The sequence below is a fragment of the Cetorhinus maximus genome, chromosome 26, assembly GCF_964194155.1.
Source record: "Cetorhinus maximus chromosome 26, sCetMax3.hap1.1, whole genome shotgun sequence".
Taxonomy (NCBI): Eukaryota; Metazoa; Chordata; class Chondrichthyes; order Lamniformes; family Cetorhinidae; genus Cetorhinus; species Cetorhinus maximus.
Window position 1 is genome coordinate 15,543,388 of NC_135904.1, and position 144,179 is coordinate 15,687,566.

The following is a 144,179-nucleotide window of genomic DNA, read 5'->3' on the forward strand; positions in this document are numbered from 1 at the left end:
TCTCCCCCTGTTACTTCTGGTTATTTTGCCAATTAGTTTAAAATATGTTTTGTCTGGTTACTGACCCTCCTTCGTTACTCTATCGCTCATGGTTTTGAACACCTTTATTAAATCAGTTGACAACTGTCTCTGTGCTAAAGAAAACAATCTCAGTTTATCTAATCTCACCACCTAACCAAATCTTTCATCCTTCAATATGATTTTGTTTTGAAATAAATATTGACAAAAGAACAATATGTTAAGCAGATCTAAAATTCAAGCAATTTATTGTACAAAGAGTGCATATTCCAGAATACCAACTATAAGCAGAATACACCATCATGAAAAGAACAAAGATTGGAATAGCTGCAAGCTACAATTTATGCTTAAAGGTGTTTAACTTTGCTTTCAATTTTGCTACAGTATATTGCAAGTGGTGCAATGTCTACCTGTCCCCAAGGACCTTGATCCAAATGGTAAAGCACTGCTTTCAAATACTGCCCAAAATAAATAGGATTTATATTTATGCATTTTAAAAAGAATCGACTAATCATCTCAGTTCAATGGATAAACAGAATTGAATTCCTTCTTCAGGAAAGGCTGGTTTTGTGACTGGCTAATCACGTTTCTGAAGCTCGTTTGTTTAATCCATGTTACTGAACTGAGGGCTGTTCTGCCATTGCTCTCTGCGTGGTGCTCTCCTCTGTTTCCTTAATCTATTAAATGGACGAAGGCCATACAGATTGTCTCTCTGTCCCCTGCCTCTCTTTCTTTGACTCATCCACATGCTATTCACCAGTGATTGCCCCGGCGAATTCTGCAGACTCTGGAACACATTCTGCTGACCCACCTGCCTCTCATTACAGTTGAAGGTCAATGCCACACCTACATTAGACTTCATGACTCTGGATACATTGTCTGAACTTCCATCAAAACATCTCCCCAGTGCTATTTCCTTGGCTGTCCTTGGATCCTGATCAGTTACTGTGTAGATTCCATAGTTGTGGCCAAGAGGATCGAGTGGAGCCAACATGGTAAACTCACTGGTGTCATTGTTGACAGCAAGAGGAAGATGGTTAACCAGATATTCCTGTAACATATTGTTCACACTTTCTCTGTGGCAGTCATTTTGAGGGATAATCTTTACTAATGTGCGGTCAATACGTTCTTGGTCATAGAGCATTCCACTACACTTGAATTCCAAGCAAACAGCAGAGAGGCCCAACTGGTCCAGAGCACGAGTACTCCGCACATCACGAATGCCGTAAATCTTTCCAACTGTCCGAGGATGAGTCCCTCCCATGTTTCGAGATCTCACAGTGATCTCTTGGGGGCCGTTGAGTTTCACCTTTATATAACAAGCTCTGAATTCCAATGGTCTTGGCCACCAAGCAAGGTAATCTTCTGTCCAACTCATTGGGTCATCCTCATTGAAAGCTACAGTGTTATAATCATATCTGTCTCCTTCTACTCTGTAAAATCGGAAATGGCCTGCACTAAATGAAGCCTCTTCACATTCTTTTAAGTTTTCATAAGGGTATATAGGACCATTCATTTCATCTGGGACATTGGGAGTGGGTTTGGCTACGTTAATTTTAAAAGCTGTCTTCTTAACTTTGGTATCTTCATGATCTGACCGTCTATATTGCAGTTTATTTAAGTAAGACTGCTGAACACCGATTGTATTCGAATTCATTCTAGGGGAGGATGCCACTGCCTCAAGTTCTTCTCCTCCTAGAGTTGCCATCACATAGGCAGAGTAAGCATCTGGCTGTTGGTCATCACAGAAAGCTGGCACGCAAGCTCCATTTGAACCAGTAATAACACTGTCAAAACGACCCCAAGCCCTGGGATTAGAGGAAAAGCCTTGCATGGGTTCTACATTAACAAGTGATACAACAACTCCTTCTATCTGATCACTTGACATAAATCGGTCACTTCGAAAGGTTCTGACTTTCACATAGCATCTTCTACTTTCAGGGACATCAAGGTTAAAAAGTCTTCTCTCTCGAATCTCCATATTGCCCACCAGGAAGGTTCTCTCTTCTCGTTTACCTCTTCGGCTTCTAGTAAACGTAAAATCACCTTCTTCTTCCCAGAAGCCTGTTTCAGGATTGAGTGACCAGAGCTTCATTTTCTCCAAGTGTTGTGGCATTTTAACCTGTGCTGAGTCCAGAAAAATCTTTACTTGTCCCGCATTGAGGCTTTCCATTGTTGCTTCATCCATAAAATCTAGAGAAAACATGCCGTATGTCCTCAGAGGAAGAACATCACCTTCTTCATTGATGAAATTCAGATCACTCTGAGCTGCTGAAGCTAACGAAATATCCCTTGGATCCAAGAAAGTTACACTGGCTTTGACTAAGCCCCTGTAGATTTCTCCATTCTGTCTGTAGAAGGAGTTGGGAGGAATCTCCAATTGCGCTACAGGATTTTGGCTTTCTATTTCCCCCAGGGAAATGGAATTGCTAACAGAACAATCCAGAGTGACAGCTGGCTTCTTCCTTAAAAGTTTAACCTCATGAAACACAGAGCCCCCTTTTTTGTTAAAGGGCAGAACCTTTGTTGTGTTGACAAACTTTTGATACCGATCCACAAAAGTGAGCACTAACCGATCTACATGTGTAGGAACCTGAATGGAGAATGTTCCCCTGTACCCAGTCATACTGATCTTCTTTCCACCCATGAAAATCTGTCCAAACCTCATGGCTTCACCATTATCAGCAGCTACTGCACGGCCGCGGACAATTGCCCTGGTTTCAATGCACTTCTGACAGCCACAACTGCTGACCACCTTGATGGGAAGCACGTATTTAGTGCAGGAGATCATCCTTTCCTCCAGTTTCACTGCCCCGCAGCAGTTGGCAGTTGCATCTTTGCATCGTAACTCTGGCTCCTGCTCTCCTGCGCACGTTGCTACAGGACATTTGCCCACATTATAATAAAAGGATTGAGTCAGATTCTGGTAACAGTCATAAGGAAGTTGTATTAAGTGACTCTCAGGTTTGGGGTTGCAGGAAGGAGCACTGGGAGCTGTGAAAACAAGAACATTGACATTAAACCTGGGCTTTTATTTTATATCACATCTCCATGAAGCATCTCAAAGCATTTCATATAGGATAATTTTTGGTATGGTTGATAAGGTGACACAGGAAGATTCTATAAAAGGTGACTGTGCATTTTTTTTGAAGATATGCTTTGAGGGAGGAATGCTGGGCATCATCCCATGAGAATTCACTGCTTTCCTTCAGAAAATGCCACAAGGTCTTCAACATCTACCTGATCACAAAAGAGGAGGAAAATGTTTCTATCTAAACTCTGTCACTACTGCACTGGCATGTCAACCCAGGTTAGCATGCATTGTCCTGGAACCTAATCTTATTACTCAGAGGTGACAGTGCTACCAGCTAAGCCAAGCTGTCACAAATTTAAATCTCAAAGGCTTTCAAATTTGGCCAGAGGCCATTTCTTGGACATGAGCTGGCCTACTAAGCCACAAAATGGCAGCCAGGAAGCACACACATTGCCACTGGAAGCTTGCCCACCATACTGAAAAAAAGATATTGAGGGCTGAAGCCTGAAGCAGACATTAAGTCCTTGGCACATGTAAATAAGGGGCTGAATGCTTGTTTAAGCCCTCGCATCAGGATTAGTTCGCGCTGAGGCAGCCAGCACCATTAAATGTCAACCCGACCTGGGGAAACATTTCAATGCAGTACAGAGGGAGTGCTGCATAGTTGGAGGGACAGTAACCTGATTGGGCGCTGTCCTGTTGGACAGTCAGTAGTGAGGGAGGGCTGCAGTTGTATTTTTGTTGAACATTTTGAATCATTTCTTTAAATGTTTCCCACTGTTTATCTAGCATCATACCTTTTAGTCTATTTTACCACTCAAACGCAGCTAGCTCTCCCCTCATACCTATGTTATTGGCTTTGTTTAAGTTTAAGATTCTTGTATGGGACTGGAGAATGTTGCTGTCAAACTCAGTACAGAAGTCAATTTTATTATGACCACTCTTCCACAGAGGATATTTTACTGAGATTACTAATTAACTCTGTCTCATTACACAATACTAGAGCTAAAATAGCTTTATCATTAGTTGGTTCCACAACGTACTGTTCCAAGAAAAATTTTGTGAAAGCATTGTACAAACACATCTTCTAGACTACCTTTGCCTTTACTGAGGGAGTGCTGCACTGCTGGAGGGCCAGTAATAAGGGAGTCTTGCACTGAAAAGAACAATACTGAGGGAGTGCTGCACTGTCAGAAAGTTAGTACTGAGGGAATCCTTAATTGCTGGAGCCAATGTCACATTGAAGCCCCACCCACCCTCTCAGGTTGGTATAAATATTACCAATGGCACTATTCAAAGTATATGATTTTGTGAAAGCAGGGGAATTTTTTTGGTATCTCGGCCAATATTTGTCCCTCAACTACCAACTAGAAGGACAAGGGCAGCAGATACATGGGAACACCACCACCTGGAAGTTCCCCTCCAAGTCACTCACCATCCTGACTTGGAAATATATCGCCGTTCCTTCACTGTCACTGGGTCAAAATCCTGGAACTCCCTCCCTAACAGCACTGTGGGTGTACCTATACCACATGGACTGCAGCGGCTCAAGAAGGCAGCTCACCACCACCTTCTGAAGGGCAACTAGGGATGGGCAACAAACTGCTGATCTAGCCAGCAAAGCCCACATCCTATGAATAAATTTTTTAAAATCTCGAAAACAGATTCTCTGATCCTTATCACATTGTTGATCGTGAGATCTTGCTGTGGTCAAAGTGGCCACTACATTCCCTGAACTACACTTCCAAAGTATAGAAAAGCAACATACTGCAAATGCTGGAAATCTGAAATAAAAACAGAAAATGCTGGAAAAACTCACTAGCTCTGGCAGCATCTGTGGAGAGAGAAACAAAGCTAATGTTCTGAACCCAATATGACTGCCAGACCTGCTGGAATTTTCCAGCACTTCTGTTTTTACTTCAAAAGTAATTTATTGGCTGTAAGCACTTCAGGGTGTGCCGAGGCTGTGAAAGATGCTATATAAATGCAAGTATGTCTGGCCTTCTTTAAAAAACTCTCTGGTCAATTTTTTCACTTGTGCACTAAGTAGAAACATGGGTCTAGATCTTTTTCAGGCATTAACCAGCTTACTAAGGTCCCATTATAGGCCATAGGATAACCAAATTCCAGAACTTCTTACAAAATGATCTCTAGCTGTGATAAAAAGGTGTTTAATTATTTACTTACCTAGCACAGTAAGTGTCGCTGGCTGGGATTTAATAGAACCTGCTGTGTTACTAGCTCGACACATGTATTTCCCAGCATGTTGTGGCTGCAGCTGCTTTAACACAAGTGTACTGTCATATCGATGTGTCTTCACAGGTAGCAAAGAGCCATTATGATACCTGCAAAGATATGAGTGGGAGACAAAGGAGAGAACCACACAGGATTTAAATGGAACAGACAAACACAATACATTGACTCAGAATTTCCCACTGCCACCTCAGATCTGGAGCAGGTTGGGCAGATGTGGAGTCATAGGCCAGAATTTTCCAATCCCCCTGGACAGGGCCGGTGAACCATTGAAACCTCCATTCGCCTTGGCAGGACTGGAAGATCGCGCTGGCGTGAGGGGCTGGAAAATTCCAGTCATAGAGTCATTTAAAGTACAGAAGTAGGCTATTCGGCCCATTGAGTCCATGCTGGCTCTCTATGGAAGAATCCAGTCAATCCATTCCCTTGTCCATCCCCATAAATCTGAAAGTTTATTTCCTTATTTCCAACTGGGAATCTGGTTGCAGTGGATTTTTATCTGAGCCATGGTTTGAGCCCACTTTGGGGTTTCCCGACCAATTATAAAGAGCAGCTGGGGTAACACGGAATCTGTCAAAGGAAGGATTTCTAGTTAAAGGGACCCCAGCAGGGATCAGAATGACTGAATGGGACATTGAATTGTGTGGCTTCAGCAACCAGAGGAATGGAGCTGGGACATGTGAAAGTCGCTCCCTGGGTCTTGGACTCTTCCCTGGAGGTCCTGCTGTGGGATCTAAGGGACTGAAATGAGGTCATCTTTCCCAAGGACAGGAGGAAGAGACCAAATAGGTGTGGATGGAAATGGCTGAGGAAGTCCGCAGCAGGAGTGTGGTCCCTCCAACCTGGAGACAGTGCCTCAGCAGATCCAGGGCCGTAAGAAGTCAGAAAAGGTGAGTGAAAACAGTTTCAGGTGCCAAATTTCACTCTGCCTTTCCCAGCATTTTCCTGTAGAGCACTCCTCAGAACAGCCTACTTCGCAGCTCCACTCATTCCTCTCCCTCACATCCCCATCAGATCAGCCAACTCTCTCAGTCACTGGACGGGTAATCCAGAGACCCAGGGTAATGCTCTGGGGACCTGGGTTCAAATCCCACCCTGGCAGATGGTGGAATTTGAATTCAATAAAAATCTGGAATTAAAAGTTTGATGATGACTATGGAACCATTGCCAATTGTTGTAAAAACCCATCTGTTTCACTAATGTCCTTTAGGGAAGGAAATCTGCCGTCCTTACTTGGTCTGGCCTACATGTGACTCCAGACCCACAGCAATGTGGTTGACTCTTAAGGGCCCTCTGAACAAGGGCAATTAGGGATGGGCAATAAATACTGGCCCAGCTGAGGAGAAGGCAGCTGGTGCTGTCATTGTTGGTGTTGCTGCTCCTCTTGTCAGCAAACTATGATACATTACTCTCTGCCTCTTCATCTAAGTCATTAATATAGATTGTAAATAGCTTTGGCCCCAGCACTGATGCTTGTGGCACTCCACTAGACACAGCATGCCAACTTGAAAATGCCCTATTTATGCCTACTCTTTGCTTCCTGTCCATTAGCCAATCCTCTATCTGTAGTATAAGGGTCTAGCACACATAGGGTTAACATGAGACTGAATACAGTAACATCCATGCAGTGATGTAAAAGAACATATAGGGGTTAGTCTAGTGTTGGACAGAGCCATGTGCATAAGCAAGCATGGAGACAGCTCCTAGCTATGAGTCTTTACTGTATATCTGTACATTGTTTTTGTAGTTAATAAATACATACAGTTAACCTACTTTAGACTACAAAGACCGGTCAAACAATAACCAACACCCTAAACATGGTGGCAGCGATTGGAAAAACCCAAAACCTCACAAACAATGCAGAGAAAAGCTAAAATCTGCAAGACTGACGCAAATTTCGAAGAAGCATTCTGAGCAGGAGATTCCATGGGATCTCCTGGAAGTCCAGCTTCAATTCCCAGAGTGCAGAGGCAGCAGACTTAGCAGGGGTAAGTTAAAACTTTTAAACTCCAGGATAGAGAAAGTCCTGAGAAACTTTTAAATAGATCAGTGGTCAGAAATTGCTGCCAAATTAGGAAAACAGCGCCATTTTGCGCACTTTGAAATGCTTGTGAATTTTGCACAGCGCTTTCCATCGTAAGCACTATTTTTAACACCTTCTTAAAATCAAGATCCATTTCAGCCAGCAAGCGTCACTGAATAGCATCCTCTTGCACACTACAGACCAAACGATCCCTGAGCATATCATTCTGGGTTTCCCCAAAATCACAATATTCCGTTAACTATTTTAATTTCACCACATAGGTAGCAATGGTCTCTCCTGGGGCTCTATTCCGTGAATTGAACCTGAACCTTTGCATTGAGGGCTTGGGTGGAAATGGCCCTTAACGGGGTCTACTAATTTACTGAAAGTCTTCAAATCTGGGGCACTGAGGGCTGTCAAGCTTTGAATTAAACTGTATATATCCCTCGACATCCAGGGTTCCTTGGATTTGTTGGTCCCATCCTTTATCTGGAATATGTTGGCTCTGTACTCTCCCTATTTCCTTCTTGAATGAGTCCCACTGCTCTGACACTCATTTATCTAAAAGTAGCTGCTCCCAGTTCACCCTGGCGAAATCATATCTGATCTTAATAAAATCGGCCTTCTCCCAATTTAGAACTCTGATTTCTGGCCCATCCTTGTCCTTTTCCATAACAACCTTGAATCTAACGGAGTTATGATCACTATCTGAAAAATGCTCCCCCACTGATACCCATACCGCTTGCCTGGCTTCATTCCCTAAAATTAACTCCAGGACCACCCCTCCCTCTTGTAGGACCTCCTACATACTGGTTTAAAAAGCTCTCCTGGATTTTAAGAATTCCATTTCCTCTAAACCTATCACACTATGACTAACCCAGTTAATTTCAGGGAAGTTGAAATCCCCCACTATTACTGCCCTATTATTTTTACACTTCTGTGAAAATTGCCTACATATCTGCTCTTCTATTTTTCTGACTGTTTGGGGGCCTATAGTCCACTCCCAGCAATGTGATTGCTCCTTTATTGTTTTTCAGTTCTACCCATATGGCTTCATTTGAGGAGCCTTCTAAGGTGTCATCCCTCCTTACTGCTGTACTCGATTCCTTGATCAATATTGCGATACCCCCTCCTCTTTTACCTCCGTCCCTGTTTTGCCTGAAGACTCTATATCCTGGAATATTGAGCTGCCAATCCTGCCCCTCTCTCAACCATGTCTCTGTGACAGCAATGACATCATACTTCCATGTGTTAATTTGTGCCCTCAACTCATCTGCGTCAGACTCCTTGCATTAAAATAAATACCATCCAACCTTGCCAAACTCCCTTGTGCCTTAACTGGCCTATGAGTTCTATGCCTTCCAGACTCACTTGCTCTCTCTTCTAATTTTGGCTGTTCATCTCCCCCTGCGGAACCTCCTTTCGGGATCCCACCCCCCTGCCAAGTTAGTTTAAACCCTCCCCAACATCCCGGCAAGGATGTTGGCCCCATTCTGGTTCAGGTGCAACCCATCGCCTTGTGCAGGTCTCACCATCCCCAGAAAAGGTCCCAATGTCCCAGAAATCTAAAGCCCTCCCTCCTGCACCATTTCTCCAGCCACGCATTCATCTGGACTAACCTCCTATTTCTATACTCACTAGCGCGTGGCACCTGAAGTAATCCAGAGATTACTACCTTTGAGGTCCTTTCTTTAATCCGCTTCCTAGCTCCCTAAATTCTGCTTGCAGGACCTCAACCTTCTTTCTACCTATGTTGTTTGTACCAATATGTACCACGGTCTCTGTCTGTTTGCCCTCCCCCTTTAGAATGCCCTGCAGCTGTTCAGTGACATCCTTGACCCTGGCACCAGGGAGGCAACATACCCTCCTGGAGTCACATCTATGGTCGCAGAAACGCCTGTCTGTTCCCCTTACTATCGAGTCTCCTACCACTATTGCTCTTCCCCTCTTTTTCCTCCCCCCTGTGCGGCTGAGACACTCACAGTGCCATGAGCGTGGCTGCACTCCCCAGAGGAACCGTCACTCTCACCGTTTTCCAACACAAAAAAAATGGTTCTCGAGCGAGATGCACCCTGGGGGTTTCCTGACTACCTGCCTGACACTTTTCTTCTGACTGATGGTCACCCATTCCCTCTCTGTCTGCACTTCCGTAAGCTATGGGGTGACCACGTCTAAAAATGTGCTATCCACGAAACTCTCAGCCTCGCGGATACACCTCAGTTTCTCCAGCTGTCGCTCAAGCTCCGAAACTTGGAGCTCAATTAGCTGCAGCTGGTGGCACTTCCTGCACACGTGGACGGTCAGAGCACAAGGATTGTCTAGGACTTCCCACATGTTGCAGGCTGTACATAACATGGAACTGAGCTACCCTGCCATGCCTCTAGTTGAAAAAAAACCTTACTTTAAGTTAAATACAATAAAAACGTTAAATTATTTATGTACTTTAAATAAAAACTAGATCTCTTACCTTTCCTTCACTTAATCTATTTTAAACTGGAGAAAAACCTGGAGAAAAATACTTACCCACTATTCACCAATCAGCTGTCACCTTTGTGCTGACATCACTTTTTGAAGCTTCTCCGCACTTGTGCTGGTTCTGATCTCTCCACCGCTGTCTTGTGCTGTCTTGTGATATCACTCATTATTTTTAACAAGAACTGACTGCAGGACACTCTTCCCAGACTGCTTTGCTGCGATGCTGACTGCAGGACACTCTTCCCAGACTGCTTCACCGTGATGCTGACTGCAGGACACTCTTCCCAGACTGCTTTGCCGCGATGCTGACTGCGGGATGCTCTTCCCAGACTGCTTTGCCGTGATGCTGACTGCAGGACACTCTTCCCAGACTGCTTTGCTGCAATGCTGACTGCAGGACACTCTTCCCAGACTGCTTTGCCACGATGCTGACTGCAGGATGCTCTCTGCGGGATGCTTTTCCCAGGCTGCTTTACTGTGATGCTGACTGCAGGACACTCTTCTCAGCCTTGTCATAGAGACATTACATATCCTTGTCATAGAGACATTAGAGCTCAGAAGGAGACCATTCAGCCCATCGAGTCCATGCCAGCTCTCTGCTGAACAATCCAGTTAATGCCATTCCCCCATTCTATCCCTGCAGCTCTGAAAGTTTATTTCTCTCAAATGCCCATTCAATTTCCTCTTCAAATCATTGATGGTCTTTTTTTTATTCATTCATTGGATGTGGACATCACTGGCTAAGCCAGCATTTATTGCCCATCCCTAATTGCCCTTGAGGGCAGCAAGTTCCCGGTCATTAAAGAAAAATGAGTAAAAAGGTTCTTCTTCACATTCCCCCTGTAACCCTTGCCCAAAACCTTAAATCTGTGTCTCCTAGTCCTTGTACCATTAGCCAATGGAAATTGTTTTTCTTTGCGTACCCTATCTAAACCTGTCACAATCTTGTACACCTCTATTCAATCTCCCCTCAATCCCCTTTGCTCTAAGGAAAACAATCCCAGCTTCTCCAAGGTAACCTTGTAGCTAAGATTGCTCACCCCAGAACCATTCTGGTAAATCTCCTCTGCACCCTGTGTTCAAATCTCTCCATGATCTCACCCCTCCCGATCTCTGTAACCTCCTGACAACTGCCTCCCCACACGACACCTCCCCCCACCCCCCATCCCTCCCAACCCAAACTCTTCAATTTTCTGATTCCAGTCTTTAGTGCATCCGCCTGTTCATTTCACCATTAGTGGCTGTGCCTTCAACTAGTAAGTGGCCGTGTTCCAGAACAGTAGTTTGAGGAGGGTATTAGCTACAGAGATTGCAGAGATAGGGAGGGAAGAAACCATGAAGCAATTAAAAACCTAAATACGATCATTTTAAGTTTAACTAAAAAGGGTTCTTACCAGAAGTACTTGTCTGGTGGGGGATTACACTCAACTTTGCAGCAGAAAGTTACACTTTGCCCCACACGTCTGACTTTGCTCATCAGCTGTTTCCTCATAAACGGCTTTTCTGCACAAAGACCAAGATTTCGCAAAATCAAACAATTCTAATAGGCTGTGAATGATCCTGGAGTGATGGTAGCATTGGTTACATTAATTGTTTCCTGGTTATGTAGATTGGTCTAGGTGACTTTGTACTTATCTTCCAGCCCTTCCCCTGGCCCAACTAAGGAAGTCAAGGACAGTATTAAATTGAAAGAAAAGTCATAAAATACTGCGAAGACGTATGGCAGTCAGAAGATTGGATAAAATATAAGGAAGAGCAAAGAATATTAATAAAAAAGGGAGAAATTGGTGTTTGAGAGAAAGACAGCTAGAAATATTTAAGTATTTAAAAAGGAAAAGAGTAGCTAAAGTGAGTGTCGGTCCCTCAGAGAGTGAGACTGAGGGATTAATAATGGGAAACAAAGAAATGATGGAAAGATTGAACAGGCATTTTGTGCCCATCTTCACTGTAGATTACACAAAAATCATACCAAGAATAAATGTACCAACAAATTTGAAAAGCTTAGCAGTTAACTGTTCCCTGGTACATTCTCCGTGGCAATACTTCTTACCAATTAGAGTCCACTTGCCAACCAATTAGCACCCTCTTCTCATGCAGTATACATTGTTGTTCCCTTCGAAATTTGGTATTCTTGCGTCTGCCTGATGACTGCAAGACAAAAAGCTTTGACAGCATGTCTCATTTCTCAGCAATACTCAGTTCGGTACTACCAAGTGACTTTGTATACTACGATCACTGAAAATCAAGAGGTAAAAGGGAGAGCAGAACTTAAAACAATCACAATCATCAGGGAAAGGTGCTGGGAAAACTATCTGAACTAAAGGCTGACAAGTCCCCAGGTCCTGGTGGCTTTCATCCTAGAGCTTTAAAAGAAGTGGCTGCAGAGATAGTAGATGGTTCTGATCTTCCAAAATTCCCTAGATTCTGGAAAAGTCCCAGTGGATTGGAAAACTGCAAATGTAACACCTCTATTCAGGAAAAGGCAGAGATGGAAAGCAGGAAACTATAAGCCAATTAGCCATTCAAAGGGAAAATACTAGAATCCACTATTAGGGTTCAGGCAGAGTTATCATGGTTTTGTGAAAGGGAAATCATGGCTGACTAACTTATCAGAGTTTTCTGAGGAAATAACAATCAAGGTAGATAAAGGGGAGCCTGTAGATATGGATTTCCAAAAGGCATTAGATAAGGTGCCACACCAAAGATTACTTCACAAGATAAGAGCACATGGTGTAGGGGGTAACAAATTAGCATGGATAGAGGATTGGTTAGCTAACAGGAGGCAGAGAGAAGGGATAAATGGGTCATTTTCAGGTGGAGTACCACAGGGATCAGTGCTGGGTCCTCAACTATTTACAATCTACAGCAATGATTTAAATGAAGGGACTGAGTGTGTAGTAGCTAACTGTGCTGATGACACAAAGTCAGGTAGGAAAGTAATCTGAAGAGGACATAAAGGGAGGAATTTTCCAGCCCCACCAAGAGAAAGGCCGGAAAATTCTGGCCAAAGAGCCTACAAATAGATATAGAAAGTTTAAGTGGGTGGGCAAATGGTGCACAATGTGGGAATGTTATGAGACAATAGTTGGTAAAGCTGAACTTAAAAATCCCAGAGAGAAACTTTAAACAACTATCATAACCTATATTTTTAAGTGGTATGTTTGACATATAACTCTAAATTCAGGAATCAAACCACCTGTTCTCGAGAGGTTTTATATTAAGCTAAATGAAACATTTTATTAATTTACACAAGTTAAGTATATACACATGGCTACAAAATTATTACTATCATAACTTTTAACAAATTCCCAAACTAATCTCCATTAAGGCAACAGCAACCCATAAATTGAACCAGACACCAGGCAAAGCATTTTCACCTTACCAATTCAAAATGAGGCTCCTCTCACTTTGGTTCCTGTGGAGACAGTTGAAGGCTCACAGCTGCTTTGATGTTACATTGCCTCTGCCCTGTACACACGGAAACTGCCATCGGTTATATCCAGTACATCTCATTGAATGTAAATTCTCATTGTATCACCAGCCTCTTTGAATTCCGCCTCTTCTAACAATAAAACCCCTTTCATAGTACCAATTTTATTAATAATATAAACACATTACTTGGTCTTTGCTAGCTAGGTGCCAGATTTCACCCCACTTCTTGAATGCTCTGTTCAAAAAATGCAAATGCACTCTCACTCTCTTACATCTCAAAACTAGTACACATTAAAGCACCTAGGCTAGCTGGCTTTAATCCAATTAAGACACACACAGACTAAACCTCTATTTTTAAAAGGAAAATATTTTTCAATAATATTATATACATTAATAGCTTCATGACAGGAAAATGTGAACTTGTTCACTTTGGCAGGAAGAATAGAAGAGCAGTATATTGTTTAAATAGAGAGAGATTGCAGAACTACAGTACAGAGGGATCTGGGTGGCCTGGTACATGAATAACAAAAACTTAGTGTGCAGGTACAGCAAGTGATTAGGAAGGCAAAGTGGAATATTGGTGTTCATTGCAAGGAGAATTGAATATAAAAGTAGGGAAGAGTTTCTGCAATGGCACAGGGTCTTAGTGAGACTGTATCTGGAGTACATAACATATGAATTAGGAGCAGGAGTAGGCCATTCAGCCCCTCGAGCCTGCTCCACCATTCAATAAGATCATGGCTGATCTGATTGTGGCCTTAACTCCACATTCCCGCCTACCCCTGAAAACATTTGACTCCCTTGTTAGTCAAGGGACTCTGCATTAAAAATATTCATTGACCCTGCTTCCACCATGCTCTGGGGAAAAGAGTTCCAAAGACTCATAGCCCTTTGAGAGTTTTTTTTTCTCATCTCCGTCTTAAATGGGAGATCCATTATTTTCAAATTGTGTTCCCTAGTTCTAGACTCTCCCACAAGGGGAAATATCCTTTCAGCATCCACCCTGTCAAATCCCCTCAGGATCTTATATGGTTCAATAAGATCACCTCTCATTCTTCTAAACTCCAATGGACACAGGCCTGTCCAACCTTTCCTCATAGGATAACCCCCCTCATCCCAGGAATCAGTTGAGTTAACCTTCTCTTAACTGCTTCTAACGCATTTATATCGTTAGTTAAATAAGGGAATCAAAACTGTACATAGTACTCCAGATGTGGTCTCGCCAATGCCCTATGCAACTGTAGCAAAACATCCCTAATTTTATATTCCAGTCCCCTTGCAATAAATGCCAACATTCCATTTGCCTTCCTAATCACTTGCTGTACCTGCATACTAACTTTTCCTGATTCATGTACCAGAACACCCAGATCCCTCTGTACCTAGAGTTCTGCAATCTTTCTCCATTTAAATAATAAGCTGCTTTTCTATTCTTCCTGCCAAAGTGGGAAAGTTCAAATTTTTGCACATTATACTCAGCCAGATTTATTTCCTAATCACCTAACCTATTTATGTCCCTTGCAGACTCCTTAGGTCCTCTTCACTACTTACTTTCCTACCTATCTTTGTTCATCAGCAAATTTAGCAACCATACATTCTGTCTTCTCATCCAAATCATTAATATAAATTGTAAATAGTTGAGGATCCCTCTGGCAGTCCATTCGTAACACCTTGCCAACCCACAAAAGATCCACTTATCGCTACTCTCTGTTTCCTGTCAGCTAACCAATCCTCTATCCGTGATAATATGTTACCCTCCTACACTGTGAGCTCTTATTTTGCGTAGTAAACTTTGATCTGGCAACTTGTCAAATGCCTTCTGGAAATCTAAATACAGCAAATCCACAGGTTCCCCTTTATCCATGTTGCTCATTACTTTCTCAAAGAACTCCAATAAATTAATCAAACACAACTTCTCTTTCACAAAACTACGTTCACTCTGCTTCAGTGTAGCGAGATTTTCTAAGTATCCAGCTATAATTTCCTTAATAGATTCCAGCAATTTCTCTACGCTAGATGTTAAGCAAACGGACCTGTAATTTCCTGTTTTCTGTCTCCTTCCTTTCTTGAATCCAGGAGCCACATTTGCTATTTTCCAATCTGATGGGACGTTTCCAATCTGCGGAATTTTGGAAAATTAAAACCAATGCATCTAAAATCTCAGCAGCCACTTCTTTTAAGACCCTAAGATGAAGTCCATCAGGACCTAGGGACTTGTCGGCTTTTAGTTCTAATAATTTTCTCAGTACCATTTCCCTGTGGATTGCAATTGTTTTAAGTTCCTCTCTCCCTTTCACCTCCTCATTCATAATTATTTCTGGGTTGTTATTTGTATCCTCTACAGTGAAGACAGATGCAAATATCTGTTCAATTCATCCACCATTTCCTCATTTTCTAATATTAATTCACGATCCTCACTCTATAGAGGACCAACACTCAATTTACTTACTCTTTTCCTTTTCAAATACCTGTATAAACTCTTACTACCTGTGTTTATGTTTCTAGCTAGCTTTCTCCCATACTCTAAGTTCTCCCTCCTTATTAATCTTTTGTCATTCTTTGCTGTTCTTTATGTGCTGTCCAGTCTTCTGACCTGCCAGTCATCTTTGCAGGATTATGTTTTTTCTTTCAATTTGATACTATCTTTAACTTCTTTAGATAGCTACGGATGGTGTACCCTTTCCTTAGGGTCTTTCTCTCTCACTGGAATGTATCTCTTCTGAGTATTCTGAAATATCTCCTTAAATGTCTGCCACTGCATTGCTACTGACCTATCCCTTAACTTAATTTCCCAGTTCACTTTAACCAGCTCTGTGTTCATGCCCTCATGATTTCCCTTATTTAAGCTTAGAACACTAGTCTTAGATCCACTCCTCTCTCCCTCAAACTGGAAGTGAAATTTAATCATTATCATTGCTACCTAGGGGCACCTTCACTATGAGGTCATTAATTACTCCTGTCTGGTTGCATACTACCAGATCTAGTATAGCCTGCTCTCTGGTTGGTGCTAAAATGTGCTGCTCTTAAAAAACTGTCCCAAAAACACTCTGAACTTATCATCCAGGCTGCTTTTCCAAACCTGATTCGTCCAATCTATATGCAAATTGAAATCACCCATGATTACTGCCGTACCTTTCTCACAAGCTCCCATTATTTTTCCCTGCCCTGTCCTACAGTATGGTTACTGTTGGGGGTGCCTATAAACCACTCCCACAAATGACTTTTTACCTTTACTATTTCTCATCTCTACCCAAACTGATTCTACATCTTGATCTCCATAACTAAGGTCATCTCTCTCCACTCTACCAATGTCATCCTTAATTAACAGAGCTACCCCTCCACTTTTTCCTAGCTTCATGAATCAAAACCCATGGGCTGAATTTTGCCCTTGTCGGGCGGGTGGGCCTGGGAGCGGCTGCGAAAGCGACTGCCACCTGCGATCGGACCCCTACGGTGATTTCATGCCGGCGGGCCAGTTAAGACCTGCCCAACGTGAAACGCGGTTCGTCACTGGCCAGGAAGGGCCGAGTGGGGGCAGGGTTCCTTTAGCTGCCAGGTCCAATGGTGACCCAGCAGCCGGTATAAAGAAGGTCCAGGCGGCCCCAGAAAGACTGCCAGGGAAGGACGTCTGGATGCCGGTTGGATAGATAATGCAGTTGAGTGCGTCAGCAAATGCCAGGTGAGATGGCAGGTTGGGTGAGCACTTGGCCCCCCCCCTGGTTTTCTGATGAGTGTCCTGCCATCGTCCTGGAGAGGGGGCTGCTTGGAGGGGCACCCTTGTCCCCAGAGATGGGAAGAGGCGGCCACCGCACCTCACCAAGTGGGCATGGGAAGAGGTGACAGCCCTGGTGAGCAGCCATAATGTGGTATGGCACATCTGGCTGCAGTGCCAGGAGCGCTTCAATGACCTGCTGCGCTCAGGAAGGGTGAGAACCGTGTTGGCATGGGTCAGCATATTGAATTGTTAAGGTGTGGCCATCATCTCTTGGAGCTCAGGGGTGCTAGAGTCTGAGTGCCAACTGTCAATCAGGCAGGAGCTGGCCAATGGGGCGAGCCCTGGCTGCTTGGACTGAGTGCCTTGCATGACTCAGATGTACCATGCGAGGTGCTCCTCAGCTGGGATTGGCCAGGCTGCAATGGCGCTGCAGGTAGAGAGTGGACTAATCAATGCTCCTCTGTTCTTTCAGGAGAAGACAAGCCATAACCAAGCAGAGAGGGCACGAACAGGCGGAGGCCTGCCCAACCTGCTGCTGCTCACCAGGTTTGAGCAAGATGCCCTGGAGCTGGAGAGCCAGCACGCTCAAGCAACTGGGCGTGGAGACACAGGGGTGCCAGATGAAGGTAAGAGCGCAGTGCACAGAGATGAGAGTTCAGACTGTGCAACCATTCTAGCGCAGTTTCCTTACTGACGTGAGCCTCGAACCTGGATTCCCCATTGATCATTGAAAGGCGAGGGCACCATGATACGGATCTCCATTGTCTCACTAGGGTGCCTGGCATGCACAGTGACAGTGTGATGACTGTAATTAATGACATGTCCTTCTTTTCCCTTTTAGGTTCACCAGCACGCACTCACTCTCGGGACTCCAGAGGGCCACCCTGATGCCAGAGGACCACCGGGCATCACTCCCGCTCTCTGAAGCAGGCACCAGCACCGATACCAGCACCTCGGTGGACATTAGATCGGCGGCTAGTATCTCGGTGCACATTGGTGAGGGCACTTCAGACTAGCTTGAGGTGCAGGCGGAGGCAGAGTGTGCCCAGGGTCCCGGCAGTTGGAGGACCAGGACGAGGCTGATGATGAGCCTGTGGAGTTGTCCATTAGGCGATAGATGCTGGATGCCAACGAGACGTGCAGGAGGATCTGGTGGAGATACATGAGGGTCTGCGTGCCATTGTCTCTGTTGTGGAGGAGTCCATGCGGAGCATGACCACTGTGTTGACCCTCATGGCCGAGCGTACTGCCTCCTCCATTGAGAGAGTGGCGACTCTCATGGAGAGGCTGCTCCAGTGACAGAATGAGGCGTTTCTGGGGATACGCTCGGATCTGCAGCCCTCACACCAGCAATGACCTCAGCTGGTCAGTGTCAGTGTGGGAGATGGATTGGGCACCCAGTATCCCAGGTAGGTGACCATCCATCAATGGTGAGCAGGGAGGTCCAGAGTGACCTTACGATGGCACATGAGCTGCCCATCATCTCTGTGGGCTCCTCTCAGGGCGCTCTGGATGACGGCAGCAGCTCCTCTGCCCCTCTGCCAGTGACTGTAGCACCTGATGAGGCTGCGGTGACTGGGGAGATGCCAGCCATGGCACTGGCCACTCCCTCCCAGGCAGGGCCAGCACAGGCTCCACTGGTCAGAGGATGACCAGCAAGGTCATTAAGGCCAACAAGACAGAGTCAGCAGAGTGTCTCCAATGCTGATGCCAGTGAGGGGGGAGCCCCTAGATGTAGCATTCACAAACATAAATTAAAGGTACCATGAGCACAAGAGGGACAGGTCACGGGTGATTTTATGTTCACTTATATTTCGTTACCATCTCCTGCTCTGGGACTTAAGACCAGAGAGGTTGATGTCAAAAGTCTGTATATGTGGAAATGAAATAAATCTGGTTTTGTCATCATGGCCCGAGGATGCTTCATCTTTTCATGTCATTGGTGAGGGAACGCCAGTAAATAATGTTGGATGTAGATGGCTCTGAACTTTATTGCATGGGTACTAAGTGTTCTTTGGGTTGAAATGAAAGGGTCCTTTCAGGCATCAGGGATGGAGGCGGCAGCCCTGGCATGTGGGTGAAGCTGATCTTTGGTAGCCTAGCTGAAGGAGCATTGGATCAAGGTGTCCCTGCCTCCCTGGTGGTTACCGAGGTCTGGCTCCATGCCCTCAGCGTTCTCCTCACTTTGCTCCTCCTCACACTCACCACTGGACTCATCATCTGTGGCCTGTGGAGCTGCATCAAGATCCTCTTCCTCCAGTGGGTCCCCCCTTTCCAGCGTCAGATTGTGGAGAGCACAGCTTGCAACCACAATCAGTGACACACGCTCTAGGGGGTATTGTAGCGCTCCCCCTGAACGGTCCAGGCATCAGAAACGCACCTTGAGGAGATCTATGGTCCTTTCTACCGCCATCCTTGTGGAGCCATGACTCGTATTATACCGCTGCTCGGCCTCTGTTCTTGGATGGCGGAGAGGCGTCATGAGCCACCTCTTCAATGGATAGTCTTCGTCACCCAGCAGCCATCCATCCAGCCGGGCTGGAGCACTGAAGAGCCTCGGCACCTGGGAGTGTCTGAGGATGTAAGCGTCATGGGAGCTGCCTAGGTACCTTGCACAGACTTGCAGAATCAGCATCCTGTGGTCACACACTATCTGCACGTTCATGGAGTGGAATCCCTTCCTGTTGACGAAGGCACCGGGCTCACCTGCTGGCGCCTTGATGGCCACATGTGTACAGTCTATAGCATCCTGGACACGGGGGAAGCCAGCAATGGCCGCGAAGCCTCTGACTCGCTCTGCCTGGCTGGCCTTGTCCATGTGGTAGTGAATGAAAGTCAATGCCCGCCTGAACAGAGGTTCTGTCACCAGCTTGACACAACCGTGGACAGCTGATTGGGAAACTCCACACAGATCCCCCACTGACCCCTGGAAAGAGCCAGAGGCATAGAAGTTGAGGGTCACTGTGACCTTCAGAGCCACTGGCATGGGGTGTCCACCCACACAGTCAGAGCTGATCTCAGGCCTGATCATCCAGCAAATGAAGGTGACAGTCTCCCTTGAGAGGCAGAGCCTCCTTTGGCATTGCACGTCGGCCTTATAGATGTAGCTGCATCGCCGCCTGTAAACCCTGGCAGTGGGATGGTGGTGTCTTCTGTGGCCCCTTCCTCCTTGGTGTACCTTCTGGCCCTGCGCCCCTTGTGCCTGCACCTCTCCTCCCACAGGTCCCTCCCCTGGAAGCTGCATTGGGACACCCGGCCTCCTCTCCCTTCCGCTCCTCTCTTCCCCCACAGAGGAGGTGCCTCCAGTGGAGACCACAATCCCCATTACCAGGGTAAGGGAAGGCTGCCTGATACCTGGAAAGGTCCACATGGTCTGAGTCCTCCGGGGACCTGGAAGACAGCAATGAGTCCTGAAATGAGGCCTGGAAATGCTAAGAATGAAGCCCCAAACAGAGATGAAGCTGCCAAATACCAATAAGCGACCAGCTGCAAACTGTCTCCAAAACTGCTCACGACTCACACTGGCAAGCCCCTTTTTATCCTGCCCTCGGATGAGGTTTGAGGAATTGTCGGCTGGGTACCTGCCCGTTTTGCCCGTGCGACAAGCAGAAAATTGCACGGGCAACGTAAAATCTGAGACAATTGCATTATTAAGGGCCTGTTAATTAGTGGCGCACACTTGCTGAGCAAAATATCGCGAGAGTGCGCGATGATGTCGGGACGTTCACCTGACGTCATCACGCACTATTTTACTGCCCCTTGGGTTGGGCACATGCCCGCCCGACGAGGGTAAAATTCTGCCCCATCTCTCACACACTAACCTTTGAGCCACGCATTTAACTCGCTAATCTGATCTACCCTACGCCAATTTGCTCGTGGCTGAGGTAGTAATTCAGAGATTGTTACCTTTGAGGTTCTGCTTTCTAATTTAGCCTCTAGCTGCTCATACTCCCTCAGCAGAACCTCTTTCCTAGTTCTACCTGTGTCGTTGGTACCTACATAGACCATAACCACTGGATCCTCTCCCTCCCACTACAAGTTCCTCTCCAGCCCAAAGCAGACCTGTGCTGTGTACAGTTTTATTCTCCTTACTTAGGGAGGGATATACTTGTATTGGAGGCAGTTTGGAGATGGTTCACTTGACTGATTCCTGGGATCAAGGGGTTAGGTTTTGAGGAAAGGTTGGATAGGTTGGGCCTGTATCCATTGGAGCTTAGAAGAATGAGAGGTGATCTTATTGAGACATAAGAGGAAACTATGCGGAGGGAACTATGTGGCTTATAGGGATCATGCTGCTCCTATTTAACCCCTTTAACATTGGGAGCAATGTTTCAGGAAACTCGGGATTCATTGTTTTAACATCTTGAGCTGGTTTACCTCTTCCAGTCTATGTGAAAGTGATCTCATTTTGTAATCCTTTCTTTACTCCCATTCCTTCTCTATCACATCTTTAGATTATTGGTTTTACCATTATATCTACCCAAACCCTCTTCATTGGTTTAAAATCCTTTCTACAGCTGTATTTATCCTTTTTGTGGGGAGCTGGGCCCCAGCCCATTTCACCCAGTACACCTGCTTCCTGTTTCAGTACTGGTGCCAATTTCCTATGAAATGGAACTGCTTCTTCCCACACCAATCTTTCAACTTTTCACTTTGCTGAATGTTTGTCCCTGTGTCAATTAGCCCATGGTAATTCTGGTAATAATCCTGAGATTATAATCCTTGAGTCCTTTAATTTAGCCCCAGAACCTCTTCCCTTTTCCATTGGTCCTGACAGAGATCTGACAACCAGATTTTTTCCCCTTCTTTTCCAGCAACATTTAGATATCTCTTACCCGGACACCAAGTGTGCAGTATGCCCCTCAGGACTGTCAATCATGGTTGCAGAGGATGCTGTCTATCCCTCTACAATAACCTTTCTATTCTTCTCCCTGCGCCCTTATACTGCCTGCTGCTCTACTGTGTCTCGATTAGCATTCTGGTTCTCCTATCTATAGGCCAGAATTTTTACCTCAGTGGGCGGGCTTGGTGGGCCCAGGGACAGGGGGCGGTCGGGAAGCCACCCGCAGTCACCCCCAGTATGAAAGGCGTGTTGCAGTGGCTAGCTGGGCGCGGGGTGGTGGGGAGGGGAGGAGGGCGAGCAGGAAGCTTCATGCATGCGCACAAGTGCGCGCAGGAAAAGCTCCCTGAGGAACAGAGCTGCCTCAGGGAGATTAAAAATAAAGGATTTTAAGACGTTAAAAACATGTTCCCTCACGTGACTCTATCACATGAGCAGGGGCATGTTAGAAATCAGTATGAAAATTAAAAATTTTTTTTAATGACGGATCAAAACCTCATCCTGCCCGTGGATGAGGCTTCGCAAAAAGTGCAAAGGCTGCTTGGCCTTTCCTCCTGCCCGCCAACCACAAGGTTGGATAGGCAGCGAAAAGTTTAATTCAATTACATTGTTAATGGCTTAGTACGCCTTTTAATCGTTGGCAGGCACGCTGCCAACTCACATGCGCGCCTGCTGACTGAAATATCGCCAGTGCGCAATAACGTCAGGATGCTCACCCGACATCATCGTGTGTCATTTTATGCTCATTTGGGTCGGGCGCGCGCCTGCCTGACGAGCGCAATATTCTGCCCATAGTCTCTCTCCTCATTCCCACAAGGAGCGAGTAGATCCTACCTGTTGGACACAACCAGGTTCTATGGTTCCTCCTTCCTTGTTGACTATCAGGTACCCCTCCCTGTTCCTAAACCTCCCCCTCTCTCTATCTACATAATGCAACTGCTAAAATGCAGGCTATGTAATAGTGAAGGGTGTGTAATAACGTGGAGTTATATTATTGGGTTATGTACTAATGTCAGATGTAAAGTGAGCAAGTGTATTAATAGGCTGTGTCTTATAATGAAGAGAGTAATACTGTGGAAGGTATATTACTGTTGGATGTACTGTGTAATTTGTGAAATCTATATTTTGAGTAATAATCATTACCAGATCTTTTCAGCTTCACTTCAATGGTAGACATTTTGCTGTAGTTTACACTCAGTGTGACAACTGCTGTTCCATAATAAGCCTTCTTAATTTTTAATGTTGTTTTGCCATCAGGGCAAAGACCAGTAATTTGAAATCTTCCCTGTTCATCACAGTCTGTAAGGACTTTATCCGAATTTCCCCACAGGTGGACAGTTGCTTTGATGGCAGGAGCACCATCTTGAAGATGTACAGAACCATAAAGTAGATGCTCTTTGCATATACATCGACTGCACTCCGCATTCACATGACCCATAGCACATCTCAGCTCACAACCTGCAACACAGTGTTCAATGCTGTACAGGCTCAATTGATTAACATCAACTGTTCAAATACAAAGGGTTCAACATGTTTAAGAACGATGAAAATTCAATGTTTCATATTTTCTACAGACAGGAAAATAATCATTTTAGCAAATGAAGATATCTGTTCATTTAGAATATTCAGCTCATTTGAAAAGTGTAAAGTCGGAAATTATTCACTACACATTCAGTGGCCTGCTGCAATGAAAGGGATGAGATTTTCACCTTTCCATCTGAGTGTTCAGTGTTACCAAAGTGATGGGGAGATTGCCACAAGAGCTCCTATTGGTTCATTTCAGTGGAATGAAATCAGTTGCCACTGGTTACTGGCCTAGTGATAAAGAGGGAAAATCATCTCAGGGCAACGTTAGATGTGTGGTCATGCAGCAATCTGCAACGCACAAACAGACAGGACACAAAATTCGCTTTAACATGCATGTAAGCGTGACTGCACAGCAGTCTTACAGGGACAATGTAGTGAAACAAACAGACACTCTGGAGTTTGCCGCTCTACAATACAGCAACATCTCACAGGCTCTCTCTTGTTTGCACGAGCCAGTGCTGTGTGTGATAGCTTGACTGGGATCTGTGGCAGATCCAGGGTCCAGTGGAATAGGGGAAATCTATCTACGCAACACGATCCTGACCCCTACTTCTCAGCTCTCAGACCAGTGGAACCTGGGAGGTCAAGTCAAGAGGCTGCCAGGAATGAGCTCTTCAGATGCAGAAAGCAGTTTGTCCCAGCCAGGATTACCCTGCCACGAGACCAGAACTTCCTTAGCTTCTGACCATGAGTAGCCTCTGTGATACAGACCCCACAATGTGATGACCCCCAGTGTCATGATGGGGGGATCCAGAGTCATGACGCTACTGTGAGGGCCCCCCAGTGTGCTGATCTCAGAGCCAGAATTAAATGCAGGTCTTGGCAGTAAAGAAATGCAAATTTAGAAGCACTCCTAAAGCATTTCCAAAACATTCTAGATTTTTCTAGCGGTCAGACTCCTCACTTCACCTCAATCAGCTGTTCCTGCAATGAGGAAAGGTTGAGCAGGTTGGGCCTATAGCCTTTGGAGTTTAGAAGAATAAAAGATGATCTGACGGAAACATATAAGATCCTGAGGGTTTTTGAAAGGGTGGATTCTGAGAGGATGATTCCCTTTGTAGGGGAGTCTAGAACCAGGAAACACAAAAATTAAGGGTCTACCATTTAAAATGGAGGAGGAGGAGAAATTCCCTCTTTCAGAGGGTCGTTATTAGTCTGTGGAATTCTTTTCCCTAAAGTGCAGTGGAATCTGAGTCATGGAATATACTCAAGGCTGAGTTAAACAGATTTTTGATTGATAAGGGAGTCGAGGGTCATGGGGACGGGCAGGAAAGTGGAGTTGAGACCACAATCAGGTCAGCCATGATCTCACTGAATGACAGAGCAGGCTTGAATGGCCTACTCCTGCTCCCAATTCTTGTGTCCTTGTGAGGTACACTTCAGTCTAACTTACCCAGGGTGCATTAGTTGTGCAAACCCAGGAATCTTAAAGGTTGCTGTGTAATTGCTCCTCCATCTGAAATTTACACAGGAACCAGCAAGGAATCAGTGGGCAGATTGTAGGAAGAATAAAAAAAGGGGTAAACTTGGGGAAAGCCTTTGAAAGCTTCACAAGTGGCAGAAGTGGCTTCCTCACAAGTTTCCATACAAAAATAGTTTCCTGTAGCGTTCTTCCAGATAAAGACATCAATAAAGCAAAGACATTCATCCCAATATATTTTAAAACTGATAAATACATGGGCAAGGATAGATTTGATATATTTTGACAGTTTCCACAAGTTCTTAAGAGAGTTAAGAAATGGGAGGATATTTTGAGAATTCAAACTGATTTTGGGCAAAATTCAGGAGTATTATAGAAAGAATTTAGGATAATCTACAGTTTGACTTTGCAAACAAAACAAAATAGTCTGACTGGAATTTCATCTCAAAATGAAATTGCAAGATACGACTTAGCGAATGAGATTTATTTTTCATGTCTACATTCTAGAAAAGGTGAGTAAATCAGATATTACCAGCTGGCTGCCCTTCTCTGCTACTTGTCGTTGGAATGACCAGTGGCCTGGTGGTGGTTGCAGGAGTTGCTGTGAGCAGAATACAAATAGAAAAAAATTAATGGGACTAAAGGAAAAAAATCCCCTGGACTTGATGAGATAGCAGATGCATTGTTAATCACCTTTCAAAATTTGATAGGCTCTGGAATGGTTCCTGCCAATTGGAAGGCAGCAAATGTAACCCTGCTATTTAAGAAAGGAGGGAGAGGGAAAATGGGGAACTGCAGAGCTATTAGCCTGGCGTCAGTATTAAGGAAAATGCTAGAATCTATTATAAAGGGTGCGATAACTGGACAAAGTAATGGTAGGAGTATGCAGAGTCAACATGGATTTATGAAAGGGAAATCATGTCTGACAAACCTGTTAGAGTTTTTTGAGATGTAACTAGCAGAATAGATAAGAGGGAACCAGTGGACATGATGTATTTGGGTTTTCAGAAGACTTTCAATAAGGTCCCACACAAGAGCTCACTAAAGAAAATTAGAGCACGTGGGATTGGGGATAATCAACTGGCACAGATTGAGAATTGGCTAACAGACAATAAACAGAGAGTAGGCATAAATGGGTCATTCTGAAGCAGTCCATGTCCAAATGCAGCAAGACCTGGACAATATCCAGGCTTGGGCTGACAAGTGGCAAACAACATTCAAGCCACCCAAGTGCCAGGCAATAACCATCTCCAACAAGAGAGAATCTAACCATCACCCCTTGACATTCAATGGCATTACCATCGCTGAGTCCCCCACTACCAACATCCTGGGGGTTACCATTGACTGGAACTGAACTGGACTTGCATAGTGGCATTGTCACTAGATTGGTAATCCAGAGACCCAAGGGAATGCTTTGGGGACCTGGGTTCGAATCCCACCCATGGCAGATGGTGAAATGTGAATCCAATCTAAATCTGGAATTAAAAGTCTAATGATGACCATGAAACCATTGTCGTAAAAAAAAAAATCTGGTTCATTAATGCCCTTTAGGAAAGGAAATCTGTTGTCCTTACCTGGTCTGGCCTACATGTGACTCCAGACCCACAGTAATGTGGTTGCTCTGAAATGGCCTAGCAAGCCACTAAGTTGTAACAAACTGCTACAAAGTCACAAAAAAGACCACCTGGCGACGACCTAGGCATGGAAACGACAACGGCAATCTCAGTCCTGCCGTCCCTGCAAAGTCCTCCTCACTAACATCTGGGGGCTAGTGCCAAAATTGGGAGAGCTATCTCACAGACCAGTCAAGCAACAGCCTGAGAGTCATCCTCACGGAATCATAGCTTATAGATCATGTCCCAGACACCACCACCACCATCCCTGGGTATGTCCTGTCCCACCGGCAGGACAGGCCCAGCAGAGGTGGCGGCACATTGGTATACAGTCGGGAGGGAGTGGCCCTGGGAGTCCTCAACACCAACTCAGGCCCCCATGAAGTCTCATGGTATCAGGTCAGACATAGGCAAGGAAAGCTCTTGCTGATTACCACGTACCACCCTCCCTCAGCTGATGAGTCAGTACTCCTCCATGTTGAACATCACTTGGAGGAAGCACTGAGGGTGGCAAGGGCGCAGAATGTACTTTGGGTGGGGGACTTCAATGTCCATCACCAAGAGTGGCTCGGCAGCGCCACTACTGACCGACCCCTAAATGACATAGCTGCTAGACTGGGTCTGTGGCAGGTGGTGAGGGAACCAAGAAGAGGGGAAACATACTTGACCTCATCTTCATCAACCTGCCTGCCGCAGGTGCATCTGTCTATGACAGTATCGGTAGGAGTGACCACCGCATAGTCGTTCTGGAGACAAAGTTCTGCCTTCACATTGAGGATACTCTCCATCGTGCTGTGTGGCACTACCACTGTGCTAAATGGGATAGATTTCGAACAGATCTAGCAACTCAAGATTGGGCATCCATGAGGCGCTGTGGGCCATCAGCAGCGGCAGAATTATACTCGAACACAATCTGTAACCTCATGGCCCGGCACATCCCCCACTCTACCATTGCCATCAAGCCAGGGGATCAACCCTGGTTCAAAGAAGAGCGCTGGAGGGTATGTCATGGAATATCTAAGAATGAGGTGTCAGCCTGGTGAAGATATAACACAGGACGACTTGCGTGCCAAACAGCATAAGCAGCAAGTGATAGACAGGGCTAAGCGATCCCACAATCAACAGATCAGATCTAAGCTTTCTGGTCCTGCCACATCCAGTAACGAATGGTGGTGAACAATTCAACAACTCACTGGAGGAGGAGGCTCCACAAATATCCCCATCCTCTATGATGGAGAGCCCAGCACATCAGTGCAAAAGATAAGGCTGAAACATTTGCTACAATCGTCAGCCAGAAGTGCCAAGTGGATGATCTATCTCGGCCTCCTCCGGAGGTTCCCAGCATCACAGATGTCAGTCTTCAGCCAATTCGATTCACTCCATGTGATATCAAGAAACGGCTGAAGGCACTGGATACTGCAAAGGCTATGGGTCCTGACAACATTCCGGCAATAGTACTGAAGACTTGTGCTCCAGAACTTGCTGCACCTCTAGCCAAGCTGTTCCAGTACAGCTACAACACTGGCATCTACCCAGCTATGTGGAAAATTGCCCTGGTATGTCCTGTACACAAAAATTGTGGACAAACCCAACCCGGCCAATTACTACCCCATCAGTCTACTGTCCAACATCAGTAAAGTAATGGAAGAGGCCATCAACAGTGCTATCATGCGGCACTTGCTTAGCAATAACCTGCTCACTGATGCCCAGTTTGGGTTCCGCCAGGGTCACTCAACTCCTGACCTCATTACAGCCTTGGTTCAAACATGAACAAAAGAGCTGAACTCCCGAGGTGAGGTGAGAGTGACTGCCCTTGACATCAAGGCAGCATTTGACCTAGTGTGGCATCAAGGAGCCCTAGCAAAACTGGAGTCAATAGGAATCAGGGGGAAAACTCTCCGCTGGTTGGAGTCATACCTAGCACAAAGGAAGATGGTTGTGGTTGTTGGAGGTCAGTCATCTCAGCTCCAGGATATCACTGCAGGGGTTCCTCAGGGTAGTGTCCTCGGCCCAACCATCTTCAGCTGCTTCATCAATGACCTTCCTTCCATCATAAGGTCAGAAGTGGGAATGTTTGCTGATGATTGCACAATGTTCAGCATCATTCTGAAGTAGTGCATGTCCAAATACAAAGACCCGGACAACATCCGGGTTTGGGTTGACAAGTGGCAAGTAACATTCGTGCCACACAAGTGCCAGGCAATGACCATCTCCAACAGGAGAGAATCCAACCATCACCCCTTAATGTTCAATGGCATTAGCATCACTGAATCCCCCACTACCAACATCCTGGGCGTTACCATTGACCAGAAACTGAACTGAACTAGCCATATAAAGACTGTGGCTACAAGGCCAGATCAGAGGCTCGGATAATTGTGTAATGGGTAACTCATCTCCCAACTCCCCAAAGTCTGTCCACCATCTACAAGGCACAAGTCAGGAGTGTGATGGAATACTCCCCACTTGGCTGGATGAGTGCAGCTCCCACAACACAAGGAGCTGGACACCATCCAGGACAAAGCAGCCTGCTTGATTGGCACCACATCCACAAACACTCCCTCCCTCTACCACCAATGCACAGTAGCAGCAGTGTGTACCATCTACAAGATGCACTGCAGGAATTCACCAAGGCTCCTTGGACAGCACCTTCAAACCCACAACCACTACCATCTAGAAGGACAAGGGCAGCAGACACATGGGAACACCACCACTTGGAAGGTCCCCTCCAACCCACTCACCATCGCGACTTGGAAATATATCGCCATTCCTTCACTGTTGCTGGGTCAAAATCCTGGAATTCTTTTCCTAACAACTGTAGGTGTATCTACATCACAGGGACTGCAGCGGTTCAAGGCAGCAGCTCACCACCATCTTCTCAAGGGCAACTCGGGATGGGCAATAAATGCTGGCCCAGCCAGTGAAGCCCACATCCCATGAATGAATTTTGAAAAAGTAATAGAATCTAGTAGAAGTCTGCATGGAGACAGCTCATGGCTAGGTCTGAAGGAGCTTATATCCTGTATATATGTATGTAGTTATCTTCAATAATAAATGGTTACTGTTGAGACATAGAAGCCTCGGCCTCTTCCTTGGACAAAATACAAATATACAACAGCAGGATTGTCCTATCAGGAGAGATTGAGGAAACTGGGCCTATATCTCTAGAGTTTGGAAGAATGAGAGGTGATCTCATTGAAACGTGCAAAATTCTTCCAGGGCTCGACAGGGTAGATGCAGAAAGGACGTTCCCCTGGCTGGGGGTCTAGAGCCAGAAGGCACAGATTCAGACTAAGGGGCGGGCCATTTAGGACTGAGATGAAGAGGAATTTCTCCATTCAGAGGGTGGTGAACCCTTGGAATCTCTACCCCAAAGGACTGTGGAGGCTCAGTCATTGAGCATGTTCAAGGCAGTGATCGATAGATTTCTACATATTAAAGAGATCAAGGAATATGGGGAGATGGTGTTGAGGTGGAGGATCAACCATGATCTAGTTAAATGGTGGAGTGGGCCTGAAGGGCTGAATGGCCGACTCCTGCTTCTATTTCCTATGCTCCTGTATCAGTCATCATAAAGTAATTTTTAACATCACAGTAATTAGTGGTCAATACAGAAGCAAACTTGTGCAGTGTTAGTGACTGGTAATGGCTAGAGTGACAAGTATAGGGGCCATGGGCCATCAGCAAGAGAATTACATTCAACCACAATCTGTAACCTCATGGCCCAGCATTTCCCCCAATCAGCATTAATATTAAACAGAGTTTAACTTTTTCTTTCATCAGAACTGCCTCTGCACTGAATTCTGATGAAAGGTCACAAACTTGAAACATTAACTCTCTTTCTCTCCACAGATTTCCAGCATCTACAGAATTTTGTTTTTGGAAAACTCTGACTAGCGGGAGGAAGACACTTGTGGTTGTTGGAGGCTAATCATCTGACACCTCAGGACATCACTGCAGGAGTTCCTCAGGGTCGTGTCCTCAGCCCAACCATCTTCAGCTGTTTCATCAATGACCTTCCTTCCATCATACGGTCAGAAGTGGGGATGTTCGCTGATGATTGCACAATGTTCAGCACCATTCACGACTCCTCAAGTACTGAAGTAGTCCATGTCCAAGTGCAGCAAGACCTGGATAATATCCAGGCTTGGGCTGACAAGTGGCAAGTAACATTTGTGCCACACAAGTGCCAAGCAATGACCATCTCCAACAAGAGAGAATCTAATCATCTCCCTTTAACATTCAACCACATTATCACCACTGGATCCCCATCATCAACACCCTGAGGATTACTATTGATTAGAAACCTAACTGGTCCAGCCATGTAAATACTGTGGCTACAAGAGCAGGTCAGAGGGTGAGATAAAAGCAAATTACTGCAGATGCTGGAAATCTGAAATAAAAACAGAAAATCGGTTGAGAGAGAAACAGAGTTAATGTTTCAATTCCGTATGACTCTTCATCAGAGGCTGGGAATCCTGCAGTGAGTAACTCACCTCCTGACTCCCCAAAGACAGTCCACCATCTGGCACAGGTCAGGAGTTGATGGAATATTCTCCACTTGCCTGGAAGAGTACAGCTCCCACAACACTCAAGAAGCTTGACCCCATCCAGGATAAAGCAGCCCGCATAATTGGCACCACATCTACAAACATTCACTCCCTCCACCACCAACGCACAGGGGCAACAGTGTGTACCATATACAAGATGCACTGCAGCAACTCACCAAGGCTCCTTGGACAGCACTTTCCAAAGCTGTGTCCTCTACCATCTAGAAGGACAAGGGCAGCAGGCACATGGGAACACCACCATCTGCAAGTTCCCCTCCAAGTCACACACCATCCTGACTTGGAAATATATCGCCGTTCCTTAACTGTCACTGGGTCAAAACAGGCGTGACTAGTGCTGATGGGCAGAGGATGGAGTGACCATGTAAAGGGTAGTCATTGGCATGATCTGTACCCACAATTAGTAGATAGAATAACCAGCTAATTGACTGCAGAACCCATGGTGATGGTAACTGCTTAAAGTTATAGGCAGTGGTTGACTTGCACTGCTAATAGGCAGTGTCAGTGGTTAGAGTGAACAGGGCAAGAGGTTGGAGTGCCTGGTGCTGATGGGCAGTCGCTTTGTTAATTTTACTAATGAATAGCCATTGAAGTGCAAAGTGATGGATACTGGCTAGAAGAAGCAGTGGTCAGACAGAAACTGGAACAATGAGGTATTGGTGCTCTTTGATTCCTCTTCTAAATCATGCATTGTTGCTCTAGCTTGCCTTCAGGCTGTGATGCTCCTTAGATTAGAAGCAGCTGCTTGATACACAAGCTGGTGAAACTACTGGCACCAAACATTGAGTTGGATTAAATCATTGTTTGTTTCTTAAAAAACATTTCCTACTCTTCACTGAATGAATGAATGTTAGGGTGGAGAATCCCTGGCGTGTGTTTCCAGGCAGACACAACACTGGACGATGCCATATCAAACAATGCTCTGCAAAACACTCTTCAGATAAATTCTGAGGCAGACAGTGTTAGATTATTTTACACACTGCAACACTGAATTCTATTCTGACCAGAAACATGCATTAACATACAATTTCCATTCTCCACCTTTAGTTCCTGAAGATCGATCCAACATAAATTTCCCACTCCACATGGACTGCAGCGGATCTAGAAGGCAGCTCACCAGCACCTTCTCAAGGGATGGGCAATAAATGCTGGCCTAGCCAGCGAACGCATTAAAAAAAAATAGAATGGTTCTGAATTCATGTTTACTGTTATTGAAAACTTAGAACTCTGCAGGTTACTCCAATTAATGTCAGGAAGATGAACTTGTCATCTCCAAAGAGCAGAATGCAGCATTATAGAGCTGAAACAACAATAGTTAATAACAGATTTTCTTATAAGATTCTGTTCCTGTCTTGCCCTTCAATGTGATTTCAATGCCAAGGCTCCAACTGTTACCTTTTGATTTAGTCATTGAGGACACAAAGGCAACAGCGACATGGGTTTGAGTTTGATTGTAGCTGTTACATGACACGTCTTGGTTCAATTAAAATGGAAGCACGGTTTTGCTGGAGTGCGTGCATGTTGTTAAATAATATAAATGACAATCATATTTCATATTCGACTGGAAAGGAAAGGGAGCAGTGCCAGTAAAATCAACGTAAACATGATTACTGCTTTAGATGGTTCCAGCTTTGTAAAGGGAAAAGGTGCCAAACAAAATAATTAGAATCTACAGATGGAACCTAAGAAATAGGAGCAGAAGTAGGTGGATGGCCCTGGAGCCTGCTTAACCAGTTTAATTTGAATTAGGATAACTTTGGAATTCTTCCGTCATTTCTGAAGCAGATAAATATTTCCACTGTAGCTAACCAAGCATCATTGAAGTCTCCCAAAAGGTGTTACATTTGGAACATTAAAGATATTATTTGCACATACTTATACAGGCTGGGCCTTTGCACATCTTCCCCTCCTCCACAGGACCTGGACACTGCTGCTCGTTGCTCTGTGTGGAGCAGGACCGCCGACGGGTCTGCACTCCTGTCTCTCCACAGGCTGCTGCACAGGGGCCCCACTCCGACCACTGGGACCAAGTACTCCGAGCTACAGCAGCTACGGATCCTGAGGAAAGGATCAATAGTTATAAATTGTTGCCCTGCAATATTAAACAATATTGCTTCACATTTTTTACCCTTTGTTTTAAAAAAAACTGTCTCCTTACTTCTTTCCACACGGTCAAATCATTCTCTTCCCAATAAGTTAGGAAGTCAATCTCTTACTGCCAAGTAAGGCGGCCAAGGATGACTACATCCACAGCTGCCTGTTTAAACTTTTGGGAGAAAGAGAAAAAAGAGTTAAAAAAACAGCTGATTTTTTAAGAAGCCGTTCTAAGGGAGGGATTTTCTGGTCCCGCCCAAAAAGTCAACGGCTCTCCAAATTTCCCTGTCTCGCCCGTGACGGTGCCACTGCTGACAGGACCAGAAAACCCTTGAACAGCCAGGAAACCAACTAGTGTTGCCGTCAGAAGGGCCACCAGCAGAAAAGATTACCCCGTAGGTCAAATCTGGTTATACTGAGAGTTGATTAATTATGACTGATATTCATACCAACCAAATAAATCTTTGATTGATAACCTTGCTGAAGGAACTGATAGCATAATAAATAGAAGCAGGAATAGGCCATTTGACCCCTTGAACCTGTTGTGCTATTCAGTATGATCCTGGCTGAACATTTACATTACCTGCACTTTATGTCCTATTCCCACATCTCTTGAATCCCTCACTGTCCAAAGATCTATCAATATCAATCTTAAATGTGCTCAATGACTGAACGCCCACTCCTCTGGGGTAGAGAATTCCAAGGCCATAACTTTTCCCTTGTCGTGCGGGCTTGGCGGGAGTGGGTGGGAAGCCGATCGCCTCCTGTGATTGGCTCCGCGCTGCGATTTCATGCAGGCAGGCCATTTAAGGCCCGCCCTGCGTGGAGCACAAGCAGCAGTGCTGAGCACTACCTGTGCGGGTGGGAGGGGGAGGGGGGAGAGCGGGCCTGGTGTGCGGGTGCGAAAGAGTGCTTCAATCTCCCTTAGGCAGCTCCGTGCCTCAGCGAGATTGAAGCGCTTTTTAAAAAAAGTTAATAAAGACAATAAAAATTTAATGAAACGTCCCCTCATGTGACTGTGCCACATGAGATGGGACATGTTTTTAAATTCAAAATGAAGTTTTTATTTAATTTGTCCGCTGGTGGATGAGGTTTCCTAAAAAATGTAAAGGCCGCTTGGCCTTTTCGCCTGCCCGCCAACCGTTAGGCTGGATGGGCAGCGTGAATTTCAAGTTAATTAGCTCGTTAATGGCCTTAATAGGCCTTTCCATTATTGGCGGGTGCACAGCCAACTCCGGCGCGCGCCCATGTGAAATATCGCGCGAGTGTGCGATGTCATCAGGCGTACGTCCCAACGTCATCACGCGTCATATTACGCTCGTGCGTGTCGGCTGCATGCCGAACATAAAATTCTGGCCCAAAGATTCATAACCTTCTTAGTAAAGTTTCTCCTTATTTCCGTGGTGACAGAGGAAACAAAGACTAGAACAAAGGGTTCCCAAACCATGGGTTGAGAGTCCCATTGGGGTCGTGGGCCAATCAGGGATCACGTGCAGCAATGGCGACTGTTGAGCAGAAACTCTAGCCAGGCCGTGAATTCTTTTCCTCCAAATGGCTTGTCAATGGGACAGCTTTGTACTGCCCTGATTGGCTGTTCAGTTCAGCACTCTGATTGGCTAATCAGAGGGTTCCTTGAGCACAGAGAAACAGACTTAACGTTTCGAGTCCAATATGACTCTTCTTTGGAAGAAGAGTCATATTAGAAACATAGAAAATAGGAGCAGGAGTAGATCATTCGGCCCTTCGAGCCTGCTCCACCATTCAATATGATCGTGGCTGATCCTCTATCTCAACGCCATACTCCAGCACTCTCCCCATATCCCTTGGCATCTTTAGAGTCTAGAAATCTAGTTATTTCCTTTTTAAATATATTCAGTGACTTGACTTCCACCGCCCTCTGTGGTAGAGAATTCCACAGGTTCACCACCCTCCCAGTGAAGAAGTTTCTCCTCATCTCAGTTCTAAATGGTCTATCCCGTATCCTGAGACTGTGACCCCTTGTCTAGACCCCACACCCTCCCCAACCAGACAAACATCAGCTCTGCATCCAGTCTGTCCAGCCCAATCAGAATTTTATGTTTCAATAAGATCTCCTCTCATTCTTCTAAACTCCAGTGAATACAGACCTAGTCGGCCCAATCTCTCCTCATATGACAATCCTGCCATCCCAGGAATCAGTCTGGTGAACCTTTGCTGCACTCCCTCTATGGCAAGTATATCCTTTCTTAGGTAAGGAGACCAAAACTGCACACAATACTCCAGGTGTGGTCTCACCAAGGCCCTGTACAGCTGCAGTAAGACATCCTTGCTCCTGTACTCAAGTCCTCTCGCAATGAAGACCGACATACCATTTGCCTTCCTAACTGCTTGCTGCACCTGCATGCTTGCTTTCAGTGATTGGTGTACAAGGGCACCCAGGTCCCTTTGTACATCAACATTTCCAAATCTATCACTATTTAAATAATACGCTGCCATTCTGTTTTTTCCTCCCAAAGTGGATAACTTCACACTTATCCATGTTATACTGCATCTGCCATGTATTTGCCCAGTCACAACTTGTCTAAATCGCCCTGAAGCCTCTTACCACCCTCCTCACTGCTCACATTCCCACCAAGTTTTGTGTCGTTAAACTGTAAGGGACCTACATTTGTCTTCAGTAATCTTTTTCCATACTTATTGAAGCTTTTACAGTCTGCTTTTATGTTCCTTGCAAATTTACTCTCATATTCTATTTTCCCCTCTTAGTCAATCTCTTGGACTCCTATGAAGAGTCGAATTGGACTTGAAACGTTAACTCTGTTTCTCTCTCCACAAATGCTGCCAGACCTACTGAGCTTTTCCTAAACTTTGTCTTTATTTCAAGTCTCCAACAATCGCAGTAATTTGATTTTAGCTCCTTGAACGCACTCATGTTCAAAGCACCTTCAGCATTGCAAGTTGTGGTGAATGGTGGGATAGTCCTGGGATTGGCACCAAGGCTCCATTTCATATGCACACATGATTCTTAGCTCCGAGGCCCCATCAGAACATCAAACCTTTTGTGGACGAAACCATTTCCCCCTACTCAACAGGCAGGATCTTTAGGTTGGCGAGCAGGGGGCGGGGCCCACTCGCCGACGCGTAAAATGACGCGGGATGACATCGGGCGGAACTCCAGATGTCATCCCGTGTCATTTCCATTTTCAGGTTGGCAGGGGTGCAGCTGAGTCAGCTGTGCGCCCGCCGACCTGTCAACGGCCAATTGAAGCCATTAATGAAACAATTTAGGGAATTGACAGGCCTGCCCTTAGGGTTGGTGGGCAGGCGGGGAGCCCTGGCGGGCTTTAGAAAAAGCCTGAAACCTCATCCACGGGTGGGATGAAGTTTCATGAGGGTTTTTAAATCTTTAATAAAAGGTTTGACTTAAAGTCATGGACATGTCCCAACTCAAATGACGGTGTCACATGAGGGGAAATGTCAGGGAAATTTTTTAAATGTTTACCTTAAAAGAAGTTTTAATTCTGAGCTGATCTCCCCGAGGCAGCACTTAGCCTCAGGGAGATCTGTGCGCTCTTTCACACGCATGTTCGAAAGAGCGCATTCCCGGCTGAGGGAATCCCCCCCACCCGCACAGGGAGCGCAAAGCGCTTCCTGGCAGACGTCACACTGGGTGGGCCTTAATTGAGCCAGCCCACATAAAATGGCAGCACTCCCCCTCATTGGGGGCATCGATCGGAGGCGCGCCTGCCCGTGCCAGCTCCTGTACTTCCACCCCGACGGGGGCAGAATTCTTCCCAACAACTCTCCCCTGCACCCCCTCCTGCTCTCATCTGGGGTCACACGGATTTTAAAGCATTTAATGTTCTTAAATCTAACTTTCTGGGGAAAAGGGTTCAAATGGCAGCTGGTGGAATTTGAATTCAAGTAATAATCTGGAATTGAAAAGTTAGTCTCAGAAATGTTGACCATGAAACCATCGTTGACTGTCATAAAAAACCCATCTGGTTCACTAACGTCCTTGAGGGAAGGAAATCTGCCGACCTCACCTGGTCTGGCCTACACGTGACTCCAGGCCCACAGGTGTGGTTGACTCTTAACTGCCCTCTGAAATGGCTTGGCAAGCCACTCAGTTCAAGGGCAATTAGGGATGGGCAACAAATGCTGGCCTTGCCAGCAATGTCCACATCCCATGAAAGAATAAAAAAAGGGCCACAGTAAGAAAATATCTGGGAACCACTGGGCTACAAAACAGATATCAAATGAGGTGAGCATTGATAAATGGTACATTTCAATACAATGGCGGAATTATCCATAAATCAGACTAAATGCAGTGGCGGGCAGTATTGGCAGCGCCACCCTGCTGTCTGGAATGGCAGGAACTCGTGCCCAATTCTCACCCGGAGCCTCATTAATTATGCAAAGGCGCGTATCAGTCCGAGTCACCTGGCGGCTCAGGAGTTGGTTCGTGCGGCTGCCGTCAGCTGGCGGGTCTGAAGGTCCGGGCGCCATATTTAAAGACCAGTCCTCACTCTCCTCAGCCCACCTGAGATGCCTGGCAGCTAGAAGAGGAAGACTGACAGCCTCAAGAAGGCAGTGCCCCGCTTCACGCACCAGGCCCTCCAGGCCTTGATCAAAGTGGTGCAGGCACATGGCCAAGCGCCCTATCCCAGGGGTAACTTCAGGAAGCACAGCAGCTTCACCTTTCCGGCTTGGGAGGCCGTCATAGAGCAGGTCAGTATGGCTGGCACCCGTGCCCGAAATGCCACCCAGCGCAGGAAAAGGATGAATGATCTCATCCTCTCCGCCAGGATAAGTCATCCTTCAACTCCCTCCAATATCTAACTCTCATCATGGCATCTTGCACTCAAATGGCTGCTCTCTTCAGGGATCTCACACAACCATTAGCGGGGGACACATATCAACACTCATTCTCTCACCGAGACTTTCACATCACCACCGTCCCATCTATCATGTTGCTCACACTCCATCCTCTGGCCCTTCTGGGGAGGGCTCACCACACACAGGGCACATGCATCTCACCCGACCTCTGCTCCATCCTTTCTCATCACATGCCTTTCTTTCATCTTCATACAGGCCAAGCTGGCGCACAATAGGCATGAGAGGGCACAGGCTCTGGGGAGAGATGGCCGACATCATCATCATCCTCACTGAGTTTGAGGAGGTTACAGCTGAGTTGGCCGGGAAGGACAGGGATCACTGCTGTGGGGAAGGGGAGATCTCACCAACCCAGTATGGATCACAGCTCAAATCCTGACATTCACAGTGAGTCACCTGCAGTCTTATCCAGCTCATTAGCTGAAACTTTATTTTCTAATTTCTAGGCACCAGCAGATCGAGGCCCCAAAGCCAGTCCAGCACCACCCATGCGACCCCCAGATTTCACCTGAAGAGGAAGCTCCAGAAGAACGGTCCCGGTGCTCACACGCACCCTCCGCCAGCTCCGAGACACACACGTCGGTGGGGCACAGATATCGATTAGGCTCGGGCTCACTTTCTGGGGAACACATCGCTGACACGCCCCTGCAGCAGTTGGAGGCAGGGACAACCCAGGTCTCCAGCCCTCGGAGGGCTGCTGGAGACCAGACACCCACTTAGCCCGAGTTAGATGATGAGCCTCTGGAAGCAGCTGCCAAATCTATGCTGGAGATGCAATGACAGGCAGCAGAACATGTTGAGCCAGTGCATCACTCAGCAGACTAGATGGAGGAGCCTGTCCACGTTCTGTCTCATGTCACGGTTCCACACGTGAGCGCCTCGAGGGTCACCATGGGATGGCTGGCGATCACCATGGGAACCTTGGTGCAGCAGGTTTTGCCGGATTTGCGCTCGGCCCTGCACTCCATGGCCACACACCCTGGTGGGCACCATCAAGATGTAGGCGACATGAGGCGAGGCACCTTGACCTCCCTCCAGGTGCACCATCTCCGGCAGGAGTCAGGGCGGGGCCCTCGGGCACCCGCAGGGAGGATGAGCGTCAGTCGGACACCCCGGGGGCCTCCTCTCAGGACACTCCAAGGTTGAGCAGCCGCTCATAGCCCTCTCTGCCAGTGACCCCATCCATTCCAGCTTCTCAAGCCACTGAGGGAGCTTCTGCCCCTCAGCAGGTGACTCTCATCTGGCCGGGACCCTCCAGGCCTCCGGTCACCAGATGGTATCCACCAAGGTCATCACAGATATCAGGATGTAGCGGTGAGCAGGCTACCTCCACCTCTGCTGCAGATGTCAGGGCTGTCCCCAGGCTTGGCGGTAGAATTAGGAAAGTTAAGAAAAACTGATGTCACTTTTGGGTCACGGGTGTGCTAGACATGTAAATAAATTGCACTTTTGTTAATACATTTTATAGTTATGTGAATGTTCCTGTCAACTGAAGACATTGCGATTTTGCACTTTGGAATCCTCTTATTTTAAGGTTTAGCCTTCCTCCTACTCAGTGATAGTGTCCCACTGTGAGATTCACATTCCTGTGATGTCAACCTCAGTTGAACTAGTCTCCACACCCTTGTATGATGTCAGGGAGATGTGTTTACATCTTTATGGGAAATGTCTGATGTAAGCGTTTCTAGCCCTTCTTCCTCAAAGAACACCGTTGAGTGAGGGCAGCTCATCAGCATTGATAATCTGGTGGTATGTGTGTCTCCTCAGTGGTACTGGCAGAAGAAAAGACATGCACGGGAGGTGATCATCCCTAGGCATGTCCACATCTTAGTCACAGCAGCGTTTGCATCATTAGATGGTGGTGAAGGCTTCAAGTCTTCTTTTGCACTGATGTTGTTCCTAAGTGGACTCAGTTCCCAGAGTGAGCTCACTCACCAGGACCCCACGGACCAAAGCAAAGATCATGGCCTGGTGATTCTTGAGGCCAGTATGAATGTGGGACTCATTCTTGCTGCAAGTGGGTAGACATCCCCGGAGTTGAAAGAAAATGGCATTGAGGGCTAGAAGAGATGTGGCCATATTTCCTCACTTGACTTTATTCTTTCCGAAGCCTGTCAGTGATTAATGTATCACGGGCAGGTCTCCCACGTCTTTCTTCCTCCATGGTGTGATCGTGCTCATACTGACCCTCAGCAGCCTCCCGAGGTTCCTGGACCTCTGGATCTTCATCCTCTGATAAGCTCTCATCCTAACTCCAGATCATCTCCTGGCAGGGGGTCATCTCTTTGCATAGCCAGATTGTGAAGGGCGCAACACACTGCGATGATGCGAGAAACCCTGTCAGGAGTGCTTGGAGTGAGCTACCTGAGGCAAAGAAATTCAGTGCTGTGGCCACCTTCAAAGCCACTGGCAGGGGATACCCTCCAACTCCACGTGGTGTCAGGTCTTCACGAAGAATGTGGCATATGTGATGTACCAGGGCTTGGGACAAGTGCAGATGTGCATGACACTGCCTGTCACTCATTTGTAAATAGGAGACTCTTGGACAATTAACCCTAAGTCTGACGAGTTTCCCCCATTGTCTGGGTCTCTCCTCCTGACCCTCCCGTTCATGCTGTGGCTCCGCTTGACCACGTTCCTCCTGCTGGAGCTGTGTGCGGAGTCGCCTCTCCCTCCTTTGCCTCCTCCATTACATTAGGACCCTGACAAAGGCAGAATGAGCCCTGGATCCATATCTGCTTTTGCCTTCTCTCTGAAAGGAAACATTGAAGACATTAATGATTCAAGGGGCAAGAACATGAAGCTCAGAGGATGACACGTTCGGAGACTGTAAGGGTCCATAGCTTTTCCTGCCCCAGTTGCATGGTGACTGATTCCGCCCTGTCTCAGAGACACTAGTTCACACATTGAGGTGACCAAGATGGCATCACAGATATGTAACATTTTGAGCCCTGCGTGGGGATGCCAAAGTTTAAGTGAGATGATTGACCCAGTCGAGCTCTGTGCTCCAATCTCTGATGTGGCATATTAATGACCAATCAGTTGCTCATGGTCAATGAGTGGATGCCCTTTGGTCCATTAGGAGTGTCACATCTGGTGAACACATGACAGGCCTTCATTGATGGAATGTGATATATGATACAGCTGTATTGTCCATCACTATTGCCTGCATTTCAAAATCCTACATTCCTATGTGTTACTCTTGAGATGCAGCGACTGTGATGTGAAGCCACTGAGCTCTGAGCAGGCTTTAACAGCCCTAATGATGCCATTGGCTTTCATCACAAGGTGGTCTTCCTCCTTTCTTTCTAAGCAAGACTCCTGCTCACTCTGGTGGCAACAAGAGGGCAGAGGGCAACGCCAGAAAGGCCCCCCTTGTGTTTGCCCTTCTCTCTCACTGCCTTCCCTCCCATTACCCCCCTCCTGTTTGTCAGGCCTACCCCTCACCTCACAGCCCATCCCCGGTTGAAGTGCTCATCTCTGAAAGTGGAGGCCTTGCATGAGTACCACAGCACAGTGGTGTTCCTCAAGATAATGAAAGTAAAGAGAAGGTGCAGTCCAACCCTACAGCCCCAGCAGAGTGGCATTCATCGCAACAAGACCGGCGCAGCGCTATGGCAGGTATGTTCCACTCACCTTGAAGTTACCAGTGAGCTGAGGTCTGACTTGTGCACGCCACCCCTTTATCAAACGGGTTTGAGGTCGATGTAATTTCCTGCTGGTGTGATGGACGATTGGAAGGCCTGGCAAGATTCCGGCAAGCAGCTGTTTTAATGAGCATTCATGACATGTTAATGAATGCAAATGGCATTCACGCCACTAGTCGGCGGGATGACCGACCCGCGATGAACACACTGTTGGGAGAATTGCGACCTGTTTTAAGCTGGTGGATTTGCGACTTTTTGTCTCCTGCTGGATTCTCCGCTCCCACCCGCCACAAAACCCACTGCGGGTGGGATGGGAAAATTCCGGCCTATGAGTCCAGTGAATAAGGCAGTTGAGCGGAGGTTATAGATAGACATTGGAAATATGATATCATAGCTATTGCCGAAACATGGCTTAAAGGGCTGGAATCGCAGATCAACATTCCTGGACACAGTTTTCAAACAGGATAGAGAAGGAGATAGAAAAGTGGGAGGGGTTAGCGATATTGGTTAGAGAACAATCACAGCTATAATGAGGGATGATATAGAGTAATTTGCAGAAAGAGGCCAGTCGGTCCATTAAGTTTATGCCAGCTCTCCACGGAGCAATGAGTAAGACCCATTTCTCGCTCTAACCCCTTAGACCTGCAGGTTTATTTCCTTCCAGTGTCCATCTATTTCCTTTTGACAGAATTGATTGTTTGTGCTTCCACCACCCTCATGAGCAGCGAGTCTCAGGTCATCACTGTGTAAAAAAGTCCATCCTCACATAACCCTGACACCGCTTGCCCAAAACCTCATATCTGTGTCCCCTAGTCCTTGTACTATCAGCAACAGTTTTCCCCTTTCTACCTTATCTAAACCCGTCATAATCTTGCACATCTCTATCAAATCTGCCCTTAATCTTCTTTCCTCCAAGAACAACAACCCCATCTTCTCCAAGCTAACCTTGTAATTAAAATCCTCTCAAGGCCCTGTACATCCTTCCCAACATGTGGTGACCAGAATTGGATACAATACTCTAGCTGTAGCCTAAAGAGAGCTTTTTAAAGGTTCAGCATAATTTCCCTGCTTTTGTAACTAATTTCTCTATTTATGAAGCCCAAGATCCCATTTGCTTTGCTAACCACTCTCCCAGATTGATGTACATGAACTCCGAGGTCCTTCTGTTCCTGCATTAAACCCACACCCTTTAGAACTGTACCATTGTGTCTATATTGCCTCTCCCTATCATTTCTGCCAAAATGCAACATCTCCCACTTTTCTGTATTAACTTGTCTGTCCATTCTGTTAGCCTATTTGTGTCCTGTTTCAGGCAATTGTTATCATCCTTACTGTTTGCCACTCCTCCAAGTTCAGTATCAACAGCAAATTTTGAAATTTTACTCTTATTCCAAGATCCAAGTCATTTACATAGAGCAAAAAGTCAGTGGTCCTAGTACTGACCATTGGGTTACACCACCGTCTACCATCCTCCAGCCTGAAAAACAACTATTTACCACCACTCGCTGTTTTCTGTCCTTAAGCCAATTGTTTTTTATCCAATTGGGCACTGATCTTCCTATTCCATGAAGCCTCAATTTTGTTGACCAGCCTTTTATGTGGTACTTTGTCAAGCACTTTCTTAAAACCCATATAAACAACGGGTGGAATTTTCAATGCCTGTTGGTGGCAGGCGTACTTGGCAGCATGAGTGGACAACATGGTGGGAAGGCCAAAAATTGCTTTCATGCCATCGTGAAACACGTTTGCAACTGGCGGTTTGGCCATCAATGGTAGGCTGCGTTTCTCACCGCTGCATGTTGGGAACTTCATTGTAATACATCTACATATTATTATAAGCCCAGATCGCTGGAATCATATCCCCGCACTGAATTGTCTGGGCACGGCGGTGTGATTTCATGCCAACATGTTTCACAACCTAACATAAGCGATGTGCACTTGGGACTTTGAGGTTTGTTTGCCTACCTTGCTTCAGGCAGCACTCACAGTCATCAATGCCAGGCTTTGCAGGCATCACTTTTAGGGGGGCTCATGGGCAGGTCTTTACTTATGAGGCCAACCGCAAGACTTTTCAATGGCTGCAGGGTTAGGGCTTGCTTGGGGAAGGGGGAGAAGTGGCCTCAGGCAAGGTAAGAGGCTGCAGTACTAGGGCATTACTGGGGAAGGATGGGGGGGTATCCAAGGTGTGTGTGGGGGCACATGCTGATCTGTGCAAGTGGCCTCAAGATGGTGAAGGCTGAGGAGGCAGTCTCCAGAGGAGATGAGGCCAGATGGAGATGTGCGGGTTTGTGTGAGAGAGAGAGAGAGAGAGAGAGAGTGAGTGGTGATGTCCCTTGAGCTGGCAGTGAATGAAATGCCAGTGAATGTGTGATGGCCTTGTCAGTGTGTGAGTTTAGAGTGATAAGATGGTTGCCTTACCCTGGCTGCAAGGATGAGATCATTCAACCGTTTTCTGCACTGAATGGCTGACCTCTTCTGTGCATCATTGGCACTGACCACCTCTACCACTGCCACCCAAGCCAGAGTGAGTGGTGAAACTGTTGGGCCTCCTGCAGCCAGAGTGGGGGTAGAGGACATCGCGGCAGGTTCCAGCGGTGTCCAGAAGGCAACTCAGGGATGCATCACTGATTCGGGGGGCTGCAGTCTTCTTACCTTTCAGGGCCATGTCTTGTGTGCTGCAGTCCTGGGCTGGAAGCTCTGAGAGGCGTGCGTGCAACTGCACTTTAAATATGGCACCCGGCATGAGGAAGCGGCGAGGTGATGGTGCGATGGGTGAATGAGAGCCAGCCCACCATCAAAATGGCACATTTCCTGGGAATGCATGATTAATGAGGCAGGATCGGGATGATACGGCATGAAAAGCTGCCATTGCAGCTGGGAGGTGAAATGTTCTATTTCCCTGGAAAGTGGGATCAGGCTAGATGGTCCTTTCTTGGACGGCAATGGTCCAAATTTCCTTCTGTGCTATAAATTTCTATGATTCAATAATTCCTAAATGATTTAGGCTTTATCCTGAGACTATGCCCCTGACTCTCTCACCAGGGAAAACAGCCTCTAAGCATCAACTCTATCAAGCCCCCTAAGAATTTTACAGGTTTCGATGAAATCACTTCCCATTCGCCTAAACTCTGGAGAATATAGGCCTGTTCTATTGATCTCTTCTCATAGCATCCCAGGAGTCAATCTAGTGAACTTTTGTTGCACCCCATCTATGGAAGATATATATCCTTCCTCAAGTCAGGGGGCTAAAATTGTACAAGGTACTTGAGGTAACAAATTAGTACTGCGGTACTGTCTCTGGGCACAAATTAGGATTACAGCAGACATCTGGACTCACGTGAAGGAATATTATAAATTAACCATTTTATACCCATAAGCACTTTCAGTGATTTCCTGCTGCAGTTATACCAGTGAAATGACTGTAGAATTTTGTGGCCACTCCAAACCCTATCCCTCAAATCATAACCACACTTTTCCTCCTCACTAACTGAACTTGGGACTCTCCCCTCCACCGCTGACAACTCATCCCCACCCTCCCCTCCACCCCCATGCCCTAGTTATGCAGGTTCTCCATTTCTACTCCCCATATTCAAGCCGATACACAGCTTCCCTTCTGACAGAGGAACTCTCACCTCCACTCCCCGCCCCGCCACTTCAAACGATCCCTCCTCATCTCCTCAAATCACCACCGGCAGCTTTTCTCATAGATATGATTGTGCATCTCTCCTTCATTAATACCTATGGCCAGGATTTTGCCCTTGTCGGTCAGGCTTGGCGGGGACGAGTGGGAGCAGTCGGAAAGCTGACTGCAATTTTACACTGACGGGCCTCAGTGTGAAACATGTGCTGCAGTGCTTAGCGCTGACTGTGTGGGGGTTTGGGGGGAGGAGGGTGAGTGCGGAAGTTCACGGATGCGCTCTAGTGTGCGCAATGACAACTCTGAGCTGCCTCAGGGGGCTGAAGATTTAAAAAATGAAAAATAAAGAATTTTGAAATGTTATAAGACATGTCTCCTCGTGTGACTTTGTCACATGAGCAGGGACATGTTATGAATGAAGTTTAAACATTTTTATTTACTGTCGGAAGCCTCATCCTGCCCATGAATGAGGTTTCCTAAAAAATCCAAAGGCCGCTTGGCCTTTTCACCCTCCTGCCAACCATAAGGTTGGACAGGCAGCGAAAAATGTAATTTAGTTACTTTAATGGGCCTTTTAATTGTCAGCGGACACGCTGCTGACTCCCGGCCATGCCCGCCGACTGAAAAATCGTGCGAGTGTGCCATGACGTTGGGAAGCTCGCCCGACTTCATCGCACATCATTTTACACAGGTTCAGGTCAGGTGCATGCCCGCCCAGCGAGTGGAAAACTCTGCCCGAAATCTATCTATTAATATCTTCCCCTTTACCTTAGCTGGCGAATTCCACCAGTGCAGTGATAGCATGCTCATTAAATCAAGTTAAGGCAATCAGAATAAAAAAATTCAACATCTCATAAAAAAGACTGCTCCTAGCCTTGAAAAGTGTAAAATAACTGATGAACGTGCCTCATTAAATTCTTTTGAGGAAGATTAAAAGATTTTAAAAGCTGCATTTGCAATTCCTTTGTTTATCATCTGCTGGAAACAAACCCTAAAAACTGCAGTTAACAAAAACTACCAGCTCTCCTTAAACTTTTTCTGCCTTAAGTTTTGTACACAATCAAAAATGCAGATAAAATTCATTTTAAGAGACTTCAGTTGTCTTTCTAATTGATCTGATTGGGTCTGATAATGCACAGTTGTACTTTCATTGACCTGAAACATTGGCCTGGATTGTTCCTATGGTGGGCAGGCTGGGCAGGAGCGGACGCGCAGCCGATCGCCGCCCACAATCGGCTGCGCGCTGCCATTTTACGTGGGTGGGCCAATTAAAGTCCGCCCAGCGTAACGCACGGCCAGTAGTGCTCAGCGTTAAGGTTGGACGGGCGGCATTCTTAAATACTTTAATTAATCTCCTTATGGCCTTAATAGGCCGTGGACATTTTGGTGGGTGCGCAGCTGACTCCGGCGCGCGCCCACCGAGTGAAATATCATGATGGTGCGTGATGACATCATCACGCGTCATTTTATGCGTCGGCATGTCAGGCCCGTCCCAGCACGCCGACTGGAAGATTCTGCCCGTTGGGCTGAAGGTTAACCTCCAAAAATAGGTGGGTTAGGGTCTGATCAGATACAAAATGTTTTAAATCTCAAACCTGACCTGACCCCCAACCTGCTCCCCGTCACCCCCCCTGTTAAATTTTTAAACAGAGGCAGAATAAGAAATGGGCACTGCAAAGATTGTGCTGGGAACTTAATATTTTAATCAGGCTGGCAGCCTCTATTTTAACTCACTTTAAAGGTTTAATCCTGGTTGACTGGGTTTGACGGGCTTGAGAGAACCAGACAGCTTCAGAGAAAATTGAAATGCCTTTACAGCACTGCCTGTGGACCAAGGGAACTGCTCTCCCGATCCCTCCAAGCTTCCTCATCACATTACCCAGACAAAGACATCCCAGGGTCAGTGATTGGATCCCCCACCCCTCATCCTGGGATTGGGTCTACCTGGTCCTATGGAATGCTCCAAAGAGCTCTCCACTCAACTGGAAACTAAGCCTGTCAATCAGGCTGAATTTAGGCAGGAAATGTGAGGTGGACAAAATCCACAGCATGGAGACAGATACCGAGTTCAGCGTTTCCCATCCAAAACTGTAGCCCCCATTCCCCTCCCCACCTACATAACCTGCTGCTGTTAATATCCCTGCCATTAACTCTGTTTTCCTCTCTCCACAGATGCTGCCTGACCTGTTAAGTATTTTCAACATTTTCTGTTTGTCATTTTAGATTTGCAGCATCGGCAGTGTTTTGGTTTCCACATTGACCTGATTGGTTCACGTTGACAATTTCCAATAAAGTGAAAAACGTTGATTTTTCTGACTGACAGGCTGACACATGGGTTAAAAATTGGCACATATGTTGGGAATAGATGAATTATTTGATATATTTGCTTGAGGAGAGATTGGTTTTGCTGGGCCTGTATTCACTAGAGTTTATATGAATGAGAGGGGATCTGATTTAAATGTATAAAGTTCTAACAGGGCTGGACAGACTGGATGCAGGGAGGATATTTCCCTGGTTGGGGAGTCTAGAACCAGGGGCCACAGTCTCAGGATAGGGGGCAGGCTATTTAGGACTGAGATGAGGAAAATTTTCTTCACTCAGAGGGTGGTCAACCTGTGGAATTCTCTCCCACAGAAGGCTGTGGAGGCCGGGTCACTGAGTATATTCAAGAAAGAAATTGATAAATTTTTGGATATTAGGGGCATCAAGGGGTATGAAGACAAAGGGGGATTATGGTGTTGAGATAGAGGATCAGTCATGGTCATATTGAATGCCGGAGCAGGCTCAAAGGGCTGAATGCCCTACTCCTGCTCCTAGTTTCTATGTTTAAAGACAGAACTACTCATCATTTTAAAAATTTATTCTTGGCATGTGAACATTGCTGACATGGCCAGCATTTATTGCCCATCTCTAATTGAGAAGGTGGTGGTGAGCTGCCTTCTTGAGCCACTGCAGTCCATATGGTGTAGATACACCCACAGTGCTGTTATTACTGTAGTGGTTTGATACTACTAAATGGTTTGCTAGGTCATTTCAGAGTGTAATGAAGAGGCAACAACATTACTGTGCATCTGGAATCACACGTAGGCCAGATCGGGTACAGAAAGCAGATTTATGAACATGTGACTTAGGAGCAGGAGTAGGCCATTCGGCCCCTTGAGCCTGCTCCACCTTTCAATAAGATTGTGGCTGATCTTATTGTGGCCTCCACTCCACATTCTTCCTACCCCAATAACCTTTGGTTCCCTTGTTAGTCAAGAACCTATCTACCTCTACCTTAAAAACACTCATTGATTCTGCCTGCACCGCTGTCTGGGGAAAAGAGTTCCAAAGATTCAGAACCATCTGAGACAAAAAATGTCATCTCATCTCCGTCTTAAAATGGGAGACCTTTTATTTTTAAAATTGTGTTCCCTAGCTCTAGTCTCCCACAAGGGGAAACATCCTTTCAGCATCCACCCTGTCAAGTCTCCTCAGGATCTTCCATGTCTCAATAAGATCACCTCTCACTCTTCTAAACTCCAATGGATACAGGCCCAGCCTGTCAATCCTTTCTTCACAAGATAGCCCCCTACATCCCAGGTATCAGTCAAGTGAACCTTCTCTGAACTGCTGCTAATGCTTTTATATCCTTTCCTATATAAGGAGATCAAAACTGTACACAGTGCTTCATATGTGGTCCCGCCAACGCCCTGTACAGCTGCAGTAAAACATCCCTACTTTTACATTTCATTCCCCTTGCAATAAACAACAACATTTCATTTGCCTTCCTAATCACTTGCTGTATCTGCATATTAACTTTTCCTGATTCACGTACCAGGACACCCAGATCCCTCTGTACCTCAAAGTTCTGCAATCTCTCCCCAGTTAATTAGTATACTGCTTTTCCATCCTTCCAGCCAAAGTGGACAAGTTCACATTTCCCACATTTACTCCAGCTGCCAATTTCTTTCCAACTCACTAAACCCATGACCCTCTGCAGACTCCGTGGCCCGAAGTTTTAGCTCATCAGTCGGGCACACGCGGGAGTTGGCAGTGCGCCCGCTGACAATTAAAAGGCCTATTAAGGCCATTAACAATGCAATTGAATTACATTTCGCATTCTCCATCCAACCTTATGGCTGGCGAGCAGGCAGAAAGACCAAGCGACCTTTGTATTTTTTGTGAAACCTCATCCACGGGCAAGATGGGGTTTCCATCCGTCATTAAATTTCACCTTAATTTCTAACATTTTCCTGTCACATGAAGGGATATGCTTTTTAACACCTTAACATTTTTTTATATGTATATCATCTTCTCCCTGAGGCAGCTCTGTGCCTCAGGGTGCTTTTCCTGCGTGCACTTGCACGCTAGCCCTCCCCGACACAGGCAGCACTGAAGCACGTGTTTCATGCTGGGCAGGCCTTAATTGGCCCGCCAGTGTGAAATTGCAGTCCGGCCCCAATTGCGGGCGGTGGTTGGCTTCCCAACTGCTCCTGCCCGCCCACGCCAAGCCTGCCCGCTAGGGCAAAATTCTGCTCCTTATGTCCTTTTCACTACTTTCTTTTTTACCTACCTTTGTGTCATCAGCAAATTTAGCAACCAACATTCTGTCCCTTCATCCAAGTCATTGATATAAGTTGTAAATAGTTTTGGCCCCAGCACTGATCCCAGTGGCACTCCACTACTTACATCTTGCCAACCCAAAAAGGACCCACTTATCACTACTTTCTGCTTCCTGTTAGCTAACCAATTCTCCGTCTATACTAATATGTTACCCCTACATCATGAGCTCTGCTTTTGCATAGTAACCTTTGATGTGGCACCTTGTCAAATGCCTTCTGGAAATGTAAGTACAACACTTCTACAGGTTCCCCTTTATCTACATTTCTTGTTACTTCTCAAAGAACTCCAATAAATTAGTCAAACATGATTTTCTTTCACAAAACCATATAAACTCTGCCTGATCGCACTGAAATTTTCTCAGTGCCCCACTAACCTCCTTAATAGTAGATTCCAGCAATAACCTCCTTCCCAAGTGGGAGGCAATGGCGTAGCAGTATTGTTGCTAGATGAGTAATCCAGAGACCCAGGGTAATGCTCTGGGAACCTGGGTTCAAAACCTGCTATGGCAGATGGTGGAATTTGAATTCAATGGCAATAGTCATCTTCACGGAATCATACCTTACAGATAATGTTCCAGACATCAACACCATCCCTGGGTATATCCAGCAAAGGTTGCATCACAATGGTATACAGTTGGGATGGAGTTGTCCTAGAAGTCCTCAGAATCGACCCCATTAATGTACTCTGGGTGGGGACTTCAATGTCCATCACCAAGAGTGGCTTGACAGCACCACTACTGGAGGAGTCCGAAATGACATAGCTGCTAGGTCTGCAGGTGGTGAAGGAACCAACAAGAGGGAAAAACATACTTGACCTCATCCTCATCAACCAACCTGCTGCAGATGCATCTGTCCGTATCAGCAGGAGTGACCACCTAACAGTCCTTGTGGAGATGAAATCCCGCCTTCGCATTGAGGAAAGCCTTCACTGTGTTGTGTGGCACTACCACTGTGCTAAATGGAATAGATTTCGAACAGATCTAGCAACTCAAGACATCCATGAGGCGCTGTGGCCAATCAGCAGCAGCAGAATTGTACTCAACCACAATCTGTAACCTCATGACCCAGCATATCCCCCACTCTACCATTACCATTAAGCCAGGGGATCAACCCTGGTTCAATGAGGAGTGCAGGAGGGCAAGCCAGGAGCAGCACCGGGCATACCTAAAAATGAGATGTCAACCTGGTGAAACTATAACACAGGACTACTTGTGTGCCAAACCGCATAAGCAGCAATTGATAGACAGAGTTAAGTGATCCCACAACCAGTGGATCAGATCTAAGCTCTGCAGTCTTGCCACATCCAGTCGTGAATGATGTTGGACAATTAAACAACTCACTGGAGGACGAGGAGGCCCTGATGATGGAGGAGCCCAGCACAGCAGTGCAAAAGATAAAGGCTGAAGCATTTACTACATTCTTCAGAAGTGCCAAGTGGATGATCCATCTCGGCCTCCTCCGGGGGTCCCCAGCATCACAGATGCCGTTCTTCAGCCAATTCAATTCACTCCGCGTGATATCAAGAAATGGCTGAAGGCACTGGATACTGCAAAGGCTATGGACCCTGACAACATTCCAGCAATAATGCTCCAGAACTTGCCACACCCTTAGCCAAGCTGTTCCAGTGCAGCTACAACACTGGCATCTATCCAGCTATGTGGAAAATTGTCCAGGTATGTCCTGTACACAAAAAGCAGGAAAAATCCAACGTGACAAATTAGCACTCCATCAGTCTACTGTCCATCATCAGTAAAGTAATGGAAGGGGTCATCAACAGTGCTATCAATCGGCACTTGGTTAGCAATAACCTGCTCACTGATGCCCAGTTTGGGTACTGCCAGGGCCACTCAATTCCTGACCTCATTGCAGCCTTGGTTCAAACATGGACAAAAGAACTGAACTCCTGAGGTGAGGTGAGAGTGACGGCCCTTGACATCAAGGCAGCATTTGACCGAGTGTGGCATCAAGGAGCCCTAGAAAATCTGGAATCAGAGGGAAAACTCTCTGCTGGTTGGAGTCATACCTAGCACAAAGGAAGATGGTTGTTGGAGGTCAGTCATCTCAGCTCCAGGCATCACTGCAGGAGTTCCTCAGGATAGTGTCCTGGGCCCAACCATCTTCAGCTGCTTCATCAATGAACTTCCTTCCATTATAAGGTCAGAAGTGGGGATGTTTGCTGATGATTGCTCAATGTTCAGCACCATTCACGACTCCTCAGACACAGAAGCAGTCCATGTCCAAATGCAGGAAGACTTGGAAAATATCCAGGCTTGGGCTGACAAGTGGCAAGTAACATTCGCGCCACACAAGTGCCAGGCAATGACCATCTCCAACAAGAGAGAACCTAACCATCGCCCCTTGATGTTCAATGACATTACCATCACTGGATCCCCACTATCAACATCCTGGGGGTTACGGTTAACCAGAAACTGAACTGGACCAGCCATATAAATACTGTGCCTACAAGAGCAGGTCAGAGGCTAGGAATTATGTGGTGAGTAACTCACCTCCTGGCTCCCCAAAGCCAGTCCCCATCTACAAGGCACGGGTCAGGAGTCTGATGGAATATTCACTTCTTGCCTGGATGATTGCAGCTCCAACAACATTCGACACCATCCAGGACAAAGCAGACCACTTGATTGCCACCACATCCGCAAACATTCACTCCCTCCACCATTGATACACAGTAGCAGCAGTGTGTGTACCATCTACAAGATGCACTGCAGGAATCCACCAAGGGTCCTTAGACAGCACCTTCAAACCCACGACCACTACCATCTAGGAGGACAAGGACAGCAGATAGATGGGAACACCACCACCTGGAAGTTCCCCTCCAAGTCAATCACCATCTTGACTTGGAAATATATCACCGTTCCTTCAATGTCACTGGGTCAAAATCCTGGAACTCCCTCCCTAACAGCACTGTGGATGTTACCTACACCACATGGACTGCAGCGGTTCAAGAAGGCAGCTCACCACCACCTTCTCAAGAGCAACTAGGGATGTGCAACAAGTGGTGGACCAACCAGCGAAGCCCAGATCCCGTGAATGAATAAAAAAATTAATTGTAATAATTTTCCTGCAATAGATGTTAAGCTAACTGGCCTGTGGTTTCCTGCTTCCTGTTTCCTTCCTTTCTTGAATAGAGGAATCACATTCACTATTTTCCAATCTGTTGGGGCCTTTCCAGAACCTAAGGAATTTTGGAAAATTAAAACCTATCATCTCAGCAGCCACTTCTTTTGAAACTCTAGGATGAAGTCCATCAGGACCTGGGGACTTGTCAGCTTTTCGTTTAATAATTTTCTGAGTCCCCTTTCCCTGGTGATTGTACTTGTCTTAAGTTCCTCCCCCACTTTCACAATTATTTCTGGGTTGTTATTTGTATTCTCTACAGTGAAGACAAATATCTGATCAATTCATCCACTATTTCCTTATTTTCCATTATTAATTCCACATTCTCACTCGAAAGAGGATCAGTACTCACTTTATTTACTGTTTTCTTTTTAAAATATCTGTAGCAGCTCTTACTATCTGTTTTTATATTTCTAGCTGGCTTTTTCTTGTACTCTAATTTCTCCCTCCTTACTAGTCTTTTAGTCATTCTTTGTTGTTCTTTATATTCTGTCCAATCTTCTGACCTGCCACACCTCTATGCAGAAATATATGTGCTTCTTTCACTTTGATACTACCTTTAAGTTCTTTAGTTAGCCAAGGGTGATGTGTTCTTCGCTTAGAGTGTTTCTTTCTCTCTGGAATGTATCTTTTCTGAGTATTCTGAAATATCTCCTTAGATATCTACTGATCTATCCCATAACCTATTTCCCCAGTACCCTCTGGAGAGCACTGTCTTTATGCCCTCATAATTACATTTATTTAAGTTTAAAACACTAGTCTTAGAACCACTCCTCTCTCTCTGAATGTGAAGTTCAATAATATTATGATCACTGCTATCTATGGCCACCTTCACTATGAGGTGAAAGACATTAATTACCCACAAATGGGTTTTTAATCACAATCCAGTGGTTTCATAACCATCATTAGGAATAAAGCTTTTTATTCTAGATTTATTGATTAATGGAATTTAAATTTCTCCAGCTGCCATGGTGGGATTTGAATTTATGTCCCCAAAGCATTAGCCTTGGTCTCGGGATTACTCGCCCAGTAATCTCACTATTATGCTACCATCCTCTCAAATCCAATACAAACCATCTGTTCAACTAGTTTGCTAAGTAATTTTCTGCCTAATTTGAGTGTACTGCTTACGTTTGGGACATCTGAATCGGACAGCATAATTTGAACAGTGTTTCCCTGAAATTTGCTCCTTGTTGAGACACCAGAAGCCAAGGTGAGGACTGAGGTGCACTGCCTCTCCAGTGAGTGCGGCAGGAACTCCATGTACGGTGCGTGCTTCAATAGCAGATGGTCTTGGACATATTCGTTCCTTGTAATAACGTTGGATTGCTTCAAGCTGCTCATAGTCTCCATTCCCACCAGGATGATCAATATTAAACCAAGATGTCCATTCCCAATGACCTGAAAAAAGAGAAGAGTTATTGCTGTAGCAACAGAGAACTGATTGATTCCCTGGAATTAGTCTCATGCACAGACTGTCAAGTACCTGGAGATCAGAAAACTCTAGATAAATATATGAATGAACAACAAGAAAAAAACCATATTAATGAATTAGAAAGACAATAAGATTCTTATTCTTTGCTGTGTCATTTTAGGTGCAAACACAATGTTTTAAAAATTAATTCTTGGGATATGGGCATCACAGGCAAAGTTGCCATTTATTGCCCATCTTAGTTGCTCTAGAGAAGTGGTGGTGGGTGTTACGGACAGGAGGGGGATTAATTTAAACAGCCCCGATTTCTCCTCTCACTACCCATCCGTAAACAGAAAACATTTTTGGTTTTTGATTTCCCCTTTATGAGAGATGGCGTGTTTTCCACAGCCCTTCAGTTCTGGAGTGATCCAATCCTCTATTAATAACTCCGCAGCAAACTCGAGATAAGGTAAAATAAGTGGGGTAGCTTATTTTACATGCACACAAAACCTGGAAAGGGGTTTTGCTACATCTGCCCCTTTTGCATTCAAGCATTAAAAGAAAGATAAGGGAAAGAAAGGGGTTCAGGGCAAAGACCACGATAAAAATAAGAATGACGGCTTCACATGAGTCCAGAATCAATGTCCAAGCAAGGTTCTTTTAGGTGGACTACACAACAATTTACACCACATGTGGAGAGAGTTGATTAGTCAGCAAGTGGACTCTGATTGGTAGAAGCATTGCCACAGAGAATGCACCGACCGTGGAAATATGTCTCACTTTAACATTATCAATATGTTTGGAAATGAAAACTGGCACAACTTTGGGTTTAATACATGCTTGGAAAAATTCAATAGATAGCTTACCTGTTCTTAACCTACCAGTTTCACGCTGCTGTTATGCAGTAGCAAAGTGGTATTCGACACTAACAGGATGCTGCCGTCAAGCCAAAAAGATGTTCTGGCTATCACACAAATGAGTAATGTGGCATATGAATTTCAGTGCCAGTGTGATGTTAGGTATGTAGGCCATACATCCTAAAGGCTGGCGGGTCATATCAAACAGCATGTCCCAGCTGCAGTTTGCAACGGGCAGGGTACAGACTGTACCCAACTAGCCCGTGCTTGCAAAATTCAAAACAGTGTCCAACATTAGATATGATTCTGTGATTGGGCAACATTTGCTAAATAACCCTCAGTGTGTTAAGAATTACACTAACAAGTTAAGACTATCAGTCAAGCTCGCAGTGTGGCACATTTGCATGTACTGGAAGCTACATATGTTAATAAACAGGGCCCTGTTCTTTGCAGACATATTCTTTCTGTAAGCACATTGCACCTATTTCAGCTAAACAAGTGACAACCATTCGCTGACTTATTCCTCAGGGCAATGCCTTAACTAGTCAGGGTCAAGCTGCCTGGTTTAAATTTCAACAGTATTTTGCAGTTAACTGTCAGTCACCATCACTCTCCATGACAATGCCTCTACCAATCAGCATTCTCTTCACATAGAGTATAAATTGTTGTTTTCCCCTTATTTTGGTAATTCTTGCAAAGTGTCCTGATGAGTGCAGGATGAAAAGCTTCGGCATGTCTCTTTTTTCAAAGGTAGGAAAGGAAGAGAAGGGAGAGGGGACGGCAGTATTGATTAAAGAGAGCACTGCAGTGCTAGAGAAAGAGGATGTCCCAGAAGGATCAAGGACAGAATCTATTTGGCTAGAGCTAAGGAACAAAGTGTGCGAATACATTACTTGGTGTAGTCTATAGGTCACCAACTAGTGGATGTAGCTGAACAAATTTGTAAGGGAATTACAGAGAGGTGCAAGAATTATAGTGTAGTTATAATGCAGCACTTTAATTATCCAAATATAGACTGGGATAGTAGTAGTGTAAAGGGGAGCAAGAATTCCTAGAGTGTGTTCAGGAAAATTTTCTACAACAGTATGTTTCCAGTCTATCGAGAAGGCACTGCTAGACCTGGTTCTCAGGGATGAGGTGGGCCAAATGGGTCAAGTATCGGTAGGAGAACATTTAGGGGACAGTGATCATTGTATCATAAGGTTTAAGTTGGCTATGGAAAAAGACAAAGAATAATCCAGTGTAAGAATAATTAGCTGGGAGAAAGCCAACTTCAGTGTATAAAAACGGACCTGGACTGAATAAATTGGAGTCAAAGGTTGGTGGGAAAAACAGTAGCTGAACAATGGGCTACCTTCAAAGAAGAGATGATTCAAACACAGTCAAGAGGGGAGGCAATGGCATGGTGGTATTGTCACAGGACTGGTAATCTAGAGACCCAAGGTCTGGGGACCTGGGTTCAAATCCCACCATATCAGATGGTGGAATTTGAATTCAATAAATATTTGGACTTAAAAGTCTAATGATGACCTTGAAACCCTTAATGATTGTCATAAAAACCCATCTGGTTCACTAATCAGGAAGGAAATCTGCTGTCCTCATGTGACTCCAGGCTCCTTGACTCTTAAGAATGCCCTCTGAACAAGGGCAATTAAACTAATTAAAAAAAAAGATATATTCCCTTGAAAGGCAAACAAATCCAGAACTCCCTGGATGATGAAGGAGATGGAAATTAAGATAAAGCAGAAAAAGTTGCTTATGACAGGTTAAAAATACAATTGAAAACCAAGCTGACTATAGAGGAGTATGAAAAGAAATTGGACATAAAAGGGAATCACAAAGTCTTCTATTCACATTTAAATATTAAAAGGACTTGGGCCAATTAGGGACATGAGGCATTAAATGAATACTTTTCATCTGTCTTTACCAAGGAAGATGCTACTCTGGCCATGTTAAAAGAGGAGGTAATTCAGACCCATAGATGGGTTTAAAATTGAAAAGGAGGCAGTACTTAAAGCTCCTGGGGATGTACCCAAGAATACTGAGGGGAGAGAGTGGAATTGCCCGGGCACTGCCCATAATTTTTCAGTCTTCCCTAGATGCAGGGGTTGTCCCAGAGGACTGGAGAATTGCAAATGCTATCATATTCAAAATAGCAACCACTGGCCAGTTAGTTTAATCTCAGTGGTGGGAGATATTTTAAATATGATAATCTGGGACAAAATTAACATTCACTTAAGGAAAGCCAACACAGTTATGTTAAAGGTAAATCACATTTACTGTGATGCACAATCTCAAAATGCTAGTTACATTCCCAGGACTGAGTGCTTACAAGCAGTAGGATGTGTGGAAAAGCAGCTCCAATAAACTGTAATGGTATTTAGGAGGATGGCTCGGACATTCTTACTGCACCTCATGGGAAACAAACATCTGCCAAAGAGTTGTATTCCTTACTGATAAATTATAGGCCATCTCTAATCGATGGAACAGATACTATTGGGAGAAAATTTAGAAATCAGTCAGTTCTACAGAAACAAATCACGGAGAAAGTGAAGATTTTGGCTGTTATGAAGAGGTTGGAAATCTCAAAGCCATATCCTGTCAATGTTCTCACTGAGATGAAATTCATTTAGTTACAAGAGAACAAGTTCATGCATTACTCTATAAATTAACAATTCACCCAAGCAAGAATGCAAAAGCAAGGGGTTATGAAGTTTGGGCAGATTTTGGTTAAATAAACCAATACAGCACCCCCCAGCACCACCTCCCCCTACCCCCACCCCCCCACCCCCCACCCCCTTCCCCCTAGCCTGGTCCCTAAACTCGCCCTCTCTCCACACAGTCTGTATCACTGGCTGTCTACACTTCCCTCCTCACCCATTCCCTGCAGATTCCCACTAATGCTTGCTGGGAACAGTGAATAAATTTATGTGAAATTCCTGAGATTCTGAAAAGGAGTATGATTGCCAGTTTTTTGGTGTGTGTATATATAGTCTTTACCTGGAACCCGATCCCCTTTCCTGAGGCACTAAAAGGGGCTTTATTAATGCATGTTTGTTGCTCTTTGCCCTCAGTTCTGGTCATCTCATTACAGGAAAGATTGGATAGGCTGGGGTTGTTCTCCTTGAAACAGAGGAGCTGAGGGGAGATATAACTGAAGGCTATAAAATTATGAAAGACCTCGACAGAGTGGATTGGAAAGGCCGGTTTCTAGTAACAGGAAGGAAAATAACCAGGGAGAATAGATTGAGAGTGGTGGGAGGAAAGTTGAGGAGAAGGTTTTTCCCCCCAGAAGGTGGTGAGGTCTGGAACACTCTGCCTGAAAGGGTGGGAAAGGCAGACACTCTCACCTTATTTTAAAAAAATTACTTGGCTATGCACCTGAAGTGCCATGACCTACAAGACTACACACCAACATCCTAATGTGGTATTAGGCTGGATAACTCTTTTTCAGCTGGCACAGACATAATGGGCTGAATGGCCTCTTTCTGTACAGTAAATTTTCTATGTCTTTACAGTTCTGTATTTCACACACCTGGGAGTGAAGGTATGAAAATAGTAGCAACAGTAAACTGAGCCCTAAATTTATTTTCTGTTTAAATTTCTTACATAGGTTCTGAACAGTTAGGGAAGTCAGACAGTGCTTCCAGAACCTTTACACAAAGCTGCAACTCATTTGTCATTCTGGTTATTATGGTAATTTTTGTTTAAAACTGTGTGGCAATCTTTGTTGCCCGTGAGTATTATGACACAGCTGATGGCAAAGGCTGAGTTGCTCAAATCCCAGAGGGAAACTTGAAACAACTGTCATAACCCATTTTTGCAATTTTGTATCTTTTGAGATGCAGGCTTTGAATCTAGTAGTAGTAAGACCACTGAATCACAAGAGGTTTATTTATAAAACTAAATTAAACATTTATTAAAACAAGAAAAATTGTAAGCACATACATATGTCTACAAAATTACTATAATAATTACAAAAATCCCCTAATTAATCTGACTCTCAGTTACACCCCTGTTAAAGGCAACAGTAAAACTCAGATTTAAAGAGACGCCTGGCAGAGCACACCCTGGGAAATCACATTCAAAATGAGTTTCTTGCAGCTCTGGGTCCTTGCAGACAGACTTGAGGTTTACAGGCCGGAGGCTTCTTATGCTTGATGGATCTTAAAATGCCTCTGCCTCACACACAATCTCCTTTATACATATCTTTCTCTTTGAATGTAAATTTTCCATTGTATTATTAGGTTGTTAATTTTACCTCTTCTAACAATAACATATTTTGATTCCGACAATTTTATTGGTAAGCTGAGAAAATAAATATATTGCTTAGTGTCTTCTAGCTAGGTGCAAGGTTTCACCCATTCTTTTGAATGGTTTATTTAAAAATGCAAATTGCCCTCTTGACACCGATGTTTCTAAACTTCCCCATGTTTATCTAATTACCATTTCAAACCTACTTCTTTCTATACATCAAAGCTTCTAGAGCAGCTGGCTTTAATCCAATTCACTCACGCACACGCACACAGGGCCTTGGTGAGATCACACCTGGAATATCGTGACCTCATAGGCACTTATAAAATTCTAACAGGACTAGACAGGGGAGATGAAGGAAGGATGTTCCCGATAGTGGGGGAGCCCAGAACCAGGGGTCACAGTCTGAGGATACGGGGTAGGCCATTTAGGACTGAGGTGAGGAGAAATTTCTTCACCCAGACAGAGGGGAGCCTGTGGAATTCGCTCCAACAGAAAGTAGTTGAGGCCAAAACATTGTATGTTTTCAAGAAGGAGTTAGATATAGCTCTTGGGGTGAAAGGGATCAAAGGATATGGGGAGAAAGCGGGAGCAGGCTATTGAGTTGGATGATCAGCCATGATCATAATGAATGGCGGAGCAGGCTCGAGGGCCGAATGGCCTACTCCTGCTCCTATTTCCTATGTTTCTATGTTTCATGACAGTGAGAGAGAGATTAGATTTTAAAAACTGGTTCAGTATAAATTTCTATGAAAAAATAATTAAAAATAAAATGACGTGCACCCTGGAAGTTGAATCTTTGTAAGGGTGGGATTTGGCTGTTGATCATCTCCCAGCTCAGAAGATCCAGATAGGAAAGGAAAACAAGTGAGAACCATGAGGAAACCAGGAAGTATATTTTCTGTTTATGGAGACTTGGAAAAGCAAATATTATGACATTACAGAAAAGCTTTTAAAATGGTTGGTTAATAGGAAATACATCACATCATAATACTTTTATCTGAAATTTGAGAAGTTAGGTATTTAATTGTCACATTCCTAAACTAAAGTCTGTGACAACTTGATACTGACCTTGTGATAAACCGCAAATCATCCCAAAGAGCAGAAGGATTGTGGTCCAGTTTGAGTCCATTTCTTTAATGCTGATCTTACAATAGGTGCAGATTAAATGTATCTTGTAGATTGTGGATCTTCAGACAGAGCTGTTTCATGAGCAGTTCCTGATTAAAAAAATAAATAAAATCTGAAATAAAAACAGAAAATACTGTAAGCACCCGGCAGCTCAGGCACCTGTGTGTGGGGAGGGAAACAGTTAATAGGCCAAATATTCACGGGGCCACATGTTTGGAGCTGGGGGCAAGGATTAAGGATGGGAAACTTAAAGTGCAGATTCCTGAAAATCCTACTTGTTTTAATTGCAGGATGTCTTAAATATTTTCCCCAGGTTTTCTGCCCAACAGCCAGGCTAAGTGACAGATTGACAGGCTGGCTGCCTGTTGGGTGCGAAAACCTGAAGGGCAAGGACACCGTGAAGGAACAGGTAGGGAGGGAGGCAGAGAGAGTTTGTGGTCGAAGGGTCTAAATCTGCGGCAGGGGAAATTGGGGGAAGAGCCAGATGGAACTGGTGGTGGTAATAATCCTCCTGTTGTCCAGCTTCTCCGGACAGCTCTTGTTTAAAATGCCACCCCCTCTCCTCACTTCCACTCACACACAGACTTCCTGTTTCCCTGCCTCTGGACTTGTTTGAAACCTGTTACATCTCTGAACCTTTTCCAGTTCTGATGAGAGGTCATCGATTTGAAACGTTAACCCTGTTACTCGCTCCACAGATGCTGCTGAGATTTTCCAGCATTTTCTGTCTTCAATCCTCGCGCAGCTCAAGGTTTAACTTTCATTTCGGGTCTGAACTTCATTCCTAGTGTTATAATAACTCCTGGACGGGTTACAGGTCTGTCACTTCCACACTTGGGACAAAGTTCAGCTCTGAAGGCATCTCAGGGAGACTGAGACAGGGTCCAGCTCAAAGCGGCAAATCCCTGAATGTGAAAACCTCTAGACAGAAACTTAGCTCAAACTTCTCGGTGCATATCCCGGACCGTCCCTCCGGAATCCTGCCAGAAACAAACAAGTTACAATTGCAGCAAGAAACATCCGCGCTTACCTCTAAACACACATCTCCAATGAGCCGCTGGAACAAGCCCTGCATTTGCTGTTATATATGGTTTGGGATCCGCTCACTCACAGAGACGGGTCACGCCCAGGAGACATAACACCTGCCGTGGATTAGGAACAACTCCCCCAAAAATAAAGTCATCCCTTTGATCAAAGCCGAACAGTTGTGGGAAACTGCAGCATCGTAAAAAAAAGACTTTTAACGAAGACTGTTGGGAACTTATACACCAAGAAATAAAGAGAAACTGAAGGAGTTGATTCAGAATCAAAAACAGAGCGAATGTAGGGCTGCTGTGGGTAGAGAATGTGAGGATATCGAGAGGGTAGGGATTAATAGGGAAAGGCTGTGGATACAGGGCCAGTGCAGATAGAGAGAGGGCGTGGGTACAGAAAGGGTGCAGGGACAGAGATGGTGACAGAGGGGGAACAGATATAGAAAGGTCCACAGCCTCTGATTGGCCGACATCCCCGAGTGGGTGACACTTTATGCCCCATGGTCCTTGACCCTGTTGGAGATCTGCCGATGGCCTGTCAATTGCCTGATTGGCTCGAATTTCCCCCAAAGGATGCAATGCAGGCGTCTCGCCGGCTCTACACCCGCTGGCTGAGGCTTTTGTAGCCTCCATTAAATTCCCCCTTTGGGTCCTCCTCACAGCTTGTATTCCCACCTAGCTTTGTATTGTCAGCAAATTTAAATACATTACCCTCTGTCTCTTTGTCTAAGTCATTAATATAGATTGTAAATAACTGAGCCCTCAGCACTGATCCTTGTGTTACTCCACCAGCCCGCTAACCTGAAAATTCCCCATTTATCCCTACTTTCTTCATCCAATCTGTTAACCAATCCTCCATCCATGCTAATATATTACCCCCAACTTATTTTGTGTATTAACCTTTCATGTGGCATCTCATTGAATGCCTTTTGGAAATACAAGTCTACTACATCTATTGGTTCCCCTTTATCTACCCTACTAGTTATGCCCTCAAAAAATGCTAATAAATTTGTCAAACAGGATTTCTCTTTAGTAAAACCATGTTAACTTTGTCTAGTTATACTTTGATATTTTAGGTGCATTGTTAAGACTTCTTTAATAGTAAATTCCAATATTTTCTCGATGACTGATGTTAGGCTAACTGTCCTGTAGTTCCCTGTTTTCTCTCTCCCTCCTTTCTTGAATAACAATATTACTTCAAATCTGCCGGGGCTGTTCCAGAATCAAGGGAATTTTGGAAAATCATAGCCAGTGCATCTACTATCTCTGCAGCTATCTCTTTTAAAACCCGAGGATGTAGGTGATCAGATCCCAGGGATTTGTCAGATTTTAGTCCATCAAGTTTCCCTGGTAGCTTTTCTCTGCTGATATTAATTACCTTCATCTCCTCACTTTTATTAGCTCAAAGGTTACTTTCTATTTATGGTATAACTTGTGCCTTCTACAGTGAAGACAGAAGCAAAATATTTGATCATTGTTTCTGCAATTTCCTCATTCACCATGATAATTTCTCTTGTCTCGGCTTCTAAGTGACCAACTTCAGCTACTCTTTTCCCTTCCATTTACTTGTAAAAGCTTTTCCAATCTGGTTTTGTACTTCTGGCTAGTTTACCCTTATATTTTAATTTTTCCCTTTTTACTCAAATTTTTGTTGGCCTGCTACTAAAACACTCTCAATCCTCAGACTTGCTACTATTCTTTGCAACATTATAAGCATCTTCTTTTAATCTAATGTTATCCTTAATCTCATTAGTAAGCTACGGATCGATCTTTCTTGCTGAGTTTTTGTTTCTCAATGGAATGTAGTTTTGAACATTTTGGATCATTTCTTTAAATGTTCCCCACTGTTTACGTAGCTCCATACATTTTAGCCTAGTCACTCAATCAACCTTAGCCAGCCTGCCCTCATACGAGTGTAATTGACTTTGTTTAAATTTAAGATTCTTATTTGTGATTGGAATATGCCGTTTTCAAACTTAATGTGGAATTCAATTGGATTATGATCACTATTTCCCAGTGGCTCTTTTACCATGACATTACTAATTAACCCTGCCTCATTGCACAACACTACATCTAAAATAGCTTGTTCCAAAACATGTTGCTCCAGGAAACTGTCAGAAAGCATTCTACAGACTCATCTTCCAGACCACCTTTGTCAATTTGATTGGTCCAGTCTATATGAAGATTAAAGTCCCCCACAACTATTACATTGCCTTTGTTATATGCTCCAATAATTTCTTGTTTAATACCCCGTCCAATGGTATAGTTACTATTAGGGGGCTTATAAACCGTTCCCACCAGTGTTTTCTGACCCTCGCTACTCCTGATCTCCGACCATACTGCTTCTACTTCCTGATTTTCTGAACCAAGATCTTTTGTCACTAATGTCCTTATGTCATCCTTTATCATCAGTGTTACTCCTCCCACTTTTCTATTCTGTCTGTCTTTTCAAAATGTTGTTTACCTGGAATATTTATTTTCCAAACTTGGTCACCTTGTAACCATGTCTCTGTAATGGTGATTGTATCTAAACCATTCATCTCTATTTGTTCCTTTCTTCATCTATCTTATTGCAGATGCTCTGCACATTAAAAAAAAAGTGACTTCAGTTTTATTTATTTTACTTTTATTCCCTGCATGGGCCTTACTCTCTGATGCACTATTATTGTTAAACTCTCCATTCATGTCCTACTCAGCTTATTTTTATCCACATCGATATACTTTTCAATTGCCTCAGCTTTTATCTCCGAAGTCTCCCTTTACCCAAACCCTCCTTCCCCTCTGTTAGTTTAAAGCCATCTTTTCCTACTTTGAACACATTCGTCTTATGTTTGTATGCTCTGTCCTTTACTGTCACACTCTGGTTATCGTTACCCATGTTGCTGCACTCACCACTGCCTTGTTGGACCTTTCTCTTTACCTTTCCAAATCTGCCCTCATGTGAGCTCCCACCCCCTCCCAATTATTTAGTTTAAAGCCCTACAACCCTAGTTATATGACTCATCAGCATACTGGTCCCAGTATGGTTCAGGTGAAGTCTGTCCCAGTGGAACAGCTGCCACTTCTCCAACCTGATGCCAGTGCCCCATGAATCAAAACCCATTTTTCTCACACCAATCTTTGAAAAATGCATTCAACTCTCTGATCCTATTTTCTCTACGTCAACTTGCTCGTGGCCCAGGCAGTAGCCCAGAGATTATTACCTTTGAGGTTCTGCTTTTAATTTAGCCCCTTGCTGCTCATACACCCTCAACAGAACCTCTTTCTTAGTCCTACCTATGTTGTTGGTACTGGTACCCACTTGGACCATGACAGCTGGATTCTTCCTGTTCCATGCCACATTTCTCTCCAGCCACAAGATGTCCTTAACCCTGGCACTGGGCAGGCAACCCAGCCTTTGGGACTCGCGGCTGCACAGAATGGTATACATCCACCTAACTTTTTATTCATTCATGGGATGTGGGCTTCACTGGCTGGGCCAGCATTTATTGCCCATCCCTAATTGCCCTTGAGAAGGTGGTGGTGAGCTGCCTTCTTGAACTGCTGCAGTCCATGTCATGTCGGTACACCCACAGTGCTGTTAGGAAGGGAGTTCCAGGATTTTGAACCAGTGACAGTGAAGGAATAGCGATATATTCCCAAGTCAGGATGGTGAATGACTTGGAGGGGAACTTCCAGGTGGCGGTGTTCCCATCTGTCTGCTGCCCTTGTCCTTCCAGGTGGCAGTGGCATAGGTTTGAAAGGTGCTGTCTAAGGAGCCTTGGTGAATTCCTGCAGTGCATCTTGTAGAGGATACACACTGCTGCTGCTGTGTGTCGGTGCTGGATGGAGTAAATGTTTGTGGATGCATTAAACGTTTGTGGATGCGGTGCCAATCAAGCAGACTGCTTTGTCCTGGACAGTGTCCAGCTTCTTCAGCGTTGTGGCAGCTGCACTCAACCAGAGAAGTGGAGAGTATTCCATCACACTCCTGACTTGTGCCTTGTAGATGGTGGACAGGCTTTGGGGAACCAGGAGGTAAGTTACTTGTCACAGGATTCCTGGCCTCTGACCTGCTCTTGTAGCCACTGTATTTATATGGCCAGTCCAGTTCAGTTTCTGGTCAATGGTAACCCCCAGAATGTTGATAGTGGGGGATTCAGTGATGGTAATGCCAGTGAACATCATGGGGGGATGGTTGGATTCTCTCTTGTTGGAGATGGTCATTGCCTGACACTTGTGTGGCGCGAATGTTACTTGCCACTTGTCAGCCCAAGCCTGGATAATGTCCAGGTCTTGCTGCATATGGACATGGACTGCTTCAGTATCTGAGGAGTCACGAATGGTGCTGAACATTGTGCAATCATCAGTGAACATCCCCACTTCTAACCTTAAGATGGAAGGAATGTCATTGATGGAGTAGCTGTAGATGGTTGGGCCGAGGATATTACCCTGAGGAACTCCTGCAGTGATGTCCTGGAGCTGAGATGACTGACCTCCAACAACCACAATCATCTTCCTTTATGCTAAGTATGACTCCAACCAGTGGAGAGTTTTCCCCCTGATTCCTATTGACTCCAGTTTTGCTAGGGCTCCTTGAAGCCACACTCTGTCAAAAGCTGCCTTGATGTCAAGGGCAGTCACTCTCACCCCCATCTCGGGACTTCAGCTCTTTTGCCCATGTTTTAACTAAGGCTGTAATGAGGTCAGGAGCTGAGTGGCCCTGGCGGAACCCAAACTGGGCATCAGTGAGCAAGTTATTGCTAAGCAAGTGCCACTTGATAGCACTATTGATGACCCCTTTCCATTACTTTACTGATGATGGAGAGTAGACTGATGGGGCAGTAATTGGTCGGTTTGGATTTGTTCACAATTTTTGTGTACGGGACATAGCTGGGCAATTTTCTACATAGCTCAGCAGATGCCAATGTTGTAGTTGTGCTGGAACAGCTTGGCTATGGATGCGGCAAGTTCTGGAGCACATGTCTTCAGTACTATTGCCGGAATTTTGTCAGGACCCATAGCCTTTGCACTATCCAGTGCCTTCAGCCATTCCTTGATATCACATGGAGTGAATCGAATTGGCTGAAGACTGGCATCTGTGATGCTGGGGACCTCCAGAGGAGGCCGAGGTGGATCATCCACTTGGTACTTCTGGCTAAAGATTGTTGCGAATGCTTCAGTCTATCTTTTACACTGACGTGCTGGGCTCCTCCATTATTGAGGATTGGGATATTTGTGGGGCCTCCTCTGCCAGTGAGTTGTTGAATTGTCCAACACAATTCACGACTGGATGTGGCAGGACTGCAGAGTTTAGATTTGATCCGTTGTTTGTGGGATCACTTAGCTCTGTCTATCATTTGCTGCTTATGCTGTTTGACACACAAGTAGTCCTGTGTTATAGTTTCACCAGGTTGACACCTCATTTTTAGGTATGCCTGGTGCTGCTCCTGGCATGCCCTCCTGCATTCTTCATTGAACCAGGATTGATCCCTTGGCTTGATGGTAATGATAGAGTGGGGGATATGCCAGGCTATGAGATTACAGATTGTGGTTGAATACAATTCTTCTGCTGCTGATGGCCCACAGCACCTCATGCATGCCCAGTCTTGAGTTGCTAGATCTGTTCAAATTCTATCCCATTTAGTATGGTGCTAATGCCACACAACAGGATGGAGGGTATCCTCATTGTGAAGGCTGGACTTAGTCTCCACAACGTTTGTGCGGTGATCACTCCTACCAATGCTGTCATGGACAGATGCATCTGCAGCAGGCAGTTTGGTGAGGATGAGGTGAAGTATGTTTTTCCTCTTTTTGGTTCCCTCACCATATATATCGGCTATACTATCCCCTACTACAACTACATTCCTTTTTACCACCACCACCCCCCCACTTCAATTGTCCCTGGCACAACAGTGCTGGTCAGTTTGTTCTTTCACCCTGCCGTCCCTGCTCCCATCCACTCAAGCTGCAGGAGCCTCGAACCTGAGCCTATTCCATTTCCACCTGGGATTAACTGAGCTGCTTTTGCAGAGCACTGGCAAGGACACAATGGGCTGAATGGCCTCCTTCTGTGCTGTAACTATTCTATGATCCTATATATGCGTGTATTTGTTTCTGTGTTTGTGTGCATGTGTAGATGTGTGTGTGCACCTGCATAAACATGTATATATGCGTGGATGTTTATTCAAATATGTCGATCTGCATTTCTAGCAATAATATAAGAGGCGAAATTAACTAAGCATAAGTTTTATTTTAATCCACTCTCAGGGTATGTGCATGGATTATTGCCCATCACCAGTTGCCCTGAGAACGTGGTCCTAATCCTTCTGCTTGAACTGTTGCTAACAGACTGGTAAAAAGAAAGAATTATTAGTTCACTTCAGAGAACATTGAAGAGTCACCCATGTTGATCCAGGACTGGAGTCTTTCCCTACTCTGACCACATAAAGGACCAGCTCCTTCCTTAAAGAGCATTCGTGACACAAATTGGGTTTTTAGGACATCAGCAAAATTATGGAAAATGTTGTCGACAGTGTTATCAAGAGGCACTTACTCAGCAATAACCTGCTCACTGACGCCCAGTTTGGGTTCTGCCCAGGCCAATCAGCTCCTGACCTCATTACAGCCTTGGTCCAAACATGGACAAAAGAGCTGAACTCCCAAGGTGAGATGAGAGTGATTGCCCTTGACATCAAGGCAGTATTTGACCGAGTGTGGCATCAAGAAATCCTAGCAAAACTGGAGTCAATGGGAATCAGGGGAAAACGCTCCACTGGTTGGAATCATTCCTAGCACAAAAGAAGATGGTTGTGGATGTTGGAGGTCAGTCATCTCAATCCTGGGACATCACTGCAGGAGTCCCTCAGGGTAGTTTACCTAGACCCAACCATCTTTAGCTGCTTCATCAATGACCTTCCCACTAATATAAGGTCAGAAGTGGGGATGTTCACTGGTGATTGCACAATGTTCAGCACCAGTCACGACTCCTCAGATACTGAAGCAGTCCATGTCCATATGCAGCATGACCTGGACAACATCCAGGCTTGGGCTGATAAATGCCAAGTAATATTTGTCACACAAGTGCCAGGCAATGACCATCTCCAACAAGGGAGAATATAACCATCTCCCCTTGATGTAAAATGGCATTACCATTGCTGAATCCCCCACTATCAACATCCTGGGGGTTATCATTGATCAGAAACTGAACTGGACCAGCCATATAAATACTGTGGCTAGTCAGAAGCTGGGAATCCTGAAGTGAGTAACTCACCTCCTGACTCCCCAAAGTCTGTCCACCATCTACAAAGCACAAGTCAGGAGTGTGATGGAATACTCTCCACTTGCCTGGATGAGCGCAGCGCCAACAAGGCTCAAGAAGCTTTGCACCATCCAGTACAAAGCAGCCCACTTGATTGGCACCCTATCCACCACCTTCAACATTCTCTCCCTCTTCCACTAATGCACAGTGGCAGCAGTGTATACCATCTACATGATGCACTGCAGGAACTCATAAGGCTCCTTTGACAGCACCTTCCAAACCCACAACCTCTATTGTCTAGAAGGACAAAGGCAGCAGATACATGGGAACACCACCACCTGCAAGTTCCCCTCCAAGTCACTCACCATCCTGACTTGGAAATATATCGCCGTTCCTTCACTGTCGCTGGGTCAAAATCCTGGAACTCCCTTCCTAACAGCACTGTGGGTGTATCTACACCACATGGACTGCAGTGATTCAAGAAGGCAGCTCACCACCACCTTCTCAAGAGCAGCTAGGATTGGGCAATAAATGCTGGCCTAGCCAGCGACACCCACACCCTGTGAAAGAGTAAATAGAAAAAATACAATCTGATATCTTCATGGTCAGTTTTACTAACAGACTATTTTTAAACAGAATTCAAATTCTTAAACCGTGATGGTGATATTTAGAACCATAGAACCATAGAAAAGTTACGGTGCAGAAAGAGGCCATTCAGCCCATCATGTCTGTGCCAGCCAAAAAAAGATGAAAAGAAACTAGCCACTCACTTAAATCCCACTTTCCAGCACCTGGTCCATAGCCTTGCAGGTTACAGCGCTTCAGATGCAGATCCAGGTATCTTTTCAAATGAGTTGAGTGTTTCAGCCTCAACCACCAATTTAGGCAGTGAATTCCAGACACCAACCACCCTCTGGGTGAAAAAGTTTTTCCTCATGTCCCCTCTAATCCTTCTACCAATCACCTTAAATCTGTGGCCCCTGGTAATTGACCCCTCAGCTATGGGGAACCAAGTCTTTTCTGTCAACCCTATCTAGGTCCCTCATAATTTTGTACACCTCAATTAAGTCACCCCTCAACCTCCTCCATTTTAAGGAAAACAACCCCAGCCTATCCAATCTTCCCTCATAGCTGGAATTTTCAAGCCCTGGCAGCATTCTTGTAAATCTTCTCTGTACTCCCTCCATAGTAATTATATCCTTCCTGTAATGCGGTGAGCAGAACTATGCACAACATTCCAGCTGTGGCCTAACCAGCATTTTATACAGTTCCATCATTACACTCCTGCTTTTGTATTCAATACCTCATCCAACAAAGGAAGTCATTCCATACCCTTTCTTTATCTCCTTACCTGCCTGTCCTGCCAAGTTCAGGGACCTGTGGACATGCACTCCAAGGTCTCTCACTTCCTCAACCCCCCCTCAATAACTTCCCATTTATTGAGTATTCCCTTGCTTTGTTTGCCCTCCCCTAATGCATTACCTCACACTTTTCCGGATTGAATTCCATTTGTCACTTTTCTGCCCACTCAACCGAACTCAGACTTTCTAGATTATTTGTTCAGTAACAGAACCATTGTGCTGCTGTAACCCCAACCACTACTTTACTCAACCCTCTAATTCCTGTACGAATGTACCCAGTGGAGGCTGACCCTGGAACCCAGAAGCCTCAACAAGACTTTTAACTCAGTCTCGGCATTTGCACCTCACAACTGGGTTTCCTAATCAATAGGAGCCTGATGATGACTCACCAAAGTCTGTTTCAGTTTCTCCATTTAAGCAGAAGCTGTGAGGATCTGAATGGCAGCATTGTAGAAGTGGCGGAACTGAACTAGCAACTGGATAAATGGAGGGTTAGTGGGCAAAGATTGCACAATAGTCTCAGATACTTACCTGGACATGATGCTGTCAGCTATAAGGGGCCAAAATGGGTGGGGAGTATGTTCCCTGCGAATGGAAGGAAGCCAGGAGATGCAGAGAATAAGCAGCCATGGCTGGAAGCAGCAGAGAAGGTCAGCAGTGTGGTGCCTCACTCCTAGCTACAGAGATGGAAGAGGGTTAATGACCTGGTCAAAGCTGAAAAGGTGAGACAATTCCACCCTTAAGTGCAAACCCCCTCACTCTGTCTTCTCCAACACTTCCTGCAGATGAACTCATCCCTTCGTCTTGCGACATCTCCTCACATCCTGATCTGACCAGGCACCACTGACATGCACCCTCATCCTTCACAGTGACACACTATCCTCTCAGAACACTCGACAGCTCACACTCATAGATCTCATGGTTCTCTCCTTGCAGGAGAAAGCTACAATGTACGAGGCAGGAGGATGGCCCTCCAGGCTTGACTAATCTGACAGTTATGGAGGAGGATGCACTGGAGATAAGCTGGGTCTTTGCATGCCTGTCATTGGCGATGCAGAGATGGGGCTGTTCCTGCTACATGGTGACAGAATTAACTACCACACAGCCACATGGTATACAACACTCACTCACTCACTGATGTTGATTTGAGTTCACCAGCCACTAAAGTATGATTATCTGCACAAGGATGACTTAGAACCCTGTCAACTTGTCGGTTCTATTTCATGTCTTTCATCTCCCATAGGCATCCCTCAAGAACTGACATGAGAGCAGGAGGTCAATCCCTGAGAGGAAGCACCTGCCATAGGACTCATGCACCCTGCACTAATTCAGATACACACGTCTTGGTGGGGCCCTTAAAAAAGATATTGGGCTGTCACATGCCAGAAGGCATTTGATAAGGTGCTACATCACATGGTGTAGGGAGTAACATATTAGCATAAATAAAGGATTGGTTAGCTAACAGGAAGCAGAGGGTAGCGATAAATGGATAGTTTTCGGGTTGACATGTGGAGTGCCACAGGGATCAGTGTTGGGGCTTCAGCTGTTCATAATCTACATCAGTGATTTGGATGAAAGGACTGAATGTATGATAGCTAAATTTGACGATAACATCAAGATAGGTAGGAAAGTAAGTTGTCACGAGGAGGTAAAGAGTCTGCAAAGGGACAGGTTAAGTGAGTGGGCAAAAATTTGACAGATGGAGGTGAATTTGGGAAAATGTGAACTTGTCCACTTTGGCCGGAAGACTAGAAAAGCAGTATGCTATTTAAATGGAGAGAGATTGCAGAACCTGGTACAGAGGGATCTGAGTGTTTTGGTACATGAATCACAAAATGTTAGTATGCAGGTTGTGGAAGTGCCAAACACTAGGCCTGGGGGGCTAGTGGGGCCCAGACTCATTGCCCTAAATGGCATTCCTCGTTGAGCAGCCAGAGGCAGAGCTGAAGACTGACTTTAAAAAGACTGACTTTTAAAAAAAAAACCAGAACTCTGGCTGAGAGTTCCGATTTTTAAAAGCCAGTCAGGTCAGTCTCACGAATTGCTGCATTGCTGCTTCCAACCTTTGGGCTTTGGGCAGCTTCATGGTTCCAGTTATTTTTTTGAAAAGCCCACTAGAAAACTATGAAGCTGCCCGAAGGTCAACAGTGGGGAGGTAGGGGATGGGGGGCTGCATGGATAGGTACGGTGGAGGGAGGTTTGGAGGGGGTTAGGGAGGTGGAGGGCAGAGATGGCATGGGGGAGGTTGAGGGATGGAGTGGGATGGGGTTGGTGTGGGATAAGGGTGTCACTCTTTTGCTATTGGAGTTTCTTATTTATTAATTACATTTTAGGCTGTAAGTTCACAGTGTATAATACAATTTGTATGCCAGCTTCAGGGGAAGGAGAATCAATCCAGTTCTTGAGTTAAGGCCACACTGAATTTATGTACCATGTGTCATTGTTCTCTGAAAAATTCAGATCAACAAATCAATCTACATTGTTCCTAAACTGCTGGTAGATGTCTGACTAACAAATCCTAGAGATAGTGCCATGAGCATAAAAGGAGCAGATGCCATTTATGGTATATTGTGGGTTGTGAGAAGTCAGAATTGTAAGGTTGTACTAGCTATAGAGTTGAATTGTTTTGTAAATGCAGTGATTTCTTTGTAGCCACTTTCCTAACACCAGCTCTGTGACTAATTATTCTGATAGAATCAACAGTGGGCCTCCAATTTCACCATTGCTACAGTCACTCTGCCAACTGCATGCAGATGTAATGAAAGAAAGACAAAACCTACATTTATATAGCACCTTTAATGATGCCTCAAATTGCTTTACAGGTAATTAAATACTTTTAAGTTGTAATCACTGGTATAATGTAGGCCATGTTATCAAATGGCGGAGAAGGCTCGAGGGGTTGAATGGCTTACTCCTGCTCCTAATATGTATGTATGTCATTCTGGATGAATGAGATGAGCTGGGCTTGAACACCTTTGTCATCCATGATTATCTTGTGAACAGAGGGTGGAATCATGGCTGACGTTCTGTTTATTTTGTTGCTAATGGAAGTTTACTGCGAGCAGGCTTTGTGGGGTGAGATTGCCAGGACAGGAGTGTGTAATGGGCTCATAGTGAATCAGTAACCTGTTTTATCATGCACATGATTCTGAAGAATCTTCTCCATTGACTTCAATCTTGTTCTTTTGTCTGCTTATCTATTATCCCACTCTATCTTGGTGCTTTTATGAGTATTTTTTGAGAAATGAGATATTGTGATAAAGTTGTGTTGCATAGTAGATATTGAAAATATATTGTAGTGAGAAGCAGCAATCAGCAGAGTCTTCAGACTTGCTGATCTAGAGAACACAGATGCAATTGTGAACCATTCAGTCTTTGTCCTCTGGCATCTTAAAAGTTGTGTCACACAGAGACACCTGATGGCTCCAACACTTCTCACTGACAGTGAAGACCTATGTCATTCAATCATTCCACTTTGTTGCTCAGGAGTCATTTGATCTTTCTACCCTGTGAGATTACTGATAAAATAGAATCCAATTACACCCCTTGTGTGAAATGATTATATTGAATAATATCATGCATCCAGACATGGAAAATATTCTAATTCTTCTACAGAATGGAAAAGATCTTGTGCAGCTTACCTGGGTTGCAAGTATTGAATCTTTCCCCAAATATGAATTTACTGTCACCGTGTTCAGATGGTGCGATGTGCAGAACATGTTAATGAGGCTGAGGCAGTCACTGAAATCAGTCTTATCGTCTGCAGTGTTATAAATAACTAATGGGATATTTTCCTGTCAAATTAACAGTATTGCAAGATGCTGATAAAGAAAAATTTCTACTCTCCGGTTTGTTTAATAGACATGGTGGGATCACCTATAGATGCACACAAACTAACACTGAATTATATTGTTGCTGCTCTTAATATTAATGACCCATGCGGCATATATATGGGATGATATTTGTAAGTAGATGCCAACAATGGGCATTATCATTTTACTAGGACCTTTCTGTGATTGGTGAATTGACTCATGAATCTTGAAAGGGGGAAAAAATATCATGATTGAGGTGGAGGGTTAAGTGGGTGAGCGGATGGGGAATAAGGGGCCCAGAAAGAGGAGAAGCATCAGAGCTAATGATTTCTCTCCCTGCCCTGATGCAGCTACAGGAAATGATTAGGAACACAAGTGGAATGTTGGCATTTTTTTTACTCTTTCATGGGATGTGGGTGTCGCTGGCTAGGCCAGCATTTATTGCCCATCCCTAATTGCCATTAATAAGTTGGTGGTGAGCTGCCTTCTTGAACCGCTGCAGTCCATACGGTGAAGGAACACATAGTGCTGTTAGGGAGGGAGTTCCAGGATGTTGACCCAGTGACAGTGAAGGAACGGTGATATATTTCCAAGTCAGGGTGATGAGTGGCTTGGAGGTGAACTTCCAGGTGGTGGTGTTCCCATGTGTCTACTGCCCTTGTCCTTCTAGATCATGGAGTTTGCGGGTTTGGAAGATGCTGTCAATGGAGCCTTGGTAAATTCCCACAGTGCATTTTGTAGGTGATACACACTGCTGCCATTGTGCGTTGGTGTGGAGGGAGTGGGTGTTGAAGGTGGTGGATGGGGTGTCAATCAAGTGGCCTGCTTAGAGTTAGGGTTAGGGTTAGAGTTAGGGTGCCAAGCTTCTTGAATATTGTTAGAGCTGCACTCATCCAGGCAAGGGGACGCACTCCATCATACTCCTGACTTGTACCTTGTAGATGGTGACAGGCTTTTGGGAGTCAGGAGGCGAGTTATGCCTCGCAGAATTCCAAGCCTCTGACCTGCCCTTGTAGCCACAGTATTTATATGGCTGGTCCAGTTCAGTGTCTGGTCAATGGTAACCCCCAGGATGTTGATAATGGGGGATTCAGCATCAGTAATGGCATTGAATGTCAAGGGGGGATGATTGGATTCTCTCTTGTTGGAGATGGTCATTGCCTGGTACTTGTGTAGTGTCAATGTTACTTGTCACTTATCAGACCAAGCCTGAATGTTGTCGAGGTCTTGCTGCATATGGGCATGAACTGCTTCAGTGTCTGAGGAGTTGCGAATGGTGCTGAACATTGTGCAATCATTGGCAAACATCCCCACTTCTGACCTTATGATGGAGGGAAGGTCATTGATGAAGCAGCTGAAGATGGTTGGGCCATAAGACCATAAGACCATAAGACGTAGGAGCAGAAGTAGGTCATTTGGCCCATCGAGTCTGCTCCACCATTCAATGAGATCATGGCTGATCTGATAATCTTCAACTCCACTTTCCTGCCTCTTCTCCATAACCCTTGATTCCTTTACTGATTAAAAATCTGTCTATCTCAGCCTTGAATATATTTAACAACCCAGCCTCTACAGCCCTCTGAGGTAAAGAATTCCACAGATTCACTACCCTCTGAGAGAAGAAATTCCTCCTCTTCTCTGCCTTAAGTGGGTGACCCCTTACTCTGAGATTGTGCCCTTTGGTCCTAGATTCATCTACAAGAGAAAAAAACCTCTCAGCATCTACCCTGTCAAGCCTCCTAAGAATTTTACATGTTTTAATAAGGCTGCCTCTCATTCTTCTAAACTCCACTGCGTACAGACCCAACCTACTCAACCTCTTCTCATAAGAAAATCCCTCCATATCCGGGATCAACCCAGTGAACCTTCTCTGACTGCCTCCAATGCCAATGTATCTTTCCTTAGATAAGGGGACCAAAACTATTCACAGTATTCTAGGTGTAGTCTAACTAGTGCCTTGTACGGTTTTAGCAAGACTTCCCTATTTTTATACTCCATTCCCTTTGAAATGAAGACCAAGATTCCATTTGCCTTCCCTATTACCTGCTGAATTTATATGCTAGTTTTTTGTGATTCATGCACGAGGACCCCCAAATCTCTCTGTGCTACAGCTTTCTGCAGTCTTTCTCCATTTAAGTAATATTCAGCTCCTCTATTCTTTCTGTCAAAGTGCATAATCTCACATTTTCCCACAATATACTCCATTTGCCAAGTTTTGGCCCACTCACTTAACCTGTCTATATCCCTCTGTAGACTCCTTGTGTTATCCTCACCACTTGCCTTCCCACCTATTTTTGTGTCATCCGCAAACTTGGCGATAGTACATTCACTTCCATCATCCAAGTCATTAATATATATTGTGAATAATTGTGGCCCCAGCACTGATCCCTGTGGCACTCCACTAGTTACAGGTTGCCATCCTGAAAATGCCCCCTTATCCCAACTCTCTGTCTTCTATTAATTAGCCAATCCTCTAACCATGCTAATATACTACCCCCAGCAACGTGGGCTCTTATCTTATTAAGTAGCCTTTTGTGCGGTACCTTATTGAAAGCCTTTTGGAAATCCAAATATATTACATCTACTGGTTCCCCTTTATCTATCATGCTTCTTACCTCCTCAAAGAATTCTAATAAATTTGCCAGGCATGATTTCCCCTTCATGAAGCCATGCTGATTCTGCTTGATTATATTATGCATTTCTAAATGCTCTGCTATTACATCCTTTATAATAGACTCTAAAATTTTCCAAATGATGGATGTTAAGTTAACTGGCCTATAATTACTTGTTTTTTGTCTCCCTCCCTTTTTGAATAAGAGTGTTATATTGGCAGTTTTCCAATCCTCTGGGACTTTTCCAGAATCTAAGGATTCTTGGAAGATTACTACAGTGCATCCACTATCTCTGTAGCTACTTCTTTTAATATCCCAGGATGCAACCCTTATCAACCTTTAAACCCATTAGTTTCCCTAGCACTTTTTCTCTAGTGATAGTTATTTCCTCCCCACCGCCCTCCCAACTTTTTCCGCTTGATTATTTAGTATTTTTGGAATGCTATTAGTGTCTTCTACTATGAAGACTGATGCCTAGGACACTACCCTGAGGAACTCCTGCCATTATATCCTGGGACTGAGGTGATTGACCTCCAACAACCTCAACCATTTTTGTGTGTACTAGGAATGACCCCAACTGCATTTGGATATGGAGTGCTTCAGTATCGGAAGAGTCACGAATGGCGCTGAACATTGTGGAATCATGAGCGACCCACTTCTGACCTTATGATGGAAGGAAGGTCATTGATGAAGCAGCTGAAGGTGGTTGGGCTGAGGACACTACCCTGAGGAACTCCTGCAGTGATGTCCTGGAGCTGAGATGGCTGACCTCTAACAACCACAACCATCTTCATTTGCTAGATATGACTCCAACCAGCAGAGGGCTTTCCCCCGATTTCCATTGACTCCAATTTTTCTAAGGCTCCTTGATGCCACACTTGGTTAAATGCTGCCTTGATAGAACCATAGAACCATAGAACACTACAGCACAGAAAACAGGCCATTCGGCCCTTCTAGTCTGTGTCTAAATATTATTCTGCTAGTCCCATTGACCTGCACCTAGTCCATAACCCTCCAGACCTCTCCCATCCATGTATCTATCTAATTTATTCTTAAAACTTAAGGGTGAGCCCGCATTTACCACGTCAGATGGTAGCTCGTTCCACACTCTCACCACTCTCTGAGTGAAGAAGTTCCCCCTAATGTTCCCCCTAAACCTTTCCCCTTTCACCCTAAAGCCATGTCCTCTCGTGTTTATTTCTCCTAATCTAAGTGGAAAGAGCCTACTTGCATTTACTCTGTCTATACCCCTCACAATTTTGTAAACTTCTATCAAATCTCCCCTCATTCTTCTACGCTCCAAGGAATAAAGTCCTAACCTGTTTAATCTTTCCCTGTAACTCAACTCCTTAAGATCCAGCAACATCCTAGTAAATCTCTGCACTCTCTCAATCTTACTGATATCCTTCCTGTAGTTAGGCGACCAGAACTGCACACAATACTCCAAAGTTGGCCTCACCAATGTCTTATACAACCTCACCATAATGTCCCAACTCCCAAACTCAATACTTTTATTTATGAAGGCCAGTATGCCAAAAGCTTTCTTTACAACCTTGTCTACCTGTGACGCCACTTTCAGGGAATTATGTATCTGAACTCCCAGATCCCTTTGTTCCTCTGCACTCCTCAGTGCCCTACCATTTACTGTGTATGTCCTACCTTGGTTTGACCTTCCAAAATGTAACACCTCACACTTTTCCGCATTAAATTCCATCTGCCATTTTCTGGCCCATTTTTCCAGTTGGTCCAGATCTCTCTGCAAGCTTTGAAAGCCTTCCTCGCTGTCCACAACGCCTCCAATCTTAGTGCCATCAGCAAACTTGCTGATCCAATTCACCACATTATCATCCAAATCATTGATATAGACAACAAACAACAATGGTCCCAGTACAGATCCCTGAGGCACACCACTAGTCACAGACCTCCAGTCTGAGAAGCAATCATCCACTACCACTCTCTGTCTTCTCCCACACAGCCAATTTCGAATCCAGTTTACAACCTCTCCATGGATACCAAGTGTCTGAACCTTCTGAACTAACCTCCCATGTGGGACCTTGTCAAAGGCCTTACTAAAGTCCATGTAGACAACATCCACAGCCTTTCCTTCATCTACTTTCTTGGTAACCTCCTCGAAAAACTCTACAAGGTTCGTTAAACACGACCTACCACGCACAAAGCCATGCTGACTATCCTTAATCAGCCCTTGGCTGTCCAAATAATTATATATCCGATCTCTCAGAACACCTTCCAATAATTTACCTACTACTGATGTCAGGCTCACTGGCCTGTAATTACCTGGTTTACTTTTGGAGTCTTTTTTAAACAACGGAACAACATGAGCTACCCTTCAATCCTCCGGCACCTCACCCGTGGCTAAGGACATTTTAAATATTTCTGCCAGGGCCCCTGCAATTTCTACACTAGTCTCCCTCAAGGTCCGAGGGAATATCATGTCAGGCTCGGGGGATTTATCTACCTTTATTCGCTGTAAGGCAGCAAGCACCTCCTCCTCTTTAATCTTATGTTCCATGAAACTACTGCTTGTTTCCCTTCCTTCCTTATACACTATGCCAGTTTCCTGAGTAAATACTGAGGCAAAAAAACTGTTTAAGATCTCCCCCATCTCGTGAGGCTCCACACATAGATGGCCACTCTGATATTCAAGGGGACCAATTGTGTCCCTTACTATCCTTTTACTCTTAATATACTTGTAGAAACCCTTCGGGTTTACCTTCACATTGTCTGCCAAAGCAACCTCATGTCTTCTTTTTGCCTTCCTGATTTCCTTTTTTAGTATTTTCTTACATTTTCTATACTCTACAAGTACCTCATTTGCTTCTTGTTGCCTATACCTGCTATACACCTCTCTCTTCTTCTTAACCAGATCGCCAATATCACTTGAAAACCAAGGTTCCCTATGCCTGTTAACTTTGCCTTTAATCCTGACAGGAACATGCAAACTCTGCACTCTCAAAATTTCGCCTTTGAATGCCTTCCACTTACTGAACACATCCTTGCCAGAAAACAACTTATGCCAATCCACTCTTCCTAGATCCTTTCTCATTTCCAGAAAATTGGCCTTTCTCCAATTTAGAATCTCAACTCGAGGACCAGACCTATCCTTATCCATAATTAGCTTAAAACTAATGACATTGTGGTTACTGGACCCAAAATGTTCGCCTACACATACTTCTCTCACCTGACCTGTCTGGTTCCCTAATAGGAGATCAAGTATTGCATCCTCTCTTGTTGGTACCTCTATATATTGATTTAGAAAACTTTCCTGAACACATTTGACAAACTCCAAGCCATCTAGCCCTTTTACAGTATGGGAGTCCCAGTCAATATGTGGAAAGTTAAAATCTCCTACTATCACAATTTTCTGTTTCCTACATCGGTCTGCTATCTCTCTACAGATTTGCTCCTCCAATTCTCTCTGACTATTGGGTGGTCTATAATACAACCCTATTAGTGTGGTCACACCTTTCCCATTCCTCAGCTCCACCCATATGGCCTCTGTAGACGAGCCCTCCGGGCTGTCCTGCTTATGCACAGCTGTGATATTTTCCCTAACTAGTAATGCCACTCCTCCCCCTTTCATCCCTCCCCCTCTATCACATCTGAAACAACGGAACCCCGGAACATTGGGCTGCCAGTCCTGCCCCACCTGCAACCAAGTCTCACTAATAGCAATAATATCATGGTGTCATGGTCATTCTCACCTCACCACTTATTGCAAGGGGAATGGAGTATAAAAGTAGGGAAGTTTTACTGCCGCTGTACAGGGCATTGCTGAGACCACATCTGGAATACTGTGTACAGTTTTGGCCTCCTTATTTGAAAAAAATATATAATTGCATTCAGAGAAGGTTCATTTGACTCATTCCTGAGATGGGGGGGCTTATGCTTTGAGGAAAGCTTGAATAGGTTGGGCCTGTATCCATTGGATTTTAGAAGAATGAGAGGTGATCTTATTGAAACATATAGGATCCTAAAGGGATTGGTAGGCTAGTTACTGGGAGGATATTTCCACTTGTGGGAGAGACTAAAATCAGGGGACACAGTTTAAAAATAAGAGGCCAACCATTTGAGATTGGGATGAGAATTATTTTCTCTCAAAGGGTTGTTTGTCTCTGGAATTCTCTTTCCCAGAAAGTAGTGGAGGCTGGGTCATTGAATTTATTTAAGGCAGAGTTAGACAGATTTTTGATAGACAAGGAAGTCGAGGGTTATGGGGGGCAGACAGGAAAGTGGAGTTGAGACCAGAACCAGTTAAGCCATGATCTTATTGAATGGTGGAGCAGGCTCGAGGGGTTGAATGGCCTACTCCTGCTCCTAAGTCCTATGTTTCTACGTGTGTTAAATGGATGGAAGCCAGATGGTGAAGTGTGATGGTGAAGTATGAAATGAGACACAATTCTTTTCCTTGATAGTAGGTTTATTCACAGGATGCAGCCTTATAGATCTTTGCCTCCTAACTACTAACCCAGTGTCCCAGCTTGATTCTTTATACTTTTTGAGTAAATCAAATAAACCAATTAACCAAAGAACCACCCCTTAAAGGGGCACTGTAACAAAAAAACAAGAACTTTTAAAGGAAACTTATATAAATAAATTAAAATGTTGTTTCTAGAGTTGGTGAAGCACTCAATTGATGCTCTTTATACTCTTTATCAGTACATCACGTGAACAAATTAAGTGTCTCTTTCCAAGCTTTTGAGTATACCAATAAAATAAAATAGATTAATTAACAAATTAACTAATTAAACAAATTGACAGCCCTTTATAGGGGCACTTTGATAAAAGACAAAACTTTAAAGGAAACTTATGCAATTAAATTAAAATGTTTCCAGGGCTGATGAAGAACTCCACTGATGCTCTTTATACCTGATTCCAGCCCTTAATCAAACAATGCCTATCACTTCAGTGTCTTTAACAAAATAATCAACAGACGATTAACAAAATAGTCACAAGTGTGCAGGAATAGGTGGTGGAGCCTACGGCCATACTAGTCTGAAAATGCCCGATCTCGTCTGATCTTGGAAGCTAAGCAGACTCAGGTCTGGTTAGTACTTGGATGGGAGACTGCCTGAGAATACCAGGTGCAGTAGGCTTAAAAAAAAATAGGTGCTGGACACAGACACAGCAGTAGAGAGCATCAGCTGGAGGACACAGGACCCTTCAAGCTCTGCTCAGTTGGATCCAGAGGCTGAGCCTTGGGTGTCATCAGGAACAGGATGATTCTGGAACAGCAGCAGAAAATAAGGGGGGTCTGTCAGCCTTTCCAGAGACATCCATGCACAATTTGGATTGGAGGAGTCTGTCTCTAGCCTGAGTGTGATGATGTCTCAGTCCTTGGTGCTTATGTTCATGGAAAGAGCGGCCACCTGCATGCAGTACCAGATATGATCAGCAACTAAATGTACCCTGGCCTTAATGAATTCCGCACTCAACGCACTACCTTAATTAGGATGGAGGCAAGCCTCGCCTTGGTCATTCAGCATCTCACTGCAGTGCAACAAAATGCTCTCCAGCTCCTGGCAGGTAGGGAAATGCAGCTGGGCTGTGAAAGGGAAGATGGAGAAAGGACACATGGAAGTGAGGACACTGCACAAAGTGCTTCCATTCCTCACCCCCTCCACTGCTCCCACCCACTGCCAGTCAAAGCCCCACATGCTGCTTCCTGTCCCGATGACTGACTCTGCCTCTACACATGTGCAGGCTGGGTAGTCTTTTGGCATGAACCACATGGGCTCCAAAACCATGGGGACATCGACTACGAGCATCTGAACAGTCAGAGGAGGGGGATGAGCAGCCACAGGGGCTGCAGTACATTGCATTAATAGGAAAAAGAAGAAAGGGATTTGTAATTGCACAAGGGTGTTCACTTGGCTGTATAACTGTATTAAATTGTCACATTTCTGTTCAATGTTTATCAGCCCTAAACTTTACTTCAAAACACCATTGTCCCATCTTCCCCAATTGTTTCCTGTCTCCTAACAAAAGGCATTTTGCCTTGTGAAGAATGGTAAGAGTTAAAGATGAGCAGTGAGTGTCTGTGGGGGGGATGGATAGATGATGGTTGGATTGCTTTGTCTTGGGGGCTGGGGATGGGGAGACAGTGGGTTCAGAATTGGTGTGCCAATGACAACATTGCCTCAGATTAGCTGGTGTATCTGAATCAGTTTGTCCTGGGAATCCTAGGCAGCTAAATGAGCAGGTACAGGTGCCCCTCTACATCAGGCTCCTGCTCCTCCTGTTTCTCCCCCTCCTCCTTCGCTGAAGATGCAGAGTGATTATCACCTTCCTCCTCTTGCAGCACCAGTTCTCTTTGCTGTGTTATGTTGTGCAAGGTGTAGCTCAGCACTGCCATTCTGGAAACTCTTGCTGGTGCATATTGAAAGGTGCCCCTGTTCAGGCATTCCAATGGCTGGCTCAATGATGCTCATGGGGCTTTCCTGGGTACCAGAGATAAGACTCCTCATGGGCATTATCAGCCACATCAAGGGTAGCCCTTGTTTCCAAGGAACCATCTGCTGACTTTGGTGTAAAAACCTGTGATAGATCTGACCAACATGGGATTAAGGCATGATGACGGCTTCCTGTGTATCTTGCAGAGACATGCATCATGATTTTTTGGTGGTCACATACCAGCTGAATATTAATGCAATGGGACCCCTTTCAGTTGATGAATACTGCTGGGTGATCTGAAAGAGCCTTGCTTGCCATATCTGACCGAGCTATGGCTCCATTTACCCTGGGGTTCCAGGCAGAGTGACTGGGGACACTCTCGTTCTGACTGTAATCATCTGTAGCAAAGTGGTCATAGGGGCTTGGCAAACATGGCTTTCATTGATTGTGAGATACCTGATAAAATGAAGGAATGTGATGACTTTGACAGCCACTGGCAAAATGTGTACTCACCTGGTCCACTGGGAAGGAACAGATATCAGCAACCAGCTGACGGGAAAGTCTGAGGCTCCTGAAATACTGCTGATCTGTCATGTCCCCAAAGTGGAACCTCTGCCTGGAAATCTATACTGGGAATATCGCTCTCTGAAAGCGCAGCTCTCTGTTTTATTCCACCTGCTCTGTGGAGAGGGAGAGAAGCGAGTGCTGCTGCAGTTGATACCCGTTCCTACTCTTGTTCCTCGAGGGCCAAGGTCAAACTGCCCCGCTATCTGCCAGACTGCAGAGAGAGCTGATAGTTGGCAAGTGCAGATCAACGCCAAATGCCTTCAAGGTAGTACAAATGACCTCCAAAGTATTGGAAGTCACTTCCTAGACACTGAAACCAGACACTCAGAATAAACCTATGAGCAAAAGCCTTTCGCTTAGACAAAAAAAAACAGCTGTCGTATCTCTGTATTTAAAGGCTTCCTTGCTTTTCAGAATTGCAGCCCTGTCAATTCCTGCTCTCCTCTCTTTCTCACTTAATTACTGGCGAGCTCGCCAATCCTGTGCGCAGAGAGTTAAAGTCGGAATTCTGTGTTAAAAATCCAATCAATTGACTTTGAACAAAGGCAAATATCAGACCCGCCGTCCCTCTGAGTGTTTCCAGTGCGTGAGTGAACGCACTCGAGTTAAACACGGATATAGGCGGGATTCTGTCGGCTCTGGACACGCCAACAGTTTTAGTTCTTTTAACCTGCTTTCCGCACAGACACCCACCCAGGCAGATAAGAAATTCCCCCTGTGAGTGTGAGTCAGAGAGTGTGCACATCTGTGAGTAGCCGAGACTGTTTCCTGTTCTTTAGACAATACCAGATGTTGTAACTCTTGCTAGATGTATCCAGGTTGCTCGAGTGTAAGATCTATTTCCACCACAGCAATGGAATTTCATTTGGGGAGATAATTATTTCCATCTGCCTTTCATTTGCTTTTTGTTGACCTGTGCTTTGTTGCAGCATGCACATAAGTACGTAGGAACAAGGAGCAGGAATAGGCCATTCGGCCCCTCGATCTTGCTCTGCCATTGAATAAGATCATGGCTGATCTGATAGTAACCTGAAATCTACATCCCACTTACCCCCGATAACCTATCACCCCCTTGCTTACCAAGAATCTATCCACTTCTGCTTTAAAAATATTCAAAGACTCTGCTTCCACCACCTTTTCAGGAAGAGAGTTCCAAAGACTCATGACCCTTTGAGTGAAAAAAAATCACCTCATCTCTGTTTTAAATGGGTGACCTCTGATTTTTAAACAGTGACCCTGGTTCTAGATTCACCCACAAGAGGAAACATCCTCTCCACATCCACCCTGTCAAGACCCCCAGGATCTTATATGTTTCAATCTAGTCACCTCTTACTGTTCTAAACTCCAGCAGATACAAGCCTAGCCTGTCCAACCTTTCCTCATCAGACAACTCAGCCATTCCAGGTATTAGTCTGGTAAACCTCCTCTGAACTGCTTCCAATGCATTTACATCCTTCCATAAGATGAACAATACTGTACACAATACTCCAAATGTGGTCTCACTAGTGCCCTCTATAACTGAAGCATAACCTCCCTACTTTTGTATTCAGTTCCCCTCGCAATAAATGATAACATTCTATTAGCTTTCCTAATTACTTTTTGTACCTGCACACTAGCCTTTCGCAATTCATGCACTAAGACATCCAAATCCCTCTGCATCTCAGAGCTCTGCAATCTCTCACCATTTAGATAAATAAGCTTCTATTTTATTCTTCCTGTCAAAATGGACAATTTCACATTTTCCCACATTATACTCCATTTACTGGATCTTTGCCCAACTCAATTAACCTATCCAAATCTTTTTGTGGCCTCCTTATGTCTTCTTCACAAATTTCTTTCCTACCTATCTTTGTGTCATCAGCAAATTTGGCAACCATCCCATCCATCCCTTCATCCAAGTCATTTATATCAATTGCAAACAGTTGAAATCCCGGCACTTGCATTGATCCCTGTCACACACCACTTGTTACACCTTGCCAACATGAAAAAGACCCATTTACGCCTACTCTCTGTTTCCTGTTAGCTAGCCAATCTTCTGTCCATGCCAATATATTACTCCCTACACCATGAGCTTTTATTTTCTGCACTAACCTTTGATGTAGCACTTTATTAACAGCTTTCTGGAAATCTAAGTACAGTACATCCATCAATTCCCCTTTATCCACAGCACATGTTACTTCCTCAACGAACTCCAAATAGTTGGTAAAACATGATTTCCCTTTCACAAAACCATGTTGACACTGCCTGATTACCTTGAACTTATCTAAGTGCCCCGCTATTACTTCTTTAATAATAGCTTCTAACAATTTCCCTACGACAGTTGTTACGCTAACTGGCCTGTAGTTACCCGCTGTCTGTCTCCATCCCTTTTTGAATTACAGAGTTACATTTGCTGTCTTCCAATCTAATGGGACCTTCCCTGAATCTAGGGAGTTTTGGAAAATTAAAACCAATGCATCAACTACCTCATGAGGCACTTCTTTTAAGATCCTAGGATGAAGTCCAGTAAAATTCAGGTTAATTACCTGGTTAATGGCCTTAATAGGCCTTTCAATTATTGGCGGGTTCACACTGACTCCGGCGCGTGTCTGCCAAATGAAATATCGCGCAACTTTGCGATGATGTCGGGATGCACGCCTGTTGTCATCACGCGTCATTTTATGTTCCGGCTTGTCAGGCGCACACCCGCACGCCGAATGTAAAATGCTGCCCATAAAAACCCTTACTATCTGTTCTTATATTTCTTGCCAGCAGTGGCGTAGTGGTATTGGCACTGGACTAGTATTCCAGAGACCCAGGGTAATGCTCTGGGGACCTGGGTTTGAAACCCTCCATGGCAGATGGTGAAATTTGAATTCAATTAAAACCTGGAATTAAAAGCCTGATGATGACGATGAAACCATTGCCGATTGTCATAAAAAGCCATCTGGTTCATTAATGTCCTTTAAGGAAGGAAATCTGCTGTCCTTACCTAGCCTACATGTGAATCTAGACCCACAGCAATGTGGTTGACTCTTAAATGTCCTTCAAACAAGGGAAATTAGAGATGGGCAATAAATGCTGGCCTAACCAGTGATGCCCACATCCCATGAATGAATAAAAAAAGGACTCTAATTTTTCCCTCCTTATTAGTCTTTTAGTCATTCTTTGCTGTTCCTTATATTCAGTCCAATCATCTGGCCTTCCACCTGTCTTTGTACAATTATATGCTTTTTCTTTCAGTTTAATACTATATTTAACCTTTTTAGTTAACCACAGATGGTGAGTCCATCCCTTGGACTTTTTCTTACTCATTGGAATGTATCTATTCTGTGCATTCTGAAATATTGCTTTAAATATTAGCCACTGCATCTCTATTGACCTATCCCTTAACCTAATTTGCCAATTCACTTTAGCCAGCTCAGCTTTCATGCCCCCATAATTGCCCTTATTTAAGTTTAAAAACATAGTCACGGACCCACTCCTCTCTCCCTCAAACTGAATGTAAAATTCAATCATATTATGGTCACTGCTACCTAGAAGCGCCTTGACTATGAGATCATTAATTAATCCCAACTTGTTGCACAATACCAGGTCTAGTATAGCCTGCTCTCTGATTGGCTCCAGAACACGCTGCTCTAAGAAACTATCCCAAAAACATTCAAGATAAAAACAAAAAGCTAAAAGCTACTGCGGATGCTGGAAATCCAAAACAAAAACATAATTACCTGGAAAAACTCAGCAGGTCTGGCAGCATCGGCGGAGAAAAAATCAGTTGACGTTTCGAGCCTTCATGGCCCTTCGGCAGAACTGAAGCATAGTTAGAAGAAGGGAGAAATATAAACTGGTTTAAGGTGGGTGGTGGGGGCGGTGGGGGGGGGGGGGGGGGGGGGGGGAGAGAGACATTGAGGGTGTGGTGATTGTGGAGATGAGCAGATAATCAAAAGATGTCACAGACAAAAGGGTCAAAGAGGTGTTGAAGGTGGTGATATTTGTGTAAGAAAAGTGCTAATTAAGAATGGAAGACAGGATATTCAAAGTACAGCTCTAGTGGGGGTGGGGTGGAAAGACTAACAAGGTTTTAGTTTTAGATTTAAAAATAATGGAAATAGGTGGGGAAAGAAGAATCTATATAAATTATTGAAAAAAAAGCGGGGGGGGGGAAACGGGGTGGGGATGGGGGGAGGGGGAGTTTAAGATCTAAAGTTGTTGAATTCAATATTCAGCCCGGAAGGCTGTAAAGTGCCTAGTCGGAAAATGGGGTGCTGTTCCTCCAGTTTGCGTTGGGCTTCACTGGAACAATGCAGCAAGCCAAGGACCCCAGTTTCATTTTATTCTTCGCCTCATCCGTCGCCTCAACAAGAAACTTTTTCTCTTTCTCTCAAGTGCTAAGGAACGCAAGCTCCAACAACTCATCGACACCAACACCCATCTGGGACCCTCCACCCCTGCTTGTCCCTCCGTCCTCACCCCATCTTCCAATCCCAGCCCCAGCCACGTATTCACTATACCCCCTGACCTTCCCCTCTCCGATGCTGAACATTCAGTGCTCAGCAAAGGACTTAGTTTCATACCCTTACGCCCGCATCTCAATGAATTTCGGGCTCGGCATGATGCTGAACTCTTCTTCCGCCGTCTTCGTCTCCGTGCTCACTTCTTTGGGCAGGAGTCCTCTCCCCGTTCAACGGATCCTTTTACCCACCTCCAATATTCTCCCTCCACTTGGACCCCTCCCTCTGGATTCTTACCTTCTCTTGATCTTTTCATTGAGAACTGTCGGCGTGACATTAGCCGTCTCAATTTCTCTGCTCCTCTCACCCATTCTAATCTGTCTCTCTCTGAACTCACTGCACTCCATTCTCTCAGGTCCAACCCCAACATTGTCATCAAACCCGCTGACAAGGGTGGTACTGTTGTTGTCTGGCGCATTGACCTCTACCTCGCGGAGGCTGAGCGTCAACTCGCAGACATTTCCTCCTACCTCTCCCTGGACCATGACCCCACCACAGAACATCAAGCCATTGTTTCCAGGACTGTCACTGACCTCATCTCCTCTGGAGATCTTCCCCCCACAGCTTCCAACTTGATAGTCGCCCAACCTCGGACGGCCCGCTTCTACCTCCTACCCAAAATCCACAAACAGAACTGTCCTGGCAGACCGATCGTGTCAGCCTGTTCCTGCCCCACGGAACTCATTTCTCGTTATCTTGACTCAGTTCTCTCTCCCCTTGTCCAGTCCCTTCCCACCTACATCCGTGATTCCTCTGACACCTTACGTCACATCAACAATTTCCAGTTCCCTGGCCCCAACTGCTTCCTCTTCACCATGGATGTCCAATCCCTCTACACCTCCATCCCCCACCAGGATGGTCTGAGGGCCCTTAGCTTCTTCCTTGAACAGAGGCCCCAACAATCCCCATCCACCACTACTCTCCTCCGTCTGGCTGAACTTGTTCTCACACTGAACAATTTCTCCTTTAACTCCTCTCACTTCCTCCAAATAAAAGGTGTGGCTATGGGTACCTGCATGGGCCCCAGCTATGCCTGTCTCTTTATGGGGTATGTGGAACATTCCTTGTTCCAGTCCTACTCCGGCCCCCTCCCACAACTCTTTCTCCGGTACATCGATGATTACTTCGGTGCTGCTTCATGCTCTCGTCGGGACCTGGAAAAATTTATTAATTTTGCTTCCAATCTCCACCCCTCCATCATCTTCACATGGTCCATCTCTGACACCTCTCTTCCCTTCCTTGACCTCTCTGTCTCAATTTCTGATGATAGACTGTCCACCAATATCCATTACAAGCCTACCGACTCCCACAGCTACCTCGACTACAGCTCCTCACACCCCGCTTCTTGTAAAGACTCCATCCCATTCTCTCAGTTCCTTCGCCTCCGTCGCATCTGTTCTGATGACGCTACCTTCAAAAACAGCTCCTCTGACATGTCCTCCTTCTTCCTTAACCGAGGTTTTCCATCCACGGTCGTTGACAGGGCCCTCAACCGTGTCCGGCCCATATCCCGCGCATCCTCCCTCACGCCTTCTCCTCCTTCCCAGAAACATGACAGGGTCCCCCTTGTCCTCACTTATCACCCCACCAGCCTCCGCATTCAAAGGATCATCCTCCGCCATTTCTGCCAACTCCAGCATGATGCCACCACCAAACACATCTTCCCTTCACCCCCCCTGATGGCATTCCGTAGGGATCGTTCCCTCCGGGACACCCTGGTCCACTCCTCCATCACCCCCTACTCCTCAACCCCCACTTATGGCTCCTCCCCATGCCCACGCAGAAGATGCAACACCTGCCCCTTCACTTCCTCTCTCCTCACCGTCCAAGGGCCCAAACACTCCTTTCAAGTGAAGCAGCATTTCACTTGCATTTCCCCTAACTTAGTCTACTGCATTCGTTGCTCCCAATGCGGTCTCCTCTACATTGGAGAGACCAAACGCAAACTGGGCGACCGTTTTGCGGAACACCTGCGGTCTGTCCGCAAGAAAGACCCAAACCTCCCTGTCGCTTGCCATTTTAACACACCACCCTGTTCTCTTGCCCACATGTCTGTCCTTGGCTTGCTGCATTGTTCCAGTGAAGCCCAACGCAAACTGGAGGAACAGCACCTCATCTTCCGACTAGGCACTTTACAGCCTTCCGGGCTGAATATTGAATTCAACAACTTTAGATCTTAAACTCCCCCTCCCCCCATCCCCACCCCATTTCCACCCCCCCGGCTTTTTTTTCAATAATTTATATAGATTCTTCTTTCCCCACCTATTTCCATTATTTTTAAATCTAAAACTAAAACCTTGTTAGTCTTTCCACCCCACCCCCACTACTTTGAATATCCTGTCTTCCATTCTTAATTAGCACTTTTCTTACACAAATATCACCACCTTCAACACCTCTTTGACCCTTTTGTCTGTGACATCTTTTGATTATCTGCTCATCTCCACAATCACCACACCCTCAATGTCTTTCTCTCCCCCGCCCCACCGCCCACCCCCCCCCCCCCCCCCCCCACCACCCACCTTAAACCAGTTTATATTTCTCCCTTCTTCTAACTATGCTTCAGTTCTGCCGAAGGGCCATGAAGGCTCGAAACGTCAACTGATTTCTTCTCCGCCGATGCTGCCAGACCTGCTGAGTTTTTCCAGGTAATTCTGTTTTTGTTTCCAAAAACATTCAATGTACTCCTCATCCAGGCTATCTTTGCCCATCTGACTTTTCCAGTAAATTAAAATCTCCCAAGCTCCAGTTATTTCTTCCTTTATGCTCAACCCTACCATGTGATTACTGTTAGGCGGTCTGTACACAACTCTGACAAGTGACTTCTAGCCTTTACCATTTCTCATCTCTATTCAAACCGTTTCCACATCCTGGTTTTCAGAACTTAGGTCATCCCTTTCTATTGTGCTAATGCCATCATTAACTAACAGAGCAAGCCCTCCACCTTTTCCTCGCTTCCTGTCCTTCCTAAATATCCTGTACCCTTCAATATTCAGGTCCCAATCCATGTCCTCCTGCAACCATGTCTCCGCAATGGTTATCAAATCATAATTATTTATTTCTATGTACACTCTCAGTTCATCTGTTTTGTTTCGAATGGTACAGGTAATAATCCAGAGATTATGCCCTTTGAGGTTCTGCTTTCTAATTTGGTGCCTAGGTCCTCATACTGACTATGCAGAACCTTCTTCTTTGTCCTGCCTATGTCATTGATGCCTAAATGGACCATGATGACTGGGTCCTCCCCCTCCCACTGCAAGTTCCTCTCCAACCCCGAGCAGATGTCCCGAACCCTGGCACCGGGCCATCTCTTTGCTGCAGAGGATGGTGTCAATCCCCTTGACTATACTGTCCCCTACTACCACGACATTCCTTGTAACTCCCCCCACTTGAATGGCTCCCTGTACCATGGCACCATGGCCAGTTTGCTCATCCTCCCAGCAGCCCCCACTCTCATTCAAACAAGCTGAAAATCCTCAAACCTGTTGGACAATTTCAAGGGCTGAGGCTCCTGCACTAACCTCTCTGAGTCCCCTTACCTGCCTCACTGGCAGTCACACCCTCCTGTCCCTGACCACTGACCAAATCAGAAGACCCTGTCCTAAGAGTGTGACTGCCTCCTGGTACAAAGAATCAAGGTAGCTTTCCACCTCCCTGATGTGTCACAGTGTATGTAGTTTAGCCTCCAGCTCATAAACGCTGAGCAGACGCTCCCCACACTGATCGTATGCCTCTTACATTACAAAGGATAATAAAAAAAAACAACTGAAAACAGAAACAAAGTATTTAATTTTAATTTGTGGCAATTAACAATCCTACTGTCAGTTTGAAAGGGTCTCCCAGTTGGATGGAAAGGGGCTGGGTCACCTGCCTGTATCTTTAAATCAGAGCCCCATTTCATACACAGGAGCCCAACTGCTATTTTAGGATAGCGCCCAACAGATTGCGATGATCACAGGCAATAGAGGACCTGAAAATATCAATTTTAAGTTATATTTGTGGAGCCAGGAAATCCAGAAATGGTCCCATGGAACACTCCAAAATGATCTGACTACTGCCACTTCGGGTTCCCACCCCTCTGCATATCCCTCCTTTAGTTGACCCCTTCTTCAACATGGCCCTCTTGGCACACCCCCTCCCTCTGAACCTCCTCCCTCCTTCTACATCCCCTCCTCCGTGCTCCTCCTCCCTAAGCATCCTCCTTCTGCAGCCCCTTCTGCTGCACCCCTTCTCTATGCACCCTGCCCCCCCCTCCCTGACTCTTCTAAACTCCTCATCCTCTGCCCCCAGATCCCACCCTGCCTGCCTCTTGCTGCTGGGAAGTCTGTGGGACCTGATGTTGCGCTGATCTTATTCCAGCGAGCTCAGCACCTGAGCTGCGAGTTGTTGTGTCAATTGATCGGGCAGAGAAAAGTGGAACAGTTGAGTGAGAAAGTAAATAATTGAAATTCCCATCTCCCTGATCGTTATGGGGATATTTTCTGAAGGGAATTGATTCCCTTTGACAGCTAAAGATGTGTCCAGCCTTTGAGTGATTTCCTTGTGACATAATCTGTTTCTTATAATATTCTTGCTGAATGGAAAACATAGAAACAAGGACAGCAAAATATTTTCCAGTTATTTCAATCCTTTAAAAAAAGAAACAGATTCAAGTTCACCCACATTTAGCTGGCAGTACACTAGATGTGGTGAGCAGGATCAGACTGCACAGCAGAAGTCTAACTTAATTTACAATCAACATTCAATCTAACATCTACAGACAGATGAAGATATGAGTAATGAAGAGCGGTTTCTTATAGCAACAATTTGCTCATGTCTAAAACAGCTGTTCCCACTTGGTATGGGCTAATAGACAAGTGGGCAGGATCCAGACAGAAACTTCATTGTTCAGGGGCCAAATAAATCTGGCTCATTCAGTCTGAGAGAAAATGTCCTGCTTCCATGCTTCAGTTCCCCGCACACCCACATCACTCCCAGACCAGCTGTTTCAAGCTGGACCAGTCATATTTTTCCGACAGCTACAGATGTTTATTGCAGTGTAACTCTAATGCATATAACAGCTGAATATTAATCTCACTGCAGCTACCTGGGGATTTGTGAAGTTTCGTGTGTCAACATGCGATAGAAATAGCTGCAATTAAGTCAAATTTGAAAAGTGTGGCCTGGGTTTCCCTTGTCCTGATTTTATCTCACCCCCGCCTGATGGATGGTGAGCCAGAGGCAGCGCCCCCCCAATTCCTGTCTGTTGTGTCCTGGCCTTAATCTGCGCTCTTGAGAAGGACATCTATTCTAAACTGGTGGGGTTTCTGGTGGTGACAGATTGAGGCAGCACTATGTCAGAAAGCCCTGGCCTGCTATTTTAGTCAGAGGTCTGAGTGAGGGACAGGGAGGCCTGAACAGGGGGTGGGGTTGGAGGCTTGAACAGGGGAATGTGAGGCCTAAGCGAGGGAGGGATACTGAGTGAGTGAGAGGAGTCCTGAGTGTGGGAGTGGGGGGGGCGGGGTGGGTGGCGCTGGTGGGATTGAGTGGGGAGGGGAGCAGTGACAGCTTCATTGTCAGGCCAGCCCGGAGGGCAGGGAAATCATAGACAGGAAGGTCGAGAGAGGTCAAGAAGGGTCAAGCGGGGCCTATGAAGTATCCCAAGGGATCCTTGGGCCTCACTTCACTGGCTGAAATTTTATATCTTACTTGAATACCTGGTTGAATCCTGCTCCACCCCCCTCCCCCCTCCCCTCGCCCGCAGCTCACAGGTGGTGTGTCTGGCTGGGTTCAGAACAGACTCTGATGAAGATTATAGTGACAAAGCCCAGATTCTCCATGCGTTTCAAGATCACATTCAGTGTACCCCATCCTTAAAAATCAGGGGCTCTGTGCTTATCCTTTCACTGACAAAGAGAGCCAAACAGCACCTGGCAGTGACATACAGAGCCAAATAGATACAATCAGAGGCAAACAGAGACAAACCGAGCCTGGCAGAGCCAATACAGAGCCAAACAGAGCCTAGCAGATCCAAATAGAGCCTGGCAGAACCAAACAGAGCCAAACTGATTGAAACAGAGCCAAACAGTGCCGGCAGTGCCTAGCAGAGCAATACAGAGGCAAACACCGCCAAATACAGCCAAACAGAGCCAAACAGAGCCTGGCACATCCAAACAGAAACAAACAGAACCAAACAGAAACAAACAGTTCGAAACAGAGCCTGGCAGAGCCAAACAGAGCCTGGCAGAACCAAACAGAGCCTGGCAGAGCCAAACAGCACCAAACAGAGCCTGGCAGAACCAAAGCGAGCCTGGCAGAGCCAAACAGAGCCAAACCGAACCAAACAGAGCCTGTCAGAGCCAAACAGAACCTGGCAGAGCTAAACAGAACCTTGCAGAGCCAAACAGAAACACACAGAGGCAAACAGAGCCACAAACATCCAAACATTGCCAAACAGCCTGGCAGAGCCAAACAGAGCAAGCCAGAGCCTGTCACATCAAATCAAAGTCAAACAGATCCAAACAGTGCCAAACAGAGCCAAACATTGCCAAAGTTGCCTGGCAGAGCCAATCAGAGCCAAACCGAGACTGGCAGAGCCAAACAGAGCAAACCAGAGCCTGGCACATCAAATCAAAGCCAAACAGAGCCTGGCAGAGCCAAAAAGAGCCAACCAGACCCTGGCAGAGACTTGCAGAGCCAGGCAGAGGCAAATAGAACCTGGCAGAGTCAAACAGAGCTAAACAGAGCCAAACTGATCCTGGCAGAGCCTGTCAGAGTCAAACAGAGCCAAGCAGAGCCTGGCAGAGCCAAACAGGGCCATACAGAGCCAAACAAATCCAAACAGATCCAAATAGAGCCAATCAGAGCCAAACAGAAACAAACAGAGGCAAACAGAGCCACAAACAGCCTAGCATTGCCAAACAGAGCCTGGCAGAGCCAAACAGAGCAAACCAGAGCCTGTCACATCAAATCGAAGTCAAACAGAGCGAATCAGAGCCTTGCAGTGCCAAACAGAGCCAACCAGAGTCTGGTAAATCCAATCAGAGCCAAACAGAGCCAATCAGTTCCAAACAGAGCCTGGCAGAGCCAAACAGAGCCAAACCGAGCCTTGCAGAGACAAACAGAGCCAACCAGAACAAGGCACCGCCAATCAGAGTCAAACAGAGACAAATAGATCCTGGCAGAGCCAAACAGAGCCAAACAGTCCTAAACATAGCCAAACAGAGCCTGTCAGAGCCAAACAGAACCTGGCAGAGGCAAACAGAGCCAAACAGAGCTTGGCAGAACCAAACAGAGCCTGGCAGAGCCAAACAGAGCCAAACTGAATCAAACAGAGCCAACCCGAGCCTGGGAGGGACAAACCATAAGACCATAAGACATAGGAGCAGAAATTAGGCCATTCAGCCCATCGAGCCTGCTCCACCATTCAATCGTGGCTGATAAGTTTCTCAACCTCATTCTCCCGCCTTCCCCCTGTAACCTTTGATCCCCTTACCAATCAAGAACCTATCTATCTCTGTCTTAAATACACTCAATGACCTGGCCTCCACAGCCTTCTGTGGCAATGAATTCCATAGATTCACCAATCTCTGCCTAAACAAGTTTCTCCTCACCTCTGTTCTAAAAGATCTTCCCTTTACTCTGAGGCTGTGCCCTCGGGTCCTAATCTCTCCTGCTAATGGAAACATCTTCCCCACGTCCACTCTATCCAGGCCTCTCAGTATTCTGTAAGTTTCAATCAGATCCCCCCTCATCCTTCTAAACTCCATCAAGTATAGACCCAGAGTCCTCAAACGTTTCTCATATGTTAAGCCTTTCATTCCTGGGATCATTCTTGTGAACCTCCTCTGGACCTTCTCCAGGGCCAGCACATCCTTCCTGAGATACGGGGCCCAAAATTGCTCACAATATTCTAAATGTGGTCTGACCAGAGCCTTATAAAGCCTCAGCAGCACAACCCTGCTTTTATATTCTAGTCCTCTCGAAAGAAATACCAACATTACATTTGCTTTCCTAACTACTGACTCAACCTGCAAGTTGACCACCCTATTTACCCTTTTCGCTAGAACATTGGTCCCAGATTGGTTCAGGTGGAGACCGTCCAAACTGTACAGATCCCTCCTGTTCCAATACTGATGCCAGTGCCCCACGAAATGGAACCCCTCTTTCCCGCACCACTCCTTTAGCCACATGTTTACTTCCCTTATTCTCGCGTCCCTATGCCAATTTGCACGTGGCTTGGGTAGTAATCCGGAGATTATAACCCTTGAGGACCTGTTCTTTAATTTAGTTCCTAGTTCCTGATAATCCCCAAACAGGTCCTCTTTCCAAGTCCTACCTATGTTATTTGTCCCGACATGGACCACAATAACTGGATCCTTCCCCTCCCTCTCCAATATCCTTTCAAGCCAGTCAGAGATGTCCCTCACCCTGGCACCGGACAGGCAACATACCATGCGGACTCTTGATCCTGCTTACAAAGGAAGCTATCAATTCCCCTAATTATAGAATCCTCTACGACTACCACTTGTCTTTTTGCTCCCCCCTCTTGAATGGCCTCCTGTGGCACGGTGCCATGGTCAGCTGGTTCATCCTCCCTACAGCCCTGTTCCTCATCCACACAGGGAGCAAGTACCTCGTACCTGTTGGACAAGATCAAGAGCTGAGGCTCCTCTGTTCCTGAACACAGGATCCCTCTACCTGCCTCACTTGCAGTCACACCCTGCTGACCCTGACCACTGACCGGACTTGAGGTACTTAATCTACCTGGTGTGACCGCCTCCTAATACAAAGCGTCCAGGTAACTCTCCCCCTCCCGGATGTGCCGCGGCGTCCGGAGCTCGGACTCCAGCTCATCAATTCTGAGCCGGAGTTCCTCCAGCAACCAACACTTGCTGCAGATGTGGTCACTGCGGCGCGCAATGGGATCTGCCAACTCCCACATCATACAGCTACAGCACATCACCTGCCCAGCCATCTCTACTTAGATAATTAATCTATTAAATAGCTTTGCAGTGTTTTTTTTTCAAATTTGGTGCAGATTTCCTACCAACCAATCAGGTAACAGCTTTCCTGTGATGTCACTTTTTCAGTTTTGGCTTCAGTTACTCTGTGCCCCGAGGTCACCGCTCCGGTGCTCCTCCCTCCGAGTCTGCTCGCTAGAGATAAGGCCGCGAATCTCCGAGGTAAGCTAGATTTATACTCACCGCTCCGGTGCTCCTCCCTCCGAGTCTGCTCCCAGGATTTACTCACCAATCAGCTGCTTTTTCTTTAAAATCCACTTTCAGAAGTGTGTCCCTTGCAGGTCTGGTGCACTCCTGAAGGTACTGCCTCTTCCTCTCTCTCTCTCTTTTTTTTTTAGGTTTCAGGAGGAGGGAGGGATGGGAAACACTACAGCAGTGTAATGTTTGGGGCTATTCCGTTCTTTGACAGTGGGTCCTCCTCAATTCCCTCCTGAGTTGTGGTGACTGCAATGACTTCTCCCAAAATGCTTCAGTCACTTCTCACCAGCGCCCTCTGCTGGATGCCCTTCCTCCTGTTGAGTGCAAGAGACCTTCTCCTCGATTTCCTCCTGAGTCGTGGTGACTGCAATGAGTTCTCCCAAAATGCTTCAGTCACTTCTCACCAGCGCCCTCTGCTGGATTCCCTTCCTCCTGTTGAGTGCAAGAGTCCTTCTCCTCGATTCCCTCCTAAGTCGTGGTGACTGCGATGAGTTCTCCCAAAATGTTTCAGTCACTTCTCACCAGCGCCTTCTGCTGGATGCCCTTCCTCCTGTTGAGTGCAAGAATCCTTCTCATCGATTCCCTGCTGAGTCGTGGTGACTGCGATGAGTTTTCCCAGAATTTTTTTTTTTTTTTTTTTTGCAAAAATATACTTTATTCATAAAATATCTTCAATCACATTCCAAACCATTTCAAAAACACCATTACAAGGGTACAATCCAGGTTAAACTTTTACAAAATGTATCACCAGGTGCATCAGTACAAACAATATTACAATCATTTACAGCCTTTCATTTTGAGCTGTACAGCCCGAGGGGCTCTAAACAGTTCCCAGTCTCTCGGTGCACTGTGGCAGAAAGGTCTTAGACAGCGACCCTTCCCCATTGCGCCTTTGCGGCAGCTGCCCCAAGCTTTAGTGCGTCCCTCAGCACGTAGTCCTGGACTTTGGATTGTGCCAGTCCGCAACAATCGGTCGGGGACAACTCTTTGTGCTGGAAGACCAACAAGTTTCGGGCAGACCAAAGCACGTCTTTCACCGAGTTGATGATCCTCCAGCTGCAGTTGATGTTTGTCTCGGTGTGTGTCCCTGGGAACAGCCCGTAGAGCACAGAGTCCTGTGTCACAGAACTGCTCGGGATGAACCTCGACAGCAACCACTGCATCTCTCTCCAGACTTTCTTTGCAAAGGCACAATCCACAAGGAGGTGAACAACGGTCTCTTCCCCACCACAGCCACCTCGAGGGCAACGTGCAGAGGGGGTGAGCCTCCTGGCGTGTAGGAAGGATCTGACGGGGAGGGCCTTTCTCACCACCAGCCAAGCTACGTCTTGGTGCTTGTTGGAAAGTTCTGGCGATGAGGCATTCTGCCAAATGACTTTGACAGTCTGCTCGGGGAACCATCCCACAGGGTCCACCCTCTCCTTTTCCCTCAGGGCCTCTAGGACGTTACGTGCTGACCACTGCCTGATGGACTTGTGGTCAAAGGTGTTTTTCTGCATAAATTTTTCCACCAGGGACAGGTGGTACGGCACGGTCCAACTACTTGGAGCGTTCAGCGGCAGCGTGGCCAGACCCATCCTTCGCAACACCGGGGACAGGTAGAACCTCAGGACGTAGTGACACTTGGTGTTTGCGTACTGAGGGTCTACGCACCGCTTGATGCAGCCACACACAAAGGTGGCCATCAGTATGAGGGCGATGTTGGGCACGTTTTTTCCCCCTTTATCTAGAGGCTTGTACATCGCGTCCCTGCGGACACGATCCATTTTCAACCTCCAGATAAAGCGGAAGATGGCTCGAGTGATCGCCATCGTGCAGGAGTCTGGAATGGGCCAGACCTGCGCCACGTACAGCAACAGCGAGAGTGCCTCACACCTGATGACCAGGTTCTTACCCGCAATGGAGAGGGAGCGTCGCTCCCACATGCCCAGTTTCCTTTTCACCATAGCCACTCGCTCCTTCCAGTTTCTAACGCATGCCCTGGTCCCTCCGAACCATATCCCCAGCACCTTCAGGCCGTCAGCCCTGACAGTGAAGGGGACAAAGGATCGGTCAGCCCAGTTCCCAAAGAACATGGCCTCGCTCTTCCCACAATTTACCTTGGCTCCCGAGGCCAGTTCGAACTGGTCGCAGATGTGCATCAGTCTGCGCACCGACAGCGGATCCGAGCAGAAGATGGCGACGTCGTCCATGTACAGGGAGGCTTTTACCTGAGTGCCTCCACTGCCTGGGATCATCACTCCTCTTATGCCCGGATCCTTCCTGATGGACTTGGCAAAGGGTTCTATGCAACACATGAAAAGAACAGGCGAGAGAGGACAGCCCTGCCTGACTCCAGATTTAATCGGAAAGCTATCTGTTTCCCACCCAGAATTTTTTTTTTTTTTTGTAAAAATATACTTTATTCATAAAAAATCTTCAATCACATTCAAAACCATTTCAAAAACAACATTACAAGGGTACAATCCAGGTTAAACTTTTACAAAATGTATCACCAGGTGCATCAGTACAAACAATATTATAATCATTTACAGCCTTTCATTTTGATCTGTACAGCCCGAGGGGCTCTAAACAGTTCCCAGTCTCTCGGTGCGCTGTGGTAGAAAGGTCTTAGACAGCGACCCTTCCCCATTGCGCCTTTGCGGCAGCTGCCCCAAGCTTTAGTGCGTCCCTCAGCACGTAGTCCTGGACTTTGGATTGTGCCAGTCCGCAACAATCGGTCGGGGACAACTCTTTGTGCTGGAAGACCAACAAGTTTCGGGCAGACCAAAGCGCGTCTTTCACCGAGTTGATGATCCTCCAGCTGCAGTCGATGTTTGTCTCGGTGTGTGTCCCTGGGAACAGCCCGTAGAGCACAGAGTCCTGTGTCACAGAACTGCTCGGGATGAACCTCGACAGCAACCACTGCATCTCTCTCCAGACTTTCTTTGCAAAGGCACAATCCACAAGGAGGTGAACAACGGTCTCTTCCCCACCACAGCCACCTCGAGGGCAACGTGCAGAGGGGGTGAGACTCCTGGCGTGTAGGAAGGATCTGACGGGGAGGGCCTTTCTCACCACCAGCCAAGCTACGTCTTGGTGCTTGTTGGAAAGTTCTGGCGATGAGGCATTCTGCCAAATGACTTTGACAGTCTGCTCGGGGAACCATCCCACAGGGTCCACCCTCTCCTTTTCCCTCAGGGCCTCTAGGACGTTACGTGCTGACCACTGCCTGATGGACTTGTGGTCAAAGGTGTTTTTCTGCATAAATTTTTCCACCAGGGACAGGTGGTATGGCACGGTCCAACTACTTGGAGCGTTCCGCGGCAGCGTGGCCAGACCCATCCTTCGCAACACCGGGGACAGGTAGAACCTCAGCACGTAGTGACACTTGGTGTTTGCGTACTGAGGGTCTACGCACCGCTTGATGCAGCCACACACAAAGGTGGCCATCAGTATGAGGGCGATGTTGGGCACGTTTTTTCCCCCTTTATCTAGAGGCTTGTACATCGCGTCCCTGCGGACACGATCCATTTTCGACCTCCAGATAAAGCGGAAGATGGCTCGAGTGATCGCCATCGCGCAGGAGTGTGGAATGGGCCAGACCTGCGCCACGTACAGCAACAGCGAGAGTACCTCACACCTGATGACCAGGTTCTTACCCGCAATGGAGAGGGAGCGTCGCTCCCACATGCCCAGTTTCCTTTTCACCATAGCCACTCGCTCCTTCCAGTTTCTAACGCATGCCCTGGTCCCTCCGAACCATATCCCCAGCACCTTCAGGCCGTCAGCCCTGACAGTGAAGGGGACAAAGGATCGGTCAGCCCAGTTCCCAAAGAACATGGCCTCGCTCTTCCCACGATTTACCTTGGCTCCCGAGGCCAGTTCGAACTGGTCGCAGACGTGCATCAGTCTGCGCACCGACAGCGGATCCGAGCAGAAGACGGCGACGTCGTCCATGTACAGGGAGGCTTTTACCTGAGTGCCTCCACTGCCTGGGATCGTCACTCCTCTTATGCCCGGATCCTTCCTGATGGACTCGGCAAAGGGTTCTATGCAGCACACGAAAAGGACAGGCGAGAGAGGACAGCCCTGCCTGACTCCAGATTTAATCGGAAAGCTATCTGTTTCCCACCCATTGATTGAGACTGCGCTACTGATGTTAGTGTAGAGCAGTTGGATCCAATTTCGAATTCCATCCCCAAACCCCATTTTGGAGAGCACATCCCCCATGTAGGTGTGCGATATTCTGTCAAAGGCCTTCTCCTGATCCAAGCTGATGAGGCAGGTATCCACACCCCTGTCCTGTACATAGGCAATCGTATCCCTGAGCAGCGCCAGGCTGTCAGAGATCTTCCTGCCTGGCACAGAGCAGGTCTGGTCAGGGTGAATCACCAATTCCAGAGCGGATTTGACCCGGTTGGCGATGACCTTGGACAGAATCTTATAGTCCACATTCAACAGTGAAATGGGTCGCCAATTTCTAATTTCCTCCCTTTCCCCCTTGTGCTTGTAGATGAGGGTGATGATGCCTTTCCTCATGGATTCTGACATGCTGCCGGCCAGGAGCATACTCTCGTACACTTCTAGCAGGTCTGGGCCGATCAAGTCCCACAGAGCCGAATACAACTCCGCCGGCAGGCCGTCGCTTCCGGGGGTTTTACTCTTCTCGAAGGACTCGAGGGCCTTAGTCAGTTCGTCAGGAGTTAGCGGTTTGTCTAGGCTCTCCCGCGTACTGTGGTCTAAGACCTCCGTGATAGAGGACAGGAAGGACTGGGAGGCCGTGCTGTCCGTGGGCTTCACGTCATACAGACCGGCATAAAAGGATTTGCTGATCCTCAGAATGTCGGACCGTGATGACTTTACTGAGCCGTCTTCTTCCTTCAGGCTGCTGATCACAGAGCGCTCTCTGTGTACCTTTTGGAAGAAGAAACGTGAGCACGTCTCATCCTGCTCCACGGAGCGGACTCTGGAACGGAAGATGATCTTGGAGGCCTCCGAGGCAAAGTGCGAGGCTTGCTGGCCCTTCACCTCTTGGAGCTCCTCCTTGACATCGACCCCCATCGACTGCAGCCGGAGCAGATTCTGCATCTTTTCCTGGAGTCGGGACATTTCCCTCTGTTCCTTTCTAGCTTTCTGGGTGCCTTTGCGGATGAAAAACCTCTTGATGCTTCCCTTGATCACTTCCCACCAGTGTGTCAGGGACTCAAAGAGGGGTTTCACGGTTCTCCAACCTTTGTAATCCCTCTTGAGCTCCTCAATGTTCTCTGGGGTCAGCAGTTGCACATTTAGCTTCCATGCCCCCCTGCCCACCCTCAGGTCTTCCTCCAAGTGGCAGTCCGCCAGTAGGAGGCAGTGGTCAGAGAAGAACACCGGCTTGACCTCGGTGGATCTGACTGTGAATGCACGGGACACAAACAGGAAGTCTATCCTGGAACGAATGGACCCGTCTGGCCGCGACCAGGTGTATCTACGCTGCGCTCCGTCTGCAGGGTTGCTGAAGACGTCGTGCAGCTTGGCATCCTTAACTGTTTCCATCAGGGATCTGGACGTAGCGTCCAATCTGCTTCCGGCCCTGCCGGATCGTCCAGCCGCATCGATGATGCAGTTGAAGTCCCCGCCCAGAATGACCGGCCTGGAGGTCGCCAGCAGCAGTGGGAGCTGCTGAAAAACCTCCAGCCGCTCAGCCCCTTGTGCCGGGCCGTACACGTTAATTAACCGGAGTGGAGCGTTCTTGTACATTACGTCTGCTACCAGGAGTCGCCCGCCCACCACCTCCTTGACCTCGGAGACGGTGAAGTTGCCTCCCCGCAGCAGAATACCCAGGCCGGAGGAACGAGAGTCATTTCCGCCCGACCAGATCGATGGCCCGTGGGACCACCATCGTGACCATTGCCTGTAGGAGCTGAGGTGCGGTATCGCACACTCCTGCAGAAACAACAGGTCAGCTTTGACCTTGGCTAGGTAGTCCAAGGTCGCAACACATCGCGTAGTAGATTTAATGCTACGCACATTTATGGATACAATCTTTAAACCCATATTAAAGCATTTATTCTCCTACCAAACCCACTGTCTCTGAGAGTCCCAGACCTTTAGTCTGCTCCTTCATACCCGTAGTGAGCTCAAATTCCTTCACTTTGGATGGGCTGAGGTAGATCTCCTTGGCCGTGTTCTGCTCCAGTGGCATCTGGAGGTTCACGTAGCGAGCGGGTTTTGAGATGACCTTTGCTGGAGAAGCTTCTCCAAAACTCACCCCCTCTGGGGGGTTGCTGTTCCCGGCTTCCTGGAGCTGGGGTGCGATGATTGCCTCACTGCTCCCAGATTCCAGGGGCTGTGGTGCACTGGCCTCCTCAGGTTGCAGGCGAAGTTGGGGTGCGCTGGGCTCCTTGTTGTCTCCAATTTTCTGGAGCTCGGGTGTCTCGTCCTCCAACGCCCTGGAGCTTTGCCGCCTCTTCTGTCGGTGCCGCTCTGGCACTTCCTCATCCGAAGAGCTGCTGCCCTTGTCATCCGTGTCGGATGGGAGACGCCTCTTGCCGCTTCTCTGGGAAACGCCTTTGCTTCTTCTTCGCTCCCTCTTACTTTTCTTGTTCTTCACCGTCCGCCACTCCCCCTGCTGCTTTTCCACTGCTGCCTCCTCCTCCATTGATTCGCTGTCCTGAGGACTGGAAGGTTCAGGGGGTAGTGCTGTTGATTGGCTCTCTGTTGCCTCAATCTCTTTCTCCACCTTGTCTCTCTCTGTGTCCTCCTTTGTCCCGTTGAGCTCCCTGGGGGCCTTGGTGGTTGGAGTGACACGGAACATTTCTTCTGCTTCCCCGTGGTCGGCTTTGGCTGCCTGTGCGTAAGTACGGCAGCGTTTGGGGCAGGTCCTGTAGAGGTGACTTGCCTCGCCACACAGGTTGCAGCACTTGGCCTGTTTGCAGTCTTTTGTCTGGTGCCCTTCCTGTTTGCAGATCTTGCAGAGGGAGGCGCTGCAGTTGGCCGCCACATGACCAGCCTTGCCGCATGAGCGACAATGCTTGGGTTGCCCAGCGTAGACCAGGTAGCCACGGTTTCCCCCGATAGCGAAACTGGAAGGAGGGTGGAAAATGGCTCCCTTACCATCGGTCTTTAGCGTGACCTTAAACAGGCGTTTGCCTGTCCAGATCCCCAAGTCGTCTCGAATCTCGGTGCCGCTCCCCACCTTATCGAAGTACCTGGTGAGGAAGGTGACCACGTCGGCGACAGGGACGAAGGGGTTGTACACATGCACCATCACCTCACGTTCCCGTTGCAACGGCAGAGAAAAGTGCGGCTCCGCCGTCAGGATCTTCATCTCCGGCAGGTCTCTCTTCTCCTCGAACACCCTCAGGAGCCGGACGCAGTCTGCCACTTGCTTGAACGTCACGTCAAAATAACCACCTTTGCGGGAGTCGTGCAGGGTGAAGATCTCCGTAGCTTGGAAGCCGCACGCCTTCAACAGGATCCTCCTGGTGAAGAAGCCCCGATCCATAGGTGATCCTCCTTCGTCGCTGTGGTTCACCGTGACTCGGACGGTGATAGGTAACCCACGGTATGGATTCAGATTGCGATTGGTTATCGCCCTTCCATCCCGACCTTGCCTTGGCAGGACCATGGTGTCGCCCCTGCAACACTTGATCTTAGCCAAAAGGCCGTTAATGAGGCATGAACATCAATCTGCCTCCCACTCCCAGAATTTTTTTTTTTTTTTTTTTTTTTTTTTTTTTTTTTTTTTTTTTTTTTTTTTTTTTTTTTGTAAAAATATACTTTATTCATAAAAATCTTCAATCACATTCAAAACCATTTCAAAAACAACATTACAAGGGTACAATCCAGGTTAAACTTTTACAAAATGTATCACCAGGTGCATCAGTACAAACAATATTACAGTCATTTACAGCCTTTCATTTTGATCTGTACAGCCCGAGGGGCTCTAAACAGTTCCCAGTCTCTCGGTGCGCTGTGGTAGAAAGGTCTTAGACAGCGACCCTTCCCCATTGCGCCTTTGCGGCAGCTGCCCCAAGCTTTAGTGCGTCCCTCAGCACGTAGTCCTGGACTTTGGATTGTGCCAGTCCGCAACAATCGGTCGGGGACAAATCTTTGTGCTGGAAGACCAACAAGTTTCGGGCAGACCAAAGCGCGTCTTTCACCGAGTTGATGATCCTCCAGCTGCAGTTGATGTTTGTCTCGGTGTGTGTCCCTGGGAACAGCCCGTAGAGCACAGAGTCCTGTGTCACAGAACTGCTCGGGATGAACCTCGACAGCAACCACTGCATCTCTCTCCAGACTTTCTTTGCAAAGGCACACTCCACAAGGAGGTGAACAACGGTCTCTTCCCCACCACAGCCACCTCGAGGGCATCGTGCAGAGGGGGTGAGACTCCTGGCGTGTAGGAAGGATCTGACGGGGAGGGCCTTTCTCACCACCAGCCAAGCTACGTCTTGGTGCTTGTTGGAAAGTTCTGGCGATGAGGCATTCTGCCAAATGACTTTGACAGTCTGCTCGGGGAACCATCCCACAGGGTCCACCCTCTCCTTATCCCTCAGGGCCTCTAGGACGTTACCTGCTGACCACTGCCTGATGGACTTGTGGTCAAAGGTGTTTTTCTGCATAAATTTTTCCACCAGGGACAGGTGGTGCGGCACGGTCCAACTACTTGGAGCGTTCCGCGGCAGCGTGGCCAGACCCATCCTTCGCAACACCGGGGACAGGTAGAACCTCAGCACGTAGTGACACTTGGTGTTTGCGTACTGAGGGTCTACGCACCGCTTGATGCAGCCACACACAAAGGTGGCCATCAGTATGAGGGCGATGTTGGGCACGTTTTTTCCCCCTTTATCTAGAGGCTTGTACATCGCGTCCCTGCAGACACGATCCATTTTCGACCTCCAGATAAAGCGGAAGATGGCTCGAGTGATCGCCATCGCGCAGGAGTGTGGAATGGGCCAGACCTGCGCCACGTACAGCAACAGCGAGAGTACCTCACACCTGATGACCAGGTTCTTACCCGCAATGGAGAGGGAGCGTCGCTCCCACATGCCCAGTTTCCTTTTCACCATAGCCACTCGCTCCTTCCAGTTTCTAACGCATGCCCCGGTCCCTCCGAACCATATCCCCAGCACCTTCAGGCCGTCAGCCCTGACAGTGAAGGGGACAAAGGATCGGTCAGCCCACTTCCCAAAGAACATGGCCTCGCTCTTCCCACGATTTACCTTGGCTCCCGAGGCCAGTTCGAACTGGTCGCAGACGTGCATCAGTCTGCGCACCGACAGCGGATCCGAGCAGAAGACGGCGACGTCGTCCATGTACAGGGAGGCTTTTACCTGAGTGACTGCCTCCCACTCCCAGAATGCTTCAGTCACTTCTCACCAGCGCCTTCTGCTGGATGCCCTTCCTCCTGTTGAATGCAAGAGTCCTTCTTCTCGATTCCCTCCTGAGTCGTGGTGACTGTGATGAGTTATCCCAGAATGCTTCAGTCACAGAGCCAGACATAGCCAAACAGAGCCACCCAGAGCCTGGCACATCAAATCAGATTCAAGCAGAGACAAACAGAGCCTGGCAGAGCGCAACAGGGCCAAACAGATCCTGGCAGAACCAGACAGAGCCTGGCAGAGCCAATCAGAGCAAAACAGAGCCAAACTGAACCAAACAGACATGAACAGCGCCAAACAGAGCCAAACACAGCCAAACATAGCCAAACAGAGCCAGGCAAACCCAAACTGAGCCAACCAGAGCCTGGCACATCAAATCAGAGCCAAACAGAGCCAACCAGAGCCAAACAGAGTCAAACAGAGCCAATCAGTACTAAACAGAGCCAAACAGAACCTGGAAGCACCAAACAGAGCCTGGCACAGCCAATCAGAGCCAAACAAAGCCAAACCAAACCAAACTGATACAAACAGCACCAAATGGAGCCAAACAGAGCCTGGCAGAGGCAAACAGAGCCAAACAGAAACAAACAGAGGAAAACAGAGCCACAAACAGCCAGACATAGCCAAACAGAGCCTGGCAGAGCCAAACAGAGCCATAAAAAGCCAAATCGCGCCTTGGAAGACAAATAGAGCCAACCTGAGCCTGGCACATCCAAGCAGAGTCAAACAGAGACAAATAGTTCCTGGCAGAGCCAAGCAGAGCCAACCAGAGCCAAACAGAATCAAACAGACCCAATCAGTTCCAAAAAGGGCCAAACAGAGCCTGGCAGAGCCAAACCAAGCCAAACAGAACCTGGCAGAGCCAAACAGAGCCAAACAGAGCAAACCAGAGTCTGGCACATCCAATCAGAGCCAAACAGAGCCAACCAGAGCCAAGCAGAGTCAAACAGAGCCAGGCAGTTACAAACAGAACCTGGCAGAGCCAGACAGAGCCTGGCAGAGGCAAACAGAGCCAAACAAAACCAAACCGAATCTTGCAGAGACAAACAGAGCCAACCAGAACCTGGCACCTCGAATCAGAGTCAAACAGAGACAAATAGATCCTGGCAGAGCCAAACAGAGCCAAACAGGGACAAACAGAGCCAATCAGTTCCAAAGATAGCCAAACAGAGACTGGCAGAGCCAAACAGATCCAAACAGAACCTAGCAGAGGCAAACAGAGCCTGGCAGAACCAAACAGAGCCTGGCGGAGCCAGGCAGAGCCAAACAGAGGCAAACAGAGACAAAAACAGCCAAACGTAGCCAAACAGAGCCTGGCAGAGGCAAAGAGAGCCAAACAGAAACAAACAGAGGAAAACAGAGCCAGAAACAGCCAAACATTGTCAAACAGAGCCTGGCAGAGCCAGACAGAGCCTGGCAGAGGCAAACAGAGCCAAACAAAACCAAACCGAATCTTGCAGAGCCAAACAGATCCAACCAGAACCTGGCACCTCGAATCAGAGTCAAACAGAGACAAATAGATCCTGGCAGAGCCAAACAGAGCCAAACAGGGACAAACAGAGCCAATCAGTTCCAAAGATAGCCAAACAGAGACTGGCAGAGCCAAACAGATCCAAACAGAAACTAGCAGAGGCAAACAGAGCCAAACAGAGCCTGGCAGAACCAAACAGAGCCTGGCAGAGCCAGGCAGAGCCAAACAGAGGTAAACAGAGACAAAAACAGCCAAACGTAGCCAAACAGAGCCTGGCAGAGGCAAAGAGAGCCAAATAGAAACAAACAGAGGAAAACAGAGCCAGAAACAGCCAAACATTGTCAAACAGAGCCTGGCAGAGCCAAACAGAGCTAAACAAAGCCACACCGAGCCTTGCAGAGCCAAACAGAGCCAACCAGAGCCAAACAGAGTCAAACAGAGCCAATCAGTTCCAAAAAGGGCCGACCAGAGACTGGCAGAGCCAAACAGATCCAAACAGAACCTGGCAGAGCCAAACAGAGCCTGGCAGAAACAAACAGAGCCCAGCAGAGCCAAACAGTGCCAAACCAAACCAAACAGAGCCAATCAGAGCTTTGCAGAGCCAAACAGAAACAGAGGAAAACAAAGCCACAAACAACCAAACATAGCCAAACAGAGCCTGACAGAGCCAAACAGAGGCAAACAAAGCCAAACCTAGCCTTGCAGAGACAAACAGATCCAACCAAAACCTGGTACCTAGAATCAGAGTCAAACAGAGACAAATAGATCCTGGCACAGCTAAACAGAGACAAAAAGAACCAATCAGTTCCAAAGATAGCCAAACAGAACCTGGCAGAGCCAAACAGAACCTGGCAGAGGCAAACAGAGCCAAACAGAGCCTGGCAGAGCCAATCAGAGGGAAACAGAGCCAAACTGAACCAAACGGATACGAACCGCGTCAAACAGAGCCAAACACAGCCAAACATAGCCAGACAGAGCCTGGCACATCCAATCACATCCAAACAGAGCCAACCAGAGCCAAACGTAGCCAAACAGAGCCTGGCAGAGGCAAAGAGAGCCAAACAGAAACAAACAGAGGAGAACAGAGCCAGAAACAGCCAAACATAGCCAAACAGAGTCTGGCAGAGCCAAACAGAGCCAAACAAAGCCACACCGAGCCTTGCAGAGACAAATAGAGCCAACCAGAGCCTGGCACATCCAATCAGAGTCAAACATAGAGAAATATATTCTGGCAGAGCCAAACAGAGCCACCCAGAGCCAAACAGAGTCAAACAGAGCCAATTGGTTCCAAAAAGTCCGAACAGATCCTGGCAGAGCCAAACAGATCTAAACAGAACCTGGCAGAGCCAAACAGAGCCTGGCAGAAACAAACAGAGCCCGGCAGGGCCAAACAGAGCCAAACCAAACCAAACAGAGCCAATCAGAGCTTTGCAGAGCCAAACAGAAACAAACAGAGGAAAACAAAGCCACAAACAGCCAAACATAGCCAAACAGAGCCTGGCAGAGCCAAACAGAGGCAAATAAAGTCAAACCGAACCCTGCAAAGACATACAGAGCCAACCAGAACCTGGTACCTCGAATCAGTGTCAAACAGAGACAAATAGATCCTGGCAGAGCCAAACAGAGCCAAACAGAGACAAAAAGAGCCAACCAGTTCCAAAGATAGCCAAACAGCAGCTGGCAGAGCCAAACAGAACCTGGCAGAGGCAAACAGAGCCAAACAGAGCCTGGCAGAATGAAACAGAGCCTGGCAGAGCCAAACAGAGCCAAACAGAAACAAACAGAGGGAAACAGAGACAAAAACAGCCAAACATTGCAAAGAGCCAAACAGAGCCAACACGAGACTGGGAGAGACAAACAAAGCCAACCAGTGCCTGGCACATCAAATCAGATTCAAGCAGAGACAAACAGATCCTGGCTGAGCCAAACAGAGGCAACCAGAAAAAAAACAGAGCCAATGAGTTTCAAACAGAGACAAACTGAGCGTGGCAGAGCGCAACAGAGCCAAACAGAGCCTGACAGAACCAAATAGAGCCTGGCAGAGCCAATCAGAGCTAAACAGAGCCAAACCGAACCAAACGGATACGAACAGCCCCAAACAGAGCCAAACAGAGCCTGGCAAAGCCAAACAGAGCCAGCCAGATCCTGGCACATCCAATCAGAGCCAACCAGAGCAAACCAGAGCCAAGCATAGCCAAACAGAGCCTGGCAGAGCCAAACAGAGCCAAACAAAGCCACACCGAGCCTTGCAGAGACAAATAGAGCCAACCAGAGCCTGGCACATCCAATCAGAGTCAAACATAGAGAAATAGATCCTGGCAGAGCCAAACAGAGCCAGGCAGAGCCAAACAGAGGCAAACAGAGACAAAAAGAGCCAATCAGTCCCAAAGATAGCCAAACAGAGCCTGGCAGAGCCAAAGAGATCCAAACAGAACCTGGCAGAGGCAAACAGAGCCAAACAGAGCCTGGCAGAACGAAACAGAGCCTGGGAGAGCCAATCAGAGCCAATCAGAGCCAAACCAAACCAAACAGAGCGGAACATAGCCTGGCAGAGCCAAACAGAAACAAACAGAGGAAAACAGAGACAAAAACAGCCAAACATTGCAAAGAAACAAACAGAGCCAACACGAGCCTGGGAGAGACAAACAAAGCCAACCAGAGCCTGGCACATCAAATCAGATTCAAGCAGAGACAAACAGATCCTGGCAGAGCCAAACAGAGGCAACCAGAAAAAAACAGAGCCAATGAGTTCCAGACAGAGACAAACAGAGCCTAGCAGAGCGCAACAGAGCCAGACAGAGCCTGACAGAACCAAACAGAGCCTGGCAGAGCCAATCAGAGCTAAACAGAGCCAAACCGAACCAAACGGATATGAACAGCGCCAAACAGCGCCTGGCACATCCAATCAGAGCCAAACAGAGACAACCAGAGTCAGCCAGAGTAAAACAGAGCCAATCAGTACCAAACAGAGCCACACAGAGCCTGGCAGAACCAAACAGAGCCTGGCAGAGCCAATCAGAGCTAAACAGAGCCAAGCCAAACTAAACAGATACGAATAGCGCCAAACAGAGCCAAACAGAGCCAAACATAGCCAAACAGAATCAAACAGAGCCAACCAGAGCCAAACAGAGACAATCAGTACCAAACAGAGCCAAACAGAGCCTGGCAGCACCAAACATAGCCTGGCACAGCCAATCTGAGGCAACAAAGCCAAACAGATACGAACAACAGCAAACAGAGCCAACCAGAGTCTGGCACATCAAATCAGATTCAGGCAGAGACAAACAGATCCTGGCAGAGCCAAACAGAGCCAACCAGATAAAAACAGAACCAATGAGTTACGAACAGAGACAAACACTGCCTGGCAGAGCGCAACAGAGCCAAACAGAGCCTGGCAGAACCAATCAGAGGTAAACAGAGCCAAACCGAAGCAAACAGATACGAATAGCGCCAAACAGAGCCAAACACAGCCGAACACAGCCAAATAGAGCCTGGCAAAGCCAAACAGAGCCAACCAGAGCCTGTCACATCAGATCAAAGTCAAACAGAGCGAAACAGAGCCTGACAGAGTGAGACAGAGCCAACCAGATTCTGGCACATCCAATCAGAGCCAAACAGAGCCAACCAGAGCCAAGCAGAGTCAGACAGAGCCAAACAGTTCCAAACAGGGCCTGGCAGAGCCAAACAGAGCCTGGCACATCCAATCAGAGTCAAACAGAGCCAATCAGTACCAAACAGAGCTACACAGAGTCTGGCAGAACCAAACAGAGCCTGGCAGTGCCAATCAGAGCTAAACAGACCTAAACCGAAACAAACAGATACGAATGGCGCCAACCAGAGCCAAACACAGCCAAAAATAGCCAAACAGAGCCTGGCAAAGCTAAACAGAGCCAACCAAACCAACCAGAGCCTGGCACATCCAATCAGAGCCAAACAGAGCCAACCAGAGCCAGACAGTGTCAAACAGAGCCAATCAGTACCAAACAGAGCCAAACAGAACCTGGCAGAAACAAACAGAGCCCAGCCAAACAGAGCCAAACCAAACCAAACAGAGCCAAGCAGAGCCAAAGAGAAACAAACAGAGACAAACAGAGCCACAAACAGCCAAGCATTGCCAAACGAGTCGGGCAGAGCCAAATAGAGCAAACCAGAGCCTGTCACATCAGATCAAAGTCAAACAGAGCGAAACAGAGCCTGGCAGAGCCAAACAGAGCCAACCAGAGTCTGGCACATCCAATCAGAGCCAAACAGAGCCAACCAGAGGCAAGCAGAGTAAAACAGAGCCAAATAGTTCCAAACAGAGACTGGAAGAGCCATACAGAGCCTGGCAGAGCCAAACAGAGCCAACCAGAACCTGGCACCTCCAATCAGAGTCAAACAGAGACAAATAGATCCTGCCAGAGCTAAACAGAGCCAAACAGAGATGAACAGAGCCAATCAGTTCCAAAGATAGCCAAACAGAGCCTGGCAGAGTCAAACAGATCTAAAGCAGAAACTGGCAGAGGGAAACAGAGCCAAACTGAACCAAACGGATATGAACAGCGCCAAACAGAGCCAAACACAGCCAAACATAGCCAGACAGAGCCTGGCACATCCAATCACATCCAAACAGAGCCAACCAGAGCCAAATGTAGCCAAACAGAGCCTGGCAGAGGCAAAGAGAGCCAAACAGAAACAAACAGAGGAGCACAGAGCCAGAAACAGCCAAACATAGCCAAACAGAGCCTGGCAGAGCCAAACAGAGCCAAACAAAGCCACACCGAGCCTTGCAGAGACAAATAGAGCCAACCAGAGCCTGGCACATCCAATCAGAGTCAAACATAGAGAAATATATTCTGGCAGAGCCAAACAGAGCCACCCAGAGCCAAACAGAGTCAAACAGAGCCAATCAGTTCCAAAAAGGTCCGAACAGAGCCTGGCAGAGCCAAACAGATCCAAACAGAACCTGGCAGAGCCAAACAGAGCCTGGCAGAAACAAACAGAGCCCGGCAGAGCCAAACAGAGCTAAACCAAACCAAACAGAGCCAATCAGAGCTTTGCAGAGCCAAACAGAAACAAACAGAGGAAAACAAAGCCACAAAGAGCCAAACATAGCCAAACAGAGCCTGGCAGAGCTAAACAGAGGCAAACAAAGCCAAACCGAACCCCGCAGGGACAAACAGAGCCAACCAGAACCTGGTACCTCGAATCAGAGTCAAACAGAGACAAATAGATCCTGGCAGAGCCAAACTGAGCCAAACAGAGACAAAAAGAGCCAATCAGTTCCAAAGATAGCCGAACAGAGGCTGGCAGAGCCAAACAGAACCTGGCAGAGGCAAACAGAGCCAAACAGAGCCTGGCAGAACTAAACAGAGCCTGGCAGAGCCTGGCAGAGCCAAACCGAAATAAACAGAGCTAAACAGAGCCTTGCAGAGCCAAACAGAAACAAACAGAGGGAAGCAGGGACAAAAACAGCCAAACATTGCAAAGAGCCAAACAGAGCCAACACGAGACTGGGAGAGACAAACAAAGCCAACCAGAGCCTGGCACATCAAATCAGATTCAAGAAGAGACAAACAGATCCTGGCAGAGCCAAACAGAGCCAACCAGAAAAAAACAGACAATGAGTTCCAAACAGAGACAAACTGAGCGTGGCAGAGCGAAACAGAGCCAAACAGAGCCTGACAGAACCAAACAGAGCCTGGCAGAGCCAATCAGAGCTAAACAGAGCCAAACCGAACCAAACGGATATGAACAGTGCCAAACAGAGCCAAACAGAGCCTGGCAAAGCCAAACAGAGCCAGCCAGATCCTGGCACATCCAATCAGAGCCAACCAGAGCCAACCAGAGCCAAGCAGAGTCAAACAGAGCCAATCAGTTCCAAACAGAGCCTGGCCGAGACAAACAGAGCCTAGCAGAGCCAAACAGAGCCAAACAAAACCAAAGCGAACTTTGCAGAGACAAACAGAGCCAACCAGAACCTGGAACTTCGAATCAGAGTCAAACAGAGACAAATAGATCCTGGCAGAGCCAAACAGAGACAAACAGAGCCAATCAGTTCCAAACATAGCCAAATAGAGACTGGCAGAGCCAAACAGATCCAAACAGAACCTGGCAGAGGCAAACAGAGCCGAACAGAGCCTGGCAGAACAAAACAGAGCCTGGCAGAGCCAGACAGAGCCAAACAGATGCAAACAGAGACAAAAACAGCCAAACGTAGCCAAACAGAGCCTGGCAGAGGCAAAGAGAGCCAAACAGAAACAAACAGAGGAAAACAGAGCCAGAAACAGCCAAACATAGCCAAACAGAGCCTGGCAGAGCGAAACAGAGCCAAACATCGCCACACCGAGCCTTGCAGCGATAAATAGAGCCAACCAGAGCCTGGCACATCCAATCAGAGTCAAACATAGAGAAATATATCCTGGCAGAGCCAAACAGAGCCAACCTGGGCCAAAAAGAGTCAAACAGAACCAATCAGTTCCAAAAAGGTCCGAACAGAACCTGGCAGAGCCAAACAGAGCCTGGCAAAGCCAAACAGAGCCAGCCAGATCCTGGCACATCCAATCAGAGCCAACCAGAGCTAACCAGGGCCAAGCAGAGTCAAACAGAGCCAATCAGTTCCAAACAGAGCCTGGTCGAGACAAACAGAGCCTAGCAGAGCCAAACAGAGCCAAACAAAACCAAAGCGAACTTTGCAGAGACAAACAGAGCCAACCAGAACCTGGCACTTCGGATCAGAGTCAAATAGAGACAAATAGATCCTGGCAGAGCCAAACAGAGACAAACAGAGCCAATCAGTTCCAAACATAGCCAAATAGAGACTGGCAGATCCAAACAGAACCTGGCAGAGGCAAACAGAGCCGAACAGAGCCTGGCAGAACAAAACAGAGCCTGGCAGAGCCAGACAGAGCCAAACAGATGCAAACAGAGACAAAAACAGCCAAACGTAGCCAAACAGAGCCTGGCAGAGCGAAACAGAGCCAAACAACGCCACACCGAGCCTTGCAGCGACAAATAGATCCAACCAGAGCCTGGCACATCCAATCAGAGTCAAACATAGAGAAATATATCCTGGCAGAGCCAAACAGAGCCAACCTGGGCCAAAAAGAGTCAAACAGAACCAATCAGTTCCAAAAAGGTCCGAACAGAGGCTGGCAGAGCCAAACAGATCCAAACAGAGCCTGGCAGAAACAAACAGAGCCCAGTAGAGCCAAACAGAGCTAAACCAAACCAAACAGAGCCAATCAGAGCTTTGCAGAGCCAAACAGAAACAAACAGAGGAAAACCAAGCCACAAAGAGCCAAACATAGCCAAACAGAGCCTGGCAAAGCCAAACAGGGCCAACCAGAGTCTGGCACATCCAATCAGAACCAAACAGAGCCAACCAGTGGCAAGAAGAGTAAAACAGAGCCAAATAGTTCCAAACAGAGACTGGAAGAGCCATACAGAGCCTGGCAGAGCCAAACAGAGCCAACCAGAACCTGGCAGCCCCAATCAGAGTCAAACAGAGACAAATAGATTCTGCCAGAGCCAAACAGAGCCAAACAGAGACAACCAGAGCCAATCAGTTCCAAAGATAGCCAAACAGAGCTGGGCAGAGCCATACAGAGTCTGGCATAGACAAACAGAGCCAACCAGAACCTGGCAACATGAATCAGAATCAAACAGAGACAAATAGATCCTGCCAGAGCCAAACCGAGACAAACAGAGCCCATCAGTTCCAAAGATAGCCAAACAGAGCCTGGCAGAGACAAACAGATCTAAAACAGAAACTGGCAGAGGCAAACAGATCCAAACAGAACCTGACAGAGCCAATCACAGCTAAACAGAGCCAAACCGAAACAAACAGATACGAATAGCGTCAAACAGAGAAAAACACAGCCAAACATAGGCAAACAGAGCCTGGCAAAGCGAAGCAGATTCAACCAGAGCCTGGCACATCCAATCAGAGCCACACAGAGCGAACCAGAGCCAAACAGAGTCAAACAGAGCCAATCAGTACCAAACAGATCCATACAGTGCCTGGAAGAACCAAACAGAGCCTGGCACAGCCAATCAGAGGCAAACAAAGCCAAACCAAACCAAACAGATATGAACAGCAGCAAACAGAGCCAACCAGAGCCTGGCACATTATACAGAGCCAATCAGCACCAAACAGAGCCAAAGAGAGCCTGGCAGCACCAAACAGAGCTTGGCACAGCCAATCAGAGGCAAACAAAGCCTAACCAAACCAAACAGATACGAACAGCACCAGAGTCAAACAGAGCCTGGCAGAAACAAACAGAGCCCAGCAAAGCCAAACAGAGCCAAACCAAACCATACAGAGCCAATCAGAGCCTGGCAGAGCCAAACAGAACCAAAGAGAAACAAACAGAGGCAAACAGAGCCACAAACAGCGAAGCATTGCCAAACAGAGTCGGGCAGAGCCAAATAGAGCAAACCAGAGCCTGTCGCATCAGATCAAAGTCAAACAGAGCGAAACAGAGCCTGGCAGAGCCAAACAGAGTGTGGCACATCCAATCAGAGCCAAACAGAGCTAACCAGAGGCAAGCAGAGAAAAAGAGAGCCATATAGTTCCAAACGGAGACTGGCAGAGCCATACAGAGCCTGGCAGAGCCAAACAGTGCCAACCAGAACCTGGCACCTCCAATCAGAGTCAAACAGAGACAAATAGATCCTGCCAGAGCCAAACAGAGCCAGACAGAGACAAACAGAGCCAATCAGTTCCAAAGATAGCCAAACAGAGCCGGGCAGAGCCATACAGAGCCTGGCAGAGCCAAACAGAGCCAACCAGAACCTGGCAGCTCCAATCAGAGTCAAACAGAGACAAATAGATCCTGCCAGAGCCAAACAGAGCCAAACCGAGACAAACAGAGCCAATCAGTTCCAAAGATAGCCAAACAGAGCCTGGCAGAGATCTAAAACAGAAACTGGCAGAGGCAAACAGAGCCAACCAGAGCCTGGCAGAGCCAATCAGAGGGAAACAGAGCCAAACTGAACCAAACGGATACGAACAGCGCCAAACAGAGCCAAACACAGCCAAACATAGCCAGACAGAGCCTGGCAAAGCCAAACAAAGCCAAACAGAGCCAAACAGAGTCGAACAGAGCCAGGCAGTACCAAACAGAGCCACACAGAACTTGGCAGAACCAAACAGAACCTGGCAGAGCCAATCACAGCTAAACAGAGCCAACCCGAAACAAACAGATACGAATAACGTCAAACAGAGCCAAACACAGCCAAACATAGGCAAACAGAGCCTGGCAAAGCAAAGCAGATTCAACCTGAGCCTGGCACATCCAATCAGAGCCAAACAGAGCCAACCAGAGCCCAACAGAGTCAAACAGAGCCAGGCAGTACCAAACAGAGCCACACAGAACTTGGCAGAACCAAACAGAACCTGGCAGAGCCAATCACAGCTGAACAGAGTCAAACCGAAACAAACAGATACGAATAGCGTCAAAAAGAGCTAAACACAGCCAAACAAAGGCAAACAAAGCCTGGCAAAGCCAAACAGATACAACCAAAGCCTGGCACATCCAATCAGAGCCAAACAGAGCCAACCAGAGCCAAACAGAGTCAAACAGAGACAATCAGTACCAAACAGATCCATATAGTGCCTGGCAGAACCAAACAGAGCCTGGCACAGACTATCAGAGGCAAAAAAAGCCAAACCAAAGCAAACAGATACGAACAGCTGCAAAGAGAGCCAACAGAGCTTGGCACATTAAATCAGATTCAAGCAGTGACAAACAGATCCTGACAGAGCCAAACATACCCAAACACAGCCAAACATAGGCAAACAAAGCCTGGCAAAGCCAAACAGAGCCAAACAGAGCTTGGCACATCCAACCAGAGCCAAACAGAGCCAACGAGAGCCAAGCAGAGTCAAACAGAGCCAATCAGTTCCAAATAGGGCCGAACAGAGCCTGGCAGAACCAAACAGAGCCTGGCAGAGTCACACAGAGCCAAACAGAGCCAAAGCGAACCAAACAGAGCTAAACAGAGCCTGACAGAGCCACAAAGAGGCAACCAGAAATAAAACAGAGCCAATGAGTTCCAGACATAAACAAACAGAGCCTGGCAGAGCGCAACAGAGCCAAACAGAGTCTGGCAGAACCAAACAGAGCCTGGCAGAGACATTCAGAGCTAAACAGAGCCAAACCGAACCAAACGGATACGAACAGCACCAAACATAGCCAAACAGAACGTGGCAAAGCCAAACAGAGCCAACCAGAACCTGGCACATCCAATCAGAGCCAAACAGAGCCAACCAGAGTCAAACAGAGCCCATCAGTACCAAACAGAGCCGCATAGAGCCTGGCAGAACCAAACAGAGCCTGGCAGTGCCAATCAGAGCTAAACAGACCTAAACTGAAACAAACAGATACGAATAGCATCAACCAAAGCCAAACACAGCCAAAATAGCCAAACAGGGCCTGGCAAAGCCAAACAGAGCCAACCAAACAAACCAGAGCCTGGCACATCCAATCAGAGCCAAACAGAGCCAACCAGAGCCAAAGAGAGCCTGGCAGCACCAAACAGAGGCTGGCACAGCCAATCAGAGGCAAACAAAGCCAAACCAAACCAAACAGATATGAACAGCAACAAACAGAGCCAACCAGAGCCTGGCACATCCAAACAGAGCCAATCAGTACCAAACAGAGCCAAAGAGAGCCTGGCAGCACCAAACAGAGCCTGGCACAGCCAATCAGAGGCAAACAAAGCTAAACCAAACCAAACAGATGCGAACTGCACCAGAGTCAAACAGAGCCTGGCAGAAACAAACAGAGCCCAGCAGAGCCAAACAGAGCCAATCCAAACCAAACAGAGCCAATCAGAGCCTGACAGAGCGAAACAGAGCCAAAGAGAAACAAACAGAGCCACAAATAACCGAGCATTGCCAAACAGAGTCGGGCAGAGCCAAATAGAGCAATCCAGAGCCTGTCACATCAGATCAAAGTCAAACAGAGCGAAACAGAGCCTGGCAGAGCCAAACAGAGCCAAACAGAGCCAACCAGAGGCAAGCAGAGTAAAACAGAGCCAAATAGTTCCAAACAGAGCCTGGCAGAGCCATACAGAGCCTGGCAGAGCCAAACAGAGCCAACCAGAACCTGGCATCTCCAATCCGAGTCAAACAGAGACAAACAGATCCTGCCAGAGCCAAACAGAGCCAAACAGAGCCAATCAGTTCCAAAGATAGCCAATCAGAGCCATACAGAGCCTGGCAGAGCCAAACAGAGCCAACCAGAACCTGGCAACCGCAATCAGAGTCAAACAGAGACAGATAGATTCTGCCAGAGCCAAACAGTGACAAACAGAGCCAAAGAGAAACAAACAGAGGCAAACAGAGACAAAAACAGCCAAACATTGCAAAGAAACAAACAGAGCCAACACGAGCCTGGGAGAGACAAACAAAGCCAACCAGAGCCTGGCACATCAAATCAGATTCAAGCAGAGACAAACAGATCCTGGCAGAGCCAAACAGAGGCAACCAGAAAAAAACAGAGCCAATGAGTTCCAGACAGAGACAAACAGAGCCTAGCAGAGCGCAACAGAGCCAGACAGAGCCTGACAGAACCAAATAGAGCCTGGCAGAGCCAATCAGAGCTAAACAGAGCCAAACCGAACCAAACGGATACGGACAGTGCCAAACAGAGCCAAACAGAGCCTGCCAGATCCTGGCACATACAATCAGAGCCAACCACAGCCAACCAGAGCCAAGCACAGTCAAAGAGAGCCAATCAGTTCCAAACAGAGCCTGGCCGAGCCAAACAGAGCCTGGCAGAGCCTAACAGAGCCAAACAAAACCAAACCGAACTTTGTAGAGGCAAACAGAGCCAACCAGAACCTGGCACTTCGAATCAGAATCAAACAGAGACAAATAGATCCTGGCAGAGCCAAACAGAGACAAACAGAGCCAATCAGTTCCAAACATAGCCAAATAGAGACTGGCACAGCCAAACATAACCTGGCAGAGGCAAACAGAGCCAAACAGAGCCTGGCAGAACCAAACAGAGCCTGGCAGAGCCAAACAGATGCAAACAGAGACAAAAACAGCCAAACGTAGCCAAACAGAGCCTGGCAGAGGCAAAGAGAGCCAAACAGAAACAAACAGAGGAAAACAGAGCCAGAAACAGCCAAACATAGCCAAACAGAGCCTGGCAGAGCGAAACAGAGCTAAACAACGCCACACCGAGCCTTGCAGCGACAAATAGAGCCAACCAGAGCCTGGCACATCCAATCAGAGTCAAACATAGAGAAATATATCCTGGCAGAGCCAAACAGAGCAAACCAGGGCCAAAAAGAGTCAAACAGAACCAAACAGTTCCAAAAAGGTCCGAATAGAGCCTGGCAGAGCCAAACAGATCCAAACAGAACCTGGCAGAGCCAAACAGAGCCTGGCAGAAACAAACAGAGCCTGGTAGAGCCAAACAGAGCTAAACCAAACCAAACAGAGCCAATCAGAGCTTTGCAGAGCCAAACAGAGCCAAACAGAAACAAACAGAGGAAAACCAAGCCACAAACAGCCAAACATAGCCAAACAGAGCCTGGCAGAGCCAAACAGGGCCAACCAGAGTCTGGCACATCCAATCAGAACCAAACAGAGCCAACCAGAGGCAAGCAGAGTACAACAGAGCCAAATAGTTCCAAACAGAGACTGGAAGAGCCATACAGAGCCTGGCAGAGCCAAACAGAGCCAACCAGAACCTGGCAGCCCCAATCAGAGTCAAACAGAGACAAATAGATCCTGCCAGAGCCAAACAGAGACAAACAGAGCCAATCAGTTCCAAAGATAGCCAAACAGAGCTGGGCAGAGCCATACAGAGTCTGGCATAGACAAACAGAGCCAACCAGAACCTGGCAACACGAATCAGAGTCAAACAGAGACAAATAGATCCTGCCAGAGCCAAACCGAGACAAACAGAGCCCATCAGTTCCAAAGATAGCCAAACAGAGCCTGGCAGAGACAAACAGATCTAAAACAAAAACTGGCAGAGGCAAACAGAGCCAAACAGAGCCTGGCAGAGCCAATCAGAGGGAAACAGAGCAAAACTGAACCAAACGGATACGAACAGCGCCAAACAGAGCCAGACACAGCCAAACATAGCCAGACAGAGCCTGGCAAAGCCAAACAGAGCCAAACAGAGCCGAACAGAGTCGAACAGAGCCAGGCAGTACCAAACAGAGCCACACAGAACTTGGCAGATCCAAACAGAACCTGGCAGAGCCAATCACAGCTAAACAGAACCAAACCGAAACAAACAGATACGAATAGCGTCAAACAGAGAAAAACACAGCCAAACATAGGCAAACAGAGCCTGGCAAAACGAAGCAGATTCAACCAGAGCCTGGCACATCCAATCAGAGCCACACAGAGCGAACCAGAGCCAAACAGAGTCAAACAGAGCCAATCAGTACCAAACAGATCCATACAGTGCCTGGAAGAACCAAACAGAGCCTGGCACAGCCAATCAGAGGCAAACAAAGCCAAACCAAACCAAACAGATATGAACAGCAGCAAACAGAGCCAACCAGAGCCTGGCACATTATACAGAGCCAATCAGCACCAAACAGAGCCAAAGAGAGCCTGGCAGCACCAAACAGAGCTTGGCACAGCCAATCAGAGGCAAACAAAGCCTAACCAAACCAAACAGATACGAACAGCACCAGAGTCAAACAGAGCCTGGCAGAAACAAACAGAGCCCAGCAAAGCCAAACAGAGCCAAATCAAACCAAACAGAGCCAATCAGAGCCTGGCAGAGCCAAACAGAGCCAAAGAGAAACAAACAGAGGCAAACAGAGCCACAAACAGAGAAGCATTGCCAAACAGAGTCGGGCAGAGCCAAATAGAGCAAACCAGAGCCTGTCGCATCAGATCAAAGTCAACCAGAGCGAAACAAAGCCTTGTAGAGCCAAACAGAGCCAACCAGAGATTGGCACATCCAATCAGAGCAGAACAGAGCCAACCAGAGGCAAGCACAGTAAAACAGAGCCAAATAGTTCCAAACAGAGCCTGGAAGAGCCATACAGAGCCTTGCAGAGCCAAACAGAGCCAACCAGAACCTGGCACCTCCAATCAGAGTCAAACAGAGACAAACAGATCCTGCCAGAGCCAAACAGAGACAAACAGAGCCAATCAGTTCCAAAGATAGCCAATCAGTGCCTGGCAGAGCCATACCGAGTCTGGCATAGCCAAACAGAGCCAACCAGAACCTGGCACCTCCAAACAGAGCCAAACCGAGACAAACAGAGCCAATCAGTTCCAAAGATAGCCAAACAGAGCCTGGCAGAGACAAACAGATCTAAAACAGAAACTGGCAGAGGCAAACAGAGCCAAACTGAACCAAACGGATACGAACAGCGCCAAACAGAGCCAAACACAGCCAAACATAGCCAGACAGAGCCTGGCAAAGCCAAATAGAGCCAAACAGAGTCAAGCAGTGTCAAACAGAGCCAGGCAGTACCAAACAGAGCCACACAAAACTTGAGCAGAACCAAACAGAACCTGGCAGAGCCAATAACAGCTAAACAGAGCCAACCCGAAACAAATAGATACGAATAACGTCAAACAGAGCCAAACACAGCCAAACAGAGCCTGGCAAAGCAAAGCAGATTCAACCTGAGCCTGGCGCATCCAATCAGAGCCAAACAGAGCCAACCAGAGCCCAACGGAGTCAAACAGAGACAATCAGTACCAAACAGATCCATATAGTGCCTGGCAGAACCAAACAGAGCCTGGCACAGACAATCAGAGTCAAAAAAAGCCAAACCAAAGCAAAGAGATACGAACAGCAGCAAAGAGAGCCAACAGAGCTTGGCACATTAAATCAGATTCAAGCAGTGACAAACAGATCCTGACAGAGCCAAACATACCCAAACACAGCCAAACATAGGTAAACAAAGCCTGGCAAAGCCAAACAGAGCCAACCAGAGCTTGGCACATCCAACCAGAGCCAAACAGAGCCAACGAGAGCCAAGCAGAGTCAAACAGAGCCAATCAGTTCCAAATAGGGCCGAACAGAGCCTGGCAGCACCAAACAGAGGCTGGCACAGCCAATCAGAGGCAAACAAAGACAAACCAAACCAAACAGATACGAACAGCACCAGAGTCAAACAGAGCCTGGCAGAAACAAACAGAGCCCAGCAGAGCCAAACAGAGCCAATCCAAACCAAAGAGAGCCGATCAGAGCCTGACAGAGCCAAACAGAGCCAAAGAGAAACAAACAGAGCCACAAACAGCCGAGCATTGCCAAACAGAGTCGGGCAGAGCCAAATAGAGCAAACCAGAGCCTGTCACATCAGATCAAAGTCAAACAGAGCGGAACAGAGCCTGGCAGAGCCAAACAGAGCCAACCAGAGGTAAGCAGAGTAAAACAGATCCAAATAGTTCGAATCAGAGCCTGGCAGAGCCATATAGAGCCTGGCAGAGCCAAAGAGAGCCAACCAGAACCTGGCACCTCCAATCCGAGTCAAACAGAGACAAACAGATCCTGCCAGAGCCAAACAGAGCCAAACAGAGACAAACAGAGCCTTGCAGAGACAAATGGAGACAACCAGAACCTGGCACCTCGAATCAGAGTCAATCAGTGCCAAATGGATCCTGGCAGAGCCAAACAGAGCCAAACAGAGACAAGCAGAGCCAATCAGTTCAAAACAGAGCCTGGCAGAGCCAAACAGATCCAAACAGAACCTGGGAGAGGCGAACAGAGCCAAACAGAGTCTGGCAGAACCAAACAGAGCCTGGCAGAGTCACACAGAGCCAAACAGAGCCAAAGCGAACCAAACAGAGCTAAACAGAGCCTGACAGAGCCACAAAGAGGCAACCAGAAATAAAACAGAGCCAATGAGTTCCAGACATAGACCAACAGAGCCTGGCAGAGCGCAACAGAGCCAAACAGAGTCTGGCAGAACCAAACAGAGCCTGGCAGAGACATTCAGAGCTAAACAGAGCCAAACCAAACCAAACGGATACGAACAGCACCAAACATAGCCAAACAGAACGTGGCAAAGCCAAACAGAGCCAACCAGAGCCTGGCACATCCAATCAGAGCCAACCAGAGCCAACCAGAGTCAAACAGAGCCAGTCAGTACCAAACAGAGTCACACAGAGCCTGGCAGAACCAAACAGAGCCTGGCAGTGCCAATCAGAGCTAAACAGACCTACTCTGAAACAAACAGATACGAATAGCACCAACCAGAGCCAAACACAGCCAAAATAGCCAAACAGGGACTGGCAAAGCCAAACAGAGCCAACCAAACAAACCAGAGCCTGGCACATCCAATCAGAGCCAAACAGAGCCAACCAGAGCCAAAGAGAGCCTGGCAGCACCAAACAGAGGCTGGCACAGCCAATCAGAGGTAAACAAAGCCAAACCAAACCAAACAGATATGAACAGCAGCAAACAGAGCCAACCAGAGCCTGGCACAGCCAATCAGAGGCAAACAAAGCCAAACCAAACCAAACAGATGCGAACAGCACCAGAGTCAAACAGAGCCTGGCAGAAACAAACAGAGTCCAGCAGAGCCAAACAGAGCCAACCAGAGCCAAAGAGAGCCTGGCAGCACCAAACAGAGGCAAAGAGAGCCTGGCAGCACCAAACAGAGCCTGGCACAGCCAATCAGAGGCATACAAAGCCAAACCAAACCAAACAGATACGAACAGCACCAGAGTCAAACAGAGCCTGGCAGAAACAAACAGAGCCCAGCAGAGCCAAACAGAGCCAATCCAAACCAAACACAGCCAATCAGAGCCTGACAGAGTGAAACAGAGCCAAAGAGAAACAAACAGTGCCACAAACAGCCGAGCATTGCCAAACAGAGTCGGGCAGAGCCAAATAGAGCAATCCAGAGCCTGTCACGTCAGATCAAAGTCAAACAGAGCGAAACAGAGCCTGGCAGAGCCAAACAGAGCCAAACAGAGCCAACCAGAGGCAAGCAGAGTAAAACAGATCCAAATAGTTCCAAACAGAGCCCGGCCGAGCCATATAGAGCCTGGCAGAGCCAAACAGAGCCAACCAGAACCTGCCAGCTCCAATCAGAGTCAAACAGAAACAAATAGATCCTGCCAGAGCCAAACAGAGCCAAACAGAGCCAATCAGTTCCAAAGATAGCCAATCAGAGCCTGGCAGAGCCATACAGAGCCTGGCAGAGCCAAACAGAGCCAACCAGAACCTGGCAACCGCAATCAGAGTCAAACAGAGACAGATAGATTCTGCCAGAGCCAAACAGAGACAAACAGAGCCAAAGAGAAACATCCAGAGGCAAACAGAGCCACAAACAGCCAAGCATTGCCAAACAGAGTCGGGCAGAGCCAGATAGAGCAAACCAGAGCCTGTCACATCAGATCAAAGTGAAACAGAGCGAAACAGAGCCTGGCAGAGCCAGACAGAGCCAACCAGAGTCTGCCACATCCAATCAGATCCAAACAGAGCCAACCAGCGCCAAGCAGAGTCAAACTGAGCCAAACAGTTCCAAACAGAGCCAAACAGAGCCATACAGAGCCTGGCAGAGCCAAACAGAGCCAAACAAAGCCAAAACGAGCCTTGCAGAGACAAACAGAGCCAACCAGAACCTGGCATATCCAATCAGAGTCAAACAGAGACATATAGTTCCTGGCAGAGCCAAACAGAGCCGGCCAGAGCCAAACAGAACCAAACAGATCGAAAAAGGGCCAACCAGAGCCTGGCATAGCCAAACAGGTCCAAACAGAACCTGGCAGAGCCAAACAGAGCCCGGCAGAGCCAAACAGTGCCAAACAGAGCCAAACCAAACCAAACAGAGCCAATCGGAGCCTGGCAGAGCCAGACAGAAACAAACTGAGGCAAACAGAGCCAATCAGTACCAAACAGATCCATACAGTGCCTGGCAGAACCAAACAGAGCCTGGCACAGACAATCAGAGTCAAAAAACGCCAAACCAAAGCAAAGAGATACGAACAGCAGCAAAGAGAGCCAACAGAGCCTGGCACATTAAATCAGATTCAAGCAGTGACAAACAGATCCTGGCAGAGCCAAACATAGCCAAATAGAGCCTGGCAAAGCCAAACAGAGCCAACAAGAGCCTGGCACATCCAATCAAAGCCAAACAGAGCCAATCAGTTCCAAATAGGGCCAAACAGAGCCTGGCAGCACCAAACAAAGGCTGGCACAGCCAATCAGAGGCAAACAAAGCCAAACCAAACCAAACAGATATGAACAGCAGCAAACAGAGCCAACCAGAGCCTGGCACATCCAAACCGAGCCAATCAGTACCAAACAGAGCCAAAGAGAGCCTGGCTGCACCAAACAGAGCCTGGCATAGCCAATCAGAGGCAAACAAATCCAAACCAAACCAAACAGATACGAACAGAACCAGAGTCAAACAGAGCCTGGCAGAAACAAACAGAGCCCAGCAGAGCCAAACAGAGCCAATCCAAACCAAACAGAGCCAATCAGAGCCTGACGGAGCCAAAGAGAAACAAACAGCCAAGCATTGCCAAACAGAGTCGGGCAGAGCCAAATAGAGCAAACCAGAGCCTGTCACATCAGATCAAAGTCAAACAGAGCGAAACAGAGCTTGGCAGAGCCAAACAGAGCCAAACAGAGCCAACCAGAGGCAAGCAGAGTAAAACAGAGCCAAATAGTTCCAATCAGAGCCTGGCAGAGCCAAACAGAGCCAACCAGATCCTGGCACCTCCAGTCAGAGTCAAACAGAGACAAATAGATCCTGCCAGAGCCAAACAGAGCCAATCAATTCCAAAGTTAGCCAAACAGAGCCTGGCAGAGCCATACAGAACCTGGCAGAGCCAAACAGAGCCAACCAGAACCTGGCACCTTCAATCAGAGTCAAACAGAGACAGATAGATCCTGCCAGAGCCAAACAGAGACAAACAGAGCAAAAGAGAAACAAACAGAGGCAAACAGAGCCACAAACAGCCAAGCATTGCCAAACAGAGCCGGACAGAGCCAGATAGAGCAAACCAGAGCCTGTCACATCAAATAAAAGTCAAACAGAGTGAAACAGAGCCTGGCAGAGCCAGGCAGAGCCATCCAGAAACTGGCACATCCAATCAGATCCAAACAGAGCCAAGCAGAGTCAAACAGAGCCAAACAGTTCTAAACAGAGCCTGGCAGAGTCATACAGAGCCTGGCAGAGCCGCACAGAGCCAAACAAAGCCAAAGCGAGCCTCGCAGAGACAACCAGAGCCAACCAGAACCTGGCACATCCAATCAGAGTCAAACAGAGACACATAGTTCCTGGCAGAGCCAAACAGAGCCGACCAGAGACAAACAGAGCCAAACAGTTCGAAAAAGGGCCACCCAGAGCCTGGCAGAGCCAAACAGGTCCAAACAGAACCTGGCAGAGCCAAACAGAGCCCGGCAGAGCCAAACAGAGCCAATCAGAGCCTGTCAGAGCCAGACAGAAACAAACAGAGGCAAACAGAGCCACAAACAACCAAGCATTGCCAAACAGAGCCTGGCAGAGCCACACAGAGCCAACCAGAGTCTGGCACCTCCAATCAGAGTCAAACAGAGACAAATACATCCTGGCAGATCCATACAGAGCCAAACAGAGACTAACAGTGACAATAAGTTCCAAACATAGCCAAACAGAGCCTGGCAGAACCATACAGAGCCTGGCAGAGCCTGACAGAGGCAAACAGAAACAAACAGAGGAAAACAGAGCCAAATACAGCCAAACATTGCAAAGAGCCAAACAGAGCCAACCCGAGCCTGGGAGAGACAAACAGAGCCAACCAGAGCCTGGCACATCAAATCAGATTCAAGCAGAGACAAACAGATCCTGGCAGAGCCAAACAGAGCCTACCAGAAAGAAACAGTGCCAATGAGATCCAAACAGAGACAAACAGAGCCTGGCAGAGCGCAACAGAGCCAAACAGAGCCTGGCAGAACCAAACAGAGCCTGGCAGAGCCAATCAGAGCTAAACAGAGCCAAACCGAACCAAACGGATACGGACAGCGCCAAACGGAGCCAAACACAGCCAAACATAGCCAATCAGAGATTGTAAAAGCCAAACAGAGCCTGGCACATCCAATCAGAGCCAAACAGAGTCAACGAGAGCCAAACAGAATCAAACAGAGTCATTCAGTACCAAACAGAGCCTGGCACAGCCAATAAGAGGCAAACAAAGTCAAACCAAACCAAACAGATATGGACAGCACCAAACAGAGCCAACCAGAGCCTGGCACATCAAATCAGGCTCAAGTAAAGACAAACAGATCCTGCCAGAGCCAAACAGAGCCAACCTGATAAAAACAGAGCCCATGAGTTCCAAACAGAGACAAACAAGGCCTGGCAGAGTGCAACAGAGCCAAACAGAGCCTGGCAGAACCAAACAGAGCATGGCACAGCCAACCAGAGCTAAACAGAGCCAAACCGAACCAAACAGATATGAACAGCGCCAAACAGAGCCAAACACAGCAAAAGATAGACAAAGAGAGACGGGAAAAGCCAAACAGAGCCAACCAGAGCCTGGCGGCACATCCAATCAGTGCCAAACAGAGCCAACCAGAGCCAAACTGAGTCAAACAGAGCCAAACTAAACCAAACAGAGCCAATCAGAGCATTTCAGAGCCAAACAGAAACAAACAGAGGCAGACTGAGCCACAAACAGCCAAGCATTGTTAAACAGAGCCTAGCAGAGCCAAACAGAGCCAACCAGATCCAAGCAGAGTCAAACAGAGCCAATCAGTTCCAAACAGAGCCTGGCATTGCCAAACAGAGCCTTGCAGAGCCAAACAGAGCCTGGCAGAGCCAAACAGATCCAAACAAAGCCAAACAGAGCCTTGCAGAGACAAATAGAGCCAACCAGAACCTGGCACCTCGAATCAGAGTCAATCAGCGACAAATGGATCCTGGCAGAGCCAAACAGAGACAAGCAGAGCCAATCAGTTCCAAACAGAGCCTGGCAGAGCCAAACAGATCCAAACAGAACCTGGCAGAGACGAACAGAGCCAAACAGAGTCTGGCAGAACCAAACAGAGCCTGGCAGAGTCACACAGAGCCAAACAGAGCCAAAGCGAACCAAACAGAGCTAAACAGAGCCTGACAGAGCCACAAAGAGGCAACCAGAAATAAAACAGAGCCAATGAGTTCCAGACATAGACCAACAGAGCCTGGCAGAGCGCAACAGAGCCATACAGAGTCTGGCAGAACCAAACAGAGCCTGGCAGAGACATTCAGAGCTAAACAGAGCCAAACCGAACCAAACGGATGCGCACAGCACCAAACATAGCCAAAAAGAACGTGGCAAAGCCAAACAGAGCCAACCAGAGCCTGGCACATCCAATCAGAGCCAACCAGAGCCAACCAGAGTCAAACAGAGCCAATCAGTACCAAACAGAGTCACACAGAGCCTGGCAGAACCAAACAGAGCCTGGCAGTGCCAATCAGAGCTAAACAGACCTAAACTGAAACAGACAGATACGAATAGCACCAACCAGAGCCAAACGCAGCCAAAATAGCCAAATAGGGCCTGGCAAAGCCAAACAGAGCCAACCAAACCAACCAGTGCCTGGCACATCCAATCAGAGCCACACAGAGCCAACCAGAGTCTGGCACCTCCAATCAGAGTCAAACAGAGACAAATACATCCTGGCAGATCCATACAGAGGCAAACAGAGACTAACAGAACCAATAAGTTCCAAACATAGCCAAACAGAGCCTGGCAGAGCCAAACAGATGCAAGCACAACCTGGCAGAGGCAAAAAGAGCCAAACAGAGCCTGGCAGAACCAAAGAGAGCCTGGCAGAGACATTCAGAGCTAAACAGAGCCAAACCGAACCAAACAGATACGAACAGCACCCAACATAGCCAAACAGAACGTGGCAAAGCCAAACAGAGCCAACCAGAGCCCGGCACATCCAATCAGAGCCAAACAGAGCAAACCAGAGCCAAAGAGAGCCTGGCAGCACCAAACAGAGGCTGGCACAGCCAATCAGAGGCAAACAAAGCCAAACCAAACCAAACAGATATGAACAGCAGCAAACAGAGCCAACCAGAGCCTGGCACATCTAAACAGAGCCAATCAGTACCAAACAGAGCCAAAAAGAGCCTGGCAGCACCAAACAGAGCCTGGCGCTGCCAATCAGAGGCAAACAAAGCCAAACCAAACCAAACAGATGCGAACAGCACCAGAGTCAAACAGAGCCTGGCAGAAACAAACAGAGCCCAGCAAAGCCAAACAGAGCCAAACCAAACCAAACAGAGCCAATCAGAGCCTGGCAGAGCCAAACAGAGCCAAAGAGAAACAAACAGAGGCAAACAGAGCCACAAACAGCCAAGCATTGCCAAACAGAGTCGGGCAGAGCCAAATAGAGCAAACCAGAGCCTGTCACATCAGATCAAAGTCAAACAGAGCGAAACAGAGCCTGGCAGAGCCACACAGAGCCAACCAGAGTCTGTCACATCCAATCAGAGCCAAACAGAGCCAACCAGAGGCAAGCAGAGTAAAACACAGCCAAATAGTTCCAAACAGAGCCTGGCAGAGCCATACAGAGCCTGGCAGAGCCAAACAGAGCCAACCAGAACCAGGCACCTCCAATCAGAGTCAAACAGAGACAAATAGATCCTGCCAGAGCCAAACAGAGCCAAACAGAGACAAACAGAGCCAATCAGTTCCAAAGATAGCCAAACAGAGCCTGGCAGAGCCATACAGAGCCTGGCAGAGCCAAACAGAGCCAACCAGAACCAGGCACCTCCAATCAGAGTCAAACAGAGACAAATAGATCCTGCCAGAGCCAAACAGAGCCAAACAGAGACAAACAGAGCCAATCAGTTCCAAAGATAGCCAAGCAGAGCATGGCAGAGCCATACAGAGCCTGGCAGAGCCAAACAGAGCCAACCAGAACCTGGCATCTTCAATCAGAGTCAAACAGAGACAAATAGATGCTGCCAGAGCCAAAAAGAACCAAACAGAGACAAACAGAGCCAATCAGTTCCAAAGATAGCCAAACAGAGCCTGGCAGAGACAAACAGATCTAAAACAGAAACTGGCAGAGGGAACCAGAGCCAAACTGAACAAAACGGATACGAACAGCGCCAAACAGAGCCAAACACAGCCAAACGTAACCAGACAGAGCCTGACAAAGCCAAACAGAGCCAAACAGAGTCAAACAGAGCCAGGCAGCAACAAACAGAGCCACACAGAACTTGGCAGAACCGAACAGAACCTGGCAGAGCCAATCACAGCTAAACAGAGCCAACCAGAGCCTGGCAGAACCAAACATAGCATGGCAGAGCCAATCAGAGCTAAACAGAGCCAAACCAAACCAAACAGATACGAAGAGCGCCAAACAGAGCCAAACAGTTCCAAAGTTTGCAAAACAGAGCCTGGCAGAGCCAAACAGATCCGAACAGAACCTGGCAGAGGCAAACAGAGGCAAAGAGAGCCAAACACAGCCATATCGAACCAAACAGAGCTAAACAGAGCCCGACAGAGCTAAACAGAGCCAAACCGAAACTAACAGATACGAATAGCGCCAAATAGAGCCAAACACAGCCAAACATATCCAAACAGAGCCTGGAAAAGCCAAACAGAGCCAACCGGAGCCTGGCACATCCAAACAGAGCCAATCAGTACAAACAGAGCCAAAGAGAGCCTGGCAGCACCAGACAGAGCCTGGCACAGCAAATCAGAGGCAAGCAAAGCCAAACCAAATCAAACAGATACGAACAGCACCAAACAGAGTGAAACAGAGCCTGGCAGAAACAAAAAGAGCCCGGCAGAGCCAAACAGAGCCAAACCAAACCAAACAGAGCCAATCAGAGCCTGACAGAGCCAAACAGAGCCGAAGAGAAACAAACAGAGGCAAACAGAGCCACAAACAGCCAAGCATTGCCAAACAGTGCCGGGCAGAGCCAGATAGAGCAAACCAAAGCCTGTCACATCAGATCAAAGTCAAACAGAGCGAAACAGAGCCTGGCAGAGCCAGACAGAGCCAACCAGAGTCTGCCACATCCAATCAGATCCAAACAGAGCCAACCAGAGGCAAGCAGAGTCAAACTGAGCCAAACATTTCCAAACAGAGCCTGGCAGAGCCATACAGAGCCTGGCAGAGCCAAACAGACCCAAACAGAGTCTGGCAGAACCAAACAGAGTCTGGCAGAGCCATACAGAGCCAAACAGAGCCAAAGCGAATCAAACAGAGCTAAACAGAGCCTGACAGAGCCACAAAGAGGCAACCAGAAATAAAACAGAGCCAATGAGTTCCAGACATAGACAAACAGAGCCTGACAGAGCGCAACAGAGCCAAACAGAGTCTGGCAGATCCAAACAGAGCCTGGCAGAGACATTCAGAGCTAAACAGAGCCAAACCGAACCAAACGGTTACGAACAGCACCAAACATAGCCAAACAGAACGTGGCAAAGCCAAACAGAGTCAACCAGAGCCTGGCACATCCAATCAGAGCCAAACAGAGCCAACCAGAGCCTACCAGAGTCAAACAGAGCCAATCAGTACCAAACAGAGCCACACAGAGCCTGGTAGTGCGATTCAGAGCTAAACAGACCTACTCTGAAACAAACAGATACGAATAGCACCAACCAGAGCCAAACACAGCCCAAATAGCCAAACAGGGCCTGGCAAAGCCAAACAGAGCCAACCAAACTAACCAGAGCCTGGCACATCCAATCAGAGCCAAACAGAGCCAACCAGAGCCAAAGAGAGCCTGGCAGCACCAAACAGAGGCTGGCACAGCCAATCAGAGACAAACAAAGCCAAACCAAACCAAACAGAGCCAGTCAGAGCCTGGCAGAGCCAAACAGAGCCAAAGAGAAACAAACAGAGGCAAACAGAGCCGCAAACAGCCAAGCATTGCCAAACAGAGTCGGGCAGAGCCAAATAGAGCAAACCAGAGCCTGTCACATCAGTTCAAAGTCAAACAGAGCGAAACAGAGCCTGGCAGAGCCAAACAGAGCCAACCAGAGTCTGTCACATCCAATCAGAGCCAAACAGAGCCAACCAGAGGCAAGCAGAGTAAAACAGAGCCAAACAGTTCCAAACAGAGCCTGGCAGAGTCATACAGAGCTTGGCAGAGCCAAACAGAGCCAACCAGAACCTGGCACCTCCAATCAGAGTCAAACAGAGAGAAATAGAGCCTGCCAGAGCCTGCCAGAGCCAAACAGAGACAAACAGAGACAAACTGAGCCAATCAGTTCCAAAGATAGCCAAACAGAGCCTGGCAGAGCCATACAGAGCCTGACAGAGCCAAACAGAGCCAACCAGAACCTGGCACCTCCAATCAGAGTCAAACAGAGACAAATAGATCCTGCCAGAGACAAACAGAGCCAAACCGAGTCAAACAGAGACAATCAGTTCCAAAGATAGCCAAACAGAGCTTGGCAGAGACAAACAGATCTAAAACAGAAACTGCCAGAGGCAACCAGAGCCAAACAGAGCCTGGCAGAGCCAATCAGGGGGAAACAGAGCCAAACTGAACCAAACGGATATGGACAGCGCCAAACAGAGCCAGGCAGTACCAAACAGAACCTGGCAGAGTCAATCACAGCTAATCAGAGCCAAACCGAAACAAACAGATACGAATAGCGTCAAACAGAGCCAAACACTGCCAAACATAGGCAAGCAGAGCCTGGCAAAGCCAAGCAGATTCACCCAGAGCCTGGCACATCCAATCAGAAGCAAAAAAAGCCAAACCAAACCAAACAGATACGAACAGCACCAAAGAGAGCCATCAGAGCCTGGCACATCAAATCAGATTCAAGCAGAGACAAACAGATCCTGGCAGAGCCAAACATAGCCAACCACATGAAAACAGAGCCAATGAGTTCCAAACAGAACTGGGCAGAGCCATACAGAGCCAAACAGAGTCTGGCAGAACCAAACAGAGCCTGGCAGAGCCAAACAGAGCCAAAGCGAACCAAACAGAGCTAAACAGAGCCTGACAGAGCCATACAGAAACAATCAGAGGAAAACAGAGCCACAAACAGCCAAGCATTGCAAAGAGCCATACAGAGCCAACACGAGCATGGGAGAGACAAACAAAGCCAACCAGAGCTTGGCACAGCAAATCAGATTCAAGCAGAGACAAACAGAGTCTGGCACATCCAATCAGAGCCAACCAGAGGCAAGCAGAGTAAAACAGAGCCAAATAGTTCCAAACAGAGCCTGGCAGAGCCGTACAGAGCCTGGCAGAGCCAAACAGTGCCAACCAGAACCTGGCACCTCCAATCAGAGTCAAACAGAGACAAATAGATCCTGCCAGAGCCAAACAGAGACAAACAGAGCCAATCAGTTCCAAAGATAGCCAAACAGAGCCCGGCAGAGCCATACAGAGTGTGGCAGAGCCAAACAGAGCCAACCAGAACCCGGCACCTCCAATCAGAGTCAAACAGAGACAAATAGATCCTGCCAGAGACAAACAGAGCCAAACCGAGACAAACAGAGCCAATCAGTTCCAAAGATAGCCAAACAGAGCCTGGCAGAGACAAACAGATCTAAAACAGAAACTGGCAGAGGCGACCAGAGCCAAACAGAGCCTGGCAGAGCCAATCAGAGGGAAACAGAGCCAAACTGAACCAAACGGATATGAACAGCGCCAAACAGAGCCGAACATAGCCAAACATAGCCAGACAGAGCCTGGCAAAGCCAAACAGAGCCAAACAGAACCAAACAGAGTCAAATAGAGCCAGGCAGTACTAAACAGAACCTGGCAGAGCCAATCACAGCTAAACAGAGCCAAACTGAAACAAACAGATACGAATAGCGTCAAACAGAGCCAAACACAGCCAAACATAGGCAAACAGAGCCTGGTAAAGCCAAGCAGATTCAACCAGAGCCTGTCACATCCAATCAGAGCCAAACAGAGTCAAACAGAGCCAATCAGTACCAAACAGATCCATACAGTGCCTGGACGAACCAAACAGAGCCTGGCACAGACAATCAGAGGCAAAAAAAGCCAAACCAAACCAAACAGATATGAACAGCACCAAAGAGAGCCATCAGAGCCTGGCACATCAAATCAGATTCAAGCAGAGACAAACAGATCCTGGCAGAGCCAAACATAGCCAACCACATGAAAACAGAGCCAATGAGTTCCAAACAGAACTGGGCAGAGCCATACAGAGCCAAACAGAGTCTGGCAGAACCAAACAGAGCCTGGCAGAGCCAAACAGAGCCAAAGCGAACCAAACAGAGCTAAACAGAGCCTGACAGAGCCATACAGAAACAATCAGAGGAAAACAGAGCCACAAACAGCCAAGCATTGCAAAGAGCCATACAGAGCCAACACGAGCATGGGAGAGACAAACAAAGCCAACCAGAGCTTGGCACAGCAAATCAGATTCAAGCAGAGACAAACAGAGTCTGGCACATCCAATCAGAGCCAACCAGAGGCAAGCAGAGTAAAACAGAGCCAAATAGTTCCAAACAGAGCCTGGCAGAGCCGTACAGAGCCTGGCAGAGCCAAACAGTGCCAACCAGAACCTGGCACCTCCAATCAGAGTCAAACAGAGACAAATAGATCCTGCCAGAGCCAAACAGAGACAAACAGAGCCAATCAGTTCCAAAGATAGCCAAACAGAGCCCGGCAGAGCCATACAGAGTGTGGCAGAGCCAAACAGAGCCAACCAGAACCCGGCACCTCCAATCAGAGTCAAACAGAGACAAATAGATCCTGCCAGAGACAAACAGAGCCAAACCGAGACAAACAGAGCCAATCAGTTCCAAAGATAGCCAAACAGAGCCTGGCAGAGACAAACAGATCTAAAACAGAAACTGGCAGAGGCGACCAGAGCCAAACAGAGCCTGGCAGAGCCAATCAGAGGGAAACAGAGCCAAACTGAACCAAACGGATATGAACAGCGCCAAACAGAGCCGAACATAGCCAAACATAGCCAGACAGAGCCTGGCAAAGCCAAACAGAGCCAAACAGAACCAAACAGAGTCAAATAGAGCCAGGCAGTACTAAACAGAACCTGGCAGAGCCAATCACAGCTAAACAGAGCCAAACTGAAACAAACAGATACGAATAGCGTCAAACAGAGCCAAACACAGCCAAACATAGGCAAACAGAGCCTGGTAAAGCCAAGCAGATTCAACCAGAGCCTGTCACATCCAATCAGAGCCAAACAGAGTCAAACAGAGCCAATCAGTACCAAACAGATCCATACAGTGCCTGGACGAACCAAACAGAGCCTGGCACAGACAATCAGAGGCAAAAAAAGCCAAACCAAACCAAACAGCTACGAACAGCACCAAAGAGAGCCATCAGAGCCTGGCACATCAAATCAGATTCAAGCAGAGACAAACAGATCCTGGCAGAGCCAACCAGAGCCAACTAGAGTCAAACAGAGCCAATCAGTACCAAACAGAGCCACACAGAACCTGGCAGAACCAAACAGAGCCTAGCAGAGCCAATCAGAGCTAAACAGACCTAAACCGAAACAAACAGATAAGAATAGTGCCAAGCAGAGCCAAACACAGCCAAAAATAGCCAAACAGGGCCTGGCAAAGCGAAACAGAGCCAAACAGAGCCAACCAGAGCCAAAGAGAGCCTGGCAGCACCAAACAGAGGCTGGCACAGCCAATCAGAGGCAAACAAAGCCAAACCAAACCAAACAGATATGAACAGCAGCAAACAGAGCCAACCAGAGCCTGGCACATCTAAACAAAGCCAATCAGTACCAAATAGAGCCAAAGAGAGCCTGGCAGCGCCAATCAGAGCCTAGCACAGCGAATCAGAGGCAAACAGAGCCAAACCAAACAAAACAGATGCGAACAGCACCAGAGTCAAACAGAGCCTGCCAGAAACAAACAGATCCCAGCAGAGCCAAACAGAGCCAACCAGAGCCAAAGAGAGCCTGGCAGCACCAAACAGAGGCTGGCACAGCCAATCAGAGGCAAACAAAGCCAAACCAAACCAAACTTATATGAACAGCAGCAAACAACGCCAACCAGAGCCTGGCACATCTAAACAGAGCCAATCAGTTCCAAACAGAGCCTGGCAGAGCCAAACAGATCCAAACAGAACCTGGCAGAGGCGAACAGAGCCAAACAGAGTCTGGCAGAACCAAACAGAGTCTGGCAGAGTCACACAGAGCCAAACAGAGCCAAAGCGAACCAAACAGAGCTAAACAGAGCCTGACAGAGCCACAAAGAGGCAACCAGAAATAAAACAGAGCCAATGAGTTCCAGACATAGACCAACAGAGCCTGGCAGAGCGCAACAGAGCCAAACAGAGTCTGGCAGAACCAAACAGAGCCTGGCAGAGACATTCAGAGCTAAACAGAGCCAAACCAAACCAAACGGATGCGAACAGCACCAAACATAGCCAAACAGAACGTGGCAAAGCAAAACAGAGCCAACCAGAGCCTGGCACATCCAATCAGAGCCAACCAGAGCCAACCAGAGTCAAACAGAGCCAATCAGTACCAAACAGAGTCACACAGAGCCTGGCAGAACCAAACAGAGCCTGGCAGTGCCAATCAGAGCTAAACAGACCTAAACTGAAACAAACAGATACGAATAGCACCAACCAGAGCCAAACACAGCCAAAATAGCCAAACAGGGCCTGGCAAAGCCAAACAGAGCCAACCAAACCAACCAGAGCCTGGCACATCCAATCAGAGCCAAACAGAGCCAACCAGAGCCAAAGAGAGCCTGGCAGCACCAAACAGAGGCTGGCACAGCCAATCAGAGGCAAACTAAGCCAAACCAAACCAAACAGATATGAACAACAGCAAACAGAGCCAACCAGAGCCTGGCACATCCAAACAGAGCCAATCAGTACCAAACAGAGCCAAAGAGAGCCTGGCAGCACCAAACAGAGCCTGTCCAGCGAGACAGAGGCAAACAAAGACAAACCAAACCAAACAGATGCGAACAGCACCAGGGTCAAACAAAGCCTAACAGAAACAAACAGAGCCTGGCAGAGCCACACAGAGCCAACCAGAGTCTGGCACCTCCAATCAGAGTCAAACAGAGATAAATACATCCTGGCAGATCCATACAGAGGCAAACAAAGACTAACAGAGCCAATAAGTTCCAAACATAGCCAAACAGAGCCTGGCAGAGCCAAACAGATACAAGCAAAAACCTGGCAGAGGCAAAAGGAGCCAAACAGAGCCTGGCAGAACCAAACAGAGCCTGGCAGAGACATTCAGATCTAAACAGAGCCAAACCGAACCAAACGGATACGAACAGCACCAAACATAGCCAAACAGAACCTGGCAAAGCAAAACAGAGCCAACCAGAGCCTGGCACATCCAATCAGAGTCAAACAGAGCCAATCAGTACCAAACAGAGCCACACAGAGCCTGGCAGAACCAAACAGAACCTGGCGGTGCCAATCAGAGCTAAACAGACCTAAACTGAAACAAACAGATACGAATAGCGCCAACCAGAGCCAAACACAGCCAAAATAGCCAAACAGGGCCTGGCAAAGCCAAACAGAGCCAACCAAACCAACCAGAGCATGGCACATCCAATCAGAGCCAAACAGAGAAAACCAGAGCCAAAGAGAGCCTGGCAGCACCAAACAGAGGCTGGCACAGACAATCAGAGGCAAACAAAGCCAAACCAAACCAAACAGATATGAACAGCAGCAAACAGAGCCAACCAGAGGCTGGCACATCTAAACAGAGCCAATCAGTACCAAACAGAGCCAGAGAGAGCCTGGTAGCACCAAAAAGAGACTGGCACAGCCAATCAGAGGCAAACAAAGCCAAACCTAACCAAACAGATGCGAACAGCACCAGATAGCACCAAACAGAGCCTGGCAGAAACAAATAGAGCCCAGCAGAGCCAAACAGAGCCAAACCAAACCAAACAGAGCCAATCAGAGCCTGGTAGAGCCAAACAGAGCCAAAGAGAAACAAACAGAGGCAAACAGAGCCACAAACAGCCACGCATTGCCAAACAGAGTCAGGCAGAGCTAAATAGAGCAAACCAGAGCCTGTCACATCAGATCAAAGTCAAACAGAGCGAAACAGAGCCTGGCAGAGCCACACAGAGCCAACCAGAGTCTGTCACATCCAATCAGAGCCAAACAGAGCCAACCAGAGGCAAGCAGAGTAAAACACAGCCAAATAGTTCCAAACAGAGCCTGGCAGAGTCATACAGAGCCTGGCAGAGCCAAACAGAGCCAACCAGAACCAGGCACCTCCAATCAGAGTCAAACAGAGACAAATAGATCCTGCCAGAGCCAAACAGAGCCTAACAGAGACAAACAGAGCCAATCAGTTCCAAAGATAGCCAAGCAGAGCATGGCAGAGCCATACAGAGCATGGCAGAGCCAAACAGAGCCAACCAGAACCTGGCACCTCCAATCAGAGTCAAACAGAGACAAATAGATCCTGCCAGAGACAAACCGAGACAAACAGAGCCAATCAGTTCCAAAGATAGCCAAACAGAGCCTGGCAGAGACAAACAGATCTAAAACAGAAACTGGCAGAGGCGACCAGAGCCAAACAGAGCCTGGCAGAGCCAATCAGAGGGAAACAGAGCCAAACTGAACCAAACGGATATGAACAGCGCCAAACAGAGCCGAACACAGCCAAACATAGCCAGACAGAGCCTGGCAAAGCCAACAGAGCCAAACAGAACCAAACAGAGTCAAACAGAGCCAGGCAGTACCAAACAGAGCCACACAGAACTTGCCAGAACCAAACAGAACCTGGCAGAGCCAATCACAGCTAAACAGAGCCAAACCGAAACAAACAGATACGAAAAGCGTCAAACAGAGCCAAACGCAGCCAAACATAGGCAAACAGAGCCTGGTAAAGCCAAGCAGATTCAACCAGAGCCTGGCACATGCAATCAGAGCCAAACAGAGCCAACCAGAGCCAAACAGAGTTAAACAGAGCCAATCAGTACCAAACAGATCCATACAGTGCCTGGAAGAACCAAACAGAGCCTGGCACAGACAATCAGAGGCAAAAAAAGCCAAACCAAACCAAACAGATACGAACAGCACCAAAGAGAGCCAACAGAGCCTGGCACATCAAATCAGATTCAAGCAGAGACAAACAGATCCTGGCAGAGCCAAACAGAGCCAAGCACATAAAAACAGAGCCAATGAGTTCCAAACAGAGACAAACACCACCTGGCAGAGCGCGACAGAGCCAAACAGAGCATGGCAGAGCCAAACAAATCCTGGCACAGCCAATCAGAGCTAAACAGAACCAAACCGAACCAAACGGATACAAACAGCGCCGGACAGAGCCAAACACAGCCAAACATAGCCAAATAGAGCCTGGCAGAGCGCAACAGAGCCAAACACAGCCTGGCAGAACCAAACAGAGCCTGGCACACCCAATCAGAGCTAAACAGAGCCACACTGAACCAAGCAGATATGAACAGCGCCAAACAGAGCCAAACACAGCCAAGCATGGCCAACCAGAGCCTGGCAAAGCCAAACAGAGCCAACCAGAGCCTGGCACATCCAATCACAGCCAAACAGAGCCAACCAGAGCCTGGCAGAACCAAACATAGCATGGCAGAGCCAATCAGAGGTAAACAGAGCCAAAGATTGCAAAACAGAGCTTGGCAGAGCCAAACAGATCCAAACAGAACCTGGCAGAGGCAAACAGAGGCAAACAGAGCCAAACAGAGCCACATCGAACCAAACAGAGCTAAACAGAGCCCGACAGAGCTAAACAGAGCCAGACCGAAACAAACAGATACGTATAGCGCCAAACAGACCTAAACACAGCCAAACATATCCAAACAGAGCCTGGAAAAGCCAAACAGAGCCAACCGGAGCCTGGCACATCCAAACAGAGCCAACCAAACCAACCAGAGCATGGCACATCCAAACAGAGCCAAACAGAGCCAACCAGAGCCAAAGAGAGCCTGGTAGCACCAAACAGAGGCTGGCACAGCCAATCAGAGGCAAACAAAGCAAACTAAACCAAACAGATATGAACAGCAGCAAACAGAGCCAATCAGAGGCTGGCACATCTAAACAGAGCCAATCAGTACCAAACAGAGCCAGAGAGAGCCTGGTAGCACCAAAAAGAGCCTGGCACAGCCAATCAGAGGCAAACAAAGCCAAACCTAACCAAACAGATGCGAACAGCACCAGGTAGCACCGAACAGAGCCTGGCAGAAACAAATAGAGCCCAGCAGAGCCAAACAGAGCCAAACCAAACCAAACAGAGCCAATCAGAGCCTGGTAGAGCCAAACAGAGCCAAAGAGAAACAAACAGAGGCAAACAGAGCCGCAAACAGCCAAGCATTGCCAAACAGAGTCGGGCAGAGCCAAATAGAGCAAACCAGAGCCTGTCACATCAGATCAAAGTCAAACAGAGCGAAACAGAGCCTGGCAGAGCCAAACAGAGCCAACCAGAGTCTGGCACATCCAATCAGAGCCAACCAGAGGCAAGCAGAGTAACACACAGCCAAATAGATCCAAACAGAGCCTGGCAGAGCCATACAGAGCGTGGCAGAGCCAAACAGAGCCAACCAGAACCTGGCACCTCCAATCAGAGTCAAACGGAGACAAATAGATCCTGCCAGAGCCAAACAGAGACAAACCGAGACCAACAGAGCCAATCAGTTCCAAATATAGCCAAACAGAGCCAAACAGAGACAAGCAGAGCCAATCAGTTCCAAACAGAGCTTGGCAGAGCCAAACAGATCCAAACAGAACCTGGCAGAGGCAAACAGAGCCAAACGGAGTCTGGCAGGACCAAACAGAGCCTGACAGAGCCAAACAGAGCTAAATAGAGCCAAATAGAGCCAAACAGAGCCAAAGCGAACCAAACAGAGCTAAACAGAGCCTGACAGAGCCACACAGAAACAAACAGAGGAAAGCAGAGCCAAAAACAGCCAAACATTGCAAAGAGCCAAACAGAGCCAACACGAGCCTGGAAGAGACAAACAAAGCCAACCAGAGCCTGGCCCATCAAATCAGATTCAAGCAGAGACAAACAGCTCCTGGCAGAGCCAAACAGAGGCAAGCTGAAAGAAACAGAGCCAATGAGTTCCAGACAGAGACAAACAGAGCCTGGCAGAGCGCAACAGAGTCCAACAGAGTCTGGCAGAACCAAACAGAGCCTGGCAGAGCCAATCAGAGCCAAACCAAACCAAACGGAAATGAAAAGCGCGAAACATAGCCAAACAGAGCCTGCCAGAGCCTGGCATATCCAATCAGAGCCTAACAGAGACAACCAGAGCCAAACAGAGTCAAACAGAGCCAATCAGTACCAAACAGAGCCACACAGAGCCTGGCAGAACCAAACAGAGCCTGGCAGAGCCAAACCAAACCAAACAGAGCCAATCAGAGTCTGGCAGAGCCAAACAGAGCCAAAGAGAAACAAACAGAGGCAAGCAGAGCTACAAACAGCCAAGCATTGCCAAACAGAGTCGGGCAGAGCCAAATAGAGCAAACCAGAGCCTGTCACATCAGATCAAAGTCAAACAGAGCGAAACAGAGCCTGGCAGAGCCAAACAGAGCCAACCAGAGTCTGGCACATCCAATCAGAGCCAACCAGAGGCAAGCAGAGTAACACACAGCCAAATAGATCCAAACAGAGCCTGGCAGAGCCATACAGAGCGTGGCAGAGCCAAACAGAGCCAACCAGAACCTGGCACCTCCAATCAGAGTCAAACGGAGACAAATAGATCCTGCCAGAGCCAAACAGAGCCAAACCGAGACCAACAGAGCCAATCAGTTCCAAATATAGCCAAACAGAGCCTGGCAGAGACAAACAGATCTAAAACAGAAACTGGCAGAGCCAACCAGAGCCAACCAGAGCCTGGCAGAGTCAATCAGAGGGAAACAGAGCCAAACTGAACCAAACGGATATGAACAGCGCCAAACAGAGCCAATCACAGCCAAACATAGCCAGACAGAGCCTCGCAAAGCCAAACAGAGCCAAACAGAATCAAGCAGAGCCAGGCAGTACCAAACAGAGCCACACGGAACCTGAGCCAAACAGAGCGAAAGCGAACCAAACAGAGCTAAACAGAGCCTGACAGAGCTACACAGAAACAATCAGAGGAAAACAGAACCAAAAACAGCCAAACATTGCAAAGAGCCAAACAGAGCCAACACGAGCCTGGGAGAGACAAGCAAAGCCAACCAGAGGCTGGCACATCAAATCAGATTCAAGCAGAGCCAAACAGAGCCTGGCAGAGCCATACAGAGCCTGGCAGAGCCAAACAGAGCCAACCAGAACCTGGCACCTCCAATCAGAGTCAAACAGAGACAAATAGATCCTGCCAGAGCCAAACAGAGCCAAACAGAGACAAATAGAGCCAATCAGTTCCAAAGATAGCCGAACAGAGCCTGGCAGAGCCATACAGAGCCTGGCAGAGCCAAACAGAGCCAACCAGAACCTGGCACCTCCAATCAGAGTCAAACAGAGACAAATAGATCCTGCCAGAGCCAAACAGAGCCAAACCGAGACAAACAGTGCCAATCAGTTCCAAAGATAGCCAAACAGAGCCTGGCAGAGACAAACAGATCTAAAACAGAGCCAAACAGAGTCAAACAGAGCCAGGCAGTACCAAACAGAGCCACACAGAACTTGCCAGAACCAAACAGAACCTGGCAGAGCCAATCACAGCTAAACAGAACCAAACCGAAACAAACAGATACGAATAGCGTCAAACAGAGCCAAACACAGCCAAACATAGGCAAACAGAGCCTGGCAGAGCCAAGCAGATTCAACCAGAGCCTGGCACATCCAATCAGAGCCAAACAGAGTCAAACAGAGCCAAACAGTACCAAACAGATCCATACAGTGCCTGGAAGAACCAAACAGAGCCTGGCACAGACAATCAGAGGCAAAAAAAGCCAAACCAAACCAAACAGATACGAACAGCACCAAAGAGAGCCAACAGAGCCTGGCACATCAAATCATATTCAAGCAGAGACAAACAGATCCTGGCAGAGCCAAACAGAGCCAAGCACATAAAAACAGAGCCAATGAGTTCCAAACAGAGACAAACACCACCTGGCAGAGCGCAACAGAGCCAAACAGAGCCTGGCAGAACCAAACAGAGCCTGGCACAGCCAATCAGAGCTAAACAGAACCAAACCGAACCAAACGGATACAAACAACGCCGGAC

The 144,179-nt window shown here is 47.1% G+C and overlaps 1 protein-coding gene and 1 non-coding gene across 2 annotated transcripts; one reads left to right on the forward strand and one right to left on the reverse strand.

The window, feature by feature from the left end:
• Nucleotides 1-249: 249 nt before the first annotated feature.
• On the reverse strand, nt 250-60,654 carry cilp (cartilage intermediate layer protein, nucleotide pyrophosphohydrolase). The gene is made up of 8 exons (XM_078530213.1): nt 60,561-60,654; nt 54,096-54,365; nt 32,848-33,030; nt 25,327-25,395; nt 22,931-23,245; nt 11,198-11,306; nt 5,240-5,397; nt 250-3,012 (listed from the first exon to the last, which is right to left on the reverse strand). Exons 1-8 carry the CDS (start codon nt 60,619-60,621, stop codon nt 623-625), a joined length of 3,555 nt encoding a protein of 1,184 aa, XP_078386339.1. The 5' UTR covers nt 60,622-60,654; the 3' UTR covers nt 250-622.
• Nucleotides 60,655-81,674: 21,020 nt separating this feature from the next.
• On the forward strand, nt 81,675-81,793 carry LOC144668450 (5S ribosomal RNA). The gene has a single exon (XR_013573499.1). It is a non-coding gene; the product is annotated as a 5S ribosomal RNA (ribosomal RNA).
• Nucleotides 81,794-144,179: the final 62,386 nt, after the last annotated feature.

What these genes read in the sequence shown, in the direction of transcription:
- cilp (XM_078530213.1), bottom strand. Translation starts at nt 60,621, where the DNA reads ATGGACTCAAACTGGACCACAATCCTTCTGCTCTTTGGGATGATTTGC. An exon ending in CAGAGAAGGGCAGCCAGCTG is followed by an intron (nt 23,246 to 25,326) that starts GTAATATCTGAT and finishes ACTGTGTTGCAG; the next exon opens with GTTGTGAGCTGAGATGTGCT. An exon ending in AGCGACACTTACTGTGCTAG is followed by an intron (nt 3,013 to 5,239) that starts GTAAGTAAATAA and finishes TTGTTTTCACAG; the next exon opens with CTCCCAGTGCTCCTTCCTGC.